Raw genomic sequence first — 121,896 nt, forward strand, 5'->3', positions numbered from 1 at the left:
TCTTTTCCTTCCCAATTCAGCATCCTGATTTGCTTTCCTGCCTCCTCTGCCTCTGCTTGAAAGCAGATTTATTCCTCGGTAAATTGTTCCACAAAAATCTCTTGGTTTATCCTATGTCCTCCACAAACTGCTAATTGTATCAGGAATCACCCACTATAAAGGAAATTTCTGAGGGGGAAGGTCTACCTGGCACCCGGCTGGGAGCCTCCTAAAACCATTCCGGACTTTCATTTACCCAGCGCCATCCCGGGACACATCTCCAGTCTGTGCTCTGCAGCCTCGGGGCACAAAAATACGAAATAAATGCAATATTTTCTGTCCCCACAGCAAGCTCTGGCTCAGCCTGCACAAGAGGCTCGTGATGGACATCGTCCTGCCCAGCTGTCCCTCAGAGCTGACAGCACGGGGAGATCTTTCAGGCCACAGGTTAAAATATTTTGGGAGCAAAAAGAAAGCCCCAAGTAATTAACATTGGCAGGAAAATTCCTGTTCCGTTTGGATCCCAGAAGACCCCTCTGCAGCTGCTGCGCTGCAGCAGTTTGAGCATGACAAAGGCTATTAGCAAAATAAAAAAAAATCAAAAAAAAACCCAACAAACCCCTTTTTTCTGTTTGCCAAGAAATAAATCCCTTTTTGCTGAAGCCAAACGTGTTCCAGGTCAAACGCTCAGCTGGTGCGAGTCGGTGCAGCTCCGCTGAATCCCAGGAGGTGCAGCAGGGACCCTGCCTGGGCTCCCTGCCCTGTTCCCGCGGGAATATCCGTGAATTCTGCCTTGCATTCAAAACAACACCCATTAGAAAACTCGGAGAATCCCAGAAAGTAATTCACAGGAGAAAAGCTTTTAAGCGACGGCTCAGCTCCACCCTTCCACAGCAAACAGCCGGCTCGGACATTCAGGATGTTGGGGTTTTTTTTAATAATTAAAATGAATGGGGAGCTCCGGTGCCAAATTCCACCGGGGAAAGGTTTCCTGGGCGGGGGAGGCTCCTGGGCACCCCTGGCGTGTTCCTACAAGAAAGCCAGGCCGGGCAGAGCCCTGCAGCTGCTGCTGCTCCTTCCTTTGCTGCCTCCGCAGGGATGGATGTGTCCCGGCACCGGGATGTGCCAAGGGAGGGGTGGGATGAGCCCAGCAGGGTGGGGTCGGTCACCCTGCCCGCTCCGGACACTGCTCCTGGGATGGGGCTGTGGGATGGGGCTGTGGGATGGGGCTGTGGGATGGGGCTGTGGGATGGGGTGACAGCCCATAAATCACGCTGGGGACAGCCTGGGGAGGTGGTTGGTTCTTCCCATGGACATCTCCCGATCCCATCTCCCACTCCGGGACCCCGGCAGTCCCTATCGCCGTTCCACACGCTGCCCCGGCTGATAATCCGGGAATTACAGCTCCTCATCAACGCCAAGGTGAAAAAATTGTCTGGAAACCAGAGCAGAGCGAGTGCCCCTAGCAAAGGGCTGGGCCAGCAGGGCCCTGCCGCAGCTCTCTGCGTGATTCCCGAGGGTGGGAGCGATGTGTTCCCCTTCCATCCTGTCTGTCTGGAGCATTGACAGCAGGGAAGGGCTGGGAATGTCTTCCCAGGGCAGCTCCAAGCACTCACAGCCACCAGCACCCCCCCTGCCTCACTCCAGCACGTCAAAAGTGGGAAAAAACTCCTAAATTAAGAGGACAAAAGGCGAAGCTGCTTCTTCTCCTCATGTGACACAGAGACATAGAGAAACCATAGAAACACCAAGTCCTTCAAGCATGTTTTAAAAATAAAAAGATAAAATTTTCTGGCCATTTTCCGGCCAAACTCGCAGAGGCTTGGGGCACTCAGAGCCGATGGGGGTGAAGGTGCAAAGTGCCGGAGCACAGAGGTAGGACACAGAGAGCTCCCAGGGCACAGAGGTAGGACACAGAGAGCTCCCAGGGCACGGAAATCCGATGGCTCCGTCGCTCCAGGCGCTGTGAATTCCCTGCGGTGGAAGTGGTTTTGCTTCAGCAGCTGCACCTTCGCCGTGTCCCTCAAACGCTGGGAGTGGGAGCAGCCCCACCCAACCTGCAGGGACAAAACCAAGGGATTTAGGCCAGATGTGGTCCTAAAAACAGGGCTGAATCCCCGGTTCCTTGGGTTTTGGTCTTTTAAGTCTCCCAGACATGGTGCTGTCCATTCAGAGCCTCAAGAAAAGGATGCAGAGGAGGGAAATCACAGGACCAGCAGTGGACACTGGGTTTTGCAGGGATTTTCATACAGAAGGAGAAACATCTCCTGCCCCAAGGCAGTGAACAGCACTGAGTGTTGGACAGCACAGGGAAAGGGCTGGGAAGAGGGTGAAGAAATGACGGAGAAGTTTGTGGCTAAAACTCCAAGAAAAGAGAAATTCTGCTGCTGCCAGACCACGATGCAAACGTGGGGCAGTTAAAAACCCCAGGTGAACCACCCCGGGAGCGAGTGTGGCTCCCAGGGAGCACAGCCAGAGCCTCCACACATTCCTGGTGGGAGGAGCGGGGATCCCTGCCCCCAGCAGCAGCCCTGGGGGCTCTCACTCACCGCTCGATGATGCTGTTGTTGAGCTGGAGATCACAGGTGACCGACCTCATCTGCTCCAGCAGCTCCTGCATCCTGCGGGGACAGAGCCAGCCCTGATTCCTGCATCTTGGAGACACAGAAAACCCTAATTCCTGCATGGACACAGCCAGCCCTGATTCCTGCATCCTGAGACACAGCGAACCCTAATTCCTGCATGGACAGAGCCAGCCCTGATTCCTGCATCCTGAGACACAGCCAACCCTAATTCCTGCATGGACACAGCCAGCCCTGATTCCTGCATCCTGAGACAGAGCCAACCCTGATTCCTGCATCCTGAGACAGAGCCAGCCCTGATTCCTGCATCCTGAGACACAGCCAGCCCTAATTCCTGCATGGACACAGCCAGCCCTAATTCCTGCATCCTGCGGGGACAGAGCCAGCCCTGATTCCTGCATCTTGGAGACACAGAAAACCCTAATTCCTGCATGGACACAGCCAGTCCTGATTCCTGCATGGACACAGCCAGCCCTGATTCCTGCATCCTGAGACAGAGCCAGCCCTGATTCCTGCATGGACAGAGCCAGCCCTGATTCCTGCATCTTGGAGACACAGCCAGCCCTGATTCCTGCATGGACACAGCCAGCCCTGATCCCTGCATCCTGCGGGGACAGAGCCAGCCCTAATTCCTGCATGGACACAGCCAGTCCTAATTCCTGCATCCTGAGACAGAGCCAGCCCTGATTCCTGCATCCTGGAGACAGAGCCAGCCCTGATTCCTGCATGGACACAGCCAGTCCTGATTCCTGCATGGACACAGCCAGCCCTGATTCCTGCATCCTGAGACAGAGCCAGTCCTAATTCCTGCATCTTGGAGACACAGAAAACCCTAATTCCTGCATCCTGGAGACACAGCCAGCCCTGATTCCTGCATCCTGAGACAGAGCCAGCCCTGATTCCTGCATCCTGAGACACAGCCAGCCCTGATTCCTGCATGGACAGAGCCAGCCCTGATTCCTGCATCTTGGAGACACAGCCAGCCCTAATTCCTGCATGGACACAGCCAGCCCTGATCCCTGCATCCTGAGACAGAGCCAACCCTGATTCCTGCATCTTGGAGACACAGAAAACCCTAATTCCTGCATCCTGAGGCACAGCCAGCCCTAAATCCTGCATCCTGAGACAGAGCCAGCCCTGATTCCTGCATGGACAGAGCCAGCCCTGATTCCTGCATCTTGGAGACACAGCCAGCCCTGATTCCTGCATGGACACAGCTAGCCCTTACTCCTGCCGTGCTCAGTCCCTGCTTCCCACGGGAGCAGCTCCTGCTGAAGGGCTGGGATGTCCCCCGGCACGCCGGGCAGGGCTCACCCCCGGCAGGGTGGGTGGGAGTTTCCCAGCCCCGCGGCCACAGATCCCTCACTCCGTTCCCGAGGATGAGCAGCAGGAGGTTCTGCTCCTCCCCGATCCCCCTGGCAGGGACTCACCCCAGAACCATCTCCTGGCGTGCCTGGCTCAGCGGGACGGGGGAGGGCGCGGGAGGAGCCGCGGCCAAATCCCAGTTCTCCGTCTGGAGAAGCCTGTCCAGAGCCTGTGGAGATGGAGAATCTGTCTGTGGGGCTGACCCCAAACAGCCAGCGGCAGCCACCCAGCACTGCTCCAGGGTGAGAGGAATGACAGATTTGTGTCTACAAAAAAGCCCGGGGTCTGCTGGTAAATAAAACTGGCAATGAGAGGTAAACAAACAAACAAACAAACCAAAACTATGGGAAGGGTTCCACTGATGGATGGATGGAAAAGAAGATATTTGCCTTTACAAACAGACTGTGGGCTTGCTGATAAGTGAAATGGGATGGTGAAAGATGGAAGAAGCAATGGGGAAAACCCATGAATTCCATAAGAATTAAAAATTAAAAGGGGGGTTATACATTAAAGGGGAAATTTAGGTATTGGGCACTCCAGGAAGTCTGTACGTCTCAAGTACTTCAGGCAGTAGGGAAAGAGAGAGGGAAATGCGGCCGGGAAATTGGGATAAAAAGGAGACTGCGTCCTCCAAAATCTGAGAGACCCCAGGGGAAATGCCCCATGGTCTCTCCCTTTATTGGAATAAAAAAAAAGGACTCTTTTTTGCCCATAAACCTCTGGTGTTTGTGGATTAATTTTCCTAACAAGCACAAACTAAATAAACAACCCAAGCACATGCAGCAGGAGGTTGTGCCCCAGCTCAGCAGCTGGAGGTGAAGCAGCATTTTCCTCCCGCTGTAATTCCCATTTACCGGACACGGACAATCCTTGTGGCACCTTTGCCGAAGGTTTCCCCACTCCCTGCTCACGCAGAGGGACAAAACAACACCTCCAGCTCGGATCAGCCACAAAAACAAACCGCAGCAAGGGGTTTGAAAACACCCCAGGGCTGCCCTGATGGTCCCGGGTGCTCCCGGAGCCCGGAGAGGGGAGCAGGAGGAGGCTGTGGAACCACAACCACGGACACCTACGCCCTGCAGGCAGTCCTGGCACTCCATCATCTCCACGCTGCAGGAGCTGATGCGGTTGCTGAGCCTCTTCAGGTGCTTCTTGATCTCACAAACTTTCCTGGAAAGAGAAAATGAGGACAAAAAAACCCTCCCGGTCAGCGCCTGGCTGATTTCCTCTGCGCGTTCCGACCGCGCGCCGCTTTCTGCTGGGTTCAGAATCCTGGAGGGAAGCGAGCGAGCCACAGCAGAGCTGCGACCACAGCTGCAGCTCCAACAGCCAGCACCGGCCAGGCTGTCCAAACAGCTCCAACAGCTAATTAATTAGGGAAAGTTGCTCGGAAATGAGGCAGCTCAGGCCCATCACCTCACCCAGCACAGGCAGGGATCGTTGTCCCTTGGAGGACTGAGCATGCACCCAAAAACAGGCTCCTCACACCCAGCAGGCACACCAGGAGTTGTACAAAAAAAATAATAAAAATGTTTGGTTTGGCTTAAAAAAAAAAAAACAAACAAAACACAAAACCAAAGGAAAGAGTATTTCAGGTGAATGATCCACCTCAAATCCCCAGAAAAACAACCAGCACCCCACAGAGCCTGGCAGGAAAGAAAACAGGACAATTAAAACTGAAGTAATGAGAAATTAAAAATATCCAGCCGTGACTCATGGTGCTTTCTCCATGAGGACAGGAAAACAGGTACAAAAATACCCCAGGAAAACATGGGGAAGGTTTGTTTTTGGTTTTGGTTTTTTTTTCCCCTCCCTGTGAGCAGAGGTAAAACCCTGCTCTAGTGCAGACAGACCTCCTGCACTGCACGGATTTTGTGGGGCTCCACATCCGGGGGGGAATCCCAAATCCAAGAGAAAATTCCCGCTGAAACTGAGGGAGATTGAATTGCCTGTGGTGGGACAGGGTGATGAGGGACACAGTTCTTGTCCTGAGAGTGAAACCTGCCTTTGGGTGAGGGTTGGCAGCATGGAAACGCCTGGTGGGATGAGCTGGGGCTGGGAATGGGAGAAGGATGGGAAAAACCTGGGGAAAAACTGGGCTAGGGCAGGGAAAAGACTGGGAAAAAACTGGGCTAGGGCAGGGAAAAGGCAAAGAGGAGGCAGGGAGAGCACAAGGACAGGGCAGACCCCGCCCTCAGCTCCTGAGGAATTCTGAGCATCCAAATCAAACTTCGAGCTTAAAAACCCCCTCCACTCGTGAATCCAGCCCCGGGCTGCTCCCCACCAGAAACGGGACCGGGTCAAAAAAACCGGGTTTAATTGTAAGGTATTCCAGAAACTCCTCCTCCCTCCACCCACAGCGGCAGCCCAGGGGAGGCTGCTCCTCTCCAAAAGCAAACCTTGCCACGAAAATCCGATTTTTGCACCGCCCTCTCCCCCTTTTTGCCTTTACAAATTTGCCTCCCCCTCTCGATGGCTGCGGGGTCATTTGCTCTTTGCATTAATCCCCAATTTGTTTAACAGCAAATCATGCCTGCTAAGTAGATCTCTCTGTCTCAATTCTGTCCCCATAAAATAACCTCTCTCTCTCCCCACGCCAGAGCAAGGAAACAGCTGCTCCAACCCCAGCTGCAAGCTTTGGGGCTTTTTTTTTTTTTTTTTTTTTTTTTTTTTTTTTAAATAAACTTAAAATAGCGGGGCAGACCTGTGGGAGAGGAGGCAGCCCACGCTCCAGGATTTCCAGTGGGCTCACGGAGCTGTCTGAGGCTTTGCCACCCCTTTGCAATCCCTCAGCACTTCCCGAAATCCCCATTCCCATCTCCATCCACAGCAGAGAGCACGGGGAAGCCCCGACCCTTGGTGGGTTACTCCAAGCCCCAAATCCCGGTGGAGGGGATGTTTTAGGAGGAGGGTTGGTACCTCATCCTGCTGCTGTGCAGGGCCAGGGCCTCCTGGTACTGCTGGACACAGCCGTTCTGGAAAATGGACAGAACCCTCCTGGCCAGGCTCCCCAAATTCAGCCTAAACCCGGGAACGAGAGAGAGAACAACAATCATTTCCTTAAATTCATGAAAATTAACATCCCAGGAAACCTAAAGCTGCCTCCTGAATGGAGGAAGAGGGGCTGGATGCTCGGAAAGGAATTACAGAGAGAACAAACCCTGACGGGGATGGAGAGGGAGGTTTGGGGGGCTGCAGTCACCGCCCCCAGGGCACTGCTGAGAAATCTCTGCCTCGGGATTTAAGGCTCCAGGTTGGACTGAGCATTGAGACATTGTGAAATTCCACCCTCCCTCCTGCACCGTGAGGTGGGGATTTTACTAAATCCCCCTGGTGCCGGTGGGAAGCGAAAGGAGGATTCTTGAAGGGACAAAACCCATCAGGCTCTTCCCTGCCGCTGCAGTTAGGCAGACAGGGAAGCAGGGACACCTCCTAAATCAGCACCTCAGTGAATAAACGGCTTCAGACCAAGCCCTGAGCGAGCAGCAGCCTGGAAAGAGTCTCTCCCCTCATCCAGCACAGGGATTGTGGCCCTAAAGCCTCTCCCCATCTCCACCTCTGCAGAGCTTCTCCCACAGCTTCATCTGATGGCTTGAGACCTTCACTGTGAGAGGTCCTGCGAGGAGGAACCCGCACAGGAACCACCTCTGACGGCACCAGGGACAATTCACCTCCCCCTGGGACCCAGCCAGAGTCACCAAACACCGCCCTGGCCCCGGCAGGGGCAGGTCCCGGGGGGGCAGCGGGGTGGGACTCACTTGTCCAGTTTGTGGATTTGCTCCTCGTTGTAGCCCAGCCCTGGGGGAGGAAGGACACGGTCACCACTCACATCCCGCTCAGAGCCCAGTGGCAATTTCACAGCACCCGGGGGATTTCCCTGGCTCAGCCCCCGGGGCCAGTGTCGGGACACAGACTCTCTACAAGGTCCCTTCCAGCCCAAAGCGTTCCGCGAAAGCTCTGCCAGTCCCAGCAACGCCAGACCATCCATTTCCCCAGGGGACATTCCCACCCCGTGTCCCCCGGGTCAGCACTCACGCAGACACGTCCTGGCCCTCTTGAACTGCTTGTAGATCACCTGCATCTTCTCCAGGCAGCACTCGATCTGCTGGATGCTGCGGGGGCACAGGGGACAGGGCGTGAGGCCACTCCAGAGGGGGTGAGGCCGGGGTGAAACCATCATTCTGGGGTGAAACCATCATTCTGGGGTGAAACCATCATTTTGGGGTGAAACCATCCTTTTGGGGTGAAACCATCCTTTTGGGGTGAAATCATCGCTTTGGGGTGAAACCATCATTTTGGGGTGAAATCATCGCTTTGGAGTGAAACCATCCTTTCGGGGTGAAACCATCCTTTTGGGGTGAAACCATCATTTTGGGGTGAAACCACCCTTTTGGGGTGAACCCACCCTTTTGGGGGGTGCTGTGAGTCGGGGGCACTGCTGCCCGTGTCGGTGTGCAGGGACAGCGCCCGGCAGGGGAGCAGCTCCACGCGGGTGGGCACAGCCGAGCGGCGCCGGGGATTCCACCACAAACCTTTTGTCTTCGTGCACTTGCTGCCCGTCCTTCGCCAGCTCGGCCAAAATCCCATCCAGGGCCCCCTGGAAGTCGAAGATGCTGCGGGAGCACTGGGAGAGCTCCTCGTCCACCTGCGGGGGAGAGGGGAGGGGATGGGAGCAGCTGCTCCGAGAGCCCTGGGGGCTCCCGGGGCTGGGGATGCTCCTCACCCTCCGCAGCCTCGTCCTCAGCACGTCCAGCCCGGCTGGGGCCCTGCCGCCCGCAGGGACGGCCTCGCACCTGAGGGACCACAGGAAAGGAAGATTCCTGAAGGAGGAAACCACCCAGAGCCAGCGGTGGCTGGAGCAGGGGAATCCAGGGATCCACCTGGCGCAAAGCCATCTCCTTGGGCAGGGGGAGGAATGACAGATTTGTCTCTACAAACAAGCCCTGGGTCTGCTGGCAGGTAAAACTGGCACTGGGAGAGAAAAGGAACGATGGGAAGGGTTCCGCTGATTGATGGATGGAAAAGAAGATATTTGCCATGACAAAAAGACCGTGGGCTTGCTGATAAGTGAAATGGGGTGGTGAAAGATGAAAGAACAATGAGGAAAACCCATGAACTCCATAAGAATTAAAAATTAAAAGGGGGTTTATAGTTTAAAGGGGAATTTTAGGTATCAGGCACTCTGGGAAGTCTGCATCTCTCAAGTACCTCAGGCAGTGAGGGAAGAGAGAGGGAAAGGTGGCTGGGAAATTGGGATAAAAAGGAGGCTGCGTCCTCCAAAATCTGAGGGACCCCAGGGGAAATGCCCCATGGCCTCTCCCTTTATTGGAATAAAGTAAAAGGACTCCTCTGTGTCCTTTTTGGACATAAACCTCTGGCGTTTGTGGATTAATTTCCCTAAGAGCAGCAACTCAGATCTGAGGCACGAGATGCAAAGCGCTGATCTGGTAAAAAAAAAACAAAAGCAAAACCAAAAAAACACGCTCGCCCCGTTGTGTCCAATTTGTTCCAAAATCGTTGGTTTGACACCCACTGGCTTCAGGCCAGCTCGGATGATGCTGTCTGTGCCCCTGCAGCTGGCACTGAGCGTGGCACGCTGGCTAAGTCAGCAGAAATATTCCTGCTGCTGGAAGGAAGGGCTGGGAGAGCCAGAGCATCCAGCTGCAGCATTGCTGCTCTTGGCACTCCAGCCCCCAGCCCTGCACTCCATGGGAACCATGTGTCCTTGTTATTTTATTTTATTTTTTTTTTTTTTTCAGATGAAATGGAAATGAGGAGACGTTGCTAAATGGCAAAGAATGAAAGAACCCAGCGGCAAAGAATTTTTCCACTACGGCGACAACAACAACAACAAAAAGCAGCAGAAAAGCAAAATACCCCTGGGTTGGTTGAGATAAGATGGGTTCAGCTTGGCCCAGGGCAGCTGGGTGGGAGGGGGTGTGGGGAAGGGGAAGCTTCAGGGCAGCCCAGGGTCTCTCCATAATTCAGTGGGGACTCCTGGCAGGGAATAGAGCATTTCCCTGTGGGTGGTGGGATGTTGGATCCCTGGGAATGCAGCCCCACTCTCCGGGGCTGGTGATAGGGGCCAGACCCCCGTGCGGTCCTGGAGCTGCCCTTTCTTTTATCCCAACTCCATTTTCCTTTCCCTGCAGCTGGCAGCAGCCCTGGCTCCTTCCTGCTCCAGGGCTGCAACAGCCACAAAACCCCAGAGCAGGAGCCAGAGGCAGGAATAACCCTGGGCTCCTGTGAAACCAAGACCTGATCATTAAAAACTGAAGCACAGAGGGAGAAATGCCCAGAGCAGCTCATTTTCCCAGAGTGAAAAAACCCCTCCTGCCTCCCAGATCTGAGCTTACTCCTGGCGTTTTCCCTATTCCCGATTATCCAGGTGCCTTTGGGAGCCCCGTATCTCCCCAGCCACAGCCCAGAGCTGCGAAGCTCACTCACAGCACGTGTGTCCTCCCCTCGGTGAGTTGCAGGCAGGCGAGCACGGAGTGAGCTCCTCTCCTCTGCTCCAAAATCCTGGAGCACTCCGTCCTCAGGTTCCCGCTGCCGAGAGAGAGAACAGCCCCTGCAACACGGGCTCCCTGCAGTCACAGCCCCATCCCGGAACGCGCCAGGGGTGGGGATGGACCCGGAGGCTTCTCCTGACACTGAGGGCTGGAGGAACCGAAATGTAGGTGTGGCTGCTGCTTTTAGGGTCTCTCACCCCCTGCTCACCGTCCCACCCCAAAAGGAGTGGGTGGGACAGGGAAATTCGTCACGGAATGGTTTGGGTCGGAAGGGACCGTAAAGCTCATCTCATTCCAACGCCCTGCCCTGGGCAGGAACACTGCTGATAGATGCACACAGTGATGAAAATAATAATAATAATAATAATAATAGTAATAATAGTAATAATAATAATAGTAATAGTAGTAATAATAATAATAATAATAATAATAATAGTAATAATTCTGCTCTTTCACTCAGCCTCTCCTAAACTGAAAAAAAAGCGCGACCCACAAGGAACGAAAGAGGACAGGAGCATCCTCACAACGCTGAGTTTCTCCTCCAGCTGCAGCCCCATGGGGACGCCCTGCCCCTCCTCCCTGCAGGCCCCCCAGGACCCTGCCCCAGCACCCCGCAGGGGGCAGAACCCTCCAGGGAACCCCCAAACCCCGCAGGGCCGGGCGGGGCCGCGTCCCCCCGTGCCCCATCACTCACATCACCCAGTGGAGACCCCTGGCCAGCAGCTCCCGGCCCCTCCGCAGCGCCTGCCCCACGCGCAGGGTCTGGTGAGCGGCACCCACGGCGCTCTGCGTGGCAAAGGGCACTGCCAGGACCTGCGCCAGGCACTGGGCACTGCCAGGACCTGCGCCAGGCACTGGGCACTGCCATGGCGTGTGCCAGGCACAGGGCACTGCCAGGACCTGTGCCAGGCACGGGGCACTGCCATGGTGTGTGCCAGGCACAGGGCACTGCCAGGACCTGCGCCAGGCACATGGAACTGCCAGGACCTGTGCCAGGCACTGGGCACTCTCAGGGTCTGTACCAGGCACACGGCACTCCAGCACGGCTGCCCCGGAGCCCTGGCACACGCACCCACCTTGGCTGCGCTGCAGTCGGCCACCACATCCACCCTGGGCACCAGCTTGGGGAAGTCCAGCGCCGCTGGAAAGACAGGCAGGGCCGGGGGGCTCTGTGCCCCAGCTGCTGGCTGTGGGCAGCTCCCACCCGCCAAATGAACCCCGTGGCCACTCGGGGTTTCAGCCTCGGTGCTGGAGGCTCAGCGCAGCCCTCCGAGGGATTTGGGGAGCGTGGATGAGGGCAGGAATTCCCCGCAAAGCCCAGGGTGGCCGGGGAGCAGCAGCACACGGCAGGGGGAACCCGACCCTGAAATCACCCGATCCAGGGGGAATGGGAGCTGGCACTGGGAACTGGCATCGGGGTTGGGAATTAGCACTGGGAACTGGCATCGGGGTTGGGAATTAGCACTGGGAACTGGCATCGGGGTTGGGAATTAGCACTGGGAACTGGCATCGGGGTTGGGAATTGGCACTGGGAACTGGCATCAGGGTTGGGAATTAGCACTGGGAACTGGCATCAGGGTTGGGATTTGGCACTGGGAACCAGTACTCCTGCTGCTGGAACTGGGGTCACTACTGGGAATGGGGACTGGCACAACCTGGCAGTGGGAAAAGCGACCAGTTTGGTGAACTGGGAAACCCGTTGGGAACTGGGAGCCAGGGAAACACTGCCCAGGCACTAAGACCTGGGATCATGGGCCCGTCTCCCAGTTGGGAAATGGGAAATCTCCCAGGATAATAACTGGAACAAATCCCTCTTCCAACAGCCGCTGTCCTGCCGTGCCACATCTCCAACCGGCCACACTCACGGTCTCTGTACTGAACCCCCACCACGTCCTCGGGCTGCTCTGAGGTGCTCAGCAAGGTCAGGGGGCTGCTCTCGGTGGTTCTGCAGAAATGACGAGCTTGTAGATTGGGATCCAGCTCGTACAGGTGTCCTTCAAAAAAATATTCTTGATGGTGAGGGACTATATTTGTTTGCTTGAAGACGGCATCTAAAAACATGGTGGTACTGAAATGGAGAAAGAAGTGAAAGGACGGGGATAAGTAGTGGGGTGAGCACACAGATTTCCATCCCTTTAGCAGCCTGCTGCCCTCAAAATACCAAAATGTTGATATTTTCCCTTGGCAAAATATCAGAGAGGTCAGCAGGACACCTCCCTGGGGCTCTCACAGCTCCGTCAGGGCACTCCCAGCAGAGGCTGGTGCGAGCCTGGTGTGCTTTCACCTGGCTTGGGAGCCGTGCAAAGGGAATGCTGCTGCCCCCAGGCTCCCCTATTAACATGAGGGGCTGAGGCTTCTGCACCCCGCTCCCAAATTTACCTCCAGCACGGCCTTACGTGTTGTAGGAGTGGATGTAGATGCGATGGGAGGACGCCTGCTGCAGGGAGAACACGTCCACCACGATCCTGTGCAAAATGTCGTTGGTTCCTGCAAAAAACTGGTCGAAGCCCCAGCACTTCTCCTGATCCACCTCCAGGATATTGGCCAAGATGGGGATCAGCTGGTCCTTCAGCCCCCTGCAGCAGCAAGGGAAGAGGAGAGGCTTGCACGGACTGTCGCGACCCCGAGGCACGATCCCCTCCCTGCCCCGCGCCCCCTCCTCCTGCCAGCAAAGCAGAGATCTGCTCCCAGAGCCGCGACACCCGAGGACGAAAAGTTTCTCTGCCTTGTCAACCCCGCCCCGGGCTGTGCGAGGACACGGCAGCCCCAGCAAAGGGACGCTCACGCGGAGAGGCGGCAGGTGATGGGCAGCTCGTAGCTCCACTCGATGCTCCCGTTCTCCTGCCTCTGGATCCCCGCAATGGCCCCAGGAGGCTTCTCCGTGGTGATTTTGTACCTGTGCGAAGGGAATCGCTCGCTGCCGGCTCCAGCCGAGCTGTCGCCGAGACACACACAGCAGCCACACGCAGACAAGAGGTTTTGCAGAGCAGAGGTTTCTCCGTCCAGCCCAAAAGCTGAAATCCAGGCGGAGAGGGAGCCTCTTTGTTTTATTTCTTACTTTTTATACATTTGTGGGTCTAGCAGAAGATTGGCTTCTGGGGTTTTTCACCCCTCAGCCAAGTGGCTAAACCAACTGTCAGTTACAATTGTTTTCAGGTTAGAAATATGCAAACAAAGGACAGAGAATGAAAAACAAAGGATTTGTTTATGTTACATCTGTGGGAAAAGGTAGAAAACTGTTGGGGGCTGAACTCAAATCTAGTGTCTCTCTGAGCCTTGGGCTCTGGGCTGGGGTCCCAGACCTCTCTGCCCAGGTCTCTGACCCTCTAAGGCAACTAAAGGAATGCCCTGGACTCTAACAGAAAACTGCTCTTAATATTGTACAATAACTAAAAAGATCTGACTCCATTTATGAAAATCAAAAAGGCTATAAAAAACTCAGAAAAACCAGGGTAACACCGAGCCAGCTCTGCGTGGGGTGCAGGGAAAGGGCAGAGCGTGGACGTGCTAGGAAAGACAGGATCCACTGGGAGGGAAAACCAAGTTCCCAAAGGTAAAATGCTGCAAGGAGCAGCCAAAACCTTCCAAGCGAGCACCAACCCTGCCTCCCCTTCCAGCTGTTTAGCCAGGAGGTCACGGGAATGCGTTTTATAGAATCCTACAATTATCTGGGTCGGAAGGGACCTTAAAGACCATCTGGTTCCACCCTCTGCTACGGGCTGGGGAGCCCCCCGTGCTCAGTGCTCCATCCCAAGCATCCCATTTGGGGGGAGAGCACGGCAAACGGGAGAGGGATTCTTCCCCACGCTGCACACACAGGCCCCTGCTCAGAGCCTGGAGGTCATTTGGGGTTACAGCAGCAGTGAGCGACCCCTGGCACCGCCCCAGCTCCCCACCCGGCGCCGGGCACGGGACCTACATGATCTCCTTGTTCCTGCGGGGTCCCCCGAAGGGCACGAAGGGGAGGCTGCCGGTGGCAGCGTGGTAGAAGGTGACGCCGATGCTCCAGAGGTCCACGGTGACCCCGAACGCCTTCTGCTGCGGCTTGCGCAGCACGGCTCGCTCGTACACATCGGGGTGCTGCGGGGAGGCGCACGGGGACGGAGAAAGATCATCACCCACAACAGACATCGGGGTCCTCCGCAAAAAATCGTCATCCAGAACAGAGCTCGGGGCTCTCCGCAAAAAATCATCATCCAAAACAGGGCTCGGGGTCCTCCACAAAAATCATCATCCAAAACAGGGCTCGGGGTCCTCCACAAAAATCGTCATCCAAAACAGAGCTCGGGGTCCTCCACAAAAATCATCATCCAAAACAGAGCCAGGGGTCCTCCCCAAAAATCATCACCCAGAACAGAGCTGGGGCCCTCCCCAAAAACCATCATTCAAAACAGCTTTGAGTCCTCCCAAAAATCATCATCCAAAACAGAGCCAGGGGTCCTCCCCAAAAATCGTCATCCAAAACAGGGCTCGGGGTCCTCCACAAAAATCATCATCCAAAACACAGCTTGGGGCCCTCCCCAAAAACCATCACCCACAACAGAGCCCAGGGTCCTCCCCAAAAATCATCACCTGCAACAGCTCTGGGTCCTCCCCAAAACCATCCCCTGCAACCCTGCCACAAAGCACCGAGCCCCTCCCCTTCCAAAACCACGGATCAGGCTCCCCAAGGTGCCGGATTGAGGGACGGGATCAGCCTCCCCCATGCCCCCACCGGCCTGGTTCGTGCCCCGCTCACCAGGTACTCCTCTGTGCCGTAGACGGACACGAACTTCTCATCGTCCTCCAGCTCCCGGGCGGCTCCGAAATCCGTCAGTTTGTAGATGCTCCGCCCGTCCTCCCCCACCAGGCGCATGATGTTGCCGGGTTTGATGTCCCTGTGCACGACGCCGTTCTCACGGAGGTGGTTCATCCCTGCCACTGGGCACACACGGAGAGGCAGAATTCCTGTGTGGGGCTGGGGCACCGGGCTCCCGGGGGGGCTCGGTTTGAATTTAGGAAGGAGAAAATAAATTCTGATTTCTGATTTTGTGTCAAAGGCTGGGACCACCAGCATGAGCTTGTATCAAAATTGGTTTGGATAACAGCGGCTAGCAAATAAAATTGGTAAAGAAAAAAAAAAAAAGAAAATAAGTTTATTTTTACCCAAGAGGTTTTTGGTTTGTTGCTTTCGTTGTTTGTTGTTGTTTTGGTTTTTTTTTTTCCTGCTAGGAGGTTGTCAGCTCACCTTCGCATATTTCATTAAAATATTTATTCCAACGGTGTGTTCTGATTTTACGAGTTATATAAATAAGTACATAAACCGCTTTAAACTCCTGAAACCAAGAGGGGATAAACCCCACTTAGATGGGCACCAGTGTGACTGGGGAGCACGAGGGCACGGCAGGGCACAGCCCGAGGGCACGGCAGCTTCCCAGAGCGAGGAGAAGCCCCCAGCGCAGAGCTGCAGCCCACCCTGCTCAGGGGGGCAGATTCTGAACCCTCACTGCATCTCAGGGCTGCAGCGTGCAGGGTCCCAGCAGCACTGGGGGTTCCTGCAGCACTGGGGGATCCCAGCAGCACTGGGGGGTTCCTGCAGCATTGGGGGTCCCAGCAGCACTGGGGATCACAGCAGCACTGGGGGTTCCTGCAGCACTGGGGGTTCCTGCAGCACTGGTGGGTCCCAGCAGCACTGGGGGTTCCTGCAGCATTGGTGGGTTCCAGCAGCACTGGGGGTCCCAGCAGCACTGGGGGGTCCCAGCAGCACTGGGGGTTCCAGCAGCACTGGGGATCACAGCAGCACTGGGGGATCCCAGCAGCACGGGGGGTCCCAGCAGCACTGGTGGGTTCCAGCAGCACTGGGGGGTTCCAGCAGCACTGGAGGTCCCAGCAGCACTGGTGGGCTCCAGCAGCACTGGGGGGTTCCTGCAGCACTGGGGAGTTCCTGCAGCACTGGGGATCACAGCAGCACTGGAGGGTTCCTGCAGCACTGGGGGATCCCAGCAGCACTGGGGGGATCCCAGCAGCACCGGGGGGTTCCTGCAGCACTGGTGGGTTCCAGCAGCACTGGGGGGTCCCAGCAGCACCGGGGGGTCCCCAGACAGGGGGGTCTCAGTCCCTGGCGGCCCCCGGCCCCCGCGCTCACCCACGCACTGCAGCACGATGAGGAACTCGGACTCGGCCAGGCCAAAGGCGTTGGCCGGCTCCTCCAGCACGTTCAGCAGGCTGCCGCTGGAGCAATATTCCATCACCAGCACCTTCTGCTTGCTGCTGCCCTGCGGGGGGAGATGCCCGGGGGGCTCAGCCAGCCCCGGCCGGCAGCAGCTCTGCGAAGCCCACGGGGGTGCCCACTCACCGTCTCCTCCACGGCGAACAGCTTGACGATGTTTTTGTGGTTCAGCTTCCGCAGCATCTCGAACTCTCTCATCTGGACCTCCTGGGGCCGCAGGTAGCTGGCATTGTTAAAGACCTTCACAGCAACCAGCTCGCCCGATTTCTGGGGGAAAAAGAGGGGAAGAAAACACGAGGTGATGTCGTTCACGCGCAGAGCAGCTCCAAGAGCTCTGCCACGGCTGCCACACCTCGCTCGGGATGGAAATGACTCCTCTGTCTGCTCCGCCGCACAAACAAACAAACAAACAAACAAACAAACAAACAAACAATCCGCTGCTCTTCACCTCCCTGCCCTTCCTGCCCCTGCTGCGTGTCTCTGCATTTATTCGGCTCCACGGAAAGTTCCCGTGCGGAGCCGAGGCCGGCGGCTCCCCCAGGGATGGGGATGATGCTCGCAGCCCGCTCCTGCAGTTCGCTCAGTAAACTTCAGAGGCTGCTGAGGAGGAGAGCCCCGCTCCAAGCCCGGCAAGTGTTTGCATGAAGTATGCAAATGCCCAAGGACGGGGTTTTCAAAACCTCTGGGCATTCCCCGGAAAACAGCTTTTTCCTCCTGCGCCGGCTCGGGAACGCGGCCGCGAGCACCCCCCAAAAAAAACCGCTCCGGACCCGCAGAGCAGGGGAAGGAGCCCCACGGAAAACGAAAACAAAACCCAAAGCAGCTCCTGAGCCGCTCCCCAGGCAGAAATCCCCCGGGAGGGAGAGCGGAGTGGAGCTCGGTCATCCCGTGGGGCGGGAGGGATGGGGAGCACCGGGGCTCTGGAATTTCGGGGTTCCTGCCCCCCGCCCCCCCACCAGCTGCCCCCGCTCACCTTGTTGCGAGCTTTGTAGACAGAGGCCGTGGCCCCCTGGCCCAGGAGGTCCTCGGTGCTCCACAGGTAGCTGGGGGTGCTCTGCATGTCCAGGGGGAGCCGCGGGGCTCAGCCCGGGCACCGCTGCCCTCCGAGCCCCGGCCTTTACCCCTCTGCGCCCGGCAGCGCTCCGGGAAACGCCGGCCAAGGCCGGCCGCTCCCCTGGGCAGCTTCCCCGGCAGCAGCGGGGCCAAGGCCGAGCATGGAGCGAGCTCTCAGCGCCGCCAGAACCCGCCCGGCCGGGACCTGCCGGGGCTGGCAGCGAAACCGCCGCGCGATGCCCCGAGCGGGGAGCGAAGGAGCGAGCGGCGCCTCCCCGGGCCGGGAACTGAAACCCGCGGATTGCAAAACCCGCCCGGCCAGCAGGAGGAAATGCCTCAGCTTCCTGCTCGAGAAAAAACTTCCCAGCCGTGCAGCCATCGCCGGGCACGCCGGGGGCTGAGCTCCGCCCGCCGCGGGCACCGCCGGGGCCGGGATTTGGGAGGCACAGGAGGCTCAGGATCCGTGTCCAGGCTCCGTGTCCAGCCCTCGTCCCTCGGGGAGCAGCACAGGGTCAGTGCTCGGCCCCTGGAACGGACCCAGCATCGCCCGGCAACGCTGGCGCTGAGCTCTGTGGGCTCCCCGTCCGGGATGTGGGATTCGGGGTGGGATTCGGGATGCAGGGTGGGATGCAGGATGCAGGGTGAGGTTAGGACAGAGTGGGATGTGGGATTCGGGGTGGGATGTGGGATGCAGGGTGGGATGTGGGATGCAGGGTGGGATGTCGGATGCAGGGTGAGGTGTAGGACGGGGTGGGATGTGGGATTCGGGGTGGGATGTGGGATGCAGTGTGGAATACTTATTGTGGGATGCAGGATGCAGGATGCAGGGTGGGATGTGGGATGCAGGGTGGGATGTAGGGTGCAGGGTGAGGTGTAGGACAGGATGGGATGTGGGATGCAGGGTGGGATGTGGGATTCAGGGTGGGATGTGGGATGCAGGGTGGGATGTGGGATGCAGGGTGGGATGTGGGATGCAGGGTGAGGTGTAGGACGGGGTGGGATGTGGGATGCAGGGTGGGATGTGGGATGCAGGGTGAGGTGTAGGACGGGGTGGGATGTGGGATGCAGGGTGCGATGTCGGATGCAGGGTGCAGAGCAGGATGTGGGATGCAGGATTCTGGGTGGAATATGTGATGTGGGATGCAGGATGTGGGGTCAGGGTGGGATGCAGGGCAGGATGTGGTGTTCAGGGCACTCTGCTGCCTGCACAGGGCAGAGTGGAGCTGCTCCTGTCCCTGCTCCCTCTGGCCCCCCCATGACCAGCTCAGCAGCAGGGTGCCCGTGTCAGGAATCATTCCAGGCTGGCGTGGATGTGTCTAAGGGTTCCATCCTCACCAATAAAGCCTCCAGGGGTCTGAGAGTCCACCAGCGTGTGGGGCACCCAAACATCGACACCCTTCACCAGCCTGCACACAAACTCCACCCCTGATGAGTTCCTCAATTCCTGCTGCGCTCCATTTTCCCAGCCATGGGGAAAATGCCTGGAGCAGCCTGCAGGGAGCTGAGGGCACAGCCTGGCCCTTTCCTTGAGCTTCTCCAGGGGTGCCCGGGGCTGGGAAGGGATGGCAGAGTCTCGGTTTAACCACCCGAAACCCGAAAGGGCTTTGATTGAAGCTGTTTTGCTGCAGCTCAGCTGACAGGAAGAGAAAGGGGCGGGGTGACTTCTTGAAATTGTGTCTAGTTTTACTTTCTGTGCATGCGGTGGCTGCGTCCTGAGAGCAGGGGCATCAGTCTGATCCTACAGCGCTGGCCGGGAGCGCAGGGAGCTCATCCTCAGCACCGGCCTGGCTTCGTCCAGCTCCTTTATCCTCTCTTCTGCCATCCTTTTACAATCCCCGGCTCATTTCCTCTCCCGGGTTGCCCCACCAGCAGGTTTTCTGCCTCCCAAATCCCCTCTGAACCCCAGGACTGGATGCGCGCACAGGGGATAAACCCAGGAGTGGTGGGAGAGAGGGTCTGGCACAGGCTGGGGGAGAGAAAAACCCGGCCTCGGGACGATTGGTGACAAGAGCTGATTGTTCCAGCTGGTGGCAGCAAAGCCCGGAGAACGAAGGACAAGCAGCGAGCTCTGGGTGCAGCAGGGACAGAAAACACGAGAACCCCGGCGGTGTCCCCGCGGGGTCAGTCACCCCCCAGCACTCACCACGGTGTTTCTTTGGCAAAAAATCACCACAGCGGGGTTTGCGAGGCAGGGCCGGACCCACCTGTGGCTTGATGAGGGTTTGAGAGAGAATCACGGCGTCTTCTGCTAGACAGGGAGCGAGGGAAAATCAAGAATCCCTTGTTCTCTGTGCCACCGCGTTGCTCTCTGGCTCCTAGAGCATGTTTTAAAAAGGAAAAAAAAACCGCCCCCAGCGTGCCCAGCCGGCTCTAGGGTGGTACCACAGAGGTTCTGGAGTGAAAGCATCCCGGATTTCCTGCTGTTCCCTACAAGGGATACGGGACAGGGAGCACAGGGATGCTCACCCCAGGGAGAGGGGGGACAAAATGCCTCAGGTAAACATCAAACCCCACTGAAATTAACTAATCCCTTCGAATCTTAGGAAAAAGAAGCCAAAATGACACAGCCCTGCCACGTTCCCCCCTCGCCACGCTCCGGAAAAGGCCTGTGGAAAATCCGAGATGGGGGAAAGCTGGTAATGATAATAATTATGATCCAATCCATAATCTCAGTCTTAAATCCTCTTTCCTGAGACAGTTGGGGGTCCATCCTCCGCAGGAAAATGACGAAGATTAAGCGCTGTTAAATCAGGTCACTGCCAGGGAAGAGTTTTCCCCGGGGAATCCTGTGGGGTGCGTGCGAGCCCGGGGTGGGGGAACACAGGGGTCAGGAATCACTGGGGTCACAGAAACAGTGGTTTGGGTTGGAAAAGACCATTAAAGTCTTATTCCATATCAGGGACAGCTTCCACCATCTCAGGGAGCTCCGGCCTGGCCTGGGATGCTCCCAGGGATCCAGGGGCACCCACAGCTGCTCCGGGCACCCTGTGCCAGGGCCTGCCCACCCTCCCAGGGAAGGATTCTTTCCCAATATCCCATCTGAACCCGCTCTCCTTCAGCCTCAGGCCCTTCCCTTGCCCCATCACCACATCCCTGGTGTTCCCCTCTGTGCCACCACGCTGCCCCGGCAGTGTCCCCATGCCCAGGATGGCACCGAGCACCCCGGGGGTCCTGCAGACCCTTCCTCAGCCCCTCACCAGCACCTCCAGCAACATTCCTGAGCATTCCAGGAGCCTCCCCGGGCCGTGCTCCCGCTCTGTCCCACTCAAACCCAGGACATCACACAGCGGCACGCTCAGGTCAGTGTTTCCACCATACCCAAAACATTTATTTCTCCAAAACTATTGCTAATGACAATGGATACATTTTGTTGCCTCAGTATGGGTTTAACACTTCCAACACATCGACTCCTAATACTGTACAATACTGTACCAAAAGGGGAAAGGGGGGGGGGGGGAAATAAACAAACAAACAAACAAACAAAAAAAGGCTGTACCTCCATATTGTACAGAGTTCTATGTACAAAGTACAATTTTACACAGTTTAATATATACACCATATATATATTGGTGTAGAAGACACGAAACAGTGGAAACTCATTTTAGCAAGAACATTCCATCCCACCACAGAAACAGCTGCTGTCGACAACCCCGGGTTCAGACAGAAAACCACAATTCCTCCACTTTGCACAACCCCATTTGTTCTCCTGCCTTTTCCTTTCCAGCAGGGAACCAGAGGTGGATTTCGGCAATGGCCCTGTCTGAGCTACATCGAGCTGGGCTTTCGGACAAGCTGCTGCTCACAAGTATTGCTCCAGCAGTTTGGCACACTCACGAGTCCAACCCCTCGGGCTCGGGCTGTTGTTCACACCTCAGGGCTGGAGGAAAGGCTGGGGAAGACCACGTCAGGAGGAAGGGCACTGCAGTGCCTCGGAAAAGGACGGGCCCACCTACGATTCCCACTGCAAACTGCTGAGTGTTTACCCTGTGTGAAGCTTGGCAGGTCAAGTATTAGCACGGCAGGGAGCTGCCTTCCCTCTCCACCTTTGCCTCTTTTCGGCCCGTGGCTGAAAAACGCTTTCATCCCAAACTACGTTAGAGGAAGCACAAAATTTAACAGGAAAAAAAAAAAAAAAACACAAAACCAACAAAACCCTTACATCTTCCAGGCCTCAAACTGCTGTTCTGGCATCTCTAGAGCCACCCAAATAGATGGTTTGCTGCTAGAACCAAGCCTGGAAAAGAATCCACCTGCCTTCTGGTGGGCGGCCACTTGTGCGTGACGCAGCCGGGGCCGTCCCGGCCCCGCAGGCACGAGGCAGAGGGTCAAGTATTTCTGGTTTTATTTTCTTATTTTCAAGTACCAGGTTGTCACACAGACACAGAGACACGCAGGGAGCCCAGGTGGGAAGAGCTCAAACCCCAGAGTTCGGTCCATGAAGTGCTTGGTGCTTCCCCGGAGCTGGCGCCTGGGGGAAGGACGTTCCCTCCTTTCCACCCCTCGTGCCACCAGCCCACCAAAGGAACAGCTTTATGTCCCCAGCTGCATTTGTGGGGCGTCAGCCAAGGCCAGATGAGCCCCCCAAAAAAGGGCTGGTTACTTTTGTCAAAGCTAAAACTCTCAAAATAAATAAATCCCCGGCTTGCTAGACTCCGTTTTCTGCTCTGGACAGGCCCGTAAGCGATGGAAATGCCCCGATGCTCCCGTTCCCCTGCGGCTTTGAAGCAGTTTTTGAAGCAGTGCCCTTCCCTCCGGCTCACGGGTGAGTTCAGCGTGTTTGGGGCACATCCCTCCACACCCAGGGCTTGGTCCTGCCAAGCACAGGTGCCCCACAGGGCGGTGCCACACCTGGGGGACAGGGGCACCTCCTTCCCCTCCCACCCGTGCTGGACAAGGGGCCTGAGCTCAGCCCCTCATGGAATCCATCAAACTGTCCCAACGGGGACTCCTGGGGCGATTTTCCCACCATTCCCGATTCCTCCCTGAGGGCATCACCTCCTGGGAGCGTCCCCTCCACAGGGATCCCACCGAGGGAGCGTTCCAGCCTCCCCGGGGAGGACCCCAAGCGCTGAGAACCGCGGGCGTCGATTTTTCGGCGGGAGAACGTCTCCCGAAAGCTCCGTAAATCCCCAAACCTGCGCCAACGCTCCGCTGGGTTCGAGGTTTTTGACACAAAGAAGAAGAGAAATAAGGCAGCAAACTCCACCTGCAGCGAGCTTCTCCTGTCCCAGTATTGCTGGAGCTCTTCCAAGCGCGCCGGGTCGGCCCCGTACCGAGCGCGAGGTGGGGAACGACAACGCATGGGATTTCTTGCCAAGCTGAAGTGTTTGGATTCAGTAAATAAATTTATGAGAACTCGGTTATCTTAACCTACTTTTGTGCAAGGACAACCTTGCCTTAAAAAAAGAAGGAAAAAACAAAAGGAAAAAAAAAAAAAAAAAATCAACGAAAACTCCCAAAACCCAACACATGAGGTATTCAGCACAGGAAACCCAAAGACTCCTTTTGAACAGGTAACAAAATACAGACATATACAACAACTTTTTTTTTTTTTTTTTTTGTTCTGCTGTCACAGTGCACTCTAATTATTTACTCATTTTCATTGCAATAAAATACCCAGCACGGATAAAGTCAGAGGGTTTGATTGTGTCCCACTGCTCCGGACATGAAGGACAAATTTACACTTCATAAACTTTGGACGACCTCAGAGAGGCAGAAATTAAGCAATGATTAAAGCACACTGCTCCATTCCCAACTAGGGAAATAACCCAGAAAAGGTCTGAGCTTCAGAAACCATTCAGATTGATCACCTAAAACCGTGTTTCATTTCAAAAGGCTTTTTTTTTTTTTTCTTTTTTTTTTTCTTTTTTTTGCTTTGGATTATTCCAATCCAACACCTGATGAACAAGGTTCATACAAAGCACTATTGAACAGACAGACGTTAATTCCAGTTATCAAACACTTCCTTTGTCTCTATATTTGACACAAACCTTACAGGAAAAGTCATGAGGAGAGGATTTCCGTGGAAGAGCTAAAATTTCTTCGGGGTGTGAAGGTGTGGAGTGACGTTGGCACCTCCCCAAGCAAACCACCACCGTGTGGGACCTGTCCACTCCACGCCGGCCTCTCCTGGTTCCGCGGGGAGGGAACATCCCCAGCTCCTCCTTCCCACCTTTCCGGCAGCGACTGCTCATGAAACACTCGTGGCAAACGTCCTCTCAGCCTCGTGCGTTCGGGGTGAGGCGGACGAGCTGAAAATCTCCTTTTCTCCCGTTATTTCGTGTGCGATTTTCTCGTCCCCCCCTCCCGCCCGCCTGGGATTTTTCCGCCCCGAGGAAGAGGAAGGACGAGCTTCAGCCTTGTCCTATTGCTTGTGTCGATCACAGTGCACACCAGAATTCCAGTTGAGTTGCTCCATATCCAGGTGATCCTGCCAAGCACCTTGCCCTTGGCAGCAGGATTGTCCCAGAGCTGTGGATGCTAGAGAAGCACAGTAATGATTCAGATACAGACAGTTGCTGTTACAGTAACCTGAAGTCTTTTTTTTTTTTTAATTTTTGTTTTGTTTTGTTTCCATCTAATTCCACACTTCAGACCTTGAAGCTGGAAAAGAGCAGCTCCTCCAATGTGCTGTGCGTGGCTGAACACTTATTCTTAGGAATATTGAGTGCTAGGCATAAAAAAATATAAAAAAGAAAATAAGGCATTAAAATGAGGCAAAGTCAATTTACAGAGATCCTGCTCTTGACACGGATTAACTTCGGTCATTTGAGACCCCCACCCCTCCCCACCCCCCAAAAAAAAAAAGTAAAAAAAAAAAAAAATCTTACTAAAAAGGAAATGCCAGAGAGTTCTGCCTGAGCAAAAAATTACAAGTTTAATCATTCTATTTTTTTTTTAATTTTTTTTTTTCCCCCAAAAAGAACAAGTGATTCCTTGGTGGTAGAAGTCCATCAGAACCTGAGAGCAAAGGTCGCTGGTGGCATCTCCTGGAGGGGCAGGGACAGTCACGCTCGTACCGTGGGGCTTCCCCAGGAAAGCTCAGGAGAAACGGGCACAACGAGGAGAGTCCTCACCAAAACCTTCCCAGGGCTCCCCAGCTCCTGCACGTCCTCAGCTCAGGGCCCAGAGGAAGCTGGCTTTTTGGGAAGTCATTAATGATGGGTTGATTGCTTCTGTAGAGAGGGGAGTTGTGCGTGTGGGGATGGACAGGGACGCGGGAAGACCCCGCTCCGTTTTTCCAAGTCACATCCTAAATGCACCAGAGAAGGACGTTTCAGCCAACTCTTCTTTGCTTCTTCTTTTCCAAGTGCCAATTAATCTGACTCTGCCGTCACCAGGATCCCACAAACCGAAAGGAAACTCGGCTTAAACGGGCGAGAAAAATGACATTTCCTATCTCGTCCTGAATTCGTTCTCGGATGGAAGCCTAAGGACTTGTCTGAAATCCCGGGAAAGCTGAGCACCGAGGCGAGCCGAGGGTCAGCCAGGTCTCCACCCCTAAGTGGCACGTGCCTTCTCGCTACGAAATCAGACAAAGGTGGGCACTGCGGAGAATTCCCAGGGGAGCACAAAAAGACTCCGCGGACGCTGCTGGCTACGGATAAATACCAATAATACCCAAGGATTCGTTCACAGGTGAGCCCTGCGTGGAGCAGGCGTGGCAGGGAGCACGGGGGGCAGAAGCCACTCCAGAGGCCACGTGTTGCTGTCACACGCCTGTCCCCAGCAGCGCTCCCTGCACTGCTCTATAAGAGCAGAGATCCCCAGGCGGCCGCAGAGGGGCACGAGGCAGGGAGCTTGAGAACTCCTGAGCGAAGTTTTTACAGTGCTTGGTGCTGGGATCGGGGTCAGGATCTGTCCTGAGGAACGGGTGAACCAGCAGAGCGTGTGTTGGGGATGGGCTCCCAGCAGAGGATGCTTGTTTTCAAAATTATCTGGGTTTTTTCCTTTTTGTTTTTTTTTTTTTTTTTGTCTTTTACATTCAGTCTCCCGAGAGCAAACAGCACACCAGAGCCCAAGGGCTGAAAATGACACTGGAAACGATAAAGTTGCTTTTAAATATGGGAGAGCAAAAGGGGAAAACCAGTGAAGATTGTCCATAAGCAACAACTGGGCTCTTTCTTGTGCTCCCAGACCTCGGGAACGTGTTTGTTTATATTTGCACAGACACATCCTACGTAGAACTCCACAAAATCTACGAGTGTTCCAGAGTAAACTATTTTTCTTCCGTGACAACTAAAGCATGAGGCTGGATGGCCAAAGGCTTTGGCCCTGAGGGGAAGGAATGGGGAGCAAACAAAGGATGTGATGGAAGTCGAGACAGACCCTTAAACCACCGCAGCACCAGCGGGCGACGGAATAATAATAATAATAATTATAATAATAATAATGCACAAGAAACAGGCATGTCCAAGCTCCACGTAACCAGTGGCACCAAAACATGCAACGGACTAAAATCTATCCTATTGTCTCCCTGTGATAAATGAAACACAGAATTATAGAAGTCACTACACCAGTATCCAAAAACGGGACACCACCAAAACGTTCCTTCCAGCGGCCCCAACACTTGGAACAAGGCATCGAAAACCAAAAATCCAACTCATCCCTTGGTGTTCTCCCGCTCAGCTTCACGGTGGACGGCGGGCTGCGGATTTCCCAAGCATGGCAGGAGCCGTCCTGGGGACGCGGGACGAGGCCGCCGCCGCTCGGGAGCTCCCGGCACCTCCCGACCCAACCTTCGGTCCGAGGATTCCTTAAGTAAAAGTCTTTGCCGGAGTCCCTTCACCTGGAGCAGCAGGAGTCGCACCCCGAGGGCGGCACGGCGGGCTCAGACAGTACAGGATTTGTCGGGGGGCTGCTGAGGGGCGGAGGAGGCCACGCCGGGGCTGGTGGCGCCGGTTTTGGGGAACACGGCCGGCTTGGGCCGCGTGGCCGGGGGCTTCACCTGCGTGGCCATTTTGACGGATTTGACGGGCCGGAAGGTGCAGGGAATGTCCCCGGCCGTGCTGGCGCTGCGCTGGAACGGGGGCTCGGTGTCCTTGAGGAGCTGGGTGTGCAGGGGGCTGGAGGGCTCCGAGGTGGGGGCCACCACCGGGGACGTTTTCAGGGGCTCCAGGGTGTCGAGGACGACGTCGGGCGCGTGCTTGACGCTGCTCTGCCTCTCCAGCTCCCGCAGCTCGTTCAGGGCCGAGTTCATGGTGGCTTCAATGTCCTGCAAGCACAGCAAGAGGAGCCCAGTGAGGGCACGGCCCAGACACGCAAACAAGCGGGTAAAAGCCGGATTTGGAGCGCGTTTCTGTTTTCTGAACACCAACCTCAGGTCAAAGACCAAACCGAGCTGTGCCGCATCCCGCAGCCAATAGCCACTAAACTCTTCCAGCAACAGGGAGCAGAATAATTGCTAGCACTGCCTTGATGCTGATCTGGCCCTTTGCTGCTCCTGTTGCTGCCCAGACTTCAAATAAAGCCCCAAATTGCAGCAATGAGCAGAAACCAAAACATTGGTGCCCCTTCTTGTGAGATTCAGGAGAGGAAATTCCTGAAGGGAGCACTGATGGCTTGGACACTGCCTGATGGGCCACACACTGAATGCTGAAATCCTCGCGGGCTCCTGCTGCCTCATTGGTTTTCCTGCTGAGCTCCTCCCAGAAATGTATTTCAGAGCACTCAGGATTTTAGAAAACGCAGAAGATGTTTAGAAACACGTGCAGGAACCAAAACCGGCCCTTCTCCTCCTTCCTCTTAAAAAGTATTACAGTTATTAACAAATGAGTATAACGAGAACTCCTTTAAGCTAAAGCCACGGGGGTTTTTGTCTCAGAACCTACACTTTGTCTGCTGTACAGTCCAGAACTCCCTGGGGAGCAGGAGAGCTCAGCCTGGCTGTGACTCACACTTTTGGCTGCAGCTTCCTCAGCGCTTTTTCAGGGGGTGGGGAAGGTAAATCAGTCAAGGAATGGTGGAAGAAAGCAGAGGCAGAAATCTGACACCTCCCACTCTATCTTGAGGCCAGGCAGATTTTCGTTATGAAGTTGGGGAAATATGTAAGATGGTTATTGGATGGTGTTTGAGCAGATACTACAGAGAAAAACACTGATTTAACACAGCTTGGGTTTTTCCTCCCTCCTCTTTTTTTTTTTTTTTTTTAATTTATTTTCCCCTCCTCTTTCCTTTTTGTCCCCAGACTCTTCTCCAGTGAAACAATGGAGTGAAGGTTCTGGCAGGGAGAGGAGACAGAACAACTTCAGTCAGAGGCTAATTGAAAAAACAAAGAATCTGATTTATATCAACCAAAGCCTGGGAAGGACAGGGAAACACGGAGACAACGGGAGCTGGACACTGCATTTCCACTGTAACAAATAGGCTCGAGGCACTCAGAATGGCAAAACACAAATTCCCATCAGCATTAAACCCATCGGGTTTTAACGTGCCCCTTATTTATCATGCGGAGTCGCTGCTTTGCGATAAAAAACACGTTTAATTTTTCAATTACGCTTTTCCCCCAGCTCCTTAGGAACCTGCAGAGCCCCCGAGCCAGGCCGAGCAGGCAGGTCTCCCAGGGCTGGCTGTGTAATCCGAGCCCGGAGCATTCCTTGGCTTCAGGCAGACCCATCCATCCCACCCTGCGAACTGTGGGGACAGACAAACCAAGGGCAGGCACATCCACGAGGGAGAGCCCTGGTGGAAGGGGGAGATCTGTAACTTCACATCTTTTGGAGCCAGCCCCGGCTCCAAGGCTCTTGTGGAAATAACTAACTCCTGAAAACCAGCAGGGTTCTGTCCAGAGCTGGTTTCTGATCACATTTTGAGCCCAGCAAGATGAGGATGCCACTGGAGCTCTGCTTTGCTCTGGGCTGTGCTGCTCCATGTGCCTCCCCCGTCACACCACAGGCAAGCCTGCACGACTGGCAGGGGCGTGTGAAATCCACAATAAATACTTCATTTCTCTCATGTCTTGAAGTTATGATTGTTTAATTCTCCGCTGACAGCTCTGGAATCCGTGGCGCTTTCCGAAATGGGTGTTTTTAGTGTCGAGATTAAATTGTGGGTAACGATCAGGGCCAAGTGTTTATGGAGGAAGGATGTGACTGCTCATCTTCCCTCAGTGCCTCGCACACAGCGAGGATGAAAGCCCAGACTGGGGCTGTGTCCTAAGTTAATGCTGCACTGGGAGAAGCACAGAATGCCTGGGGTTGGAAGGGACCTCTGGAGGTGACACAGGGACACGTCCAGGTGGCTTTGGGGTGTCTGCAGAGAGGGAAACTCCAATGGGCAGCAGTCCCAGGGCTCTGCCTCCCTCATGGACAGCAGCTCTCCCTCATGTTGAGGTTGAGCTTTTTAATCTACGGCTCCTTGTCCTGTCGCTGCACAGAGCCTGGCACCACCCTGACGCTCCTTGGGGAGATGTGTGTGGATCAGTGGGATCCTCTCTCAGCCTCCTCCTCTCCAGGACTGTCCAGGCCCAGCTCCCAGAGCTCTCCTCACCCAGAGCTGCCCTGCAGAGCTGACCTTCCCTCCTGGGGCACGGACACGAACCGAACCAGGCTCCAGCGCCTCCCGCGTCCTCCAAAGCCGCCCGGCAGGGGCTGCCGCTCACCTGAGCAATGACCTCGGGGTCCACGGGCCGGTGGTTGTTGAAGCTCTTGGACCTCCCAGCCGTGACAGCCTTGCGGATCTGCGGGCTGTCCATCCTGCTCTTCAGCGACGAGTGCCGGCTGATGGAATTGAGGCTGCCGTGGCCACTGATGGAGCATTTGTCCGGAACCTCCTTGGGAAGACTTTGGCTCATAATGGGCTGAGATGAGGGCCTGGAACCGGCTATGGCTCCGGGGGAGGCTGGTTCTGCCAGGGAACTACCTAGGCCGTGGCTGTCACTTTGGCGGAACGCTCTTCTGATGCTGCCTGACTCTGGTTTCTTTCTTTGCCTTCAGTCACAAAAGCAAAACAAGTCAATACAAGCAGGTACAGGGCTGTCATTCGAAGATAATCCCCCCAAAAAAACAACACACAGGACAATGGGGAGAGACACAGAGGCACCCAGATTACAAACAGACCCGGGGGGGGGGTTGAGGAGTGATTGCGGTACAGAGAAGTAATTATAAATTATAACTCATTCCAGTTACACTCTTCTGACAACGAGACTGAGTCCTGGCAGCTGTGCACATTCAGAGCAAAACCAGAAAACTCGGGTGCAACGTGATTAACTTGGTCAAGAGGAGAAGAATTTATACTGGAACAAAAACAAAAACCAAAAACCAAAACAAACCCTCTGTGCCATCGACAGGTTTTGATGATGTGTTTTTATTACATTCCAAGAGCAGAGCTACAATCTTTGACTGGAGGACACAGTATAAGTCTACTAAGCTCCTGGCCCAAGGCATCAAGTTATTATTTTCAGAGATCAGCAAGCAAAGAGCCCCAGTTTGGGGTTTAATGATCGTTTCCAATGTTTGCTGGTGGTAAGAGATGGTTCTTTTTTCATGGCTTTGGCAGGGCCACGAGGCATTACCCATGCAGGGCTACGGATAAACCAAAGGGATGATGTCAAATGGATGAACTGGTCCAAAGAATTTAGTTTCTACCCCAGCACCATGAGGTCTGACAGCACGATTCCACTCAAATCATGGGAAGGCCAATGCAGCAGAATACTTTATGCCATAGGTCTGAAGCTTGGCATCCATTATACAGGGAAGGATCCATTTATAGATAGCACCAGCCCCATGAATAACTGCAAGAAAGTGTTAACTCCAGTAGGATTTTGGCATCCAAATAATAATTCAGTGGGTGGCACAACTGTCATTGCGAAACCATCTGATTTAATTTTGCTCAAGTCTGTTCACACATAGGTCAGAAGATTCATTCCTAAAGAAAAAACAACAAAATGAGTCTTATGCTGCTTTATGGCTAAATATCAGGTTCCCTAGTAAAGGGGAAAAAAAAACCCCAAAACAAACCAAAACTGGAGTGGACATTCCCCAGGCTTCTAAAAACCACTACACACAACTCTACCAAAGGCAGCAGATGGTGAAGCTCCAGCACAGGTCTGGTATTACACAAATCTCTCCACAGCTGGCAGAATGGCCACTCCAGTGGCTCAGACAGCAAATATCATGAAAGAAAGCCCAGATCCCAAGCTGATGCAGATTAACACGGCTTCCCAGATATCAGTGGAGCTCTGCTGAATCCCATAAGGAAGGACCAGGCTCTCTAGGCCACGAGCAGGGTCCAAACCTTTTAAAAGGATGCATTTGTGCTAATGCCTTTACAGACTAGATTGTGTTAAATTAACTGGAGGTTAAGAACATCCCCTCCCATCCAACTGTAATTATCACATAATGCCTTCACTGCACAATGGAGAGAGCTGGGGGGGGGTTTACCATGAAGGAAATAATCAGAAATATACAGAGAGGGGGATAAGCCTGTCTAGAGAAATTATTTAACAGATCATGGAATTTAGTCCGCTCCTAGCTTGATTTTCCAGCTTTTTATTACGTTGAGTGTTGGCTAAAGCAATGATTTCTGGTGGAGGAGGCAAGGTTAGAGCAACAGGGGGTTGTGCTGTTCCACTGCAAGCATATGGTTAGTAACCCGAGGCGAGGAGTGCTGCAGGAACAAAGGAGTGCTCGGGGCAGTGCCAGATGGTGGGACTGCAGGTATGGCATTCATCACAAACTGGGACACGGCTCCCTGCAGGAATGGTCCCCCCACCCCATCCAACAGGACGTGGGGAACGTGGAGGAGACGTGACAGATCACAGAACACCACGAGGGACGGGGACAACGACACGAGACCTCATCCCAGCACTCCCCTCCCTTCCCCAGGGCATAAAATGGGGCACATTTGGGAAAACAGGGCCAGATGGCACCTGGGGGACAGCGGAGTGGGGTTTGAATGAGCGATGGCCAGGCTGGTGACAGAGAGGGGACAGCAAAAAGTGAGAGAGTTAAAAGAGGGGGAAGCAGGGAAAAACGGTGGCGGTGCTCGTTAATGAACCTCTTCCAGGGAAGGAAGCATTTCACTGGACTCATCACCGAGCAGGGCAAACAACGCAAGGCTGCTCTTACTTGTTGATGTTTGCAAGGTAAATATCTGCGACGTGGCCCCCGCTCGGGCAGCTGGCACCAGCTCTGGCTGTCACCTTCTCCTCCGGTGGCTCAGAGTTTATTTCTATTTCCGACTTGGGGCTGGACCTCTCCGACACGCCGTCCTCACTAGGAAGGAGGAGGGGAGGTATCACAACCGCAGCAGGAGCGGCAGCGCTGGCTTCCAGCGCTGTGCAGATGTACACCCGGCACGGCAGCACGGGGTGAGGCTCTTGAGAATCCCCACGTGCCCTTCAAGCCACTGAAACGATCCTAATTATCTTGTTCCACTCCAGGGACATCTTCTGCTTCCCCAGGCTCCTCCAAGCCCTGTCCAGCCTGGGCTTGGACATTTCCAGGGATCCAGGGGCAGCCACAGCTGCTCTGGGCACCCTCCCAGGGAACAATTCCTTCCAACACACCCGGTCTAATCCTGCTCTCCTGCATCCTAAAGCCATTCCCCCCTCATCCTATCACTCCTTGTGCAAACTCCCCCTCCTCGTGGGCACCGAGATCCCAGCTGTGCCCCTCCACCAACACACCACAACCGCCCCTTTCCCACCCCTGCTCCTCCCTGAGGGAAAAGCCGAGCTCTCCCACGGCCCGTGGCCACAAAGCCCCGTGCCAGGGCGGCTCTGGAGCGGCGTCCCGCGGGGCGTCACGTACGTGTCCTGCACCACGATGTACTGGTGGGGGATGAGGCCGTCGATGCCGTTGTGCCGTCCCTCCCACCAGTCGTCCGAGGCCCGCTGGTAGAGCAGCAGAGAGGCTCCTTTCTTGAAGGACAGCTCCCGTGCAGTCCTGCCCAGGTAGTCAAACTTGGCTATGGCCTCTATGGGCTCGCACTCTAGGGGACAGAAGGGGACAAACAGTTCACTGAACACCTGAGGGCTCAGGTGAGCACCCAGCAGTTCAAACCTGCCACAAACCAGTGCATGAAGAGGATAAGGTGTTCCTTCACTCTTAAGGCAGCAAAGTTCACAGGGAAACCCCTAAACTTGAGGATGCTGCCCTTTCATCCTTCACCTCATCCCTGCACAGAGGGCACACCTGTATTTTCCAAGCTCTAAACCCTCTGACAGCAATTCAAGCCAATGATGGAAGTGGCAAGGGAAGAATGAGGGGTTCATTAAAATCAAAAGGGTCTCAGTAAAGTCAAAAGGGTTTCATTAAAATCAAAAGGCTCACACTCTAGGAGATAGAAGGGAATAAAAGTTCACCAAACATCTGGGCTCAGGTGAGCAGTTTAAATCTGCCACAAACCAGTGTATGAAGAGGATAAAGTGTTCCTTCCCTCTTCAGGCAGCAAAATTCAGAGTGGAACCCCTAAACTTAAGGATGCTGCACTTTTCATCCTTTACCAATTTGTATTTTCCAAGCCCTAAACCCCCTCACAGCGATTCAAGCCAACAGTGATGGAAGTGGCAATGGCAGAATGAGGGTTTCATTAAAATCAAAAGGGTTTCAGAGGTAGGAAGCAATCAGGCTTGTTCCAGACAAAAATCTGCCCGTGGTTCACTTCTTTAAAAGCAGCTGAAGTGAACCCCCTGGGCAGGCAGGGGAAGGAAACGTCCTCTCATTCCAAGCTGCTCCAGAAATAAAGCATCTATTCAGAAGGAAATTCCTGCTGCCTGTGAGGCTCACCTGCCCCGGGAGAGCGGAACTGTGGCACGGCGGGAGCGAAGGAAAACACCCAGTGCCTCCAGAGCTGGGCTTGGTGCAGGGGTGAGCACACGGAGCTGCTCCCTGGGATGCTCTGTGCCCACTCCTGCAGAGCTCCAGCCATGCCCTGTCACCAATCCAGGTCCCTGCAGGACCCTCAGATTATGCAGAGGAACAATAAGGGCATTTAAGGCGCGCAGGAAAATCGACGTGGAATTCCCGTGGATTATTTTTAAGGCTCCGAAAATAGTCTGCCACTGTTTGAGTGTAAAATGTGTATTAAGGCAGCTCCTGGTGCTGGGCAGGGATCAGGGGAATGGAGATGAGCTCAACCACACAGCCCCAGTGGGCTCCCTCTAATTACTTTAAAGGAGCTTTAATGCAGCCAAGCAATCCATGGAAATTGAGTTCTTTCCTGGAGAGAGAGATTTGTGGTTCCTCTCCCCTGATCAAAGAGAGATCTGCTGCTCCACACAGAGATCTCTGCACCACAGGAAGCTCCTCCAGCAGAAAACTGAAACAGGCTGAAAGGCCAAACAAGAGGCACAGCTTTTCCAGTTATTCCTTGGATATCCACAGCTGGGTCTGGAGCTGCCCTGTGGGCTGCAAGGCGGTAGCAGGGTTTGAGAAAACAACGGTGTAAATCCATCTGAGCCGGCTGGGGCTCCTCAGCCAGGCTGAGGGAGCAGAGCAGAAGCAGCTCCCCCCAAAAAAGCACCTGAAATCACCCAGCACCAAGAGACTGAGGGCAAAGAGCTCTGTGAGATCCAAGTCCAGCGACCCCTCCACCACCAAAGCTGACACTCAGAGTTCTCCCAAGCCACCCATGCCGGGTAAGCCTGAGGTCACGCTCACACAAATCCCATTTATCAGTCCTCAGCAACCAGCCGGGGATTTGGGAGGGTGGGAAAAGCCCGGCCCACGCTGGCAGCTTGTGGCAGACTCCCCCAAGCACGTGGTTATCTGGGTTTGGCTCCTTCCTCCACAGTAAAAAACCCCAACAAAGCTGGTTGTTTTTTTGGTGTCCCCCTCCATTTAGGAAGGGGCTGGGAGTGTGGTTTGGTAAATTCCATCTGCTTCGTTAAGAAGTGTTTATTGTTCCAGATGAGCGTGGCACTCAGGTTTCTGATGGTTCCAATTTGCTTTTTAGGACTCTGGCTTCTCTCCAGAGGACTGATTTTAGACTTTAATTTCAGACTTTAACTTCCAGTGGCTTTTTCCTACTCACACTTACGCTCAGAGAAGGGAACTGTGTGAACGAGGAGCAATAAGGGCTAAGCCAAACAATTCCCCCTGCCAGTCTGACAGCTTGGGCAGACAAGCAGCAGATTGAAACACTTCCACTCGTGTTTGTAATTCCACAAACACACAATCTGCTTGTCCCTCAGCACTTCTGACCTCCCATACCTGTCTCAAATCGGTTCAGGGAGGCCGATGAACTGCCAGGCAGATGCTCTGCCAAGCACGACCTCTCCCCCCAGCCCAAAATTCCTTCCTGCAATGGAGGTGGCTGGGATGACAGCTTTACTCTGGGAACATTAATCCCAGGAGATCAATCCCAAAACAGCTGTAGGAGGTTTGGTCCCATCTGAAGACAGAAGGAGGGGAAAACCCCAGGCTGCTGAGAGGTGTGACCAGAGTGTGACAGGAGTTTGAAACCAACCCAGTCTCCTGCTGAGACCCCAAGAGAAGAAGGGACACGTCCAAAATTGTCAGGTAATTCCAGAGATTCCCGCTGATCCCACACCTCGGTACCTTCTGCCACCCGACGCTTCGAGTGAGCGCTCCGATTTCAAGCTCCACTTTGGATCTTTAACCAAGCCCAGCCTCCCCCAGGGCAGGCTGCACCAGTGACCCCAGTAAACACCAGCATTCCCATACCATCGTCACTGGTGTGGTGCTCAGCTGTGACGTCCTGCACCGAATCTTCTGTCAGGGCTCTCTCTCCGTGAGGGCTTTCACTGCAACACAAGGAAACAGGGAACTGAGATCCCTCATGGCCAGCAAGAACTGGGAACATCCTGGAAAACCATCAGCTACAACTGGGAACATCCTGGAAAACCATCAGCTACAACTGGGAACATCCTGGAAAACAATCAGATGTATCTGGGAATCCCCATCAGGAGTCAATATTTAGGTTTTGTTGCTACAGGCACTTTGTGGACGCATCTTCACGTGCTGAAGACGCTGTGGGTAAAAATCAAGCTGAATCGTGATTTGATCAGCCAAACCAAATATCCTGGTGACCAGCAACCAGCAAAGTCCCACTCCACATCTCACAGCCTGGACCTCTGGAGACGCTGAGCACTCAGCCAGCAGCGCCAGGCTGGGTCCAGCTCCTCCCTGCCATGCCAGGATTATTCCTTTGGCTGCGTTCTCCATTGCTCTAATTAGCTCATTAGATGGCTGATGAGAAAGCTGCAACTTCCTGGGGGAAATCATTCCTCGATTTATAACGATATTTCCAGGTCTGTGTTTGTCATCTCCCTCCATCCCTTTTATCACCATCTTAAATGTCCCATTCATTTCCCTCAACAACTCCCACAGCCCAATTAGTTGCCTGTAAATAAAGATTCCAGAGCACCTGAACTACCAAGAGGACTCATTTATGTTTGGCATGAAGAAAAGCTTCGAAAGGATCAACAGGCAACAAGTGGCAAGCAAAGGTTATGTTTTTGTAAGAAGCTCCACGAGCAGTTCCCTCTGGACAGGAGGAGAAAGGAAACTGGAAGAGGATCCATTGCCTCTCCCAAGCAGCTCCACAGAGCTGCTGCCAGCTGGCAGCCCTGCCTGCCCTGCCTGCACCTCTCAGGAGGGGAAAAAAGGGCTAAAAAACCAGTGCTCGCTCTCCATCTTCCACCAGGAAACTCCTGTGCTGCCTCCTGACACCGTGACTCCTTAAAGGTGCTTTTTAATCCTCTTCACACAGGAGTAATTCCATCCCTCATTCTGGCCCTGCAGTGGTTAAAGTAAGTGGTGATGGTCGGACGGTGCTCTCCCCCCGGCAATCCACCTCCTGCGCCCTTTTAAACACGAGGAGAACAGAAAAAGGAGAAGGGGTGAAATGTCCCGATGACTCTGGCGTCTCGTTCCGCCCAATCCGCGGGACACCAGGCTGCCCAGCATCTCCTGAGCCAGCACCTCAGCCACGGACCTCTCCCATCCCTTGCCAAGCCTTTGTGCTCCTTGATAAAGTTGACAGAAGCCTCTGAAGCCAGCTGGAGGCCCCGGGAGGAAGCGGCACTGAGGGCTAAAGTTTCACCCAGACTGTGAAGTCATGTCGAGCACAGCCAGCGCCGCGGCTCCAAACCCTGCACGGAGCCTGCGTGCCTCTTCCCAGCCGTGCCTCCTCAAAAGCAGCGTTTTCCACCTAAAAAACCCCCGTCCTTGCTGCTGGCTGAGCCCTGGATGCTGCTCTGGGGGGCAGCGGTGTCGCCCTGAGAGCCCCAGAGGTGACAGCAATAAATCCTGCCAGAGGAACGCAGCGGAGGAATTCCCACCAGGGAATTGAGGGGCAGCTCTGATCTCTGCTCCCTGTGACAGCGACAGCACCTGAGGGGAGGGCTGGAGCCGGGCCAGGGGTGGGTATCTGGGAAAGGTTTTTCCCCAGAGGGTGCTGGGCACTGCCCCAGGGAATGGGCACAGCCCCGAGGCTGCCAGAGCTCCAGGAGCGTTTGGACAGCGCTCCAGGGACGCCCAGGGTGGGATTTTGGGGGGTCTGTGCAGGGCCAGGGACTGCATCAATGATCCTGTGGGTCCCTTCCACCTCCTGATGCAGCCATCCCTTACCTCCCTCCCTGATATCACCCCAGGACATTCTGCTGCCCACACCCCACTGAGGGTACTCAGCACATTTTCATCCCCTTCACCTCGTGGGACAAAACCTCTGGTCCAAATTCATGCGTTTCCTGAAGGCCATCAATATTGTTAAGCTGGCTTGATTTATTTCCCCCCCTTGCAATTCACATGTAGCATCAGCTAAAAACATCAGAGAGAGGGGCAAAATTAAGAGAAGGTTTTGGCAAATCCTCTGCACACAGCAGAGAGTTTGGAGGAGCCTCTGAACGAGGAGCGATCCCACAGCTCTGAGACAAGCCAGGGGAGCAAGGCTCGCTCTGTCACCGCAGTGACTTCATTAAAAAAAAAAAACAATTAATTTCAGTGCACGAAAACGATCGCTGACACCGCTGCGACGCTGAAGGAGAGCGGGAGCGATGGGGGGAGAAGTGGGACACAAATGAACATTCCTGATGCTCAGAGGGAGGGATCAGGAGGAAAGCAAACCCCTCCTTTCCTTCCCCCACTGCCCAAGCTTCCACCCCAGATGACAGGAGCCGCTCTGCTGGAATTGCTTCCAGATGTGCTCTCAGACTGAGCACGTGGCCGGGCCTCTGGAGCTCCGGGCTGCATGGAAATGGTGATTTTGCATTCCTGCCTCTTCCCTCCCCCTCCGCTGGGGCTGCCCTGGAAATTAAACCGTGCCACAGCCTTGGAGGTTCAGCTGGGAGTGACCTCTGTGTCTGCAGCAAAGGCACTCCAGACAGGCAGAGAGAAAGGGCAAAAGCAGGAGAGGGGAAAAAAAAAAAAAAAACCAACCAAAAAAGGGATAAAAACAATAAAAAGAGATTGATTTTGGCAGCTACCAAACCAGAACATCCAAGAAAATCCCTCCACGGCCTTGCCCTTCAAGATAAGTGAGCGAGGTTTGACAACTGAATAGCTACTTTATACCAGCTTATTTCTTTTAAGCTGACGACTCCAGAGAGACCAGAGCCATCTCTGCTGCTATAAAACAGATTTCTGAAAGGCTGGGCAAGATGCTGCAATCCCGAATTAGCCAAGACGACTGCAGCATCCTAATCCAGGGATAAACATCCAGCCACGGCTCTCCTCAGAGCATCCATCATACCAGTAATCCTCCGTGTTTCCACCTCTGCTGTAGACCGGGCCCTCCAGCTCCCTGGCTCCTGGGAAGATGTTCTCATGTTGGATGATGATGGTTTTGATCAATTCGTTGACGTGGGCCTGGCAAGAGACCTGGTCGTGACCCTCGGGCACGGACATCAGCGTGGGCCCGAAGCAGATGGCCAGGTTGTAGGGATCCATCATGTTTTCTTCACTGAACTGAGATAAACTGCAAAAAAAAAAACCAAAAAAAACCAGGTGGGAAGGAGGGTGAACAGCAGAAATCATCATCATCATCATCATCATCACCACGATCACCATCAGCATCCTCTGCTCAGAGCACACGGCTGAGCTCGGCAGGTTTGCTTGGGGCTTTCTGGGACACAAATGTTCCGGATCCAGGTGAAAAATGAGACACTGATGGTATTTACTGAGAAATTAAATAGAAACTGCAAAGGGAGTTTGAATGCTCTGTGTGCTGACTTTAATATTAGACTTTATTTCTTCTCTGTTGTTGCTCAGAGATCAGCTGCAGCCCAGCTCGAGACCAGGGTTACAGCAGGACCCCCCTGCCATGGATTTAGACTGAAAGAGAGCAGGTTTAGATGGGATATTGGGAAGAAATCCTTCCTGTGAGGGTGGGCACAGGGTGCCAGAGCAGCCGTGGCTGCCCCTGGATCCCTGGAATGTCCAAGGCCAGGCCGGACGGGGCTGGGATGGAGGAAGGCGATCCCTGCCCTGTCCATCCTCAGTAATTCCACCTTTATCCCAGGCCCTGCAGCAGAGCCCCGCTGCTCCCAGGGGTACTCACTGATTGAGGAATGCAAAGAGGTATCTCATGACAATCAGGGTGGTCTTGGGCAGGTTCAGCAGCACCTTCCGGACGTGCAGCGCTCGCTCCTGCAAATTATCCATGGCTGGAAGAGAGAGAGAGCACCAGAGTCACCCCCTGCTGCCCCCACAGTGCCACCAGTGCCCCAAACTGGGCAGCCAGCAGGGCACCAGCACCAGGGGGGCTGGCTGCTGGCAAAGCCTCTGCCAGAGAAGGTCCCCGAAGACGTGGGAGCGCTGGATGTCACCTGCTCCAGGAGCTCTGGCACAAGGGGCTCCTCCAGGGCAGCTGGAGAGGTGGGTGTTGGAAAAGGAGGGGCTGCAGCACTCCAGTTAACACAGCTGGGGGGTGAGGAAAGGGCTCTGCGTGCAGCAGCCCGCTGAGAAAGAAGTGGGCAGCACAGATCAGCTCAGCAGGGAGAGCTCCTTCGGGGGAAAGCGGATTTTGCTTCCCGACACGACACGGATCCAAGTCTGGAAATGCATTCAGCAGGAGCAGAAAAGCACAGGCCACTGCCGGAGCTGTGTCCTCAGTGATGATCTGCCTCTCTTCAGAGGCTGCTCCTGCAAAGCCATTTCTCTGCTTGGACAACGGAATCATTCTTCAGTGCTGATGTAGCAAGAGCCACTTAAAAGCGAGGTTGCCCATGTGCAGGAACCACAAACGAGCCAGTGCCTGGCAGAGGCACCTTCAGAAACCATGACACATGTTAACAGCTCGGCTGTGAGGGCCCTGACGATTGAGATGCCGGAGCAGGAGGCAGTGGATGCTCCCTCGTGGGTGTGAAGCTAAAAGGAGTATGAATAAAAACGACCCTGTCAGCTGAGGCCAGCACACGGAGCATGGCAGCAGATATCCAGGGAAAGCACCCGAGGCATGGAACCCTGCTGGTGATCCCTGCCTCCGAGAGGGCATTTCTGACATCCTCTCATGACAGCTCTTCCAGGTTCTTTTACACAAGTGAGGGTGTTTGGTTGTTTTTTTTTTTTGCTTTCTTCTCTCTTAAAAGAATCCTGTCACCAGGCACTGCCTCACAAAAGCCCATCACACAGCCCTTCAAATCTATGAATTTCCATCTCCTTGTTCGTTCATGTCAGAGCAGGGATGGCTGTGAAAAGGTGACTGGGTAACAGAGGATAACACTGGATAACAGAGCCCAGCCCAGCAGCACAAACCCAGCCAAAGAAACCCCAAAAACTCACCCTGGAGTCAGGGAAAAAAAAAAAAAAAAAAAAAAAAAGGGGAAAGGGAGGAAAGGGAAGTGGGAGATGAGAAAAACGAATCCTATTTCTTTGCAGTTCTTCATGTACTTACTGACACAGGCAATCAGGTCATGGAAGATGTCCTTGGGGAAGAGGGGGTGCTCCAAGCCTCGGAAATAGAGCTTGAGGACGCCTGCTATGGAATCCATGTCGTGGTCGTTCTGGTCCCCAGCCAAGGGATCTTCCCCTTCGGAGCAAGCAGAGAAACATCAGAATACCGGAGGAAATAAACCACTGGAAGGAAAGGATTTGTGTTAATCCCACCTTCCCCAGCTGCACTGCAAGAGGGACGCAGAGAGAGATCTCAGGGTGGGGAGCTCTGCCAGGAATCCCAGGACAGCTCCTGTCAGCCAAACATCACCAGGGCTGACAGCCACGGGGGGGAACATCACAGCCCCAAAACCTGACAGGGGCTTCAGGCAGACCCAAAACTGCAGCTCGGGTGATGCAGGGGACACCCAGGGGGGCACTGAGCATCACAGACCTGGCCCAGGTGGATCAAGGGACACCCAGGGGACACAAAAACATCTCACAGCTGGCCCAGGTGATGCAGGGGACACCCAAACATCACACACCTGGCCCAGGTGATGCAGGGGACACCCAGGGACACCCAAACATCACACAGCTGGCCCAGGTGGATCAAGGGACACCCAGGGGACACACAAACATCACACAGCTGGCCCAGGTAATGCAGGGGACACCCAGGGACACCCAAACATCACACAGCTGGCCCAGGTGATGCAGGGGACACGCAAACATCACACAGCTGGCCCAGGTGATGCAGACACAGGGAATGGGGTTGGGGAAGTGTTCCTGGGACAATTTGTTGCTGCAGATCCGCCACGTTTGTCTGCATTACCAAAGGGAAGATGCTCACTCGAGGAGTTGTTCCCCGGGGAAAACTCCCCTATCAGGCATAATTAGATTTAATGATGGGGCAATCCTCAAATTGAAGCTATATATATCCATTATGTGACTGAAATTACCAAAGCTTGCCTATTATCTTAATAACACATGGGATAATAAATGGGCCACTCCAAACCTGAGCATTTTCCCTGATATTAACTGCCACCAAGGGCTCTGGATGAAGTAATAAACTGCAGGGACCTTACTGTTAACTTTGGCAGTCCCCTATATCACAGATTTTACAGGGACAAGTGAGATGAAGGGGGAAAAAAAAATCCTTTTTCTTTTTTTTTTTTTTTTTTTTTTTTTTTTTTTTAAAAAAAATCCTGCGTGGAACAAGTGGGTATTTCCCCAAGCTGGTATTTCTTTATATAAAAATCTGATTCTGATGCTTTTCCTGGCAATGACACACATTCCTGCTCCCTCTGCTCCTGAGGGTTTCTCACTCTCAGGTCGATGGAGCTGAGGACAGGTGACATCACCCACCACACGCTGCTCATTGAACTCCTCTCTCCCCCAAAAGCGAATTAAACTCGCTGTGCCTAATTAATGACCGCCCGTCTCCTGCGGCAGGCAAGCAGAGCAAAGCACTGATCCCCTTCTTTGGGAATGAAGGATTCCAGGGATTAACACGAGCCCTGCTGCTCCCAGTGACCCAGGGAGTGCCTGAGGAGCAGCTCCTCTGAACCTGCTCTGCCAGGGAGAACAGCCCAGCGAGGAGCTGATGAGTCAGGAGGCTCCCAGCTGCTCCCTGCCTTTGTATGGAATGGCTCTTCCCAGAGAAAAATCCAATCTATTAAAAGCTACCTCAAATTAACACTCTCTTGAAATTTTCCCTCTCTCCCCTGGCTGGTATTTGGAATAAATGTAGCCAAGCTGTGCCTCAACAACAGGGGAAAAAAAAGAATAAATGGAAATTCATCCTCCAGCACACAAAGAGCTGGGGGAGAGGGGAGGAAACTGCAGTTACACCTAATAATGCAATCCTCTACGTCCTTTAGTGTTGCAAACAATCAATAAGCTATCAGACACGAGAGGAGATTGAATTCAGAATATTTATTATACAGACGCTCCACGGGGCGCAAAGCGCAACAGCAAACAGCTGAGAACTCAAGGTTAATGAGCACCAGGGAGGTGTTCGGGAGAGCCTCACTCAGGGCAAAAACCACAAAAATCAAAGGAACAAAAAGCAGAGAGCCGCATTCAGGCCGGTTCTGAGGACTCACACAAATTCACAAGCTGGCAATAATTCCTGGGATTTTGGGAGAGCTCTTCCTTACCTCTCTCAAACGCATTTTTGATGTCGTTCACTTCGACCTGCGAGCCAGACACTCTGAATATTCCTTCGTGCTGCAAACCTGGAGGGAAACAAGAGGTGCTGATAACAAGGCAAGATGGATGAGATAAAAGAAGATGGCACCTTCAGCTGCAGCAGCTCCTGGAATAAAGGAAAAATAGGAACACAGGCAGAAGGATGCTGGTTTAAAACCCACCTTCCCCTGAGATGTCCAGAATATAAAAAAACCAGAACTCAGCACAGGCAGAAAAATTATTAACCCTTCTAAACTGCTGGAGTAACAGGGCTCTGACAGCCATTCATGTTATCTCTCACCCTGGAGGATCCCCAGAGGATTTTACAACCCAGAGGAAGTCATAAACCAGCAGTGGAGCAGCCAGGAGTAAAATATGACCAATGCCGGGAGGAAAACGTTTAGAGCGTTTAAAAAGGGCTCAGTTGAGTCTGTTGGAAAATCGAAGCCAGTTCTGGAATCTGAGTGAAATCAGCATCTCCTGATGGCCACGATTTATCCCCCATCAGCTCCCGTTCCAACGTGGTTTCAAGGATTTTTCCAGCAAATATCCAAGCCTGGCCTTAAAGAAGGATTCTAGAACGTGGTTATTCCGAGTGACGGCGAGAATGGGACTCCAGGTTATGGTTTCTAAAATAGGAATGGAAGAAGGGAAACAAACAGGACCTGCTAACCTGGCCCTGCCTCTTGGTTAATGAAGATCGATCCCACCTCCTTCCACACGTGTTAATTAACAGCTGTTTCACACGCTACTAACAAATGAGAGCCGTTAAAAATGAAAACAAATTGCAATAAATGCGCAGCATTCAAGGCTGGGAGGGGTCAGCCTTCCAAAGAGGCATAAATCATCTCTGTGTGGCAGTAAGTGAACAATTAATTCACTGCTTGACCTCCTACGTTTGAACCCCCCGAGCGCTGCTCCTCCTCCTCATGAAGAGGAGGATTGTTCCCGGTGAAGGCCACACTTCAGGGCTCAAAGGAAGGTGAGGCACGAGCGCCGTGCAGGGATGGGAAGCTGATTTTGCAGGGAATAAAGGGATATTGTTGGCAAAACCGCATTTGCAAGGTCAGTTGTTGGGAGCACTCGGCGCGGGCACGCCACCAGCAAGGCAGGCAACAAACTGGGAGCCGCTCCCCTTCCGTGGCAGCTCCTGCACAGGCAGCACGTGCTGAGCCACCCCAAAGAGCCCTCCAAGCCACCCCAAAGAGCCCTTCCAGCCACCCCAAAGAGCCCTTCCAGCCCACCCCAAAGAGCCCTTCCAGCCACCCCAAAGAGCCCTCCGAGCCACCCCAAAGAGCCCTTCCAGCCACCCCAAAGAGCCCTCCGAGCCACCCCAAAGAGCCCTTCCAGCCACCCCAAAGAGCCCTTCCAGCCACCCCAAAGAGCCCTTCCAGGCTTTAGCTGACAGGAATGCCACAGCACACCCCCAGCCCACGAACTCACCGTGCCTGCTGATGAATCGGATGCAGCTCTCTACCACCAGGGGAATGGCTTGGGAGGAATCCTGCTCAGGGAAGAGCAGGCAGAGCGTAGAGTGAAGAGAGAAAAAAAAAAGAAAACACAAAAAACAAACAAAAAAAACCAATCAAAAATGAGAAAGGTTTGACTCCGCACGCCAAGGTCACAACTTGCTGTCTGTATGCCGAAAACCCCAAGGCTGCGCCAAGTGGAATTCCCAAACTTTAACCTCACAGTATCAACAAGAGATACTCTGGGACCTCCCTATCTCAAGGAAACACATTTTAGCTCACTTGGGTACCAAAAAGCAACAGCTTATCCCCAAGGCCAGGGACACAAAGCCTGGCTTTGTGAGTCTTTATTACAGGAAGGCACAACAAGAGAGCAGTTTCAGGTTTAACAGGGGGATTCCAGGGAAAATAAAGGGAATGGAGACAAAGAAAAAACAGAGCGGTTCCCACAAAAAACCAGGACTGTCCAAACAGCTCGAGGCTGTTGGGGATTTTTGTCTCCAGGTCTGTCAAAACACAGAGTAAAAGCAGTTTTAGATTTGGTCATGGAAAATGAGCGAGGTTTTGGTTCCAGGTTTGAGGATTTCTCAGACAAGACTGGAAAGCTCCATGGAAGACAGGGAGGGACAGATAAAAACTTGTTTTCTGCCACTCCTCCACTTCCCACACCGCCTCATTCACCGGGGAAATGTTAATTACCTGCTTCCTCACGGTGGAGCTGCGCCTGCCACTGGTCCAGGGGTGCAGGAGGGGGAAAAACAGAAGAGAAGAGTCAGGATAATCCTCCACCATCACCAGCTCATCCCTCCAGCGCTCCCAAGCACGCCCCGGAGCAGGGAAGGAGCCAGACATCCCAGTCAATCCCGAGGCCAGAGCCTCGCTGGATTTATGGAACTCCAGGAAGATTTGAAGCGACTTTAAATCGCCCAAAACCCTGCACGAGGCGCAAGGGAGCGCTGCCAAAAGATCACCCCCGACGTCTGAGTTCCGGCCAGAAGGAATCCTGTGACCCAGGGCTGCCTGCCGCGGATGAGGCTTGACAGGAATTGCACAGGGAAGAGCAGGTGGGAGCAGGCTGGATCCCCCCGTGCTGTTAACAGCTGCCACTGCCGAGTCTTTATTGCAGTTCCGATAAGATTTCAAATAAATTAACACACAAAGCCCCCTGGAACAGCAGCACACACCAGCCAGGCCAAGCCTCGTGTGTCTGCTCTCATCTGCTGATGTTGGTAGACATTAATGGCAGAAAAACGGGGAAAAAAGCCCTGCTCTGCCAGTGCTTTCCCCTCAAAATTTATCACTGGGGTTTAAAATTCCTTCAGTTTCTTGCAGAAATGAAGCAGGGGAGATAACAGCAGAGAGGCCCTAATGTATCATTCCAGCCAATTCCCAGCCAGGGCAGATGGCTGCTGAATTATAAATAAGGGGATTAGAAACGTGATTTTTTTTAAAAAAAAGCCTGTACAACGTGTTAATTTGGGGGAAATTCCTTTTGTAAAAAAAAAAAAAAAAAAACAAAACAGAAACACTGAATGAAAATTTAAAAAATTAAAGAAAAATCCGATTGCACGGGCTGTCACAGACAATGAGGTGGGCTTTAAACTTTGATATTTAAAACTGTTTTGTGATGAATAATATTTTATTATTACAGATGTCAGGGCCTAATTAGGACCTGCCAGTTTTGCTTTGCTGTGAGGAATGGGAACAGCAGTAACGAGTCCACGCTGGTGGTAATCACCCTCCTTTCGTTAACGAGGCAGGATGACGCACGGCCCCAGCCCCTGGTGCCCAGCAGAACCCCTGAATCCATCAGTTTTGGAGACGGGGATTTGTTTTGTTTTAACAAATAAAGCCCCACCAGAAGCTTAGAGCTGGTTCTGGGGCTGCTCCTAATTAAATTAAATTAAAATTTATTCTCCGTGCCCTCTGTCCTGCTGGAACCCAGGCCCAGCAGAGCAGCACTGGGATCAAGAGTTTCCCAAGTTCTGCTCCTCCACCCTGTGGATAAGCCCTGGGCCCACCTCTCTCCCAGGGATTTGGTTATAAAAACCTTAATCTGGAGAACGTTCTCCGGGTGACAGCGCCAAATTAAGGAACTTCTCTCACTTTCCCCTCCTGCTCCTGATCCGCACTAAATACACCGGGGCAAGAAAAGGAATTTTTTTGTATTAACTAAATTCATAATAAGTTTAATTAAATTTATTCAATTCCTGCCCCATCCCTGGGAGTGTTCCAGGCCAGGCTGGATGGGATTTGACCATGGGACGTGTCCCTGCCCACGGAGGAGCTTTAATGTCCCTTCCACCCAAACCACTCCACAGCTCCACTCTGTGACTCTGAATCAGTGTGTTTTTCTAACAAGCCCTGGGCTGGTGACCGATCTGGAATGACCAATTTGCATCAGATCTTCCTTAGAACCACAGTTCCCTGAGCCGCACCTACCTGGCCAGGGCGCAGTCCGTCCGCTGACCTGTGGAGGAGACAGAGAAATCCGGCGTGAGGAGGGAGGAACGGGAAAACGCTCTCAGTATTTCTGCACAGAGGATTTGGGGTGGGGATGGAGGAAAGGAGAGGAGAGAGGAGGGGAAGAAGCTCCAAGGGCAGCACCAAACCCATCCCCACCAGCTCAGCTCCACCAAACCCAACCGGCAACCAGCTCAGGCTGTCCCAGGATTCGTATCTCTGCGAATTCTTGGGGTTTTTTTAAACAGAAATCACCTCCCTGAGCATTCTAATTGTCGACTTCTGCCAAAAAACTGGGCTTGTCAGTCCCTCCCTCCCTCCCTTTTCCCAGGGGAGCCGGTGGGGCGAGAGATTTCCTCTTCACCAAGCCCCTCAGGAAGAGTGCAAACACTCCCAGATTTGTCAGCCCACAGCCTGAACGTGCTGGCACCGGAGCTATTTTGAGAGACAGACGTTTTCGGCGGTGTTTTCCACAAACATATTTATAAAAACGCTCCCATTAACTCGAGCTGGGGTTTTCGAGGAAGCAGCAGCCAAGCTCGGGGCTCTCTAATGCAGCAGCACCTAAAACATCACAAGAGGAGAGGCAGGCCAGGTTTTTTTGGTGGGGGAAAAAAAAAGAATCAGCTGAAAATCAGCTGAAAATCCACCTCCTGTTTGTCTCCCTGCTCCTGGGGGGACAGAAGGAGGAGTGAGGAAAGCAGCTAATTGCTTGATGGCTGACAATTAGCCGGGCACGTCCTGATAGCCACTTTTGCTCTCCCCACCTAAAGCCAAAACAGAGCATAATTCGCAGGAAAATGTTCCTCTGCAGCAGAATTTCCAGCCATCTGTCCCGTTTTTCGTCACGGAATATTCCTACAGAGAAATCAGCACCCAGGGGCTCCAGCGCTAGGGTGACAAACGGGGACAGCAGGCAGGGACACGGCGACTCGCAGGGAGGAGGGGATAACTGGTAACTTCTATTGCTGGAACTCGGCATCCTCAGGTGAAGGCAGTTTGCACAACTGAAAAACGTCACCTGAGGATGGGGCAGGGAGGAGAATAGAAAAAATGAGAAGCCCCTGAACGTCCCAGGCACTGAAGATGCCCGGCTGGAGGCACATTCTCCTGTAGAGCTCCTAACCGTGCTCCAGGGACGTGCGAAGGGGATTTCTTTTGCCCATTTCCCAGCTAAGTGACATTTTATGGATAAATCCAGGCACAGATAAATCCTCAGTTTGTACCATAGACCTGCTCCTGTGGGCTGGGAAACGGGATGCTCCTGCCTTTCCCAGCTCCTTTTGATCTCACAGATGACAGCAGGAGGTTTTTGGGGGGCTCACCCCGGCATTCACAGGGCCACTAAGAAAGCTCTGGTTTGCAAAAAAGCAAATGAAGGGAACAGCCTTTAAATCCACACAGCAATAGAGAAATCAGGCTTGATTTCCTCTCCTTTCCCCCCAGCACAGCCCGAGCTGGGCTCAGGGGCAGGCAGGTTAAGAGGAAACAGGGCTTGGAATGCAGAGGTCAGCTGGGACCCAGGAATGTGATCAGTCACACGCCCGTCACTCCCAGACACAAGAAAGATGCCCCGAGGACACAAAACTTTGGCTTCAGCCACCCTTTCTCACTGGAGAGCTGAAGAGATGAGCAACTTTAACCAACCCGACCCAAAGTGAGGCACATCCTCCCCTCCTCTCCCAGCAGCCCGATGAACACGGAACCCTTTAATTACTGCAGCAAGAGGTGCTGCAGCCTGACAGAGCGCTTCCAAACCGAAAGCAAAGCGCTTCAAAGGCCTCATGCTGGCCGAGTTTTCATCCAGCAGATTGGCACAGCACAAGCTGTGGGGAGCTCAGGAACACAGCCCCAGACACAGCCCAGCACGGGGCTGGGCCAGCTCTGACCTGACATTTGGACCGCTCAAACCCTCCCCTCCGCAAGCACCAGGCAGGCCGGTTTCTATGGAAACTTGGATGCGTAGCTCAAGTGGTTCTGGCCAACAGGATTTGCCCATACCGTGAAGGGAAAGAAGTCTGCCTTTGTTCTGGCTCTGACAGCAAATGAATATTCAGCTCTGGCCGCTGCCCCCTGACTGATGCCCTCTAGACAGGCAACATATTTCACATGCTCTGAGATTTGTTTGTGCTTCTCCTAACAAAAAGGAGCCCGGGCTCCCATACACTGGTTTGGTCGGGCTGAACCACCGCGCAAACGAAGGCCCAGCCCATCAATAATTCAGAATTAATCAGTGAATCACAAATTAATGATCTCTGTTGGGCTTGGCCCAACAGAGATGTGATGATATAACCAGGAGGGGGGCGAAGAAGAGGAGGATGAAGGAGGGGGCGGCAGCACACCAGTCAGAGATGCACATTAGTGCCTCATTAAGCATTTCGGTGGTCACCATTCATCAAGCAGCCACCAGGGTGATTTGGCCTCTCCCTCACGCAGATCAGAGGAATGAATGCATAAAACACGGATCACTAACCCAGGGCTGCCAGCCTCAGCTGGGCGATGCAACAAATGCACCGCTGGCCCAGAGCTGTGCTGGGGACACACACTCACTTTCTCCCAGGGTTTTCTGCAGGAGGTCATGCTTGGCCTGCAGCTTCGTGATCAGGTTCCTGCCTTCCAGGTACTCCTTCATTTTCTGTGGAAAAAACAGGAGCGTGAGTGGACAATTCGTTCCTCTGGTCAAACCTTTGGGTGGCAGGATTGGGGACAGGAGGGCAGAGAGACACTGAATTTATAGAGTGACACAAAATTCACAGAGTGACACTGAATTTACAGTTATAAAATCATAGAGAATTTACAGAGTGACACTGAATTTACAGTTTCAAAATGATACTGAATTTACAGTTACAGAGTGACCCCAAATTCAGAGTGACACTGAATATACGGAGTGACACCAAATTCACAGTGCAATACTGAATTTACTGTTAGAGTGACACCTAATTTATAGAGTGACACTGAATTTACAGTTACAGAGTGACCCTAAACTCACAGAGCAACACTGAATTTACAGTTAGAGTGACACTAAATTCAGAGTGATACCAAATTTAGTCATAAAATCATACAGAATTTACGGAGTGACACTGAATTTACAGAGTGACACCGAATTCAGAGTGACACTGAATTTACAGTGACACTAAATTTACAGTGACACTGAATTTGCAGTGACACTGAATTTGCAGTTACAGAATGACACTGAATTTGCAGTGACATCGAATTTGCAGTGACATTGAATTTGCAGTTATAGGATGACACTGAATTTGCAGTGACATTGAATTTGCAGTTATAGAATGACACTGAATTTGCAGTGACACTGAATTTGCAGTTACAGAATGACACTGAATTTGTAGTGACATCAAATTTGCCGTTATAGAATGACACTGAATTTGCAGTGACATTGAATTTGCAGCTGCAGAGTGACACCGAAATTTATAGCTATAGAATAACTCCGTAATTCGTGGTTAAATCATGAATTAAGTCCTGGCTTATGTCTCTCTGGGCAAGTCCAAAGCTCAGGCCACTCACATTTTGAGCCCAGCCAAGCTCGGATCAATGATCTCAGGGGTCTTTTCCAACCTCCACGACGCTGAAATTCAGTGAATTCGTGATCTGTGGGGCAATTTCCATTGCTCCCCTGTGGGATCAGCTGAATGTTTGGCATCTTTGGAGCCATCAGAGGAGCTGTCATCCACCCCTGGGCAGGCACTGAATGAACAATCTGTTTTAACCAACTAAAAGGCGGCTACTGTGCTTGTTCTCTCACTTAACCTCGCTCACCCCACTTCACTTGTCAAACCCAGCCTCTGCCTCCACGCTGGACGATCCACAGGGCTGCACAGAGGGCAGGGGACAAAACAAATACAGATATTACTGGAGTTCAGCTTTCCTCTGGCAGTGGAACATCGTACGGCCACGCAGGCATTTCTCCCACCGCTCTCTGATTTTCCACAGCTCTGCAAATGCTGGGGGTTTTTTGTTGGTTTGATTTGTTTTTTTTTTTGCAGCTCTTTCATCTCTTATCTCGCAGCTCAGAGCAGTTTTATTTATCTTCCCTGAGCTGCAGCATGTGGAATACTCTGCAGCACAGGGGCTGCCCACGTTAGAAGTGGGACACGTTTGCACTCAGAACCACAAACTCTGCAAAATATCACAGAGCGCTCCTTGGAATGATGAGAGAGCTTAAAAATCCGCCAGCAGAATGAGCACAGAGAGAGGATTCTTATCTAACAACGAAATGTTCTCGTCCTAATCAAATCCTCAGATGGTTTAGGTGGGAAGGGACCTCAAAGCTCATCCAGTTCCATGGGCAGGGAAACTTTTCCCCATCCCAGGTTGCTCCAAGCTTTGTCCAGCCTGGCCTTGGACACTTCCAGCTTTCCCCAACTCAATCCACTTCCTTCCAGCTCTGATCTGCACAATGAAACTGAAAATCCTTGAGGTTGAAATTGATGTTTTTAACAACAGGAGAGCCTGGGCTCTGCAGGAGCAGCCTCTGTGCAGGATGGAGAGAGCCAAGTAGAAATAGACACATAAATTAAGAAAGAAATAAAGATATACACACGCTGAGGCAGTAGCGAGGGTGAGGGAAAACCTTCCAGGAACTAGGGAAGCTTCCCCTGAGGGCTCCCCAGCCCTGGTGTGCACTGACACAACAAACAAAAATGGCTTTAATTAACTGCCAAAAGCCCGTGTTTTATGTCCCCTCGCTCGACAACATCGAAAGAAACATTTCACAAGAATTAAGCCCCTTTGGAAAGTCTCAGCACTTCCTGCTTCCTTTATTAATATTTCAATTTTTGTTGTTGTTTCGGAAGAAAACAGGAAGCGCCCTCACCACTACGAAAAATTAATCACATTTTCTGGGGGGAGGGATTTCCCTGTAGAATCTGTTTGCCAAGCCCCAACCGTGTTTCGCTCAATCCGTGAAATTTGTGCAGAAGAAAAGACGGTGAGCCTAAAGTGCAAAAATATCCAGCCTGAAGTGGGGGAGCTGAGGGTAAATCCGGTTCTGGGGGGTCCCAGAGTCACGGGTGAAAGGACAGGAGGGTTGGAAGGCTCAGCTGCAAACAGAAGCTGAGAGAGCAGCAGATCCACTCGTCTTGGCAGAGTTAAGCTCCCCTTTGAAGCAGATCTAAACAGTTTAAGCCCAGCCTAAGGTGGGTCAGGCAGGGCAGGGCAGAGGCACTCGCTGGGACTTGCCAGGCTCTGGCTTCGAGGTCATTAAAGGCATCAACAGGTACCAGGGGTTGCTTTAGAGGAGAAAAAGATGTTCCCATGCACTGCAGCATCTTTATTTTTTTTTTTTTTTTACTATTTCCTCATGCCTAACATTCTGTTCCCTGCCTGTTGCAAGGACGCTGATGAAAAAAAAAAAAAAAAATTAATTTCAAAATAAAGCTTCAGGCTTTTCTCAGCGAATTACAAAGACCCATCATTAGCCCTGGATTTCTGGCGTAATAAAAGCAGTCAAAGGATGAAAAAAAAAAAATGGAATTACAGGAGAACTCCTGAGGATTTCATTTGGGGCAGAGCACAGCTGGAGCTGGGCTAAGTGCAAGCAGAACAAAGCAGCAGAAACGTCTCTGGGTCACCTCCTTGACAATTGAGAGGAGATCAGCTGGGAGTCAGGGCCAGGAGCATTTGGCACCTACAAAACCCAGCACACTGGGCACCCCTGAGCCCAAAGCCTGCAGGATACACATGGGATGAAGCCAGACCAAAATTCAGGATATAGAGAAAAAAAAACATTTCTGCCGCTGCTCCACATCCTGATCCATCTCCAGACAGGAAAACCCAGTGATTTTCCTCTCTCTCACCCCTCCAAGAATAATTCCAAAGCAGGCCCGGGAAGGATGGGGGAGCTGGAGCCAACAGGATCAGCACCACCAGGACCCCCCCAGCTGCAGGATCCAGGAGCAGGAGGATTTTATCCCACATTTCCCCACGTCTGAAGGCCTTGGCAAAAATAAACCTCCCTGAACCCTAAAGCACCTCACCCACCCAGCATTGTCCTGGCTCCTCCTCTTTCCAGAGGTAAAAAAACCCAACGTTTTGCCTAGGAACTGAAATTATGGCGGTTTAGAGGCGCAAGAATGAAATCATTTTCCCCCTTTGCCAGTGGCCAGGTGTGGCTGGTGGCAGCTGTGCCAGGCTCCCTGCCCGGGGGAGCAGGGCTGTCACCATGGCAGCAGCAGCTCATCCCTGGATTTTGGCTCCCTGGAGTCGCTGCTGCTTCCCTGCCTCAGCCACCTGCAGCAGCTCAGGGCTGAGTCCATCCCTCCCTGCACTCTGAGAAGTTTAAATCTGAACACCAATCTCCCTGCGGAGATCCGTCAGCACTGGCGTGCTGGGATGTGCTTCCAGGGGAAATACAGATTATTCCAGGCTGGAGATACTCCAGAGTATCCCTCCACTAAACTCCCATCGCTGTGTTTACCCCAGAGCTCTGCCTAGGAATGCAGCGCACGGAATTTCCTGCTGGAGTCACATTAATATGGAATATTCTTTTAAATCAGCGTTTTCCTCACAGCTCCTGCTCCCCCATCACGAGGTGAGAGGGAATTAAATCTCAATTCTGCGCTGCGCTTTGTTTTTTATCCCCTACACAAAGCTCTGCCCTCAAGCCTCATTAACACCCATCCAGGGCTTTGTGAGACACTGAAGGAGCTGCTCCTCGGAGGTTCAGAGCTGAAAATCCTTATCAAGGCTATTTATAAGCCTGGTCAATAGCAGATCAATGCAGCACCTGATCAGGCTGCTTAAAGAGCTGCTTAACACCACAGCAACAGCATGAAACGGAGAAATATCCCACCCAAAACGAGCCCTGGATTCCCCCTTCTCCCACCTGAACTCAAAACAGCTCTCTCTAGAGAGGAAATGCTCAGAGTTCAATTAAAAATCACGTTTCCAGTTCCATAACCCTGGGCAGGGTGGTCAATCCTGTGTTAATGGGAGCAGCTTCTCCTCTCGCTCCGCTCTATAGCCAGATTCACCTTCAGTGAAGGATTTTGGATTTTTGTAAGTCAAGGCCTAATGATCCATCCTGCCAGGTTAGTGCCATTTGCACTGAAAATTCCGATTTTTAACGAGCAACACCATTCTGGGAAGAAGAAGGTGAAGGATGCCCAAAGGAATGACAAATCTCCATGGTTTTCATCTGCTACTCTGAAGTATTTTGAAACTGGAAACGAATTCAGCAGTCTAACATAAATCTGACGTAAGAAAAAGACACACAGTCTGGCATGAAATTCAATATCAAAAAGCTCTTAGCATCTTGTAAAAAACACTGACTCAATGAAAAGCTTATGCAGGATGAAATTGTAAGATGATAAAAAAAAAATGAAAGAGCTAAACATTATTTTGGTTTGCACTCGTTTTGAAATTTCATATTTACAAGCTATTAAGTTCTTTCTCAGAAAATTCTTTTTCAGATGCAGAAGAGATCAGATTTGACACAATTTACCCACAGACCACACTTGAGTCAACAGAGATATCCCAAAACATTTCCAAAAAACTGTGAGCACACATTTTTAAACCCCAACACACTTCCCCTGCTGGCCCAAAGTGGGCAAGAGAAGCGTTTTTTGTTAGACAAGAGCATCACTTTGCACCCTGTTGTGGGGATAATTCTGAATAGATCCCATTGAAAACTACAGAACCATGGAATGGGCTGGGAAGGATCCTAAAGATGATCCAGGGGCTGGGCAGGGACACCTTCCACTCTGCCAGGCTGCTCCAAGCCTCTCCTGGCCTTGGACACTTCCAGGGATGGCGCAGCCACAGCTGTACCAGGGTCTCACCACCCTCACAGGGCAGAATTTCCTAAAAGGGGAAAAAACCCTCTCCTAAATCCCTAAGAATGAGCCCCTTACTGTGAAGTAGAACTGCTCAGTCTCCTGCTGGTTTGCCCTCCTCTTGGCAATGCTGGGTTTGCTCATGAACGTTTCCGACACCGTGGATTTCACGGACTCCATGGAGTTGCTGTACTGGAAGCAGTCAGAGACATCGAAGTCCTCTATGGTGACAATGTCCTGTATTGTCTGCAGCGTGGCTTCCATCGTCTTCTTCACCTGCCCAGCAAGAAGGAGACGACTCAAAACCTCAAGGTTTTACGTTGTGAGTAAACAACGCAGCGTTTTCACAAGGTAGCAAAGTCCCCCGCAGCACTTTGCTAATAAACAGACATTACTGGTTTCACACCCTGTGTGCTGTAATTAATTTTGGCTCATTAACAGCACAGTCCGTGCAAGCACAGAGCTGGCAGCACCCCGAGCCTGTCAGGACTCCGTGCCAGGATGGCAGCTGTGATCTCACGGGCTGGGATCGGGAGGAGGTGGGAAGAAATTTAACCTCAAAGCAAAGAAAGCTGGAACAAAGATCCTCTAATTGTCTTCTGCAACCGCATCTACTGGGCATCAAATGTTAATTACAAACAGGACTCTGCCGCACTGTGGTTTTTACTGAAGGCCAGAATCAACTTTCCAGACATAAAAGGGGTTGCAAATTTTGCCCCCAAGTTCCTGAACACAGAGGTGCAGAGATTAGATCCCCATTCCTGTCATCTTCTTCTCATCTTGGAGCGGCAATTAAACAAAAATCACTCAGGTTATGCAAACTCACTTCAAAACATTAAATTCCTTCTTTTCCCTTTGCTATCCAAATTGCAGCTTTGGCAACACAGCCATTGTTACCGAGTTAAGGATGGGAAGAGAGAGATCGGGGGGTATTTTACAGGATTCTCTCCACACACCCAACACCCCTGTGAGATCACACAATAATTAAGGCACAAGATGCTTTGGCCTTGACTCTTACCACAAGTGTTGATAAGAAAGGATCACAACAACCAGACTGTTCCAGCATCAGTGCCCAAGAACCACTGGAAGTGGCTGAGAGGGGTTGCTGAGCTTTGGTTATTCACTGACCTCTTCGTTCTCAATCTTGAGCGTCGACAAGCGGGACTGCAGCTGCTGGCACCTCTGCACCAACTCGCTCTGGACTGGCTGCTGGGCACAGAGCTGAGACTCCTGCAGGAGAAGCAGCACAGCAGAGCACTGCAATCACTCATTTATCGGACACAAACGTTCTCTGAAGTGCCGAGCTCCAAAACCTGGTAAACGTGGATTTCAACCAGAGGAGAGGGTTCTGCCAAACTGCAGTTCCCCCCCCGAGAGAGGACTGAACAGCGAGCAGGAGATGATGGCAACATCAGAGGAGAGCTCAGAAACATCAGCTGCCTTCAGTGATGTCAGCTCACTGTGCGTTTTGGAAGTCTGGAGGTGCTTTATCCCAGCTATCTGGATAAATCACATCAAAAATGAGGAATTTGGTTCAGTGCTTCAGCCTGGTGTCCTGGGGCAGGGGCACCAGGGGCTGGGGTCGCTCAGCTGAGCCACCTGCACAGCCCAGCAACAGGCACAGGTCACTCCTGAACGAACCCAGGGCAGCTGAAATAAAACAGCACAGGCTGGGGACCTGTCACAGACACCAGAACACCCAGGCTCCCTGAGCTGCTCACTCTCACTCTCACTCCACGAGGCAGCTCTTCCCTTCTGTTTGTTCTGGCTTTTCTGTGGGTTTTTTACAAGAAAACACTGACCTCACTGCCCGGGGCTGTTTCTTCAGAGACAGAACTTGAAACTGGGAGTTTTACCCACCCCTGCACACACACACAGGATCACATATTCTGATTTGATCTGCTGCGTGCGGCACCATTGCAGCAAGATCATCAGCTGCATTTCTAAACAATCCTCTGGCCTTAAGAAGCAGCGAGATAAATGATTCAGTGAACGGGAGCTGCTCCTGAACCAGACTCTGCAGGTAATTCCTTTTCTTCCCACGATCTTACAGTATCAGAAGCAGAGAAAAATCCAGGAAAAGGTCATTTGCAGTCTGAAGGTTTCACTTAAAACGGGAGAGACAAAGAAGAGCCTGGAGCAGTGGCTGTAAGAAACCATCCTCCAGTCTGCGCTCGGGGGGAAATCTGGAAATCCAACCAACTGCCCTAAATTGTCACACCGTGCACGTGCTCTCGCTCAGAACCAATTTCAGCTTGTGGGACTCCCAACAGCTCCCAGCTGAGCGACCACATCCTGATAAACCCCCAAAAGAGAAGGGTTTGCCCTGCCAGAACTGAGGAGTCCTCTGAGAGCCCCGGCTCACAAGGAGGATGCAAAAAGCACCACTACAAAGCATCTGTGCTCTCAGCCCGCACGCTCAGATGCTGCAGAAAAAACAGCGTTCAGGTTTCTTAAATTGGCCCTTCCAGTCTCGAAACTCAGAGGCTGTTCTGGGGATTAACCTGTGGGTTGAAGGAAAAGTGTTTCCTACTCCCATCTAATATTAAACCTAATTAAGCATTTTCACCTCCGGTGAAGGGAGGATCAGGATCAGCTCGGATTTAAGAGCAGCGTTTGCTCCTTTTCACAGAACCTTTGGGGCTGCAAGGGGCCTCTGGAGACCATGCAGCTTTGACAGCCAAAAAAGTAAAATACAAACACCTCTGCCACGAGCCTCTGCTTAATCCTCACATCATCTCCCACCTCTCAGGCTCCCAAAAAACCCCAAACAGGCGGCCCTGGAAGGGGGTGAATTTCTCAGAAACGAGGGCGACCAACAGGCAGAGCTGGAGGAGGGCCCCACAACTGACCATGTCCCCCATGTGCGGCTGGAACTCGAACTTCATGGGCGGGCAGAAGACGTTGTTGTACATCTCCATCAGCCTCTGCTTGTCGCTGTTGGCGTCCAGGTTCTCCACGGCGTTCTCGATGGCGTCCAGCCCCTCGTGCTTGGACTGCTCCAGGTTCAGCTCGGCCGACAGGAACGTCCTCAGGGCTCTGTTGAGGCTGGCGTGGTAGCCCAGGTCACAGCACTGCTGGAAAAACACACGCAGTTCCAGGTGAATAAAGCAGGATGCAAAAAGCTGCAGAGCGTCTCTGCTCTCGGGTTGCGCGCTCAGGCGCCGCAAAAAAAGAAAACAAAACCCACTCAGCATTTAGGTTTCTTAAATTGGCCCTTCCAAACTCAAAATTCAGAGGCTGTCTTGGGTTAATCAGGAATGATTAACTTGTGGGTTAATCAGGAATGTCCTCATAGTAGCCCAGGTCACAGCACTGTTGGAAAAACACACGCAGTTCCAGGTGAATAAAGCAGGATGCAAAAAGCTGCAAAGCATCTTCAGGTGCTGCAAAAAAAAAAACCCCAAAACAACCCAGTACTTAGGTTTCTTAAACTGGCCCTTCCAAACTCAAAATTCAGAGGCTGTCTTGGGTTAATCAGGAATGATTGACTTGTGGGTTAATCAGGAATGTCCTCATAGTAGCCCACTGCTGGAAAAACACACGCAGTTCCAGGTGAATAAAGCAGGATGCAAAAAGCTGCAAAGCGTCTCTGCTCTCAGGCTGCACACTCAGGTGCTGCAAAAAAAAACCCCAAACAACCCAGTATTTAGGTTTCTTAAACCGGCCCTTCCAAACTCAAAATTCAGAGGCTGTCCTGGGGATTAACCTGTGGGTTGATCAGGAATGTCCTCGTGGTAGCCCAGGTCACAGCTCTGCTGGAAAAACACACGTAATTCCAGGTGAATAAAGGGAATGAAGCTCTGGAGTGGGGATCTGAACGCCTCCAAAGGCAGGAGCTGTATGAATGGGGAAGGAGTTGTGGGTTTTTGGTCATCTCCTGGGTGGCAGGGAGGTCCCACGTCCCTCACTGTCTGCACAGAGCACCTCAACCTGTAACCACATGCAAATTTTATCACCATGTTATAATGATATAGCTTAAGTTATAAAAAAGAATGTAAGCTTAAATTATTGTAACAGTTTGTGGAGTTTTCTTGGAGTTTTAGAGACTCATTTCATCCAAAAGTGAAGTGGTGAAGTTCAACAGCAGGGCAGCAGATTTCCCTCGATTCTAACCTGACTTTTAGGGGTCTTGTCCCTATGAATACACTCAAAAATCCTTAAAAACCATCATTTAAAGCAAGAGGAAAGCAAGGCACTGAAGGGCTATTGGCGAGACAAGACACAGGATTTGGGTCACCCATAAAGGCCAATCTGCACCCCAATAATCCCATCATTCCAGCAAACTGCTTCATCCCGAGTACTTCAGGAAGGAGGAGCATGACCTGGACATGAAAACAGAGTCATCCAAAACCCAGCAGCCACCAGTGGGATGATTTCACTGCTGGGGCGAGACAGAAGAGCAAAAAACTTTGAAGCAAGAAGTGGTTATGGTCAAGAATTTCCTGGCTGTGGCTGACACTGGGATGATGTCACTGGGAGACAATCAAGCAGCTCCATTTCCACCACTGCAGAGCCAAGTTTTTCATGTTTCAGAAGAGGAGGGGAAAAAAAAAAAAAAAGGAGCTTTTCATAAGTATGAGATCAGAACCAGCCTGGATTTTTCAGCCATCTCATAAAGCGAGCAAGAAGGAGCCCACCTTCCTGGAATTACGAGCAAGATTACATCCACTAGGAGAACATCCAAAAAGGAAAGAAAGAGACCATCTGCTTGATTGCTGTGCTGCTCTGTAAGCAAAATTCACATGAAAACTCCTCCTCGCCCTTCATTTGGGTCTCATCACTGCCATTGTTTGCAAACGCAGAGGCAAAAAAAGGGGGGGAAAAGAAGACGGGGTGGGGGGAGAGGGAAGGGAAACTGCTGGACCATTCCCTGCTCCCACAGAATTCCTGCCACCGAGGGCTGGAAGCCTGGCTCTTGTGCCAAACAAGCTGTGGCAGGTGTGAAGCCTTGGAAAAAGAGCTGCAGTCGCTGGTTGGGCTGCAGGCAGAGAATTAAGGGACTTTGCATTCAATCAGAAAAGAACAAAACCAGCCAAGCAAAAAAAAAAAAAACCAAAAAAACCAAAAAAAAACCAAAAAAACCCATCCAAACCAAAACAAAAAAGCAAAACAAAAGAGGCTTGATTGAGAATGTGCACGTGTGGAGGCAGCCTTGGATCAAGAGGCACTCACAGCTCCTGCTCGCTCTGCAGGGCTGGTCCTGCAGCTGGGGGGGAAAACGGGACTGGGACAAGGAGCAGGATTTAACAGCAGCACTCAACTCCTCCCCACAGCACGAGGAGAGCAGCCAGGCCAAGGCAGGGTCACCTGGAGGTGACACAGGGACACGTCCAGGTGGCTTTGGGGTGTCTGCAGAGAGGGAAACTCCAGAACCTCCCCAGACAGCTCCTCCAGGGCTCTGCCACCCTCATGGATAGAAACTTCCTCATTTGAGGTGGAATTTCTTGTGTTTGCTGATCCTTGTTCTGCTGCTGAACAGAGCCTGGCACCATCCTGACATCCCTTGGGGAGATTTGTTTGGATTGCTGAGAGATTTGTATGGATTGATGGGATATTTGTATGGATTGGTATTTGTATGGATTGGTATTTGTATGGATTGATGGGATGTTTGTATGGATTGGTATTTGTATGGATTGCTGAGAGATTTGTATGGATTGATGGGATGTTTGTATGGATTGGTATTTGTATGGATTGATGAGAGATTTGTATGGATTGATGGGACCCCTCTCAGCCTTCCCTTCTCCAGCCTGACCAGCTCCAGCACCCCAGTTTCTCCTCATCAGGGAGATGCTCCAGACCCCAAATCACCTTTGTGGGTTCTGCTGGGATGCTCCAGACCCCAAATCACCTTTGTGGGTTCTGCTGGGATGCTCCAGACCCCAAATCACCTTTGTGGGTTCTGCTGGACCCTCTCCAGCAGCTCCTTGTCATTCCTCACCTGCAGAGCCCAGGACTGGACACAACTCCTGCTGTGGGACAGGGGCTTGTGCACCCTCCCAGTGTGACCAGTTTGTCCCCAGAAGTGCACTGGGAGGACTGGGAATCCCATGTGCCACGCCCCACCTCGCTCAGGCAGAAATGCCTTGCCTCTTTGCTACTGACAGAAAACATTTCCCAGCCCACTCCCCCACTTTAAAGGATTTTTTTTTTTTCTTTTTAAAGTCCAGCGTTGCATGTTCATAAATGCACCAGTCCTGCCATCCCTTTTCTGGGTTATATAAATGTTTGATGGATCGTTCTCCAAGGAAATCAATTTTTTATAAGAATTTAATGATAACTCATTCAAATTCACTTCCCAACATGACAGCTGATTAACCCTTTGCCTTCAAACAGGCCTCAAAAACAGAAGATTTAAGGGGGGAAAGCCCTTTGTTATAAAATGCAATTCACATTTGGAAGGGGAAGGATGAGACCCTGGAGTAAGCCACCGTGGAACACCGATCCCTAGAAGAGCAAACTGCGACTCACACAGGTTTTTATCTTCTTTTTTTTCCAATCCTGTCCTAGTGACCCTTTTATAAATATGAGTTAATGCAAACTTCCCCATTACTGTAATATTTCATTAGCATCAAAGAGCTGCCTCAGTCCCCAAAGTCAGGAAATCCAAAACTACTGGGCTATGGCAGAAACTATTTATTGCTCTTAACTCTCGACAAAGAATTAACTCCCTGTTATCCTTCCCCGCACACTGCAGAGGGAACAATGTGCTGGATAAACATGACATTAAACACAAAGTTCAAAACTGGTTTTAACTAACACAATCTCCTTGTAAGCAACTTTGAAGCTTACTTTTGTATTATATTTCAAAATTCAATATCACCAAGTGATTAGATCGAGGGAAGGCATTACAGCCTGGATTAAAAATCACATTTTTATTCAAGTCAGACGGCTCAGATAACCATCACTGGTTATAATTGTTAATTTTCAATCCTTCAGCATCAAAGGCATTAATAAATCTATCTTCCCTGTGTCTGAACAATGAGATAACTGAACTCCATCTCCAAGTCCCACGTCCTTCCACGCCTGAACACAGAGCATGGACAACACTTTGATTCTGAAGACGATGGGAACTTGCAGAGTTAAACTGAATGCTCCAAGGGCAGGGACTCACCCAGAGCCACCAGGGCTCATCCCTAGGAACAGACAAACCCCTGGAATTCAGAACTTTGGACTTTTCTTCTGCCATGCCCCAGACACAGCTGGGACTGCCCAGGGGGAGCAGCCCTTCCTCCCAGGCTGGGCAGCCCAGATCGGTCCTGTCCTGCTGAAAACGCCTCAGCCCTGCGCTTACAAATTATTCCAGGCTTGTGAAACCCAACTGGAACCTTTGCCACCTGTGACAGATGAAAATACACCAAGAGCAGGCAACTGAACCAGGCAGCATCTGGGGGAAGACTCGAGAGAAGGGCTTTAGATGAAAAAAAGAAATTAAAACAATTAAATCAGCCCGATGCTGGCGAAATTAATCCCAACCCTGTAGCTTTGATAGAAATATATACAGAGAGCTCTAATTCCTTAAAAACCCAGGGCCACGCAGTTAAGGCCGAGCAAAGGTTAACCCAAACAGGGCTCCTAAAAAAGGCAGCAGGAATAAACAGGCCAGGGCTCTCCAGGGCGGCAATCCTGCACACCACGACGTCTGGAAATAACAGCATTTCTCAAAGCCGCCCTCGGTGACAGCCCTGACCTCCAAAGGACAGGTTTAAATCAACACCTGGCACAAGAGCACTGCAGGCAAGTTTATCATCAGCTGAATAAATGCATCCTATAGACTGCTGGTTATTCTAATAGCTGAGTAATTAATAGAGATCTGAGGGCTCTTTATTGCCTGCGTCTAGAGACTCTTGTGCTCATCACTCCCTGCTCCTCCAGGCTCTGCAGCCTTGGAAGGGGAGCAGGATCCAGCAGAGCCCACACTCAGCATGTCCAGGCGGTTCCATGCTTGGCAAAAACCTCAGGGTTCCTGACTGCCTTTGCTGAGCTTTCAAAAATCGGAATTTTGGGGGGTTTTTTGGTGTTTTGGTATTTTTTTTTTCAGGTGCAGAATTGCTGCCCCCTGAATGGGGAGCAAAATATATTCCCTGGGAGTGGGGAGACTGAAATATGTTCTGCTGGGCAGGGAGAGGATCTGAGGGAAGGGCTGGAGCTGCGTCAGGGACGTTTGGGATGGAGATCAGAGAAAGGTTCTTCCCCCAGAGGGTGCTGGGGCACTGAGCAGGCTCTGCAGGGAACGGGAACTGCTCCAAACCTTCCAGAGCTCCAGCAGTGCCTGGACAGCACCCTCGGGCACAGGGTGGGATTTTGGGGTGTCTGTGCAGGGCCAGGAGCTGGACTGGATGATCCCTTCCCACTCAGAATATTCCATAATTCAATGACTTTTCCAAAACCAGTTAAAAGCGGCTTTAGGAAACGCTTCTGAACTCCCTCTCTTCTGCCAAATTTCTTCTGTGCTGTTTCTACAGCTAAAAAAAAAAAAACCACTTTTTTTTTTTTTTTTAACATGCCTCTGAGTTAGAATCCTGTGGGTTTCGCTTGAAGCAGCCAAATGAAAACGTCAGGCAGCAGGGTGACACCGAAGCTGGGTTCTCCCTCTCAGTGCCTCGTTTCTTGTCTGGTGGCCACCTGAGAAAAAGCTCCTGCCACAGCTTAACGTGCAACCATCGGGCCACTGCCAGCCCCAGGCTGCCCAGCCCAGCTGTGCAGAGGCTTCCAGCTGTGCAGAGGCTTCCAGCTGTGCTGGGGCAGGGGATGCTGAGGGAGCAGAGGGACGTGGGAGGCTCCTGGCAGCACTTACATCAATGAGATCAGACAGGTCGTGGATGTAGTACTTGAACACCGAGGCATTGGTGGCTTCCAGGGCCAGCAGATACTCGTTCCTTGCCTTGATTGCCTTCAGCCTGTTCTCTGTGTACTTGGCTTGGCGCTGAAAGACAGAAAAAACCAGAACACGGCATGAAAAGAGGTGAGCAGCACTCGGAGCAACACCAGAGAGCCCTGAACAAATCTCACTCTGCTCGCACGGGTTTTGCCCTTTTGGATCCCAGTTTTGCCACGGCTCCAAGACTCGAAATGCAGATTAATTATTTAGATGTGTTTAAGCGTTGTTACTCTGGATTGGAAATCTTCAGACTGTGGGATGGGGAGGATTAAATGAGGAATAAAGGGACGAGGGGGTTTAGGAGGCTCCAGCACCACCAGAGAAGCCCAGGAGGGTCTGAGGGTTGCTATGGGCACCCCACCTCTTCCCTGGGCTGAACTTGGTCCCTCCAGAGCCCAAATCCATCCCAAAATAACTCCTTTCCTTCAGCTGGCTTGAACCTTAGGGCTGAACCGCTGGAGTGACCCATTGGCTCTGCCCCCAAAGCCAGTTTGGGAGTGCTGGGCTCCCTGGAGCACAGGCCTTGTGCTCTGCACATCAAAAATCATCCCATTAACCACAGCTTCCAAGCAGGCAACTGCTGCTTCCCCACTCCAAGCTGATCTCAGCTTTTTGTGCCACGCCTGGGATATTCCCTGGGATAACACAAATTTCACCTGAGCATCCTGAAGGAAACTCGCTGCTGGCTTTGCCGTTCCTCCAGCTGACTAAAACCTTCCCAAAGAATGGGATCTGGGTTTCAGGAGGGAACCAGAGGCTCCCGTGCACCCTGCCAATCAATACCTTCTCCTTCATCTTCTCGATTTTTTTGACGGAGCTCCTCCGGACGTGTTTCTCCTCAAACTTGACGTTGGAGGTGGAGTCGGGGGAGCGCGGGGTCTGCTTGTCCTCCTGCTTCACTGACTTCCCAATCTGCTTCTCCTCCTGCTTCTCGGCCTCCTTCAGCTTGCTCTGGGCGCTGATGCTGTCGGCGTTGTACATGTGGTAGGTTTTCATCACCTGCAGACAACAAAAACCAACACTCAGGGCCCGGCAAGGCAGCGCCGGCCGTCGGTCTGAAATACCTGGACCAGAAAAAGAAAAAAAAAAACAAACAAAAACCACTCAGAGAAAAAAAACTTCCCACGTCAGAAAAGGCGGGCAGGAGGTGCCTGAGAGAGCGTGGCTCCCGAAATGAATCCCGAATCCAAGCGGGTGATTCCGCAGCTGCGGCTTTGTTTGGCTTGGGCGAGCGCCTCGTGCACGAGAAGCAAAGAGGAGGCTGCAGACCAAACCCAGCCTCCTTGGGCGCTCAGAGGAAACGACAGGGCAGGAAAACGAGAGCTTTTCAGCAGCAGGTAAGGCTTCTGAAGGGAGCCCTGTCAGCCCTTCACCTGGGGGAATCAGAGCTGGAGAAAACACGGCAGGGTGCAAACCCGCTCCCAGCGCAGCGCCCCGCGAGAGCCGCTCAGGCGCCGCCTGCTCCAGTCAAATTTGGGACGTAAAAGTACCTCTGGGCACCTTCTGTAACAACCAAATTCATAAACAAGCGCGGTTCTTGCATTTAGGGAGACACAGAGCCTGTGCTGTACGGGCAACTTCTACAGCAGCACGTTTTTATAAGTAAATATAGATAAATATCCCCCCAGTCACAAAAATCCCATTTGTTTCACGTGATATCAATGTCTAGATTTGTGTCGAGCAAATAGAGCCAAAGGACACGAGACGTAAACCAGTTTTTTATCCATAAACACCAAGCAGTTTGAATCCCACACCGAAACAAACACGATACAAGACTCACGGGAAGGGCAAAAAAAAAAATTAAATAAAGCACAATTGTATAAAGTCACCCATTCCAGCAGCAGTAAAGGCTCCACTTGTGAACAATCTGATTTATTTCAGATGAAAACGCGTTTACAGCTGTTTTGCACCAGAAGATAACACAATTTTACCCAAGTGGGCCGCGTGCTCCCCCTCTGCAGCGATCAGCAGAGGTCCCAGATCCAAAGAGACTCTGGATTTAAAGATGAAAGGAAAATGTGACTGCAGCCAGTGCTAAAGAACATCCTGAATAATTCACACACCCGCACTCCCAGCCCCTGCAGATGCTCAGACTGCAGAGCAGGCGTTTATAATTATAATAATTGATGCAAAGGAGTTGCTTTTCCCCTCTCGCTCAGAGCAGAGCTGGCAGAGAGCGGAAGCAGAGGGAGAAATCCCAGTTTTAACGGGATTTTAACGGTTTTGTGCCCCTCTGGCAGCCACGGGCTCTGGTGTGGGGACACCGGCGACTCACTGAGGGCAAAATGGAACAGGACAAAAAGAAATGAAAAGTTGGGAGAACCCTCTGTGTTTTGTTTGTGTAGAGAAAGGGAGGATTTCACCCAGATCCACTTTGCCTTAAAGCAGGGATTCTGCCAATCCTCTGGATATGGAATCAGGGAATCGCTGAGGTTGGGAAAGATCTCCAGGATCATCCAAGCTTTGGTGGATCCCCACTTCGTCACCCTGAGCGCCACATCCAGCAGAAAAAGAGGTGGAATTATTTCTAAAAGTACCATTAAATTGAATCACTGGTGGGGTGGCTTTAATTCCAGAAAAAAAAAAAAAAAAGAAAAAAGCATCTTTTAGCATGATAAGAAGTGTCTTTTTGCAAAGGAAAATGTTTTCTGGTGAAGGGACAATTTATAGAGCTCTGCAGCAGGAGGAATGAATAAATAGATTTAAAATTCCCAGCACTGCCTTACAAAGCATCAATACCTTACATCACTTTGTTTAGCAAAGGCTGAATTCCGGAAGCTCTTCCTTCCAAGCGTAGAGAAATCAGCAGAATTCACTGTTTGGCTCAAAAAAAATGACCTGTCAGAGCCTGGCACCCAGAAATGATCCCCTGTCCATGAAATTCCACTCAGCAGCCACTCCAGAGCCAGCTGAACTCGGATCAGAAACTGACCTCAGCTCCTAAAATCTGTTTTTAGAGGCAGATCCACGTCCTTCCTCAGGATCCCATCCACGACACGACACAAAAAGCCGAGCTGTTGATGCCCCCAAATACAAACCCATTTCTGGAGCGCTGATTTGCCTGAGTATTTGGCTTTGAGTTTCTGACAGCAACAAATTGTAATGAAACAATTCCCTCTCCACATTCTCCTGATACAGGGGATTTCAGGCAACCCCCTGAAATTCTGTAACACTGAATTTCTTCCCCTCCAATTTCACAGGGTCAATATGCCACGGGCTGAGAAACAAGCCTGGCTCACCTTTGCGAGGGAGGAAGGCCAGAACATAAATCTCAGCGTCACGAGCCAACAAATCACTAAGGAAGGACAAAATAAAATGCATTTTTTGAGCCACCCAACAGTGAGTTCTGCTTTTAAAGAAGAGAACTCGCTCAGCAACAGCTGCAGAAAGCAGAATTGTCATCAAGCAAGAGGCTTTTCCATTCATCTGTGTGAGGAGAAGAAAAATCCCCAGGCAGCACGTGAACCCCTGGGGACACATCCCTCCTCCTCCTCCTCCTCGGTGTCGCCAGTGGATTTACCGAGAAGGAAAAAGCACAGATGGGAAATCCTTCCTCTAAAAGGAGCTGTTCTGCTGAGAGCTGAGGGATAAATAAGCTCAGTGGGTGCCTCTGAAGGCTCAAACCCCAAGACTTTTGGCCTATTTGGAAATAATTCTCCCATCTCTGGCTCTTTTTTAAAGCACCACTGCAGCAAAGTAAAATGAAGGTGAGACCTTTGGTGGGGGCCAACACTTCGGAGAGGTGAAACAACACGAGGACAGAGGGGTAAAAAAATGGGATTTATGGAGCTTTGTAGCAGGGAGCGCAGCCTTGGTGGCAGAAGTCAAACACTTCTCCCTTCTGCCCGAGGAGATGCCAAGAAATCAGTTTGATTTACCGTGTAGAGTTCATTCAGGACCTTCATCAAGTCCTCCTGGAGCTGCAGTCCCACTTCCTTGCTCTGCAACAGAACAGAGAAACGAAAGTGAATTGAGGAAGACGCTGCAGAGGCAGAGGAAGCGAGCACGGGGGCACCCACAAATAATTCAGACCCAATTGAGCACCGCCGCTTGTGCCGGCAAATCCAATCAGTGCCCAGCCCGGAGGCGCTCGGGGTCACGCTGCACCAGGAGAGGAATAAACCAAAACCAGGGACGGGCACGGCCAGAAAAGCTCTGCGGAAGGAAATTTCCAGCCAACGTTGAGGTTTTCCATTTTCCAGCCTGAAAAGACGGAATTCTTCCCGTTTTCACGGGATCGGGCAAAGCCGTGGGTAGAGGACAGCTTGGTGTGGGAGCTGAAGAAAAGCAGGGTAAGGAACGTAACAGGAATAACTTAATTCACTTTATGGATTTTATTCACTCGCTGCCCACTAAGGCAGCACTCCCGTGCTCGAGCCCTCACGTTACAAGCGCTTAATATCTACTGGGGCAAGCAAATGTGATAAATTCAAGATTATTTATGCCTACAACATTCAGGAAAAGAAGCAGATAAAGAGGCCATGTAGCCAAACCCAGGCTTAAACCAACATTTCTGCCCAGGAAGTCAAGATAGCGCCAAGCCATGAGGAAAAAACCCAACAACACACTGAGAAACTGAAAAGCCAGAAGAGAAAGATTATCTGATTTAAATTTAAATTATTCTTTTCCCCATACTGCCCAGTTCAGCAGCGCTCAGAGTGTGTTTCTGAGTTTAAAAAATTGCTTTATCAGAGGCTTTTTTTTTATTATTTTGGGGTGTTGTGGGTTCAGACCAGCCTGGAATCGCTCTGTTGGCAGCACAATGGGATTCCCAAGCATCCAGCCCCCAATCCTTTGGATTCTCCACATGTTCCAATCCCGTACTCCTCACCCTGCTGCCCAGGTGCTACAGCAAAAAAAGAGCACCTGACACAAAGGCTGACCAAGGAAAGCCTTCCCTGAGGAGTCCCTAATTTAGAGAAGAGCACAGAGCTGGTGATCCCCAACCTCCAGGAACAAACCTCTGGGATTGGCACCTCTGGAAGCAGAAGGAGCTGAGGCTGCTGCTCACCCCTGCAGAGATCTGGGTCGCTGTGGGTTCTTTATCTTCTTTTCTCCTCTTAGAGCTGGGATTAAATGCTCAGGAAATGCAGTTTTCATGTTCTGACTCAGGTGTTTATCAATTCTCACCTATGGTACAGTCTCACAAGCTGTGAGTCCTGGCTAACGAAGCGAAAAACAGCCCCGTCTCTAACTCCTTCCAAGGTCTTTAAAGCACTAATTGTCCAATTATGAGATGACACCTGGATTATTTTTACTTTTAACCCAATAAGCAACCACCCCTGGCCCCTCAATGCCAACTTTTCCACCCAATTACAAAACATCACCCAAACCCACAAAGAAGAAGGTGAAAAAGAAGGACTCAGCCTCTGCCCTAAATCCTCCATCTTGCTTTATAAATATTATTATGTACTAAAACATTAAATCCTAATTTTTCCACCCTGTGCTGTCACACACTTCTATCCAAACCACACACCCACAACCCCAGCACTGTCACTCAGTTTTGGAATCCTCTCCCACAGCCTCGAGTCAAACGCAGCGTTCACTTGGGGGTCAGTGCATTTTAGCACAGAAAGCCTGGAATTCTGAGCTTCCAGGGCTCCAACAGGTCGCCAGGGTTTTCTGGCTGCCTTTTCCTCCACGTGCAGATGATGAATGGAAGTGACTGCCTGGCTCTGCCTGCAGTGCCCCGAGCACTGAACTTTTCTCACAGGAGCTTTCCAGCCACGGCTCCCAGTGCTGCTGGAACTGCCTGGCCCCATCATCTGTCTCCCACCCGGCTCTTTCCAGCCCATTTCGCTCATTTCTTGCACTAAAAAAATATGGCTCACTCGCTGCACAAACTGCTGAAGCATCAATTATACGACCAGAGATTAAAATGAGCATTTTAATGCAGATTCGGGTTGAAAGGGGTGAGGAAGACGCCAAATTGTCAAAACACAAAACTCTCTGTGCTTCCAAATGAGCTCTGGAGAAAGGAGCTGCTGGATTGCTGGACTGGAAAAATCCCTTCCATTAAGATGAAGGTAAGACAGATCACAGGGGACACCAGAACAAGAGCTGTGCAATGAGCACTGTTAATGTAAAACTGTTCCCTGCACTGATTCCACAAAAAAAAAAAAAAAAAAAAAAAGTCTAGGAGCAAAAAAGCTGAGCTGGCTCACCCTGATAAATGAAAATACCTTGGAGGAAGCAGAAGGGTTTGCTTGGGAAAGTCAGAGGAAAATGGATTGGACCTCAGGAAAAAGTTGTTGCTGGGGCGCAGTGGAGGGAGGTGGAGGTGATGCACAAAGAATTTCCCTGAATTCCCACAGAATTCGAAGTGCAGATTAAAGGCTGCTGATCCCACTGCCATGGAGGCACGAGAGATTCCAGCATCATTCCAGCCAGAAACTGCCACGGAATTACGAATAAAATCCATGCCAAGGAAAGACAACAACAGTCCTGGCAGCTGTGAATGTCTCGATATCAACTGCTATTGCAGCAGCAAATTCTGCATTGTTCTGTATTTTCTCTCTTACTCTGTGTGTTTTGCAAAGGCAGAATGATTCATTTCGTAAACAAGGCAAGAAATAAAAGATATTCTGATCAGCTTTACTGGGATCTGCTCCTGGCTGTAGCTCCCTTAACGTGAGGAAGGGCTTGTGCAACAAAATCTTCATTAACTGGCTCCACTAATGAGCTGGGTGTGTGGGGTGGGGGTGTCCCCACAAAATGTGTGTCCTTATCTGATCAGGTTAAACCCTTCTCCTGGATGTGGGAGATGATCTGGCTGGAGGAGCATCCTTGGGACACAGCGCAGGAGCTCCCTGCTCAGGTGAGGATGCAGGAATGGGGCAGCTGCTCCGCTGTGCTGGGCAGTGAGAGGTCACCAAGAACCCCCCACAGAATCACAGAATCACAACCAGGCTGCAAGAGACCTCCAAGACCATCGACTCCAACCCAGCCCCAACACCTCAACTAAACCCTGGCACCCAGTGCAACCTCCAGGCTTTGAACACACCCAGGGATGGTGACTCCACCACCTCCCTGGGCAGAGCATTCCAGACTTTATCACCCTTTCTGTAAAACACTTTTTCCTAATATCCAACCTGTATTCCCTTGGTGCAGCTTGAGGCTGTGTCCTCTGGTTCTGTCAGTGCTGCCTGGAGAAAGAGACCAACCCCAGCTGGCCCCAGCCACCTTTCAGGGAGTTGTGGTGACAAGGTCACCTGTGAGTGTCCTTTTCTCCAGGATGAACAACCCCAGCTCCCTCAAGTGGTCCTCATGGGGCTTGTGCTCCAAACCCATCACCAGCCACATTGCTGGATGAGGAGGAGGAAGAGGAGGAGGACTTCCCTTCCTCTGGAAATCAGGGAGGTGATGAACACACCTTCCCTTCCTCTGCACACCTGGGATGATGAACACACCTTCCCTTCCTCTGCACACCATGGAGGTGATGAACACACCTTCCCTTCCCCTGCACACCATGGAGGTGATGAACACACCTTCCCTTCCTCTGCACACCAGAGGTGATGAACACACCTTCCCTTCCCCTGCACACCAGGGATGATGAACACACCTTCCCTTCCCCTGCACACCAGGGGTGATGAACACACCTTCCCTTCCCCTGCACACCAAGGAGGTGATGAACACACCTTCCCTTCCTCTGCACACCAGAGGTGATGAACACACCTTCCCTTCCTCTGCACACCAAGGAGGTGATGAACACACCTTCCCTTCCTCTGCACACCAGAGGTGATGAACACACCTTCCCTTCCCCTGCACACCAGAGGTGATGAACACACCTTCCCTTCCCCTGCACACCAAGGAGGTGATGAACACACCTTCCCTTCCTCTGCACACCAGAGGTGATGAACACACCTTCCCTTCCCCTGCACACCAGGGATGATGAACACACCTTCCCTTCCCCCGCACACCAGAGGTGATGAACACACCTTCCCTCCTCCGCACACCACGCAAGCACCAGCAGCACCCACGGAAGTCCCAGCAGGAAGTGGCAGCAATGCCAGGCTGGGGATGCAGGTTTTCCCCAGCCCAGGAGGCTGCTGTGAGCACACACGCTCCTTTGTTACTCCAGGGTGTATCTGCACCATGTGCAGGCCTGGAGGTTCTGCCACCCCTGGCTGGAACATAAATTCCCAGCACGGGCTGTGCCAGCTCCTGAACGGCCTCTTTGTTCCAGCCCTCCTCCCCTCCACCTCCCCTCTAATTTAATCAAGATGTTTTTGGGATTCTACTGCGGGGCTCTTCCGCATTCCACCCAACATTAACGACTTCAGCTTCCAAATATTTGGGGGGGGTGGGGGGCGGATAATAGAGAGGAGAGCTCAGGAACGCTGTCAACATTTTCTGCCCTGGATCTCCAGCCCCAGCACGGTCCTCCCAAGCCTGTCAGAAAGATGGGATGGCTTCAAAAGCAACATTCCCTGGAGCTCCTGAGGTGCCTTCCCCATAAACCCAACAACAGCCAAGGGAGGGTGAATGTGTAACACACACAGATAACAAGATTTTTATCTAATTTGCTGCCTCAAGTTGTGTCAGAGGGTGACAGCTGGAGCTGGAGCCCAAACCTGCTGATTCTAGAACAATATCGGGTCTCTGCATCTATTAGAAGTAAGAATTAAATATGCCTAGGTGGAGAAAAAACATTAAATACATTTTTTTTTTTCAATCATGGTGGAGTGAGCATAAGGATGCCAGGAGGGGAGCAGGGATGCAGCACAGAGGGACCAACTCTGCACCTCCCTGAGAGTTTTACTCACGGCATTCGCACATTCACAAATGGAAAAATATTTTTTACAAATGCCCAGCATTTTAACCATTACATTTCTGTCACGTGGTGGCTTCTCCATGCGTGGGGTGCTTTAAGATTTGTCAGATTCTGGTACCAGAGCAGCAAGAGACACAGTGCAGCTGTAAAGTAGGTCATGACAGACCCCTTCAGAGAATTAATAATTCCTCCTCCTTGATTACTGCAAGGCTTTTAACCAGCTCATTGTGGATTTTCCGTTTCACATCAAACACCCTGCAGCGTACCAGGAGATAAACCGGGGCCTTTTCCCACCACAGGTGCTAAACAGGAGGAGAATTCCAAATCCTCACGTTGGTTTTCTTGATTCCAATCGGGGTTTTCTCCCCATAAATATCCTCAATTAAGTGGATACACAGGGAAAGGTCCCTGCTCCAGCAGCCCAGGGAACCTCCCAGCTAAAACCAGAGCAGAAAATGAGTTTTAAACCCAGCAGGGTTTAAACCAGCTGCTGAGCTGGTACCTGGTTCAGCCCAGAGGAGCAGCCTGAGGCCCCTCTGCCCACAGAATAAATCTGCCTTGCTGCCCATTAACAATTGCCAGTCACTTCACAATTTCCTGATGTAAAAATCTGTCAAACTGAAAAGAATCAGTTTGTTCAGACACTGCTCAAAGTGAGCCTTCCACGGCCTGTTCTTTTAAAAAAGGTAATTTTCTCTTTTTTTCTTTTTTTTTTTTTTTTCCCCTTCAATTCGAACAAGATTATCAGGCTGCTTCTAGGAAAATTTCAAAGAGACAACACAGAAAGAGTGATTAAAGAGACCAAATTAAAGAGACTGCTGCTCAAAGGTCTATACATATATAAATAATCCCAAGGGATCCCACTCAAAAGATACGTCTGGAGGCAAGAAAACCTGATAACCAGGCAAGGAACAGGAAGGTTGTTCCATGCAGAGAAATGAAGGGTCACATTAAATAGAGAGCGTGACAGGGGGATAGAGGGAAAAGGGGAAATCAAAGCAGGAATCAGCTCAAATAGAAAAATATTTTCTGGGGGGAAATACATACATAAATATGAAAACATACACAGACACAAATATAGAGATAAATAAATAAAGGGGCCGTGCTGGAGGAGGACAAGCGGGAGAAATCAAAGGGAGATGAAGGAATGAAGAGGAGCAGACATCAAAGCAGGGTGATTTTCCAGGAGAGGGAGAGGTGACTGGGATAGCAACGCTGGTGGCACCGGGGCTGGGAACTCCAACCCTGCACCAAAGCCAGCCCTAAATCATTAACTCTGCCCAAACAGGCGAACACCACCTCCTCCCCAAGGTGGAACTATTTGTTACTAGCACAATTCCTCTTTACCTCCCTCAGTTTTACTTGCTAGAAATGTGGTTATTTCACCATTTATCTTCCACAGGATTGCACTGACACCGACCCTGGGGGCAGAGAAATCCCAGATTCCCACTGACAGCACCGGGATTCATCTTCAGCGCTGTAAGAGCAGCCAGTCCCTGACCAGCAGCATCCCCCACCGACACCTCTGGGTCCAAGAGAGGATCCCACCCTGAGCATTCTCCACCCCAGCCTCAGGACACAAACCCCACCCTGCCACCTCTCCTGGTGATGCTGTGGGTGCAGGAGCTGCTGTCCCCTCCTCAGGCTCCCCGCTGCTCCAGCTCTCCCTGCTACAAGGACGCATTTCAGTCACAGGATCACAAAAATCACAGAATCACAAAATCACCAGGCTGCAAGAGACCTCCAAGACCATCGAGTCCAACCCAGCCCCAGCACCTCAACCAAACCCTGGCACCCAGTGCCACCTCCAGGCTTTGAACACACCCAGGGATGGTGACTCCACCACCTCCCTGGGCAGAGCATTCCAGACTTTATCACCCTTTCTGTAAAACACTTTTTCCTAATATCCAACCTCTATTTCCCTTGGTGCAGCTTGAGGCTGCGTCCTGTTGTTCTGTCAGCTGCTGCCTGGAGAAAAGAGACCAAGCCCAGCTGAGTCCTGATGCCTTGGGAAGGCTGAGCTGGAACAGGGACTGGACACAGCCAGAGAATAAAGTAGGTATTTATTAAAAGGCCTTTAGGACACACCTTGGGCAGGACAAGAGCCTGCCAGGGCTGCACCCAAGGTGGACCCAAAATGGGCACAAAATGGTCACAAAATAGACCCAAAATGGACAAATGGTCATGGGGTCTCATATTTTATAAGTTTTGGTCCATTTGCACATTGGGGTTTAATTGTCCAATTCCAGCTCCAGGTTATGAACTCCCATCCTTGTTCCTCCCTCCAGCCACCGCTGTTTGTGCTTTTGGGCTGAAAGCTGTCCTTGGTGTGCAGCAGGAGCAGGATTTGTTTTGTGTCCCTGCTGTGTGCAGAGAGCTGAGTGACCCCGAGTGTGAGCTCAGAGCTGCTCCCTGGGCAGCACAGAACATGAAATACACGAGAGCTCAGCCTCAAGGCATCACTAGAGCCACCTTCCCTTCCCAGCACAGCTCTTCTCACCCCCAGGCAGCCCCTGTGCCTCCAGCCCGGATCACAGCCGCACTCTGCCCCTTGGAAAGCTCTCCACTCACGGAGAGATGCAGCAGCTCAAGAGCCCAGGGACAAAAGGGACCTCAAGCACCTCCTTTTCCCTGCCTGTGCCCCCACCTCACTGCTCCTGCATCCCACAAAACACTGACTTGAGAACAAGGGCCCGAGGAAAGGATTTTATGCCTCGGGATCTGCTTTGGACTGCCCTCAGTGGATGAGGATCTCTGTGTCAGCGCTCTCTCCACGTTTCATGGCACCATTTGCAACCTAAACACTTCCCAAATTTAAGCTGGTACATTCCCCATCAGCAAGGCAGCCTGGCTTTGCCAGCAACTTGTCCCTGTTTTTAACCCAGGAAAAGGTAAAAAAAGGTGGAAAAAAAATTCATTAAAGTTCAGGGATACTCTGACATCCCCTGTGCTGCTTTGGGGACATTTTACAAACGTGCCACGGAGGGGGCTTTATAAATGGCTAACATCTCTTTCAATCCACGGGCTGCAGAGCTGATTTGCAGTATTTTCATCACACACCTCATCTGTTTTCCAGCCTGCAGTACCTTTTGTACTGATGCAAGCTGCTTCTTGCAGCTCAGGAAGGGAAGAGACTCGAGTGAAAAAGCACAAGTAGATCCACGTCAGCCAAATTTCTCCATTTATCAGCTGCTACCAGATAACAGAGGGTGCAATTTTGGGTTTTAACCACCCAGCACAAGTGGAGTTGTAATCAAACACCTGATTTGGCCTTCAGCCAAGCTGGTATTCCTGGCAAACAGCCGAAGGAGCAGTTTGGATTTAGCAACAAGTGCCTTTTGTTTGCAGGAATTAACATGGAGTTTTGCCCTTGGCCTGGGAGAAACAAACCAGAGCTGGGATTCTGCTGTTGATTGGTTATTTCTTTGTTTTGATTCCAGTCCTGCCGCCCAAAATAAAGTATAAACACGGCTTTGCTCTGCTTTCTGAGGGGCTGAAGGCAGAGCTGCCATTCCCAGCCAAACTGGGATAATATCCATTTCCAAGCGATGCTTTGCCAAGGCATTTTCCAGGCCACCTTGCTCCAGCACAGCCCTTGTTGAAATTCAGCAGGGAGATTACTCCTCCTTTGGAGGGATTAGAGGAATTGAAGAGTAACTGCCGTTCAATAATCCCGTGTAAGTATCTAATCAACCATAATGTAATTACCAGAAAGTTTTAAAAGGTCAAAAAGGCCTCGGTGTGACGTTACTTGAAAAGGAGAAGATTCCTCCTCTGCTCGGGCAGTGACTTAAGAAAAAGAAGAAGAGAAACAGAATGTAAAAGGGGAAATGTGTTTTTCATCCTCCACTAAAAACTCAAGGAACAGGCAGGAGAGAGGGAACAGCACAGGTTTTGTTCTGCCAGAGAAATCACAGCCACAAAACCCCGCTGCAACAGGGCACAGGCACCTCCTCTGCAGGAAGCACACAACAAGACGCTGCTCCCTCAAGTGCATCTTGACATGAAACTTCACAATCTCGAGCACTGTTCATTTCCCAACAGCCTAAACAAACCGCTTTTTATAGGGTTTTTTTTTACTCTTAAAGCAACAGGTAAAATAAGGAGGATCTGAGCAATCCCTCCCTTCTCCAGGCCTTGTGAGAGCAGAAACAACTCCCCAAGCTCAGGACAGGTTGCAGGGGGTGGGGGAGAGGGGGCAGAGAAATAATAAATGGCTTTTCAAAGTGAAGATTTGCAACGATTCCTCCACGTGAAGCAGCAGATGTTGCAGCCATCGGCAGATCTCTGCAGGGACCAGGCATCACACCCCTTTCTGGAGCTTTCAAAGCCTCCAGATCGTGTTTCTTGAACTGCAAGAACAGATTCCTACCAGCAAACCCCTCCCAGTGTCCCACCTTCCTTCCCAGGTGGAAATCGAGGGGACAAGGCAAACAAAAGAGAGCTCAGCTGCGTTTTCTCCTTTTCCCAGATAAGGACAATACATTTTATTATCTAGCATAGCAGGAATTTGCCCTAACGTTTTTCTTTTAACAGCAATTTCTCCATGGCAGATAAAATTCTGTCTTTAAAGAGTTGTTCTTGACTAATGTTCAGTGTTGAAGAACTGGAAGGTTTAAAATTTAATTAAATTTTCAACATCCATTCAAAAGTGTGGAGCAGGCTAAGAGGAGGAAAAAATCCCAATAAAACAGCCTTAATTTAGACCAACAAATCTCAACTGGCCACACTGGGGAAAATGCCTGAAAAAATCAAAGGCAAGTCAAGCCCAAAGAGGAAAAAATCTCCCAGAAAATGGATCCACCCCAAGTAACGGCTGGAACGGGATTTTAGAAGAACCAAGGTGAAGTTCTGTGCTGGAGCACTCAGTTACCTTCTTGAAGAGGCGTCCTGAGTCCTCGCTGACCTGGACGAAGCGTGGGATGATGTTGTTGAGATAAATGTCACTGAGGGTGGTGTGGTCCCTGCTCTCCCTCTTCACCTGGTTGAGCAGCAGGTTCCAGCAGTTCACTGGTGACAGCACGTTCTGATCCTTCCTGCAGGGACACAAAACAGGAACAGCTGGAGACAGGATTCCACCACCAATCTGGGATGTGTAAATGCAGCTGTGGGGTGGGCGGGGTGCTGAGGAGCAGAGGGAAATACAGAAAATACCCCCTCAGCTCCATTTCCCTGCATCCCCCCGGGAGCTTTCGTCCCCCAACAAACACAAGCTGCAGAGCACCAAGTGCAGGCTTTAATTTTTCCCTCTGAATCCAGGATTTTGTGCATAAATCAGAGCCTGAGGCAGAGAGGGAGGGCGATGGCTCCGGTGTCTGACAGGAGGTTTCACAGCCCTGTCTCAAGAATTTGAGTCTCAACCACAACAAAAAAGATTTCAAGCGCCCAGTGAGCCAAACAGCATCTGCATAGGAAACAAAATGCCGTGCCTCCTGTGCAGAGCCCAGCAGGTGAAGGCTTCTCCATCTGTCCCCAGCCACAGAGAGCAGCACTCCTAAAAGAAACTCCATTTTCTCATCTTTGAACTTTCCCCACCTCCCCTCAGCTGAAGCGCCCAGAAATGAGGAGAGGAGAGGGAGAGGGAGAGGGAGAGGGAGAGGGAGAGGGAGAGGAGAGGGAGAGGGAGAGGGAGAGGGAGAGGGAGAGGGAGAGGGAGAGGGAGAGGGAGAGGGAGAGGGAGAGGGAGAGGGAGAGGGAGAGGGAGAGGGAGAGGGAGAGGAACCCCGGTTCATTTGGGTCAGCATTTCATTTGTCGGAAGGAATAAGCTGCCTCTCAGGGCAGAATTTCACCCCAGCTGAAAGCTGGGGTCTCACAGGCTGCTCCAGCAGCAGATCCAGGTGGAGCCTTAGCAGCATTTAACTCTCTGCAGCTCTGCTCACCATCCATTTACAGCACAATAATATTTACCTAGAAAAGAATAAAACCCGCGGTGCAAAGCCTTGATTATTGTACAAGACCCTATCAGATTTCCTTCCTCCTAACAGAAATGCAGTTTAATTTCAGTTGAAAAGGGAATATTCCGCACTTGAAAGGACAGCAATCTCAGCTGCAAGAAACGTTGGGAAAATGGGAAAACTGAGCCAGGGCAGAGTTTCATTACCCTTCTCATGACACCAGCAGTTGGATTTGTGCTGCAATACAGATAATTTTAGATAAAGTTTCAGAACAGCTGATCTTGATTTTTTTTTCCTTTTCTTAAAAAAAAAAAATAAAATTGGAAAGCTCAGGACTGAGCACAGCTTGTGATCAGGACTGCTTCACCCACTGACTCCGTCTCTGCCCTCTGAAGCTGGCAGAGCTACAAGTGAAAATTACCCAGCTACCACCAAGAGTCTGAGACTGAAACTTTTGTAGGAACAACAACAAAAAAAATCCTCAGACTCTCCACCAGCTGACCGAAATCCTGCCTCCAAACCCCTCGAGAGCCCCAATTCCTGCTCCTGGCAGCCCGGAGGAGCCACCAGCACCAGGAGTTGTGGCTCCAAGAACCCAGGGAGCAGCAGGAGCGCCTCGACTCCCCAGGAAAAGGGAAGCAGGAGAGCTGCAGGAGTTAAACTGGCCAAAGCCCAGCTGTCCCAGCCACAGCAGCCCCAGATACTCCCAGGCACACATAGCAGGAATAGCAGGAGCCCGTGGAAGGCCGGTGAGGGAAATGGCTGGTGTCTGCTGGCGCCGGGCGGGCTGTTGACACGCTCCGTGTGGTTACACATGAAAGGCAATCCTGCAGGCAAAAATCACCCCAAAGCCCACACGCTCCCAGGGTTGTCACCTTCGGGATGCTCCAGCCACACGCAGCCGGATTCTCCTTTGAAATTCCTTTAATTTCTTGCTGCCTCTTGGTTTCAATAACCCCTTCGGTGCCTTGCTGGAACTGGCTCTTGTTCTCGTACAAACTCAGGGTTTTCACAAAGAAGGGAGGCAAAACCTCTCCTTCATTGTTTGCCAGTTACGATTTCCCCGGCAAAAAGCAGATATTCAAGGCAGAAATGAAACAGAAAAGGAAAGAGTCGCTTCAAAGCTCCCAAGCATCCTTTAAAACTCCACACACATTAACTTTTAAAGCACCTCTGGAACCGCAGCTTCCCCTGGGGTGGGACACGGGCGCAGCTCTCCCGACAGGGAGCAGGAGCTCTGCGACAGAACCTCTTCAATCCTCACCACAGCAGATGGCAGGGAGCAAACCGTGATTCCCATTAACCATTCCCACCCCCAAAGGAGCTGGCACAGGCCCTCTGCTCCCGGTTCCACGTCAGCACAGAGGAGGGATGGGACAGGGAAGGGAAACATCCCGAGGGTCTGGTGGGTACAACCTCCCCGAGCTCCATCCTCACACACTCTGCAGAGTGACCCCGTTCACCCCGCAGGGGTAAAACTGATGAGATCAACCCAAAAACTTCAGGATGTGAATGGGAACTTTTCCCAGAGTGCTGGTGCCTTCTGTCTGACAACAACTTTTTGCCTCAAACTTCCCCCATGAGCAGGAGGAGGGAGGAAGAAGATGCCAAGATCCAGGTTTATTTCAAGCGCTGTCTCTCCTGGTGTAAAGATGGTGTGGAGATAGTGAGTGAGGAGAGTTTATTTAGGCTAGCCTAAATTACAGCAGGATCCCAGCCACGAGGGCTGGCTGGGAGCAGGAGGAGGAAGCTGTGCACAGATTTTTAGGGAACCACAAACGATGAAGGCCTGTGGTTTCTCGGGTGTTATCTTGATCGGGTCCTCTGCAACCTCCACTTCAAAGGTTTCAGCTGGGTCTCAAAAAGATCATAAGGGAAGATTGAGTCTCAAGCATCTTAATTAAATTACTCATTCATACAAGGGACTTGCAGACAATCCAAGATTGATCTGCTTCAAGGCAAGCAGGGGAGAGCGACAGACGCCAGCGACACCGGGTTGGGCATTGCAAGGAAATAGGAGAAAATCTGTTTTGTCACCTTACAAAACAGATTAAAATAATAATAAAAAAATAAATAAAAAAATAAATAATAGGCTAAGATAAAATAAAAAAAAAAATCTAAAAAGGAATATCTAAATCTAAAAAGGAATAGGAACCCTGTGTTTCCACAAGATGAAGGAATGAATGAGATGAGAATGAAAATATTACTGAAGAGAATGGCCCTGTCCAACCTGGTCTTGCACACTTCCAGGGATCCATCCTTGCTGTGAACGAGGTTTTAAAACAACACCTGAAGGCTCCTGTTCCACCTCCTGATCTCCCCAAAATATTCAGATTTTCCCTAGAAGCGTCCAACGGGCTTTTCCAAAGCTGGTGCATCCCAGGACAGTCAACTCTGCAACCCCTCAGAGCTGGAGCCGGGCCAAGTGTGAGAGCAGAGATTTAATTGTTCCTCTAAATACTCTGAATTTTGTCTCTCTGGCAAGAGAGGCCACAATCACAGCAACGTGGTGTGAGAGCAGCATCGCTGAGATGATGGAAAACAGCACGAAATTCCTCCCTGAGGTTTTACATCCATTTCTGCCGGTCGTGTATCCCTGGCTCTCTGCGTTCACGGAGGTCACCGAATCAATGAATGTTTAATGCCTACAAAACCCTTCCAAATGGGGTGATTTGACAGGCTCCGAGTGAAATGTGCAGGACTCGGTCTCAGCAAAAAGAACCACAAAAATAGCCTATACAATGTTTATTATTAATAATAAGAATAATCTAAGTGGAGCCCACGTGACCCAAAATGCTTCTGTCAATTCCTCCCTCACAACCTGTGTCATCCCTGCTTTACAGAGATCATGGTACTTTTAGGAAAATTAAAGCTGAACTTCTCTGCAAGCTGCTCATTCAAATCCACATCTGATTTTCCCTGACACAGCTCGGCACTAACTGCAAATTTTGAGAATTACAAGCATGGACATCCATGCTGCTCCCTGCCCTTCTCTTCCAAAAGATTCCAGTTATGAACATCTGTTGTTTACAAGTGCTCAGCCTGAAGGTTGCCAGACTTATTCTGCATCTTCTACTTGAAGGCAAAGGCTGCCAGAAAGCCATCTGAATTTCATGCTGGGATATCCTGGACGTTCAGCTCTCCAGCTGACAATTGCTACTCAGGATCCTGCTTCCAAAGATTATCTTGATTTAAAATATGGCCTTAAAATAGCCTTGTTTTTTCTTTTTTTTTTCTTTTTTTTTTTCCTTTTCTTTTTTTTCTTTTTCTATTTTCTCCCTCAAAAGCAATCACTCAAGATCTGCCATAGTTTTCATATTGCTGACTGATGATTTGAATAGGAAAATGCCTCCAGGACAAAAATCACACGGAACAGGAGCACTGAAGGCTGGGGTTGGAGGTCCCAGGGTGCAGTGGGACAGAGCTGTTTTTTGGGGGGCTGGAGGTCACACCCAGCCCTGCAGCCTGCAGGGATCCCAGAGCCAAGAGCCACCCGTGAGATGGATGCTCTGATTTTTTTGGGTACCAAACCCAGACAAACAAGCTCCTGCAGCACCCACAGCTACAAGACTCGGGCTTTGAAAGGGTATCATCAGCTGCTGAGGAATATATATAATATAAACACCAAATATTGCGTGTGACTGTTCCCTTTAATAGCCTGGCTGAAAAAACCCCGACGTTTTTAAAAGAGAAGAGGCACAGCGAGGTCTAACAGGCACGGCAGAGCAGCTAAAAGCAACTAAAACCTGGGCTGTATCCAACTGCCATCAACTCCTGTGTCACCCTGGCTAAATCAATCTGTTCCCCCTCTTCAGAGACATCCGATGAGGGTAACACACACCTACCCCTGTAAACCATTTGAAGATGCTGCAGTGAAGCCTCAAACTGAGCAGCGCAGGGCAGCTGGAGCTCGAAACCCAGGTGGGAAATTCTCCTGCAAGGAAAGGCTGAGAGAGCTGGAGAAGAGAAGCTTTGGGGTGACCTGACTGTGCCTGAAGGAGCTGATGAAAGATGGAGGGAGATGATTTACAAGGGGCTGGAGGGACAGGGCACAAGGAACGGCTTCAAACTGACACAGGGAGGGTTTAGCAGGGATATTGGGAAATTCTTTCCTGTGAGAAACTGGCACAGAATTCCCAGAGATGCTATGGCTGCCTCATCCCTGGAAGTGTCCAAGGCTGGGTTTGGAGCAGCCTGGGATGGTGGAAGGTGTCCTGGATGAGCTCTAAAGTCCCTTCCAACTCAAACCATATCCTGGGATTCAACGCAAACGTGGCCACCCGATCAGCTCTGGGACAGCCACACCTAAGGAAAATAAACCTCAGCAGGCTTTGGGAAGCCCCACACTGCCCTTCCCTCGCGGCCTGCGAGTGGAGGAATCCACACACTCCAATTTCAGGGGTCAGCCCCAAGCCTCCTGGCCTGGAGAGCATTCCCTTAAAGGAACACAGCGGGAGCGAGCCGGCAATTCCACAATAGCTGCAGAGCAGGAAAACACATGCAAATTACAGGGTGGCTGCCTGACAGATTTCCGTGTGTCAGGAGATCTAAAAACGGGATGTGGCACGGGGAGCAGGCAGGGAATGATACGGTACCTTCCGACATAATTACCAGCTTCTGGGGAGAGCAGCCTATTATGGGGTATTTATAGGGTCAGGCAATTACAGAGCTCCTCTCGCAGACGTGTAATCCCGAGGAGCAGGGAGCTGATGGCTGGCTTTGATGGATTCCAGCACCTCCACAAGAGATGCCGGCCATGATAGTCGCCGTGATTCAGACAGAGCAGCACTGCTGGTTACAAAGGGAATTGCTTCCCTGTGGAATTCTGGCATTCCTCTGAGTGGCACAGCCAGCACAGGAATGACCAAACGAGCGCTGCACGGCCAGCCTGACCTGTGCCACTGCTGACCCATGCTGCCACACACCCAGCAGCCTCAGACTTTGTGCTATTTTTCTCTTCTTCCAACCCTTGGCCAAACGAATTTGTGCATTTGGGACTCAGAGCTTGCAGGGATACAGTATTCCAAGAGCAAGGCATTTTCCTGGCAGGAGCAATCTGCTGCTGAAGTAAGTGAAATCAGGAGCCTGAGCAGCACCAGCCTTCTCCCTGCAAATCCTGCAGGATTCTGTTCAACTTTTGTCAAAAATTCCACATTATAAATTCACTCTAAATCCCCAAGCAGAAGGTAAGTTCTAGGCAACCTTCTCAAGCTGAATACCAAAGTGTTTCTAATGGGTTGCTTCATATCACGGAATATAAAGAAAATCACCTCAATTTTCACCAGAAATAACAACAAAATCAACTGAAAACACCGATCATACTGCAAAGGAACATCATAATTTGAGACATCATCTCTTTAGTGCCATCTCAAAGGCACCTGCAGGACGTGCACAGTTTATAGTTGTAACAACACTTTCACCCTAAAGGAAAAGAAAAAAATCCTTCAGACTCTGACAGGTCTGTGGATATGGAGAAAAACTCTTCCCCAGTCTGTCAAACAGCTCTGCTCTGCTCAGGCTTTCCTGAGAACACAGCACAACGTGTGCTCGGAATGAGAACCGAAGTGAACGACATCAAAGCTGTGCAGACAGGAAACTTAAAATGGTGCCTCCTTAATGGCTTCCACAAAGAGAGCTGCTGCTGGAAACGGGAAGCTGCTGTGTCCCCACATCCCTCCAAACACAGCAACAACGCGGCACAAACACAGGGAGAACGTCCCGACCCAAACAATGCGCAAAGTGACGCTGCGCTTTGGGCGGGGGCCGGCCCAGATGGATCCTCTCAGCCCAAAACGTCCAAAGCAGAAATGATTCAGGTCCCAAGGCTGCTGCTGCTGCTGCTCCGTGTTTTCCCCAGCTGCTGCCCTGACAACACAACCCGATGAGGCCGAGCGCTGCCCGGATGGGAAGCACGGGAACGCCGCGCCGGGCACACGTGGCAGTGCCACGCAGCCCCCTCCTCACCCACAGCCCACTCCTGCAGCCCCCTCCTCATCCACACCTCACTCCTGCAGCCCCTTCCTCACTCCTGCACCCCTTCCTCACCCACAGCCCACTCCTGCAGCCCCCTCCTCATCCACACCTCACTCCTGCAGCCCCCTCCTCACCCACAGCCCACTCCTGCAGCCCCCTCCTCACCCACACCCCACTCCTGTAGCCCCTTCCTCACCCACACCCCACTCCTGCAGCCCCTTCCTCACCCACACCCCATTCCTGTAGCCCCTTCCTCACCCACACCCCATTCCTGTAGCCCCTTCCTCACCCACACCCCACTCCTGTAGCCCCTTCCTCACCCACACCCCACTCCTGCAGCCCCTTGTCCTGGGAAAAGCACCTCAGAAGAATCAGGATGATGTGGACCTAAGTTCCATCTGCATCAGTCATCCCAACTCAGGGAACTGGAGAAGAACCAACATCCACCACCAAGGCCGGCAGCATGGCCAGACCCTCTCGTAAAGGATGTCTCAAGCAGGAGAGTCAGGGGATTGTCAGTGAGGACATGTTTAGGTTTTAATTGAGTCCCACCAGCTCGGTATCCAGGGATTTCCCCCACCCACAGAGGCACAGCTCTCTTTGGAAGTGCTACTGCCCTTATTTCCCTGCTGTTTGAAGTGATAGCAGCAGAGCTGCAACACGACTCCCACACAGAGCGTGTGTGGGATCCCAAACACGGAGAACTGACAGCAAGGAACAGACTGGGAACAGCTTCCCTTCAGAAAACCAGAGCCATTGATACTGAAGGAAATCCTGGCTTTGTCCATCAAACCTGGCACACAGCTTTGCCCACCCTTCCCAAGAAAATGACTCCTTTTGCACATTCCAGTTCTTACATCCCATCCCCTCTTAACAACACGTGACCTACCAGGAATTACTGACATGAATGAGCACCCCAAAACAGGGAATGGCTTCTGTGTCCAACACAAGCCTGGGGAATGTTTGGCTCTGGAATTCAGAGAAGTGCTGGTGCCTACATTCACTCTCACAACTCTCTTTTCCATTCCTGTCCTTGCAATCACTTCTACAGCGGTGGGGGGGGAAAAAAAGGGCAGAAACAAAAGGCAAATACTCTACTTGAATTGCTGGTCTTTGGTGCTCCTAGTTTTAGCCAGGAATCTCTCAGCCAACTTCTCCAAATTCCTGGAGTAATCCATCTCAATCTCTGCCTTCTTGCGGAAGAAATCCTGCAAGTCCTGCAGTAACTGGACCCGAAGCTCACACTGCTGGTCAAGGCATTTCAGCTGCTCTACCAACTGGGCACGGATCTCTGCAACAAATAAAAGCACTGCAGATTAAACACAGTCCCGTCACAGAAAACAACATCAATTCTCCAGCAAAACATCGCTAAAAAATAACGTTCCCTCGTTAGTGTCAGCCAGGCTCCCTTGCGGTGATTAACTCCATCAGCAGGCAGAAAATGACTGGGGTTGCATCTTGGACACAGCAATGGCAGGAAATCCATCCCAAACCCTGCAGCCTGGTGCACAGCAAAGCTTTGTTGCTGAAAAGTGCATCGGTTACAAGTGTCAAGTGCATTTTTGGCATGGGGAACGAGCGGTCACTGCCTAAAAATGTACTGAATCTCCAGTCTGGAAAAAGGACTGAACGCTGCAATCCCCCACGTCAGCTCAGCAAATCACTTCAGGGAATTTCTATCAAATTCCTCTGCAAACTACTCCTGATGCAGAAACAAGACACTGCACATTCTGGGGCACTCCCCAAAGGCACCAAATTCAGATTATTCAGTTTGTTCCTGAGTCTCCAGCTGTGCAGCTCATTATAAACCGAGCCATGAAAGAGACGAAGAAACCCCTCTGGAGAGCCAACACCAGAGCACTTCCCATTAGGAAATCATCTCCAGGAAGGCTCCTTTTCTTTTTAAAACATCTGCAAGTAACACATCTCCATCTAAGGCCCCCATAAAGCACACAGATATAGGTGCTAATATTATGATTAATTATTAATAGATATTCATAATAACCACAGCATAATTATTACAAATGTCTCTATCTTAACACAGTATTTTACAAACAGTTTTCAAGCATTTTGCAAACATGAAAGCTTCTCCCATTAGCCACGTGTTCTCCTTTATCCCACTGATCCTGAATTTGAGGGACTGAATAGTAAAATAACTCACACACGGTCAAACAGGGCAAGAAAACGCAAGTGTGGCAGTCCCAGCCTAAAAATGCAGAAATATTCAGCGATGCAGCCAGCAGAGGCTATTTGGCTTTTACACAGGCAATAAACTCAACATGAAATCAATAAAACATGCCCTTTCATCTAAAGGCCTTTGAGCAGTGAAACTGTAGAGATTTGCCATGGCCAGACTGCGAGTGCTGCTCCCTCCAAAGGCTTTTCCAAGATGTGTTGTTCCAGGCTGAACCCAGAACCAGCAATAAAATTTCAGGTTTCACAGCTTTCCTCACACCTCCACACTGGCGCCCACAACTCCATCAGCACAAGGGAAGGCGGGGAGGGAGCATTTCCCAAACCCAATTTTTTTTAGAAATTAACAACTACGCTGATTCCTGAAACACGGAAAATCACGGAGAGCAGCTTGGCTCCTCCGTGGGTTTATCCCTTTGCCCAGGGAAAAAAAAAAAGAAACAACATCTGGACCTCCATGGTTTCATTCCTGCCATGCAATCCCAGGATCAGTTGCCTCGGATAGTGCTCACATCTGCGGGAACAGTTTTAAGGAATCTGGGATTTGCCGCGAACAAAACCCCGCATCTTTATTTTAGGGTCTCCAAAACCCAAACCACATGTATGAAAACACGGCTCCCGGGCGGGCCTGCCAAAAACGAAAAAAAAAAAAAAATAATGCAAAAAATCTGCACAAATGCAGGGTTTTCAAGCTCGAAGATGACCTTGATTAGCACCGAATTTGGTTGTTCTGAACTTCTCAGCCTGTGGTGCCCAGGGGCTTTGGCTGCAAGGAGGAAAAACAGCCAGCAAGGTTGTTGAAAGGGAGGAGTCAACACTGTAATGTGAGGGCAAAGCTGGTCAAGGTTTATTTTTCTTCCCCAGGAGAGAATCTTGAAAACCAGAAAACTTGTGTTTCTTCATCGGGAAACACAGCTACAGGCAAATACATCGACCTGAGCTGCCCGTGCACTCCTTTAACCAAAACCACTCCAGCTTTGCCATTTCCCCGGGCTCAGGGATGCCCCAGCTCAGGCGGGAAGAGTGTGGGGTCACCCCAGGAAGAGACAAATCCACGAGGAACCCGACCCTGGATGGGCAGGGAAGCACGAGCCACGCCAGGCGAAATCTGCACGCTGCATTCAGCGCAGCTCCGGAGATCCCTTTGCTTTTTGAGCTGCCTTTGTTGTTCGCCCCCTCCCAGCTGGTGTTTCAGGACTGGCAGGGCCAGGGGGAAAGTTGGGATGCTCACACCCATCAGAGCTGCCAGCACTTATGTAAAACTTCGCTGCTGAAGCTCAACATGTGCTGCACGCACTCAGCTCGAGCCACAAACCCACTCAAGGATTTGCGAGGCTCTGCACGAGTGACAGGTTCAACCAGGGAAACGCAAACCAGACAGCCCCATCGCACCTGAGGCTTTGCCATTAAGACTCTGTAAAGCAAAGGAGGTGATAACAGCACCAGAATTGCCAGGAAGGTGGTGTTTCCTTGCTGCAATCGCTCAGCTCTCCTGATCCTTAACCTGATGTTCACCTGCGGGTCCGACATCCAAAAAGGAACATCCTTCCACACAAGAAGCATTAGAAAGCGCTTCCTCCCTTTGTGTTTTCTCCTCCACCTTTGCCTCATCCAAAGGGATGTTCCCAACACAGAAACACCTCTGTGACCTTTTCAGAAGCTACTGGACAAAAGGCACTGATTTTAGTAAGCTGAGGACTCATTGAAGGAGATCCCACAAAGAAAATCCCTGAGCGGATCTGGTGTTTTCTGCTAAGCACATTAAGAGAGAGAGTCGGGGCTCAAACGCAGCAAATTTTGCCTGTGCTGTTTTTATTTGTGCATTTAGGGATTGCTCATCTGCAGTTTTTCGGAAGTCAGCAACCCTCTCAGCATGGATGAGCAGCAGACAGCTTGTTAGAGAGGAGGATTGGGGTAGGGATGGCAAATACCAGGTTCAGGCAGGTCGTGGTGTGACCACCCACCCTCCTCGGTGCCTCAAATGATGGATGTTTTATGAGGGCGACAACCCAGCGAAACTGGACGTCCTCCATGGTGTTCTCAACTGGAAAATCACCTTCTGGAGCAAAAGGAGAACTACAAAGGACCGCTCTGAAAAAAACCAGCAGCTCTCAAAGACAAGAAGATCAGCAGAACACGGAAAATCACAACGCAGCTCGAGCTCCTGGCTCCTGAGGTGGGACACTTCACACACAGCTCTCTCACTGAGCAGCACTGAGAACCAGCAACTTCTCCTTCAGCGTGAAACGCGGTATCAGCACTTTTCTTTATAAATAAAGGCAGTGTTTTGGAGGGGAGCAGTGACAGCTGATCGGGCTCCAGCAGGGAACAATGAGCCATTCAGCCCCGGCTTATCGAGGCCGCGGCGCTGGGCCGGAGCGAGGCAACCTTGCTCATCTTTCAAACACACGCCCCGCACTCCTCTGCCGCAAAATAAAATCAAGAATGCAGGAATTTCCTGAGGCTTACTGGGCTTTCCAGAGTATAAAGTGTCTGCTTGTTTTCCCACTGCTTACACAAGCAGAAGGTATTTTTTTCAGGCCTGCTCCGAGCACATCCCCCGGCGGAGTCGGGGCCGTGCGTGCTCTAACCCGAGGGTCACCGAATTACACGGGACCTTTTCATGTCTCCAGTCACAACAACCACTCCAGTCCCAAATCCACTGCTTCTGCATCTTTTAATTTGCACAGGTTATTAGGTTAACAGCCACTTTAAACACACACAAAAAAAAGGCTTTCCCCCTCCTCTCCTTGAGAGCTTGGCAATCCCACCCACTGTGATGGCTGAAGACAAGGAACAACCTCCTGAAGATTCTGCTCCTGCTGCCAGTGCTTCAAGGGCCTGAAGGTGAATAAGCACATGTTGAATTCACGGTCAAGATGCCAGTGGCAAAATTAGGATTAAACACCAGGTATTTCTTACTGTGAGCCTTGCCCTGTATTGCTGAATTCTGTCTATTGTATTTCAAGCTCACGTGGCTGACAACTCCATAATGCAAACATCCTCAGTGGCCACAGAAAGTTTTCCATCCACCTCAAACAAAATGTTTATTGGTTTCCATCACCGGATTATAAAGTCACCTGGGTCACCGAGGGACAGACCATTGTATAATCCTGGACGTGTGCCTGACTTGACATTCATCCATTCTGCTACCACCTTTTCAACATTCCACGCAGCATGCAGGAGACAGGTCCAGCTTATAATGAATTCAGAGGGTAAGGAAGGATCTTCTGCCTTCTATATTTTAGTCTCATTTTCCATTCCCCACCCGGAGCAGCTGTGGCTACCCCATCCCTGGAAGTGGTCAAGACCAGCTTGGATGGAGCTCGGAGCAACCTGGAAGGTGCCCTTGCACATGGCAGGGGGTGGAATGAGATGAGCTTTAAGGTCCCGTCCATCCCAAAGCATTCCATGATCCTCAGCATCCTCAAACTCCACCAAACACTCCTGCAGAGCTCCTGGCAAGAATTTGTTGTTTTCATCAAACAATCCCACCAGGGGGATATCCACAGTGACCGGGGCTGCACCTTGCTCTGGTACAGCACACAACGTCCACCTTCGGAAAAAGAATTTCCCAAACGTGACTTTTTAAGGCTTAAGCATCCTATGAAGTTGGAAAACGGAATCAAATCTCCTGTACCACCTTGTTCCTTCTCCCACAGGTCACGCAGTGACCTAAGAAAGGGCGACCTCAGAGCCTGGAGCTCTCCTTCCCGGACTCTGAACAACATTCCTGCCCCAAGCAGGATGATGTCCCTGCCTAGGAAGGGTTTCAGCTCTTGCCAGGGATAAGCTGGAACTGCCCTAGCTGGATGGCAGCAGGGTGAATCACAGGCTGCCAGCACAGGGCACCAGGAGGAGGCACGAGCAGCCCCAGCTGCTGCTCAGTATCGCTCACCCACCTCCTGCATCCACGCCGTGCCTTTCCCAAGGAGTCCCCGCCCCATCCCGAGTGCCACGCTGGATAAAAAGATGACAAGCTTGGGAAAGGAGTGGGATGGCAGCAAAACACAACCACCAAGCCCCGGCTCGCGCCCAGATGAAACAGCAAAGCTCTCACCCACACGGATGTGCTGCACCGGGCAGAGCCCAGCTCCAAACCCAGCTCCAAAGCCAGCCGTGCCCGGTGGTCCCACGCCCGTCCCCATCCCGTGGCACTGCCACGGGACCTCAACAGGAGCCAAGGCACAGCCCAGGGACAGCAGGATCCAGGCAGGAACGGGCAGGTGGCAGCCAGCACGGGGTGTGTGGCTCAGTTAGCCCTGACTAAGAAGGAACCACGCTGAACTGCACACCCAGCCTAACACAAGCTTATCTTTCAGGCTCCCCACAGCGCAGGAAAGGCAAGAAAAGCCAAAATGAATTAAATCTCCGCTTCAGACAAAGCTGGAGCGGTGATTTTAGATCTTGTGTCTCATCCTTTTCCAGTCCTCGTCTCCTGAAAGCTGACACACACTCGGGTGCTGAACATCAGCATGAGATGTCCTGGCTTCCCCCTTTGGAGACTCCGTGAAAGTCAAATTAAAGATTACATCTGAGTTTAAAGCCAACACTCCATTCAGTTTGCAAAAGTTAAAACCATCCAACACTACAACCCGTGAGTAAAAGCAATAACTGTTTAAACATACAAGTAACTTTCAGAGAATGCGCTGAATCACATATTTTGACATGTTCTTACCACATCACTAAATTATTCACATTTCTCCTGCCATCACTTATGAGAGGCTGTACTCCAAGAGTGAAGGACTTGGTACTTCTGACTATTTTTATTGGTACATGATTACAAACAGGGCTGTGACTAACAACAGGCCCAACCCAGCAAACTCCAACGTGGCTGGGAGGTTTAATGACTTAGAAAAGCCTTCATATATTAACAGAATTCCAGGGAACAAACCGTGTCGCCAGCCAAAAGCTGTTGATCATCGCAGCCTTAAAAATCTCCCTGGTAATCTAAAAGCTCGGCTTTGAAGTGAAAATGATATAAGAGGAGGAAATACAGCCTTTTGTTTAAGCCCAGAGCCAGGAGGGAGATTCAGGTTCACAACCACTGCGAGCCCTGGAAAAGGTAAATATTCTTTCTACAGCCAGATATTCCATTTGAGAAATAACAGCGACGGGTAACACAAACTGACAAGGATCCCTTTGTAGTTATAAATATATAAACAGAGCTGGAGGTGTTGGGAGCTGAAATTCTTCCCAACAGAGATTGATGAAATTGTTTTGAGGTGCAAGACGAGTGCTCGGAGATTTGCATTAATGAAGTGGAAGGAGAGGACGCCAGACATGCTTAAAAGCAAAAATTAAGGCTGGTCTCGGTCTCAGGGAAGAACTGAGGACATTCAGCTTTTATTTCCTCACCTACACCCTAATATATGCGCATCACTAATTACCTGGGGCTCCCAGCTTTTCCAGGCACCGAACAAGTGCCACTTGCAGGAGCGTGGCAGCCGCTGCTTCTGCCCTGGGTGATGCCTCCAGCACAGCTGGCACCTGGGAAATCTGTAACTTTTGAGAATCCCACTGACCACAGCCAGCCTGGACGCTGGTTTTCCATGTCCACCCAGAAAAATGAAAACACACACACCACTCATCTGATATTCCCAGACTGCAAACTGCTGTGAGGCTTCAGACCCACAAAGCTTTAAAGCAGATGCTGAAAATTCCGCAATTCACCATGTTGACGAAGTTGCCAAGGTATTTAATCCATCCAGTATTCAAATTAAATATTTAAGTACTTTTCTTCTGTCTAATGAAGGTCCTCCTTTGCTATCACGAAAACACAGCCCATGCTGTTGACTTTTGGGGAGGATGTTTAAAACCAGAACCCGGATTAAATTCCCCTGGGCAGGGATTCATGGCCCTAATTCCAACAGCAGAACGTGAGCAACTCCTCGGAACAAGCCTGATAAGGGTAACATGTTTGAGTACATCAGGTAATAATAATCTATTTTTAGGTTCTACAACTGTTTATTCAAAAGACATAAAAGTTTATCAATACATTTCAAATGCCCACGTGCAAAGCATTGCAGCTCCTCCTCTCCAGGAAGTTTCACAGCTATTTTAGGATTGTCTGTACTCAGTTAAAGGTTTTCCCCCAGCTGACACCAAGCCAAAATAAAAAACAGAAAAAACACCAAAAACCTCAGGCAAAGCTTTGCTTATGCTTTCCCAATTTCTGAATGCTGGAAAAAACACCATGGGCAAGTAGTAAAACTACATTTTATCACTGTTTTGCAGCATGGAATTACAGGATAAACAATTCAAAAGTCATTTTGACACATGGACTGCTGTTGAAATCAAAGACAACACATACACACACATCCCCCAGTTCATATTTTCAAGATTCAGGGAATAATTTAAATTAAAAAAACTCTTTGCAGCCTCCTGTAATGAGCATCCCCGAGTGTTGTGTGGCCCTGGGAGGCAGGAATTGCTTTGGGCCCACTAAACAACCTGGAATAATACGTTCTCCAAACAACTTTTTCATAGTTATTTCAATGGTTTCTTCTCCTGCAGGGTGACAAAGCCAACACAGCAGAGATGGCCAAAAATTTGGTGAATATTTTTAATACAAAGGGGTTTTTTTCCCTGCTTTAGTTCCCTTTCTGCCTCTGGCCCAGGGCAAACCAAGTCTCCCTGAAGCACCAAACTCAGATATTTTCCATCACACTCTCCTACTGCTCACCCAAACCTTTCTCTCAGGAAGAAAAGACTCATCCCTCAAACCCTGCTGCATTCATCACAAAAAAAAACCCAAAAAGATGTTATCAGTGTAAGGAGCTGGAGATACGCTCGCAGTTATTCACAACAACGCAGTAAACGCAGCAAGGAGCAAAGCTGAGCATGTGCTGGACACATTTTCCATCAAATTCCTCCTGATTTCTCACAAAACCAAGGCCGGTTATGACTAAAATGTAAAACTGTGAAATGTTTCTGGATCCCTTCAGGGAGGGAGGGCAGGAGTGGGGATTCCCAGCGGGTGTTGCACAAGGATCGCATCCCAAGGAAGGGAAGGAAGTTTAACTCCCGCTCCTCCACCAGCCCCTGGAGAACCCCAACCCCACCACCCTTCCCTTCCAACCCCACTGAAACCACTCTTGAGCACCTTAAACACCACCAAAAAATAATAAAATAAAGGCATGAAGGAATAATAAGAATTACTGAGTTTGGGGAAGGTTCCTGAGCTGTGATCCATCCTGGGCCTCCCCATGGAGCATCAGAGTGCAAGAAGGAACCCAACTGCCCCAAAAGTGTGGGAAATGCACAGAAACACCCCGCAGGAACCACGGTAATAATTCATTTGCAAGCCATGAGCTGCCTGGGTGTGGGGAGGGAGGGAAGCAGGCAGCCAGGGCTCTTCCCTTCCGAGCAGGAGGAGATTTGAATGAAGAATGTGGTGCACAAAGCACCTCAGGTTCCTTTGTGCAGGGAGAGGCTGCACTTGCTCTCAAGCAGAAATATCTGTTTGTTCTAGAATAAACCCAGCAGGAAGAGGCAGCAGAACAGGTCCAGGAGACAAAAGCTGAGTTTAAGATGCTGCTGACCCCGTGCAGCTCCAGCTGCTCTGCTGGGGAGCGTCCCAGGGGACGGCTCTGTGCAGAAGCTCCTGGATCCACCTGCAGCCATGTCAGGGGGGTTTGGATGGGTGGCAGGACAAGGTTCTTCCCCCACAGGGCGCTCAGGAACTTCCCTCTCCCCAAAACACAGCCCTGGAGCGATGGGTGCCAAAACTCTCTGCGAAACAGCCCAGAAATATTTGGTTGTCGTCTTCTTTAGGCCCAAATCTCTGATGCAGAAAGGTGGATTTCAGGGTTAAGAGAAAGAAAAAAACAACCCAATCCTTTCTTATTTTAAAAACAATTCTAGCACGTTTCTCCCAACTCCTGCTTCTAGCAGTTTCTGCAGCGCTTTCCTGGCTTATTTCAGAGAGAGTTTCTGTTTGCAGCCCTTCACCTCCCCATCCCTCCCTCTGCTCCACAGCGTAGTAGCTGTTTAGTAGCCACAACTCCATCCTAAAACCTTACATTTGTCTCCCTCTTAAGCGTTAAGATTTCCTCTGCTGCTGCTGATTAAAACAGAAGTTAAACAAGGGGCTCCTTTCGCCTTCCAAAATTCCTCCTCCCAAGTGTTTCAGCGGGGCTGCGCCAAATTTTGCGAGGGGTTTATTTTAACGGTGAAACAAGCCCTAAACTGAAGTGAATTATTCATCAGAAACGCGTAACTCGATCATTATTTCTGGTGTTCCCCATCTGCTCTCAGTGCCTCAGTTCACCTCAGGAATCCCAGCTCCAGCTCTCTGCACATCCCCGGAGCGCCAAACTGCAGTGCTGCACACACAGACACCTCCAGAGCTGAGAACGCACCATCCACACACTCACACACAGATTAAATCCTCCACAGCCCCAATTATTTCTTCAGGAAAACAGTCCAGGGATGGATCAAATTCCCCAGGCTGCCTCTGCAAAAAGTTAGTTAATTTGATATTCTAATTTTTTATTTATCTGTCACGGGTGCTCCAAGTTTGGAAGTGCTAAAGGATCTGGGGTGCAAGCACCCAGAAACAGCATTAATATATTAAAAAAAAAATCACTACTTCTTCCCAATTCACAAGACCTGAGAGTAACTCTCTTACACACCACTATTTCATGTGAAACAACATCAAGTGTATTTGTCAAATGAATAAAATCGCTGGAACAAAAGTGGCAATTTACAACTTACATGCCTTAATCTCTTCAATTAAAGGAAACTCCTTTGGTGAATGATGTCAGATATTTAGAGATACAAACAGAATGATTAATGCTGGTGTCTAATTGAATTTCACCTCAGGATTTCTTTGCCTCCCTCTCCTCTCTGGTACCTAAGACGTTAACATGAATAAATGATTGAGAAAGAAATGAAGAGAGGAACAAGAAGGGGACATGTAAACACTCCTCAAGCACAGCACAGCAAACTCAATTTCAAAATCACTTCCAGCAGGCTGCCAAATTCCAGGGCTGTCTTAGACAGCCAGGGGAAAGTCAGACACACGTGGGGTTGGTTTTTTAATCACATAGACCATTTTTCATCCTTGCTTTGAATTAAAAAGAACCAACACCAATTTACCTGGAATATTTCTTAAAGATGCAATAAATAATAATAATAATTAAAAAAAAAAACGAAAGGAGAGTAAGATGAGGCTTCATTTTAAAATCCAGTAACTACAGAAGAGTGAAAGACAACCTTGGGTTAGTCCCACCATTCCAGAGGCATCCCGCAATGAAATCCTGGGAATGAAGAACCTTCCCTGGTGCCGCCAGGACATCCCTCCCAGTGCTGGGTGCCGTGCAGGTAAACCCACCTGGTCTGTCCCGAGCAGCCCAGCCCGGGGCAGGCCAGCAGCCCCTGGACCTGGACAGCTGAACCATGAAGATCTCCTGGGGCTGCTCCTTCCCTTCCTTCCCTCTGGAGCAGCAGGGAAAGCTCTCAGTCCATGGAGGGAGAGGACAGCGACTGTCCCCAGGAGTCAACGAGGTGAGTCAAATATCCTCAGCCGTCAGTGCCTCCCTGCCAGGCCCTGTCTGAGTGTTCCTGGGAGGTTTCCAGGGCTATTAATTAACCCTGAGCATTCCAGGGGAGGTGAATAATGAGCATCATTACAGACACTTCACAGCTGGCTTGAACAACATCAAAAAGGCCCAGGTTATTTGCCCAGGGTACCAGTGGACAATGATGACAGAGTTTGTTTCCTTCCAGAGCAGCCTCTCATTTTCCCCACCAACACCAGCCATTAAAACACCCCATAAAATCAAAGTAACGCCTCCTTCAGCTGGTAGGAGAGCTCAGGATAAATCAATCTTAACTGTCTGCATAAGAAATCAAATTGGAGCATTGTTTTAACTCAGATATAACACACCTAAAAGCCAGACAGGAGCCTAGTTGAAAACCACAAAACACATTTATGTTAAAAAAAAAAAAAAAAAAAAAAAGCGCTCCAGTCTCCCTGTTGCTCTTTGGCTCAGTCTGTTCACATTCCAAAGGAGTTTACAGCAGGAATACTCAATGAAAGCAAAGCTATCCCAGGCAGGATTTTCCTATCAAATCCACAGCACTAATTCCTCCAGGTATAAATATTCAGCTGTAAAAGTGCAGCACTGCTGTCTCAAAAGAAACTCACATTTTACTCCACAGCAACTCTTGTAAAGGAAGAAATGAGTATTTGACAGAGCCTGCAAAGCTCGAATGATGTGAATCATCATTTTTCTATCAGTTCATTGTCAGCTACAGCAACACCCATTAATCAGCACAGCTTAGACCAGAGCAAGAACAAGGAGATGCTTATTTTTCATAAGCCTTTGTCAGAGAACTGACATTAAAATTCAGGTCCTCCTTTTTACACACACACACGTGGTGCTTTATCATTTAGAAACCATTTATATTGCTCCAGCATTTACAATGAATGACTCAAGGTTCAATAAAAGACTTTACTACATACAATGTTTGGAAGGTACACAGCGTTCTGCCCAGTCTTTATACAGTAGTAACTTCTACAATAAAATTAAAGTCTTCATCTGAATTTTTTCTTTTCCTCTCTGATCCCATCCTAATTCCCCTGCAGAAAAAAAAAAAAAAAAAATCACCTAATTTCCAAAAAAAAAGCTTTTTCCAAAGAAACTCAGGTGTGACCCAACACACAAATTCTATCCATGCACCAGGTATCAAAGGGAAAAAAAATCCCCATATTTTACACATATTTGTATAAATAAAACTCAGAATAATTTGAAGCCAGAATATGAGACACAGATGCAGATTCCCAGCATCAGCTGGGTAACAGAGGCAACACACTATTCCCTGAAATGAAGCACCACGTCCTGCATTTTCCATGCAGGCTGATCCTGGCAGGAAAAGCGCTGGTTTAGGGCTCTGCACAGTTCAAGCTTGACCTGAGCCCTGATTAACTCACTTCATTTTTCACTGTGCCACTACACCAGCACAGCTCAGTCCCTAGGAAACACCACTAAAAAAAAATAATAAAATAAAATCCAGATTTCAGAGTCATAGAACCCCAGCCTGGTTTGGGTTGGAAGGGGCAGGGACACCTTCCACTGCCCAGGGTGCTCAGGTTTAAATTGAGATTTCTCAGAGCCACTGGGACAGGAGGAAAGGCGAGCACACGTAACACACCGCCCGCTGCCACGGGTGTGATTTATTTACCACGAGCATCTGAAGCCCCGGCCGTGGCAGAGGAGCCCCTGAAGGAGCTGGGGACAACCTTGGCCAAAATCAACAGCAAACAGCAGCGAAGGCTCCTCCGCAGAGACCCGGAATGTTTGTGTTGGTTCAGTGAGCAGGGACTGAAAACAACACACCCGAACCAACCAACCAGCCCAACAACCCGGCACGGAAAGAGCAGAAACGGCCGGGAGGCTTCCGAGAGCCCGGGGATCCCAGGAGGCTCCTGAGAGCCCGGGGGCTTTGGAGAGCCTGGGGATCCCAGGAGGCTTTGGAGAATCCGGGGATCCCAGGAGGCTCCCGAGAACCCGGGGGTCCCAGGAGGCTTCCAAGAGCCCGGGGATCCCTGCATCAAGCAGGGCAAAGTCAGGGCCAGCTTAGTGAAGGAATTTTCTCCATCCTCCTTGAGAAACAAAAACACTGAGGTAGAGAAAAGGAAACTTTCTCCAGAGATCCAACCAACCCTGGAACACCCGTGTTTCTCAATCTCATTAACACCAAAAATTAACGGAGCATTTTGTTTGGGTTTAGGGGTTTTTGTTGGAGATATCTATAACTTAGCAAAAGCCTGTGTTAGGAAGGTCTACAAATATTATCTTAACAATACTGAACACGCAAATAAATGGTGTGGTAAAACCTCCATTGATAAAGTTACACGTGTAACTTTCAATAAAACTTATTTAAATTTGATTTATATGCTGACAACAGCTCAGATAACTTAGGAAAGGCAGTTATTGGCATGGCTGAATTATGAATTATCAATACACGACATTTCATTAGCTCTTATTGCTCGTCAGGTGTATAAATCATTGATGCCATTAAGCTGTGACTGACATTTGTAAATTCTCATGGTGGTGGACCTTTACTGTGGAGAGACATTCCTGCAAAGAGCCAGGACAGATGGATTTGTTATCACCATTTAAAATCCAACACTTTCACAGGAACATCAGAATAACTTACAGAGGGAAATGAGCAGTGAAAGCTTCAGCTGCTCTAGTCCTATTTTTGTTTTTTTTATAAAAGCCTGAATGGTAATTTCCCATTAGCACAAGAGATCTGTTTTTTCACTCCTATAAAGCCATCGACTCTCCAAACAGAGCGAGTAACCTTATCAAAGCAAGCCACTGCACCTTCCAGTCTGACTCACACCGAGACCATCTGGACAAAACATTCAGACAAGAGCTTTAAAAAAAAAAAGTAAAATCCCAACATCTTGAAACAAATTGCCAGACAGGATTACACAAAATGATCTGTCGAACGTGTTAGAGACGGCCAGAAAAATCTTTAAAAGCAGACAGAGGGCAGGAAACGTGGATCCTTCTGGGATGCACTTATGGCTTATCTTTTCACCTTCCAGCTTTTCCAGCTGTAAAACCCAAGAGCAGAGCCTGCACTGGGGGCTCCAGGCTGCCTGAGGTGCTGCAGCGTCTCCGGAGATGTCCAAGGAGCATTGCTCCAGCCCTGAGAGCTGGTCCTGGCCCCCTCAGCCCGTTCTGCTTTCCCCAGCCACACCAGCAACCCCCCAGCACTAACAGTGCCACTGCTCCCTCCTACCAAGCAGAAAGAAAAAATTACTCAGATCTGGGTATTTCTGCTCATTTCTACCTCCGTTTGCCCCGACAGCAATCAGCAATGGCTCCAGCTATTAAAGAACCCCTCAAATCTTGGACTTGATTAGCCAGGGCAGTTTTTATCCTTTATCTGCCAAAGCAGACACGCTGATCCAGCCAAGGCCCTGGATCCAGCTCGTTGCACATTTGCCTTTCCCATTAACGAGCCCAGAGGTCATTTGCCAAAGGACACACAGATAAAGCAGACGAACTTTCCACTACTCCCCGACAGCTTAATTACTACCCGGGATCTGGAGCAAGCCATGACAACTCCGCATTCGTTTCCACATTTCATTTTTATGGCACTCCAACATCTGCAGAGGATGCTGTAATTAAAAAGGAATAAAATTATGGTAAAAACAAAACAAAAACAAAACACCAACAAAGCCTGGACACAGTCATCTGCTCAAAGAACACGGATTACACAGCAAGTACAGATGCTCTGCAGCCAGGCAGAGTCAGTGTGCAAGCTTTAAAGGCCTGAATTACACACGCTGCAGCAGCCAGGGGAGACTAAAAGGACTTTTAAGAAAACCCCGAGTCTGACAGCAGCATGATGTCCCACTTGGCTGTCCCACAGCGTGGCTGGAGCTGTGCTCTGTGTTGGGAATGAACCAGACAAGCACAGGGCATCCATCCTCGCAGCATTCCTGCATCCAAGCAGCCCAGGCAGCAAGGCAGAGGGGCAAAACCTCCCGAGAACAGGATGTCCAGCTTTTAATCTCCTCAAAGTGTAGCTAAGAAACCGCTGCAGGGGAAGGAAGTGGAGCCAATCAATCTGGAGACAGCCTGATCCTCTCCAGTTCCCCACCTCAGCCCAACTTGAAAAATCTTCACTTTTAGGCACAGTGACACTGAGCAGCCTTGCAGATGACGGACAGAAGGACTGGGCTCACACAAACAGCTCCACACTTGCAGCTTGCATCAGCCACACCACTCAGCAATGCAAATTATCTTCCTCAAACTGGAGAGGCTGCAGAGGAAGGAGTCGAGGTGCCTGGTGACAGCAGCTGCTTCCCCTGTGGCAGCCGCTGGAAGCAGAAGCATGCGGCAGCTTCCTTGCAGAAAGCTCTGCCCTTAAAAATAAAGCTGGAAGAGAAACCCCTTCTCACACCTGTCCTTTGAGAGGATTTCAGATCTCATCCCCCAAGCCGAAGTGCCCGGCGGACACGCTCTTCACATCACCACACGCTTTGAGCATTGATTCCTGCTGCAGCATCCACGACCACCTCAATTCACATTTAATATCAGCTTGTACTTTCCTTGATTTCACAACACACTCGAAATAGAACGAACAGAAAATTCTTTCCTCAAGAGGTTTCGGTTCCCTCTTTTCAAAATTGCGTCACCGACAAGACGACAAGGCCGATCCTCGGGTGGCACACTGGGGTCTCCTCTCAGGAGCCATGTCCCTTCAGAACATCACTCTCCCCACAAAAAAAAAAAAAAAAACAACAAAGCAGTGAGAGGTCTCCAACAAGAGGAGAAGCTCCTGAAGGACCCGTGGCTCTCAGAATCAAAAACATCCCAGCACACAATGGCCCGAACGTGCCGCAGCGGCCGCGGCTTTTCATTCCGGCCATTGTCCGCTAAGAATAGCCCAGAGCCCCACATTGTGTGCTCCTGTCCACCTCCCTGCCAGAGCTATTTAAAGCCTAAAACAGCTTCTCCTTGGATGTCAGCTCTGGCTGGGAAGTCAGAGCCAAGGCAGTCTTGAGATTGCGGATTTCAGAGCGCTGCCCGCTCGGTGCCGGGCGGAGTTTGTGATTAAAAACGACAGGAGAGGAAAAGCCGCTGAGAGAAAACACCAGAGCAGGTGTGGAGAGCTGCACGGGACAAGCAGCACATCCACGAGCCAGCTCTTTACAGGATCACAAAGCAGTCAGCTTGGAAAAGACCTCCAGGATCATCGAGCCCAGGCTGTGACCGGTCCCCACCGTGTCACCCAGACCATGAGGTGCCACCTTCCCAACACGAGCTGGCTGATGGCACCTCCAGGCCACCTCCATTTCCAGCCTGGGTAAGGTTTTAAAGACAGTCCCTGATAGAGATTTAGAGGACAGCGAACCTATCCTCTCACAATAAATATATCCCAGTAACACTGCTCCAAGTGTGCCCGCACTGAGCCACAATCCAGTGATTTTCCACTGAATTACCTGAATTTTCCATTGAATTACCTGTCCAGGGGCTGTGCAGAACGCATTCAGGTGCTCCTCTGGCACACTGCTGGGGTTTGAAATAGTGAGGGTCAATTTTCCATTGAATTTCCTGAATTACCTTGAATTATTAAAATCCCACTGATCCAGCATCATTCCTACAATGACACAGACAACAGGTACTGTGTGAACCACAAAAGCACACGGCCAGGCAGCCACAGAAGCTGGAATCAGCACCCACCCTGCTTTCCAAGAACAAAACAACACCAGCTAACCTCTGTCACTTGCAAGGAAATCCAAATATATCAAAACCAGTAGGCACACGCCAGGAATAAATGCCAATGCCCAGGGATGCTGCTCATCTCAGCACGATTTCTTAATTCTTTGTGAATAATACCCCACTGACAAAAATAAAGCCATGGACTCAGGCAATGTCTATAAATGTGAATTGCTGTGATTTGTAATTGTCACAGAAATATCAGCCTTTAAAAAAAACCAAAAAAAAGAAACCAACCACGTTACTCAAGGCCCGGGAGCCCCATCAGCACCTCGGTGCTCCTAAGACAGCTGCAAATCCAAGGCAGGATTTCTCCTTCTATCTGCAGCTGTGCAGAGCCAAAAAGCTCCTCCCGGCTCCAGTTTGGGTCCAAAAGGAGCAGAAAAATGATTCATCCTCCCACTCTGCAGCCAGGCTCCCATTTCTCTGCCAGAGCTGCCAGGAGCAGCCCGAGCCCACCACCTTTGGAGCACTCCAGCAGCGAGGCAGGAGCCCCTCCCAGCCCTCCCAACAGCGGGAACATTTGGTGACATTTCCACTGCCACAAACAGGGAATGAATTTGAATCAGCACCTATGTAAAAGATGAAGGTTGAGTCACCCACGCTGACTTCTCATGCACCAGACTTGGGTTTTGCTTCTTCCCCGTTCGCCGCATGTGAACAGCGTGTTAAAGAAAATATAATCAGGGAACCTCTTAACAAGCAAAGGGGAAAAAAAAAAGCCTCAAAAATGAACTCACTGATGAGTTCTCTTCTACTTGCGGTGCTCACTGGACTTGTGACTTCATCTACAACAGCCCTGCCAACAGGAGAAAACTGAAAATAACCTCTACCCAAATCAAAATGACAGCAATTAAGCCATTAACAAGCGGCTTGGTGAGTTCAAGCCATGAGCCTGGAGTATTAAATGGCATTTTAAGCCTTTCTAGGGAAGAACCACTGCTTGCTGTTACAACTCTCCGAAGGCTTGAATGGATGGCTACAGAACTGCTGCCGAAAAAAAGCTGCATCTGGCTGAGCAAGAGAACTCAAATTAACCCAAAAAGAAAATCCCCACATCAGCAGGTTAATAGTAGGTGTAGAAAAAAATATTAAGACACCCAGCCTGCAGTATTAGTTTATTTAGAGTAACCACATTATTAACCAATTTGCCATCGGTAATAGAAGCCATCCCCAGTGTCACCACTAGCACAGAACTCTGCAGAAAGCGCTGGGATGAGCAGCCTGACCTCAAACCAAGCCCTGGCACGCAGGGAATGAAATCACCACGGAACCAGGCACCCGCTGAAATTTCAAGTCCAGCCTAACTACTGCCAGGGCAAAGCGGATTTCTCTTTGCTCCTGACACACTTTTCCCCTTCCTCCAGCACATCCGACTGCTCTGCGGCGTTCTCCTCGCGTGTTCTGCTCCAGGACGGCAACAAAAAGCAGACACGAGCACCTTCAGCTGGGTGAGCAGCCTGTGGGAGCACTGAGACACGACCTGAGCAGCCTCCTGCCTCTCCTCCTCCTGGGCAAAGCAGGTCAGAAAGCAGGAGGGAATTCCCAGCACCAGAAACAAGGAGAAGGTCTCTGCAGCACAGGGAATCTTCTGTTTCCTCTGGCACAACCCCTCTTCCCCGCAAACCCCCCAAAAATCCATCCCCAGGAAGGAGGGAATCCACTGCAAGCAAACAGAGTTTGCTCTACACAGGGAAAAGGACGAGGCATCAGCCCACAAATAGTCTGCTGTGCTTGCTCTACCCCCAAAAAACACACGGAACATTCACAAACTTCCTCCTGTTTGGATTAAAAATCTTCCCAAGGCTCAGCTTTGGTGGGAACAGCAAAGGGTGGCTTCAACACTAAGGGTTCCTCACAGATGTTGGGAAGTGGCAACACAACCCCAGTACAGGAGGTGGCAAAATGAGCGTCCTTCACATTCTCACCTGGCCTCTCTTCCTGGCAGCTTGAAAGATTTCAAGCTTTTAAAACACAAATTCGACATCCAGGATTGGCAAACCAGGTATCTCTGCCAGCACTGAAGTTCACACAAGCCTTCCACTCCTAAAAATAAAACTAAAAGAAAACAGCCATGCAAATTCAATCCCAGTGGGGCAAAAAGGACTTTGGGAGAATCGCAAAAAACTGGCGCTTAAAAATAGCAAACCTGATTTGTTTGTGTTGGGAGATTTCAGGGAAGCGTTTATTTCCTTCTTAATCCCCAAAACAGCAGGAATCAGAGAGAGCAAAAAAGCGAAGGGAGAAAGGAACGAAGGCAGGGATAACTGCAGACACATCTCAGCTTCCTGACAATCTCATTCCAGACTGCACAGAGCTCTGACTCATTCCTGGAGTTGTTTTTGATTGTTCTTTGCGGTTGAGTTTTGTTTGAGGGATGAGCTGCATCCCCCTCTCCCTGTTTCCAGCTGATCCAGGGAGCACCCTTGGTCGGACACACACCTCACTCAACATCACCCTGGGATTTGTCCTTCTGTCCCCTCCAAAAAAAAACCCAAGAGGAACAAAAAAATAAAATAAATCACCAAGTAAAAGCACTGTGCAGTTATCTCCTCTGTCCAAGTAATTTTCTTGAAAAGAAGAGGCACATCCTGTCCAGCCACGCAGGCTGCACTGCCAGACAAAAAACAAGATATAAAAAAAGTCCAGTGTTCTCTCAACATGTTTCAAGACGTGCAACTGAATCCCATAAATCTCACCAGAGACCCTGATTTAGGTCATTTCGAGTAATTCACTACCATTTAATCTCCTCACCTACTTTTGGGCTGCTCGGAACACAACGGCTGAGTGAGATGTGCTGAAAGCCCCAATTCAGGGACCCAGGGAACACAGACTCCCAAAAAAAGATCTGGATCAAGGGCAGGAGGATCCCTGTCCTCAGCCAAGGCAAAAAGCAGCTCCCACAAAGCTCTGACACCATCACACCAGAACAAAGGCTGGTTTCAACTCGATGCTCTTTCAGTGATCATAAACCTTCTTTTCAAAATGAAAATGGATTTAATTTTAAAGGAAGAAAGCAAATTTTTATTGCATGCATATTGTAATACACATGCAGTTATACCCATGAATAATTTGATTATTTCGCATTAAGGTAGCTGAGAAATAACATTTATAATGTTTAAAATGTGCTACAGGAAGTTTCATAATCCTCTGAAAGACAACGCTGGCTTTTGGGTTTCTTGGGTTTTTCAGGCATTAAAGATGCAAGAGTTCTCAATTATAATTATTATATATGATGCATAAACTGCCTCATTTACATTAAGAGGCACAGGAGACCAAAATCTAAGCAGAGATGTTAAGTGAAATCTGGAAAGTGATGCAGTAATAAAACACAAACCTCAAGAAATCTGCGATACAGCTGAAGAGCTCTTTAGTGTATTGAAAAGAACATTGTGTTTGGGCTACTTCACACAAACACAGATAAATAAATACTTCACAGGCTGATTGATAAAAACACAAAACCAAAAGTGCTTCCCTACCATCTGATAAAACCCACTCTCTGTATGAGAAATGAGGATTTGTGCTCTAAAAAAAGTGAATGGTCAGCAGGTTTTGGTGTTATTGCCCTAAGCAGGAGCAGCGAGGGGATCTTCACTTTATTAACAAAATCAGCTTTTAGAGAGGCACACGGCAAGAAGCAAAGAAAACAAAAAGGAGGTGGGAAGGAAAAGGAACCTGTTTTCCTTGTACTTCTCAGAGCCGGATTTGTTCTTCCCATCGCTGTCAAAGACTCAAAGCCGTTCTGCAAACACAGCACAACCTCCCCACAGGACAGCCCAGGCAGGGCTGGCTGGATGCTGATGGCTTTCATTAAAAAAAAACCCACCCAAAAATAAATAAAAATAAAAATCTACTTACTCTTCCCATCCCCTGCACACACCTTTCCACGATCTCAAAGCAACCTCCCCCTTGCAAGGAGAGGCATCGATCTTTTGGGACCCATAAATGTGTTTAAACAATCAACATATAAATAACCTCTTACTGCGAGGACCACAGCGAGCCTTCCCCGAGATGCAGAGCCCTCCAATTAAAGGTAACAGCAAATTAGCAGCACTTTCATCCCAACCATAGCAGCTGGTGGAGCTGCTCTGGGTTGGGGAGAGGGCGGGGTGCAATGGGAACTATTTGCATGGAGCCTAACCCTCAAACCACTGCAAACGATGTCAGGGAGCTGGAAAAGGCAACAGAGCCGGGAGAAAATTATAGCTGCTCCTCCAGCAGCCTCCTCCAGCCTCCCTGCCAGTGTTTATTGTGGAATTCACAAGCTGCAGATGCTGCCGCTCCGGAGGAACCTCCAGCAGCACAAAAACAACATCACCCCCTCGTCCCTGCATGCGGGACATTGGATATTGGGGAATTTCCCAAGGTTTGTCTTGTTCCTCCCCAAAATGCTGATGGAGCCTTGGGTCTGGGTCCGGTTCTGAGCCTCTCACCTCATGAAGGACAAGAAAATCACAGAGTCAGGAGCAGCCAAGCAGCAAATGGATAAATCACAGCAAGAACGCCCAACCGTTCCAGGGTGTTTACCAGAAAATAGCTTGGAGTTCCAGAACAAAATAAAACAAAGAGCCCCAACAAAACCAAACCAAAACACTCCCTTGGCTGCCAAAAGCTGCCACTGCTTTCAAGACTTAAGAAAGCTCTACCTGTAGGGGTTTTCCAGAGGGGCCAGTGCCAGAATTTTTTCCTGATTTAAATCTGAAACCAAACTACTACCTGAATTTCCACCGATGGGTTTGGTGGGCAGCGTTTTTAGCCAAGATTTTCAGGGAGAAAGCGTGAAAAGTGGAAATTAATGGATGCAAGGAGCCCTTCCCAGCTATATTCCATGAAGTTCACTGTGATGGGGGAAATAATTTGACATAAAGCCTAAATTAAGATTAATTCCTTAAGTATGAAGACAATGGTTATAAATGTGTTTGGCATTAGGCAACTGGCCTAAAATAAAAGGACTGCTCTTAACACTTTTGCGTAAATTAATTTATCATTGCAGTCAGAAATTAATCATATCGTGGAAGGTAAAACCAGCATATGGATTGATAAAAGTTCAAACCAACCTCAGAGCAAACACAGGCAATCTGGATGGCATAAGGAGGGAGAAAAGGCAATTTAGCAACCAGCAACAAGCCTTCACACCCACAGGAAATAAAACCAGCACTCGAGGGGTCCAAAAGTCAGCTCCAAGGGGTGCTGAGCCCAAGTTCTGAGTTTATCCAACAACCCTGGTCAGCACAGCAGAAATCTTTGCCAACTCGAGTTCCCAGCTCAGGAACCTCACACATTTAGCACAGACGAAATTTTGCCTTGCAAATAACCAGAAACCAATAATGTCACGGCTCTGACGAACCTGGCAGAGCTCAGACTATTTCAACCTCCCCCAGCCTGTCTGTGGGTGCTGTCCATCCTCCCTTTTTTTCCCCCTTTCTTCTTTTTTCATTTCTACAGCACAACCCACAAGCGCCGAAAAAAGAAAAGGAAAAAAAAAAGAAACAGAACAAGGAGTATCCAGAGTTTTTAGACATTCAGCTCCAGGGGGAAAACACGAGAGCACAGTTTCATTCATAGCAAGTTAAGTTTCCATCCAAACATCATCAGTGTATCCTGTGACCTTTGTAGTGCTGCGTTTTTCCCTCCCTTTTCCAGCTGCACACTTTAAAGCCCTTTACTGGCAAAGCCTCTTGTTCCTATTTCAGCATCGCCCCGCAGCGCTGGGTTCCTCCCCGTGGGGCTGGGACACACACGGGCACCAGCAGCGACCCACAAATACTGCTGGGGTCCTGGCATTCCCGGAAGGGAAAACTGGGATGAAGCCTCTTCCTCCTCAGCCACACGGAGAGAAGACAGAAAAGTTAGGAAGGGTTACATTCATTAAAGAGACCAAAGCAAAGCCAGGCTCCTCTCCAAAACCACTTCACAGGGACATTCATTTATTAAATTTCTGTGTGACTGCTTATCAGACACTGGGGGAAAAACCTCCACGGGCCTGCTCAGGGATCTGCCCTTCCACACTCTGCTTTGTCACTGGCATTCATTCACCCCTTGCACAGATTAACCAAAATTGAGACTTTTTTCCCCCCACAGCAACAGTGGCTGCTTCCTACTGATGTGTTTTTCTGTCCTCAGGTCCTGACACCCTCCAGGCTCATCGGACTCGTCAAAACACACCCGTGATCATTTGCTTTGTGGGTCACAGGCCTGAATTTACATCTGCCAATAACCAAAATAATATATAGATAAATAGGTAAAGAAGTAATATATTTAGCTAAACAGGCAGCTAAATAAAACCTTGACAGTGGATTTGCCCAAGGCTCCAGCCAGGAAAGCAGCCCTGCCAGAGGGAAGGGATGTCAGCATCTTGGCACATCCAAACAATTCCCTGATTCTGCTTCACAGGCACTTGCTACAGCCCTGGCTTCCCAGCAAGGTGGAAGAGCATCAGCTTCGCAGCAAGCTTCATTTCCACTCACGGATGGTTATTCACAGTGCCACCCATTGCCTCGGGAGGAGCTCACTCCTCACAGATGTGATTTCCCAGGAAAACACTCCAGACAGCCTCTTCCAGCCCTCCCCAGAGGAACCGGGGTGGAAGAAGGAGAATTGTCACATCCCAGTAGCCACCAGCTGGCCATGGTTGCCACAGCCCTGCCCAGATCGAGGAATTACACCTGGTGGAGGGGTGGAAGTTTCTTGGATACATAATCCTATCCCAAAAAATTTAACACAAACAGTGCTAAATGAAATACGGGGATAACTCTTATTTTTATTTTTCCTAGAAGCAGCAGAACCACATAAAATGTGTTTTGGTACCACACACTCAGAGCAGGAGAACAGCAAGAGCCCGGCTCCGGTCTGAACTTGCATAAAGAAAAGGATGATGTGAAATTTCCCCATTTTCCCACCTAAACTCACAAACTCAGAGCATGCCCCGCAGTGGGACTCACTGCTGGCCCAAGACACTCTCAGGGACTCATTCCCAGGCAACAACTGTCGTTATTTTAAGTAGGTTCAATTTGCAAGCACTCCCCATCTAAAAATTGCATCCTTCCATGGTTTCCTCCCTGCAGGAAAACCATCGTCCAATGACAGCGGTACAAAAACAAACCAAAAAATCCTTCCCTCCTTGCAAGAAGCCAAGAAGCTCTTCCTGGAAAGTCCTATGATTTAAGAAAAAAAACAACAAAACCAACGTCAGACGTAGCAGGACCAACCAGCTCGTCCTGCTGCAGCAGCTCAGGGCTGGAGACTGAAATCCACGCTGGCTTTGGAGTTAATCTGGTCATCTGGCTCCTTCTCGAGAGTCAAAAAGCCAGAAGCTGCTCATGTGCCACAGGATAAGGCAGCTCCCCTGGCCTAATTCAGCCCATTTCACACTAATCAATGGGAAGCATTGCTGGAAACCCTTAAAGACCTAAGAATTTTTGCACCACATTTAGCAACACCTTCAGGGAAGCTGTGATTAACTCTAAACTCAAAGCAAAAAAACTGGGTCAGAAGATTTTGATTTTAACAACAGCAAATAGTTACTCTGGTGGCAAAAAATTACAGTGTTTTAAATGGTTCCAATCCATTTACAGCACCTTCTTGGAAAAATACCAGTTGAGCTTCCTCACTTTACATCCATAGGGTTTCTGACTTTAAACACATGGAGAGTTTCAATGACCATTATCCAGGGATTTCACAGAAAAAAAAAAGGCCCCATTTTGTCTCCTGGAGTATTGCAATTTGGGAAGAAAAAGGGAGAGAGAAAGTAGAAATGAAGACTGGCCTCTACTGATGGAATTACTGCCGGGTCAAGGCCCTCTCTCCCATCTTCTTCCACACTTCTATCCCACAATAAATCCCGTAACTGCATTTGCTTCCATCGCCTACAAAGCACTGACAGCATTCCAAGAGCGGGACACCCGTGATGTTGTAGGAATTCTCAGAGAGAAACCATGAAATCTGTGAAAGTCATACCAAAAAATGAACTAAATAAAGCCGTGAGTAAATGAATATCAACTGTGCATGGCACAGCGAAAGCCATTCAAGGGAACATGTGCTTGAACATACTTTCCATCTCAACAAAGGTTCAGATTTTTCACTCTTCATAACGACAGCTGAAAAAAGTTGACCAGGCAAAGAGACTCTTCCAAGTAAATCCCTAAAATGGCCAAAAAAAATTAGTAAGGATTTAAAAAAAGAATAAAAGAGGAGTCGAGCCTTTTTAACTGACAGGAAAAGGGAAAGATACTAATTTGTAACCTCACCACGAAAGGAAATCATTTAGAACTCAGGAAAAATGTCCTGTCCCTTAGCTGGGAGTCAGGGAAAACCGGCTATTACCAGTAAACTTTTTATAGAATCCTACTGGAGTTACACTGGCAATTCCTTCTGCTCTTGGAGGGAACTGCAGCACTTAAGAGGATGGAGTGGTTTGGTCAGCTTTGGTCTCCAGCCTTCCAACACCTGATGAAACGCAAGAAGGGGATTTTGGAGCTGGAGAGGAAAGAAGGCAGACTCTGCATTCCTTCACCTCCTTCCATCCTCATTAATAATCCATTAGCAGCAGTTGGACACAAAAACACAAACTATTGCTGGAACATCAAGGCAGCCTCCCAACGCCCCCTTCCCCCTTTTTTGGCACCAAGGCTGCTGGGCTGGCCCAATCCAGCTCCAAAACTCAAGGGATTAGCACTATCAGGAACTGCAGAAAACCAGATGATTCCACAGCAATTCCAGAGCCCCGAGTTTGGAGCAAGTCATTGTTGCAAACAAATGGAATCACTTACAGGCACAGAGCCGTGATTAACTGCAAAAACCCCTTAAAAGGTAGTTTCACATTTTAAATGGCAACGTTAATCCAACGCATGCAGAGTCAAAATATCAGAATTCAGGGCTGTTTCACTCAGCCACACCAGGGTGAGAGGCTGAAAAGTCTCTTTACAGGGTGTATTAAAAACTCTGGGAATCCCCACCCAGGTGGTGCGAGGATCAGTCACAGAGTGCAGTGACCAACCCGGCGACCTGAGCAGGTGAGTAACACAAAAGAGAAATCAACATTTATGTGTAACATCAACACCACTGAAAAATCCCAAAGCACACAGGTTCGGCAGTAAAATAAATGACAGTGATTTCAGCCCATTGATATAAAAATCTGAAGACCATTCTGTAAAAAAAAAACAAACCCTGCAACCATTGAGAGAAATGCCAATTTTTGGTTCAAATCGTCACCAAAAGCATCACAGTTCCCTTCCAGCCCCCAAATTACAGCTGCTGACCCCGTCACAGTTACTTTTGCAATCTTTCACACCCAGAAGGGCTCAACCAGTCAGGAGAGCTCACCAGGATTAAAAACTGCCGAGCATCCCTCAGGAAGATGAACCATACAAATGAGATTTCCACACAGCATTTAAGGCAAAAAATCACAATCAGATCAAACACTCTCTCAGATGTTCAACGCAGAGAGGAAGAAGGGACTCATCCGAAATTTATCAGCCATTTTGGGGAGGTTTAAGGGAAAGTTTTAGACATTTCAGTAGCCTGGGTGTGATGGCAGCTGGGAGGTTGCCTGGAGTTGTTCTTATCAGGGATCTTCCCTTAGCAAAGACAAACTCGGCTCAGCAACCACGCAGCCACCTCTGGGCTCTGCTTGCTCCTGCTATAAATTACCTCATCCATTTGTCATATTTTTAGCACTTTTTGGGCTGGGCTGCAAGATCTGCAAGAGATGCATTTTTAACCTTTGCTAGCGACTACTCAAGGACAGAAGTGGTTTACGAGCCCACGCTGCGTAAAAAAATGTCAGTATTAAATTTCTGCAGCTCAAACCATGGAGCTATTTACTGAAGCTTTATACAAACTAATTAAATATAAGGCTCTCGTGGGACACGAGGAGAAAGAAAAGGAGAATTAAGAGATAAATCACTGGCTTTTCTTTCCTCAGCAAGTGTACACTCCAATTTAATATATTAAACCAAAAAACACCCTGACAGCGCTCGCTCGGGCACGGAGAGGCAGCATCCCAACCTCACACGGAACACACGCTGCACAGCATAAATTAATTATCTCTGCCTCACCACAACTTGCACAAAGGAATTGGGAGAGACAATCCAGACAAGGGGATGAGCTGGAGATATCAAAGGCTCCATATGGAGCCCACGGAATCTCACTCTGCAGCTTCACAGGGCTCCCAGGCTGCGTGAGCACATGGCACGGGGAGGGATCAAAGCAGCGCTTCCCTCCCCTGCCGACCCCGGGTCGCCCTGGCAGGAGAATTCCGACTGCTCCGCAGCGATTCCTGCCGGAGGCTCCTCAAAAAGGGGCACTCCAAGGAGTCCTGGGGACCCTCTGCAAGAGCAGAGAGGACAAACCACGGAACCAGCGGAGAAAGGCTGGAGGTCAGCGCAGGTGTCGGGGAAAATCAACGCGTCTGGGCACCTCTGTGGGTTAATTCCCTTCTTCAGAAGGGTGAGTTTGGAGCTGAACCTCCAGATGTTGGAGACCATGGGCTCCATGGGCTCACTGGGCAATCCAGCACATCCTCTGGTGGTCAGTTCGAGGGTCAGAGCGAGAACTCAAGGCTGTCTCCAGCCTGGCCTCAACCAGAGCAGACCAGCAAGGAGCCCCTCGTTCCCTCCACGCCCCCGATCACTGCACAGCAGCTTTGGTTAAAAAAATCTTCAACTTCAGACATTCATTTCATTCAAATGGTTATCTCCCCACACACACAAACCGCAGGAAGAGCCAACCCAAACCCCAAAAGAGGCAGAGAAATGGCATTGGGAGGCAACAAATACCTAAAGCTCATGGTTACAGGAGAACAAAGTTTCACTGATCCACACCTCATCCCTGGAAATGTCCAAGGCCAGGCTGGACAGGGCTTGGAGCAGCCTGGGATAATGGAAGTTGTCCCTGCCCATGAGATGAGCTTTAAAGTCCCTCCCGACCCAAACCACTCCCTGATCCTTTGCCCTGCTGCCCCTCTTCCAACAAAAAACACCGAGCTCATTCAGCAGCAGAAAATCAAAAATGTTGCGTCGCGATGATCTATTAATCAAGCCATCCTTTAAATGGTTCCTGATTAACCACTTAAGGCTATTAAATTTTTAAACAAAGCTCCATCATTCCATTAGCAATCATTTAAAGTGCTTAAGGAGGTGTTTGTGGATTAAGGGTTTTAAACGAAGCCTCTAAACACAGCGCAGAGCGAAGCACAAAAAAATCGCCCCAAGTTTCTAAATGCCAGCAAAAAATACGCGAGTTTTCTCATCCGAGGAGCAGATGCCACCTCACAATTCGTGTAGCACGCCAACACGTGATTCATCTCACCCCCACAGCCACTGCTCCGCTCCCCAAGTCAGGGAAAAAGATTTCAAACAGTTGACACCATTTTCTCACTGTTCCTAGAATTGGGAGCAGAATTTGACCAGGACACCAAAATCTTTCTGTAAGAACCTTGGGGTGATGAGGCAGCACCACCACACTCGTGGATTTCAATGGATTTAGCTCCATCTCATCTTGCCACACTTGTGAATTTCAATGGATTTCGCTCCATCTCATCTCACCACACTCTTGGATTTCAATGAATTTAGCTCCATCTCATCTTGCCACACTTGTGAATTTCAATGGATTTCGCTCCATCTCATCTCACCACACTCGTGGATTTCAATGAATTTCGCTCCATCTCATCTCACCACACTTGTGAATTTCAGTAGATTTAGCTCCATCTCATCTCACCACACTCGTGGATTTCAATGAATTTCGCTCCATCTCATCTCACCACACTCATGGATTTCAATGAATTTCGCTCCATCTCATCTCGCCACACTTGTGAATTTCAAGGAATTTCGCTCCATCTCATCTCACCACACTTGTGAATTTCAGTAGCTTTAGCTCCATCTCATCTTGCCACTGTGATGGAGAGACCTGCACATCCCCGGAATTAGAGCTGAGAGATCCCCTAGGGAATCACAGCAGCACCCAGCTCACAGCTGAGGTATCTGTGGGATGTAATGCAAGGTTTGTGGTGTTTTAGAAGGAGCAAAGTCTCCCCCAAAGTTGGTACCCCAAGGCAGGGAGACAGTGATCTCCCAAAGGTCAGTGCTGGGTGGAAAAGGGAAGCTCCCCCTCTGGAATAGACGAGGGGATGTGGGACAGGGGTGCTGCAGGACTGTCCTGTGCATTTCTGAGCGGTCTGGTCCCTCTGCACCTCCCTCCCAAGGAGGGGCAGGAGCTGGATCAGCATCTCCTTCCCCACTGCTGCGCCGGGAGAGAGCGTCCAGAGCATCCCGAGGCGAACTCATCGCTGCGCTCACCACTAATTCAGGAAGGAAAACCCCTTCTCCCAGCTCCTCCCGATCCCTTCACACACTTCCGGCCTCCTTAACCTCCTGGAACTAAGACAGCAATGTTTTTATAAGGAAAAAAAAAAAAAAAATCTGTGCGCCACTACTGCAGCCCACTTTTGGGAGCACATTTCCAGATTAACTGACAGCCTCAGGGATGAGCTGAGCTCTGGCAGCAACAGGGAAGGCTCCTTCCCATTCTCCTGGTGTCTTGTCTGAAAAGGAAGGGAAGGATTTCTAATTCATGCGAGAGCTGAGAGGTGAGAGGATGCGCTTTGCTAATTCTAAAGCCTCGTTTCCGTGTTATTCCCAAATATTGTGACTGCGAGCTCGGATCCATCACGCGCATTTTGATGGGGTAAATAATGAAAGAACCTACAAGCCTCTAATTTTACACTGACTGCAATTCCCAGTTCCAAAGACAGCTCGAAAACAGGAATAGAAAGTAAACCAGTAAAAGAGAAACACGCCCTTCTCCATTTCTAACTTTAAGAACCTCAGTGTTAAAAAAAAATAAAAAATAAAAAAATCAGAATAAACTCTTAACACAGCTTCATATTTGCTCAAATAAGCATTTTGCAACATAAGTACCCAAACTGCTTCTAGGTGCGGGGCACTGGGGTCAGGGTAGGAGGGGTCTTGTAGGACAAGGTTTTAATGATTTTCAGCTGACAAGCAGAGCCCCCCTCCCCAGCAGGAAAAATAACCGAGAGCCTAATTGCAAAACAACATCTTAATTGTCAGTTTTAATCTAGGCTTCCTACTCAGATTTAAATCTGGCTTTTTTTTTTCTTTTTTTTTTTTCCCAAATTGCATTGATTTAACTCCATCAGCCCTGCCCGAAGGCCATCTTTCCTGCGTGCTCTGAGCATACCAAGCAAGTTTGAACCAATTAGATAAATCACTGAATCTCAGAACTTCCTAGCAGCGACGTACCAAGCCATGCACATGCCCTAATTATTCTTTTAAATACATCTCCTCCCGAAAACTCCGCAAAAATAAGCGGCTTGGAGGGGGGTGGGGCGTTTCACCAACCTTTTATTATTTTATTTTATTTTTTAACCTAGGGCACATGACGGCCTGAAACCCACCCAGCTGAATCGGGGTCGTTGCAAAGCCCACTGTTTAAAATCCGTTTATTTTTCCCTCTGATGATGGGAATGACGCTGCTGCACGAGTTTTATTCCATTCTGAGCGTGTGCATTTCTCTGTGTGTGTGTGTGTACACCCACACCCACACTGCAGCCTCGAGGTGTTACACTCCAGCACGGCAAGGAAAAGCAGGGAATATCACGGACTCACCCCGAGCAAAATCCCGAATAATGGAAGTTTCTAGCACAAGCAGCTTCCCGGGGACCCTGGAGCACAGTCCCCCATCAGCGGCCGTGGAAATATGCTCCTCTGACACTGCACAGATTGTTCCAAGATTCCCATGACAGGCGGAGGATTAAAAAGCAATTCCCTGCCTCTCATATTTCACATGCAAAGCCGCCTCTCTCGGAACGGCGGGCAGGAAAAGATGGATCTCCCCGAAGTCAAAAATGTGGGTATTCCATCCCAAAAAAATTAAAATAAAAATAAAAATAAAAAAAGCCCTCGCTGTGGCACCTCAAAATCGGCACCAGCAACGCAGGAGCTGCGCCGTGGGGACAGACACAGCGCTGCAAACCCGACCCAGCTTTGTGTTCCGAAAAAAGCCCTGCAAATTCCAGGCAATCTGCAAATGATTTCCCTCTTCCCCACCCAAACATCCACTGCAAACTCCCGCAGTCGCCAGGCAGGCTCGCAACGAAGGGATGGAAATGAAACCGTTCCTTACCTTTAACTTGAGTGTCATATTCAGCTATGATCTCCTTATCCTTTTTGAATTTTGCTGGCGACGTCATGTTTTCTTTCCCAAAAAGCTGAATAACCTCGAAAGAGATCCACCGGAACACGAGCTATAAAGGCAATTTTCGCTCCTCTCAGCACGATGCCTTTGGCTTTCTGCTCGTCCTTCCCTCCCCCCCACCCCGCGAAAAGGGGAAAAAAAATCAAAAATTCAGTCCATGGAGAGAGGGTGTGAGAGGGAGCACAGCAGCAGGAAAATGCAGATGTTGAGATCAGCGGATGGAAGAGGCAGCAGTTTTGTCTCCCTGCACCAAATCCTTGAGCAGCAGCATCAGCCTAGCGAGATCCTGCAGAGCCCCCAAAGGCTCTTCCTGATCCTCAATAGCACAGCCAGGGAGTGGAAGTCCTTCCGCACATGTTTTGTGTGGGTTTGGTTTGCCCTTTCTTTTCTTTTTTTTTTTTTTTTCCCTCTCTTCTGCTCTTCTCTCTTTTTTTTTTTTATTTTTTTTATTTATTTCTTTTAATAGGCTCGGAGATGATGCAAATCAAATCCCAAACGGGAGCAGCAGCAGAGGAGAAGAGAAGCAGCTTCGGTTTGCTCGCCTGCAAATACAAATAATAACAATAAATAATAATAATAAATATTTAGAAAATTACTGCTTCACAGCCCAAATCCGTGACGGGAAGCAAAGCTGCCCTGACACCCTGACATTGCAAATCGTCCTTTGAGCAGCAGCAGCAGCAGCAGCGTGAGGCTCCGACTGCAGCCCGGCCAGGTGACCGAGGGAACACGCCTACAGCGGGGACCGGGGCACGGCTCGGGGACAGCGGCTGCCTCGGGACGCGGCTCCCGGGGAACCGGGGGTGACTTGGGGAGCGAGTCCCGGGGGATGGTTTGGGGAGCAGGGGCTCCTTTGGGATGCTGCTCCCGGGGGAGCTGGCGCTAATTTGGGGCGCAGGTCCCGGGGGAGAATTCGGGGAGCGGCTCCCGGAGGAACGGGGCTCCTTTGGGGAACGGGAGCTCCTCGGGGAGCGGCTCCCGGGGGCGTGGGGGGTCCCTGCGGTGCGGGGCTCCCCCGGGCCGTGCCCCGCAGCATCCCCCGCTGCCCGCACCGCCGGCAGCCCCGGGCACACCGGGCGCGTCCCCGCCGGGCGGCTCCGCCCGCAGCTTCGCCCTCGTCGTTTTATTTTTTTGGTTTTTTTTTTCTTTTTACGGGGGGTGATTTAGGGTTTCTTCCAGAGCCCGCTGCGCTGTGCAGGGCGGGACACAACTTTTCCCCCCGTCTTTTCTTTTCAATTTGTATTCCTCACCCGTTTTTATGGGGGGCAGGGGGGGAAAAGGAGGGAGAGCGCGCGGCCGCAGCCCCCCGCGGAAGATGCGCGTACACGGGAGGAAGAAATAAATAAACACGGCACCCGCCGGATCCGCATCCCGCCCGGGAAGAACAATGCGGGCGGCGGGGAAAGGAAGCGTGGGGGGGTCCCGGAGGGGTGGGGGCCGGGGCTGGGGGGACGCGGCTCGGGGCGCCGGGGAGGCGGCGGGGCCGGCGGCGGAGGGCTGCCCGCAGCCCGCCGGGGGGTGGCACGGGAGGGCCGGGGGTCGGGCGGCCGGGCGGGGCGATTACCTGGGCACCGCGGAGCCGCCTCCCGCAGCCGGGCGTCCTCCGGCCGCTGGCGCCCGCCGCCCGGTCCCGCACCGGCCCGCCGCCGCCCCGCCCCGCCCAATGGGCGCGGAGCGCTGGGCAGGAGCGACGGGCGCCGCGACCAATCAGACCGCGCCGTGCCCCAGATGATCCCGCCCCCTGTTCCCGCCGCTTGGCGCCCGTGGCACAGCCCCGCCGGCGGAGCGCGCCGTGGGGGCGGGACGAAAGCGTGAGTGACAGCAGATGCGGCCAATAGCGGCGAGCCAAGGAGCGCTGTGCCGCCAATAGACAGGCGGGAGGGGTGGGGCCGCTGGATTTTTCAATGGGGTGGGCGTGGCCTGCGCTGCCCAATGAGAGGGCGCGGTCGGGAATTCAAACTGACAGGTGGGAGCGTGGCTTTGGCGCCGCACCGGGACGGGACCGGGACAGGGACCGGGATCGGAACCGGGACAGGACCGGGATCGGAACCGGGACAGGATCGGGACAGGATCGGGACCGGATCGGGACCGGGGTCCCACCCGCCATGTCCTCCAGCGGCTGCACCTTCGAGGATCGCTGCGTGAGCGTGCTGTGCTGCCGGTTCTGCCGGCAGGTGCTGAGCTCCCGGGGGATGCAGGCGGTGCTGCTGGCGGACACCGACACCGATCTCTACTCCACCGACATCCCGCCCTCGGGGTAAGCGCCGGCAAGGGGGAAAAGGGGCCCAGCGGGGGACGGGGTCCTGTCAGCCCCGGGGGACGCGGCTGGAGCGCTCTCAGCATCGCTCCAAATCCCGCTGTCACCGGGAGAACAGCACCGCAGAACACGGTTCACCCCATCCCTACATCTCCAGCCCCGGGGAATCCACGGCAGGATGGCAAAAAAGCGAGGATGCCCCGTGCAGGGCAAATCCAAACCCTGATTTAATCCATCCGTAGGGATGACACAGGCTCCGCAGCTCCTCCCGCTCCTTTCCGAAGCGAAAATTAGAATCTGAATTAAAGACCCGCAAACAGCACAAACCTGATCTGTCGCTGCTGCCAGGACTCTCCCCCAGCTCGGCTCAGCGCTGCTTTCCCATAGCCGGATTTGAATAGTAAGGAAATCAGGTTGTGAAATGACATGGTAATCAGAAAGTATGGGTTGGAGAGGAGATAAGGAATCAGAGGTTTGGGTTTAAACATCCCAGCCTCTGAGGTATTGTTCTGTTTCTGAGCCGGGATTTGGCAGCAGCTGGGGCCATGTCCCTGTCAGGGTCTGACTGACAGTGCCACACTGAGCCCGAGAGCCTCGGAGTACCAAGGCAAGTTCTGCTTTCTTGGGCTATTTTAAGAGGATTTTTGATACTCGTGCGAAGTCATGTGGGTCTCTTATTAAAGTTTCTATATGAGTAGGGCTGAGAGCCAAGAGGAAAACAGAAGCGTGTGTTCTCGGGAGGTTTAAACCACCCAGGAGCAAAGGCAGCATCTCTTTGTCGTGACCCTGTTGTGACTTCAGCCCGGTGTCATTGTAACGCTGAGGCCGAGATCAACCACAGCTCTCAACTTCTGTACATTTCCTTCCTCCAGAACTGTCGATTTCATCGGAAGCTGCTACTTCACTGAAATCTGCAAGTGCAAGCTGAAGAACATCGCCTGCCTGAAGTGGTGAGCGCACAACGGGTGGCACTGACGTGTCCCAGCCCCGCGTCCCCTCCTCGCCATCACCTCCTGCAGCTCGGGGACACGAAGGAACAGATTGCAAATTTAACGCTGCTGGGGAGAAACCCAGCCCACCGCTCCCGGGCAAAGGCTGCCAGGGTATTTCTGTGCGAGTCCCCGGTGGAAATGTGAAATGTGACAGCATTGTCAGGAGGCCGAGCCTCCCCAAAGCCTGTGTGCCACCTGCCCGACGAAATGTCTGCCTCAACACCGAGATATCTCTGCGAACCGGGCCCCAGCAAGAAGCAGTTACTCATCTGTTAATTAATAGAACATCCTCTTGGCAGATCGGGCTGTTGGGAGCAGATGGAACACGCTGTCGCTGAAGTTCTCCCAGTTCTTTTATCCTCCTTATTAATGCCTGATATTTAAGGGTGAAAACAACAACTCTCAAATAGCTCGCAGTTGTCTGAGAGAAGTCTTTCATTCCCCCAGTCATGATTTTTTTTACCTTTCTCAGATTGGAGCAATTTGTGGGGGGTTGTGACGGGGACGCATCGTTTTGGGTTTTAGACGGAAGTAGAGAACCAGAAATATCAGAGCACAGGAAAATGGATAAATGGCTATTGTGCTTTCTAGGAGTGTTGATAAGGGTCAGTAATCAGGCCCAGAGAAGCTGTGGCTGCTCCATCCCCATCCCTGAAGTGCCCAAGGTTGGAGCACCTGGGCCAGCGGAAGATATCCCTGCCCAAGGCAGGGGGTGGAACTGGATGAGATTTAAGATCCTTTCCAACTCAAACCATTCCATAATCCTCAGTTTCCTCACTCCTCACGGCTGGCACCCTCCTGTGCACGGTGCTCGTGTGCAGGTGGATTTGGGGTGTGAGGAACTTCTCTGCTGGTTGGAATCACTGGTCTTCCACAGGAAAACAAACAAAGAAATCCACCAGCATTTGTCAGCATGTAAACTAACCTGGCTTACACAATTTAGGTTACTAAACGCTTCTCTGTGTGCCAAAGATCTAAAACTCAGATATTCTGTAACTCCCAGCAGATGTTCCCTAAATATTTAAGATACTTGTTTAACCCTGTTGCCTCAACTCTACCAAAACACCAGCGTCACATAAACGATCCGGCAGCGGGGCTGCTGAGCTGGAGCTGGAAAAAGCCACCGAGCTCCACCTTCTCCCCAGGCTCACTCCTTCCCTTGCCTTTCCAGTGGGAACGTCGTTGGCTACCACGTGATTTGTCCCTGCAAGCCCTGCCTGCTGTCCTGCAACAACGGCCACCTCTGGATGTTCCACAGCCAGGCGGTGTTCGGCGTCGACAGGCTCGACCCCTCCGGTGAGGGACACCTCTCTTTCCTTCCCTTCCCCTAAAATCCCCGTTCCCCACCCCAACGAGGCGTCCCAAAACCTTTGGAGGGAGGCTGGGGCACGAGGGATGATCCAGAAAACCACCGGGGTGGAGGCAGCTGTGAATGAGGATTTCGGCGTGACTCGCTCTCAGCCTCCTCCTCTGTGGGCATAACTCAGGATTTTCTGCAGCAAGGCCCCCGCCAGGATAAACACAGGTTTATTTATAGTGGTGGGGACGGCTTTACTGCGCTGTCAGGCAGCTGTCAGGGGACAGCTCTCATTTTATTTCTTTTTTTTTTTTTGGGTGAGCCACGTTGTCACTTTGACCCTCCCCGCGTCCTCCTCAGCTGGAATCGCAGCTCCTGCATCCTGGTGGGAGCGGTGCCAAGTGTCAGGGAGGGCTGGATCCTCAGGAATGCGCAGCTCCCCGATGAAACCACCGGGGAAACTCCCTGCCCCAACCTCGCAGTGTCACCCGTGCCCTCGGATCCACGCTGCTCACAAACAAACCTTTGCCAAGAGCCGCCAGGGTTGGTTGTGGAGATGTTTCCGTGGGCAGGGGTTCATCCTCTGAACTGGGCTGAAAACAAACAAAAAAATAAGCAACACCACTCCCAAGATCACTTAGAAGGAAGGTAGAAAATAGATTTATTCATCAGGAACGTGACTTCCTGGGCTTTGCAGGGGTTGTTTTCTCTCAAAATAGATGGTTGTGCAACTTCGAAATAAGTCCACAATCCAAAAATACCCTTTTTTCCCCCCCTCCTTTGTCTCTTTCCCACCAGGTGTGAACGTATTGCTCTGGGGCAACCTGCCAGATTTGGAGGAGAGCACAGAAGAAGACACGTCCTGCGCCTCTGAGGAGGAGTACATCAGATGAACGTCACCTGCAGGATCTCCCCTCCACTTGTGGCCTGCTTGGTTTGGATTTATTTAATTTCACCTGATGGCCCATCAGAGCTCAAACAACAAGGGGGAAAAAAACCCAGGAAATCTGGGAAAAAAATCCCAAAAAAAGGAATTCTTCTTGCTCTTTCCCTGTAACCCTCCCTGGACTCCATACACCTTGGAAATGCGAACACAGAGTGCATTTACCGAGCTCTGTTTTGCTTTTTATTCTTAACCCTCTACAGCTGATAATCCTTCTTTTCTCCTTCCCTAAAGCACTTTTCACAGAGCAAAACCTCTCAGCTGCTTTCAGCTCAATTAAAAAAAACCCTTCAGGAATAATCTGCCAGGTCGGGGGAGCTCTGGAAGAGCTCGGCTCTGTGGCTCAGAGTTCTGCTGCTCTGGCTCTGTGATCTGCTGCTCTTCGCAGCTTCTCTGCACCCCAGGGTGCTCCTGAATGCGCCCTGGGAAGCCTCTTAGAGCCCCTCCGTCTCTATTGTTCAATACTTTCAGGATTCTGTCTCCACAGAGATCGAGTTCATGTTTTTTCTCCCCGATAAAACATAAATCCTGCAGTTTCTTAGTAAAAAATTCAGGGCTACACTGGAGTTTTTCTTCAGGGCAGCAATAAAACCCATCCACTTTCATTTATATATATATATATATATATATTTTTTTTTTTCCCTCTCCAAAACAAAACTCACTCGTGAAATTGGGTCTTTTTAGAGAAAAAAAAAAAAAAAATCCATCCTGAATTTTTTTTTTTTTTCCCCAGGATGAAAAATCTGGTTCCTGTAGGTAATGAATTCAAAGCTCATTTTCTGAGTTCTTAACAAACCATGATGTTTCATTTCTAAGTACTGTCCCCTTCAGCTACTCACCTGAA

At 50.7% G+C, this 121,896-nt stretch overlaps 3 protein-coding genes across 7 annotated transcripts; 1 reads left to right on the forward strand and 2 right to left on the reverse strand.

Moving 5' to 3' along the window:
• Positions 1 to 1,699: 1,699 nt before the first annotated feature.
• IKBKE (inhibitor of nuclear factor kappa B kinase subunit epsilon) lies at positions 1,700 to 17,801 on the reverse strand. The gene is made up of 20 exons (XM_040085846.2): positions 17,620 to 17,801; positions 16,773 to 16,913; positions 16,563 to 16,692; positions 15,177 to 15,358; positions 14,358 to 14,518; positions 13,224 to 13,334; positions 12,835 to 13,014; positions 12,304 to 12,506; positions 11,515 to 11,579; positions 11,133 to 11,224; positions 10,374 to 10,475; positions 8,650 to 8,719; positions 8,459 to 8,571; positions 7,962 to 8,038; positions 7,685 to 7,724; positions 6,846 to 6,947; positions 5,000 to 5,096; positions 3,992 to 4,095; positions 2,529 to 2,600; positions 1,700 to 2,036 (listed from the first exon to the last, which is right to left on the reverse strand). The coding sequence occupies exons 1-20, from the start codon at positions 17,704 to 17,706 to the stop codon at positions 2,003 to 2,005; spliced, it is 2,163 nt and encodes a 720-aa protein (XP_039941780.1). The 5' UTR covers positions 17,707 to 17,801; the 3' UTR covers positions 1,700 to 2,002.
• Positions 17,802 to 24,532: 6,731 nt separating this feature from the next.
• SRGAP2 (SLIT-ROBO Rho GTPase activating protein 2) lies at positions 24,533 to 117,193 on the reverse strand. 5 transcript variants are annotated; one of them, XM_040085428.2, is made up of 23 exons: positions 117,128 to 117,193; positions 115,492 to 116,105; positions 85,004 to 85,196; positions 76,911 to 77,073; positions 67,143 to 67,205; positions 64,048 to 64,263; positions 63,181 to 63,309; positions 57,236 to 57,457; positions 55,512 to 55,613; positions 54,462 to 54,659; positions 49,144 to 49,228; positions 46,573 to 46,600; positions 44,830 to 44,860; positions 44,105 to 44,165; positions 42,631 to 42,708; positions 40,497 to 40,631; positions 39,162 to 39,267; positions 38,355 to 38,579; positions 35,327 to 35,406; positions 32,450 to 32,630; positions 31,766 to 31,912; positions 29,299 to 29,626; positions 24,533 to 26,913 (listed from the first exon to the last, which is right to left on the reverse strand). In XM_040085428.2, exons 2-23 carry the CDS (start codon positions 115,556 to 115,558, stop codon positions 26,530 to 26,532), a joined length of 3,222 nt encoding a protein of 1,073 aa, XP_039941362.1. In that variant the 5' UTR covers positions 115,559 to 116,105; positions 117,128 to 117,193; the 3' UTR covers positions 24,533 to 26,529. The 5 variants fall into 5 exon arrangements, with proteins under 5 accessions (XP_039941362.1, XP_039941360.1, XP_039941361.1 ...); XM_040085426.2 differs by having other exon boundaries at positions 57,236 to 57,460; XM_040085427.2 differs by lacking the exon at positions 117,128 to 117,193 and adding an exon at positions 116,814 to 116,932 and having other exon boundaries at positions 57,236 to 57,460.
• A 348-nt stretch (positions 117,194 to 117,541) lies between these two features.
• FAM72A (family with sequence similarity 72 member A) lies at positions 117,542 to 121,578 on the forward strand. Its single transcript, XM_040085659.2, has 4 exons — positions 117,542 to 117,820; positions 118,693 to 118,770; positions 119,984 to 120,108; positions 120,908 to 121,578. The coding sequence occupies exons 1-4, from the start codon at positions 117,669 to 117,671 to the stop codon at positions 121,000 to 121,002; spliced, it is 450 nt and encodes a 149-aa protein (XP_039941593.1). The 5' UTR covers positions 117,542 to 117,668; the 3' UTR covers positions 121,003 to 121,578.
• The last annotated feature ends 318 nt before the right edge of the window (positions 121,579 to 121,896 follow it).

Source organism: Hirundo rustica, chromosome 24 (genome assembly GCF_015227805.2).
Source record: "Hirundo rustica isolate bHirRus1 chromosome 24, bHirRus1.pri.v3, whole genome shotgun sequence".
Classification (NCBI taxonomy): domain Eukaryota; kingdom Metazoa; phylum Chordata; class Aves; order Passeriformes; family Hirundinidae; genus Hirundo; species Hirundo rustica.

Coding starts and splice junctions, on each gene's coding strand:
- IKBKE (XM_040085846.2), bottom strand. CDS start 17,706: ATGCAGAGCACCCCCAGCTACCTGTGGAGCACCGAGGACCTCCTGGGC. Junction 13,015..13,223: donor ATCACCTGCCGCCTCTCCGC/GTGAGCGTCCCT, acceptor TTGCTGCTGCAG/GGGGCTGAAGGACCAGCTGA. Junction 4,096..4,999: donor GCCAGGACTGCCTGCAGGGC/GTAGGTGTCCGT, acceptor CCATCTCCACAG/GCTCTGGACAGGCTTCTCCA.
- SRGAP2 (XM_040085426.2), bottom strand. CDS start 115,558: ATGACGTCGCCAGCAAAATTCAAAAAGGATAAGGAGATCATAGCTGAA. Junction 55,614..57,235: donor AGCCGCACATGGGGGACATG/GTCAGTTGTGGG, acceptor CTTCTCCTGCAG/GAGTCTCAGCTCTGTGCCCA. Junction 40,632..42,630: donor CAAAAATGCGTTTGAGAGAG/GTAAGGAAGAGC, acceptor CTTGCTCCGAAG/GGGAAGATCCCTTGGCTGGG.
- FAM72A (XM_040085659.2), top strand. CDS start 117,669: ATGTCCTCCAGCGGCTGCACCTTCGAGGATCGCTGCGTGAGCGTGCTG. Junction 117,821..118,692: donor ACCGACATCCCGCCCTCGGG/GTAAGCGCCGGC, acceptor TCCTTCCTCCAG/AACTGTCGATTTCATCGGAA. Junction 118,771..119,983: donor AACATCGCCTGCCTGAAGTG/GTGAGCGCACAA, acceptor TTGCCTTTCCAG/TGGGAACGTCGTTGGCTACC.